Here is a 144,179-nt window from a genome sequence, read left to right as displayed (position 1 = left end):
GCGCCAGTTGCTGCTGCTGCTGCTGCTGGTGCTGGTGGTTGTTGTTGTGCTGCTAGTGGCAATGGCAGGCACCTCTTGCTGGCTTGGCAGAGCAGTTACAGTGGGGGTGGAAGGCTGGGGGAATGCTTCCAGTAGTCTGCGCACAAGGGCCTCCTTCAACTCCCTTGTGCGTTGCTCGGTGGTGGATGGCGTCATTAAGTCTCCCAGCTTCCCCTTCAGACAGGGATCAAGCATCAAGGTAATCCAGATGTCCTCCCTTGAACGCATCTGGATCACCCGGGGGTCCCTGCGAAGGCAGCGCAACATGTGCACAGCCATGGGAAACAAGTGGGCCCTGCCAGCAAGATCTTCCTCGTCCTCGCCATTGTCCCATAACGCATGCCTGTCCTCTTCCTGTGCCATGTCGTTGTCCTCCTCAAACCGCCATCCACGTACAACGCCTGCTGCACTCTGCTCCTCCTCCTCATTCAGGTTAGGGACCTCCAACTCTTCCACTACCTGCTGTGAGCCCTCCTCTGAGCTGGACTGTGCTGCCATCTGCTCCTGTTCTTCCAACTGCCTCAGGGCTTCATCCCCACGCTCAATTAAATTGTCCATTGCCTGCTCCAGTAGACAAACCAAGGGCACCCACTGGCACACAGAGGTCCGCTCCTCACTGACCATCTTGGTTGCCTCCAGGAAGGGACTCAGCACCAGGCATACTTGCTGCATCAGTGTCCACTGAGTGGCAGTAATCATGGGGACTTGCTGGTTGCTGGGGACACTTGGGTCTAGCATGTAGGCCCTAAGAGCCAGCCTGTTCTGACACAGCCGCTCCAACATGGCCAGAGTCGAATTCCAGCGAACTGGCATGTCGATGATCAGCCAGTGTTGTGGCCTTCCATACTGCTGCTGTAAGGTGGACAAGAGTGCAGAGGCAGTGGCTGACAGGCGGAAAAAGCGTACCACCGCCCGGGCATCCTGCAGCAGCTCGCTCATCCCCTGGTAGGTGCGCAAGAAGTGCTGCACCACAAGATTGAGCACGTGGGCCAAGCAGAGGATGTGCTGGAGGTTTCCCTGCTGCACTGCTGCCACCAGGTTGGCCCCGTTATCGGCTGCCACATACCCCACTTCCAGGCCTCTGGGGGTCAGCCACCTCCGCTCCTGCTTCCTGAGGGCGGCCAGGACGTTGGTGGCCGTAAGCCTCTCCTTCCCCAGGGTCACCAATTTTAAAAGGGCTTGGCAGTGCCGAGGCTTGGCGCTGCTGCTGCCGAGGCGGGCTTGCTTTCCGGGTGCAGAGGGAGTGTCGTGACAGGACCCTTCTGCATCCCCCCTGATCCCGCGTGGTGGCACCACTAGCTGGGCTGATGCGCTCTTGTCCTCCCTCCCTTCCATCAGTGTCACCCAGTGGGCCGTAAAGAACAGGTAGCGACCTGTCCCACATCTGCTACTCCACGAGTCCATGGTCACGTGGACCCGCTTGCCCACAGAGTAGTCCAGGGAACGGGCCACTTTTTCCACCGCAAACTTGTGGAGTGCTGGGATCGCGCTCCTGCTGAAATAGTGGCGACTGGGGACTTGCCACTCGGGGATGCCAAATTGGAGCAGCGTCCGCATGGCGCTCCCCTCCTGCACCAGGGAGTAGGGAAGCAGCTGTGATGCCATGGCCCGGGCCAGCAAGCCATTTAGTTTGCGGATCCGCCTGTGGCTTGGAGGCAGAGGCTTGGTCAGACCCTGAAAGGTGTCACTCAGCAGGGTCTGACGACGCTGGGATGCAGGGGAGACAGAGGAGAGAGACGAACACTGGCTGCCAGCCTCAATGTCTGTGTCCTGAGTAGCCGAGGTGGAAGAGCGCTTGCGTGCTACTACTGCTGCTGCTGTGGGGGATTCACGACCCTGAGGGAGGGATGATGCTGCTGCGCTGGTGGGCCTTCTGCTCTAAGGAACCCCTGCCAGCAGTGCCTGCTTCCTCTTAAACTCCGCATACTCGCGGCAGTGGCGGCTTCTCAGGTGGCCCTGGAGGGATGAGGTACCCATCTTGCTCAGACTTTTCCCACGGCTCAATCTTTTGCTGCATAACCTGCACACCACACACCTTTTGTCATCAGTACATTCATCAAAGCAATCCCACACTGGTGACTTTAATTTACTGCGGCCCCCACTAGCAGAGGGTGCAGCGCAACAATGTGTGGTAGTAGTTGCCGGGGGTTGCATGGTGGTGGTGCCGGCTGAAGCAGTGTCCTGTCTACTTCCTCCACGCCCACTGCTGCCGATGCCCCTGCCCCTGCCTGACATATGGCGATATCCTTGCCTAGGCCGAGGTGACTCGTCATCCTGCTCTGCCTCTGACCATTCTTCCACGGACTCAGCAGGCTGCACGTAGTTAGAGTCCACAACGTCGTCATCATCAGCAGCATCATCATAATCCAGCTCTTCCTCTGACTCCCCCGCCTCCTCTTCTGTCCCTACATCCCCAGACACAGACCCCTCTTCTTCATCACCAGAACTCAACAACGCTTGTGATTGTGGCCCGATCTCAATCTCTGCCACATCAGTCCCCAGTAAGTCCTGAGCTTCTTGCATCAGCAGGTTCCCAGATGCCAGACTGAGGGACAGAACGCTGTCATCCTGGGAGGGCTGCTGACCAGTGGGTGCTGGGGTGGATGTCACAACAAGCGTGGGACGTTGGCTGCTGCTGCTGCTGCTGCTTGGAGTGGTGCTCACAGTAGAGGTCTGGGAGGAAGTCATGATGTCCATGAGTACGTCAGGTTCCATTTGCTCAACCACCACACGGGGACCAGAAACGTTAAAATATTTGGACAATGGCGTCCGCTGACTCGGCCCAGGCTTTGCTGCCCCCCTTTCTGCTGCATCACGACCACGTACAGCTGGGCATCCTCTCCCTGGACGTGGAGCAGTCCCAGAAGTGGCTGAGGCAATTGAACTCCCTTTCCTCTCACCCCGCGAAACCCTGCCAGACATGTTGCTAGTAATGAATCACTGGATGCAGTGGGCACAGTACAAGGTCACTGAAGGATGCACCAGGCACAGTACAACGGCACTGAAGGATGCAGTGGGCACAGTACAAGGTCACTGAAGGATGCAGTGGGCACAGCAGTGGGCACTGGATATACAACTAGGTCACTGAAGGATGCAGTGGGCACAGTACAAGGTCACTGAAGGATGCAGTGGGCACAGCAGTGGGCACTGGATATACAACTAGGTAACTGAAGGATGCAGTGGGCACAGTACAAGGTCACTGAAGGATGCAGTGGGCACAGGAGTGGGCACTGGATATACAACTAGGTCACTGAAGGATGCAGTGGGCACAGTACAAGGTCACTGAAGGATGCAGTGGGCACAGGAGTGGGCACTGGATATACAACTAGGTCACTGAAGGATGCAGTGGGCACAGTACAAGGTCACTGAAGGATGCAGTGGGCACAGCAGTGGGCACTGGATATACAACTAGGTCACTGAAGGATGCAGTGGGCACACAAGGATGTCACACTGTGTAATGAGATGCTTATATGCCAGCGAGCGAGCAGTGGGCACTGGGCACGGCACAAGGTCACTGACAGAATGAATGAACAGCGCTGGCAGAGAGTGGCGGTGCTGGCGGTGTGACTGGCTGCCTGCAAATAGTACAAGTGTATAACTGTCACTGGAATATACAAGTGAACACTGCAGCTGCACTAACCTGCCTGCCTGCACTACACACAGATAATCCTCACTCCCACTACACTGACTACACTGCAGCACTGAACCTGCCTGCACTACACACAGTTAAATAATCACTAGACTCCCACACTCCCACTACACTACACTGACTACAACTAACTACAGCAATCACTCACTGACTAGCTAACTGTGTACAGTATAAGAGCAGTGTTAGCAAAAAAAACGCTTTGTTTTTAACACAATAAATGCACTTGCTCAAACAACAATGGACTGGAGATAATCCTCTCAGCACCACAGTCTAGCAAGGACAGAGCTTTTCCATCATGGCCGCCGCTTTATATTCAGGAGGGGAGGGCATAGCTCCCCTCCTGTGATTGGTTGCTAGGGCCTTGCTGGGGCCCTCTGATTGGCCTGCAATGTGTCACTTCCGCATAGTTTGACGCATTTCCGCTAACCACGACTTCAGCGCCGGGTTTCACGAGCGTGAATGCGGATTTCTGTCCGCATTCACGCAAAGCCGAAGCAGATTTTCGTGGTTGAAAATCTATTCACGGCTTAGCGTGTCCGAGGCGGAATGCGTCAAAATGGTCGTGAATCCACGCGTAAGCGTGATCACGACCTGGCGGTGAGCACCACTGGTTAGGGTTAGACATCAGGAAGCAGGTTTGTGCAGGGGAAGACGGTTAGGGTTAGGCATCAGGAAGGGGGTTTGTGCAGGGGAAGATGGTTAGGGTTAGGCATCAGGAAGCATGTTTGTGCAGGGGAATATGGTTAGGGTTAGGCATCAGGAAGGGAGTTTGTGCAGGGGAAGATAGTTAGGGTTAGGCATCAGGAAGCAGGTTTGTGCAGGGGAAGATGGTTAGGGTTAGACATCAGGAAGCAGGTTTGTGCAGGGGAAGATGGTTAGGGTTAGACATCAGGAAGCAGGTTTGTGCAGGGGAATATGGTTAGGGTTAGACATCAGGAAGCAGGTTTGTGCAGGGGAAGATGGTTAGGGTTAGGCATCAGGAAGGGGGTTTGTGCAGGGGAAGATGGTTAGGGTTAGGCATCAGGAAGCAGGTTTGTGCAGGAGAAGATGGTTAGGGTTAGGCATCAGGAAGGGGGTTTGTGCAGGGGAAGATGGTTAGGGTTAGGCATCAGGAAGGGGGTTTGTGCAGGAGAAGATGGTTAGGGTTAGGCATCAGGAAGGGGGTTTGTGCACAGAGACTATTAGGGTTAGACATCAGGAAGGGGGTTGTGCAGGGGAAGATGGTTAGGGTTAGGCATCAGGAAGGGGGTTTGTGCACAGAGACTATTAGGGTTAGACATCAGGAAGGGAGTTTGTGCAGGGGAAGATGGTTAGGGTTAGGCTTCAGGAAGGCGGTTTGTGCAGGGGAGGATGGTTAGGGTTAGGCATCAGGAAGGGAGTTTGTGCAGGGGAAGATGGTTAGGGTTAGGCTTCAGGAAGGCGGTTTGTGCAGGGGAAGATGGTTAGGGTTAAGCATCAGGAAGGGGGTTTGTGCACAGAGACCATTAGGGTTAGGCATCTGGAAGGGAGTTTGTGCAGGGGAAGATGGTTAGGGTTAGGCGTCAGGAAGGGAGTTTGTGCAGGGGAGACGGTTAGGGTTAGGCATCAGAAAGGGAGTTTGTGCAAGGGTTAGGGGAAGATAGTTAAGGTTAGGCATCAGGAAGGAGGTTTTGTGCAGGGGAGACGGTTAGGATTCAGCATCAGGAAGGGAGTTTGAGCAGGGGAAGATAGTTAAGGAAGGTTAGGCATCAGGAAGGAGGTTTTGTGCAGGGGAGACGGTTAGGATTCAGCATCAGGAAGGGAGTTTGAGCAGGGGAAGATAGTTAGGGTTAGGTGTCAGGAAGGAGGTTTTGTGCAGGGGAAGATGGTTAGGGTTAGGCGTCAAGAAGGGAGTTTGTGCAGGGGAGGATGGTTAGGGTTAGGCATCAGGAAGTGAGTTTGTGCAGGGGAGACGGTTAGGGTTAGGCATCAGGAAGCAGGTTTGTGCAGGGGAAGACGGTTAGGGTTAGGCATCAGGAAGCAGGTTTGTGCAGGGGAAGATGGTTAGGCGTCAGGAAGCAGGTTTGTGCAGGGGAAGATGGTTAGGCATCAGGAAGCAGGTTTGTGCAGGGGAAGATTGTTAGGGTTAGACATCAGGAAGCAAGTTTGTGCAGGGGAAGACGGTTAGGGTTAGGCATCAGGAAGCAGGTTTGTGCAGGGGAAGATGGTTAGGGTTAGGCATCAGGAAGGGGGTTTGTGCAGGGGAAGATGGTTAGGGTTAGGCATCAGGAAGCATGTTTGTGCAGGGGAATATGGTTAGGGTTAGGCATCAGGAAGGGAGTTTGTGCAGGGGAAGATAGTTAGGGTTAGGCATCAGGAAGCAGGTTTGTGCAGGGGAAGATGGTTAGGGTTAGACATCAGGAAGCAGGTTTGTGCAGGGGAAGATGGTTCGGGTTAGACATCAGGAAGCAGGTTTGTGCGGGGGAAGATAGTTAGGGTTAGGCATCAGGAAGCAGATTTGTGCAGGGGAAGACGGTTAGGGTTAGGCATCAGGAAGTGGTTTGTGCAGGGGAAGATGGTTAGGGTTAGGCATCAGGAAGGGGGTTTGTGCAGGGGAAGATGGTTAGGGTTAGGCATCAGGAAGCAGGTTTGTGCAGGGGAAGATGGTTAGGGTTAGGCATCAGGAAGGGAGTTTGTGCATGGGATGATAGTTAGGGTTAGGCATCAGGAAGGGAGTTTGTGCAGGGGAAGATGGTTAGGGTTAGGCATCAGGATGGGAGTTTGTACAGAGGAGACGGATAGGGTTAGGAATCAGGAAGGGAGTTTGTACATACTACAGAGGAGACGGTTAGGGTTAGGCATCAGGAAGGGGTTTGTGCAGGGGAAGATGGTTAGGGTTAGGCATCAGGAAGCAGGTTTGTGCAGGGGAAGATGGTAAGGGTTAGACATCAGGAAGCAGGTTTTTGCAGGGGAAGATGGTTAGGGTTAGACATCAGGAAGCAGGTTTGTGCAGGGGAAGATGGTTAGGGTTAGACATCAGGAATCAGGTTTGTGCAGGGGAAGATGGCTAGGGTAAGACATCAGGAAGCAGGTTTGTGCAGGGGAAGATGGTTAGGGTTAGACATCAGGAAGCAGGTTTGTGCAGGGGAAGATGGTTAGGGTTAGACATCAGGAAGCAGGTTTGTGCAGGGGAAGATGGTTAGGGTTAGGCATCAGGAAGCAGGTTTGTGCAGGGGAAGATGGTTAGGGTTAGGCGTCAGGAAGGAGGTTTGTGCAGGGGAAGATGGTTAGGGTTAGGCGTCAGGAAGGGAGTTTGTGCAGGGGAAGATGGTTAGGGTTAGGCGTCACGAAGGGGGTTTGTGCAGGGGAAGATGGTTAGGGTTAGACATCAGGAAGGGGTTTGTGCAGGGGAAGATGGTTAGGGTTAGACATCAGGAAGGGGGTTTGTGCAGGGGAAGATGGTTAGGGTTAGGCATCAGGAAGGGGTTTGTGCATGGGAAGATGGTTAGGGTTAGGCATCAGGAAGCAGGTTTGTGCAGGGGAAAGATGGTTAGGGTTAGGCATCAGGAAGGGGGTTTGTGCAGGGGAAGATGGTTAAGGTTAGGCATCAGAAAGGAGGTTTGTGCAGGGTGGACTATTAGGGTAAGGTATTAGGAAGAGGGATTTTAAGGCTAATTGTCAAGAAGGGGGGTGTTAAAGAGAACCCAAGGTGGTTCTTTGGGGAGCAGATGGGACACAGAGGCATGTTATCTGCCTCATGACATGCCCCTTTGTCCCCACACCGCCGTTCTGCCCCCCTACCACTGCACTATAGCCCCCCGAGATTGGTGATATTATCTCGGAGGTAAACACAGGGGAGAGAGATTCCCTGTTCAAAACGTTAATACATGGTCTCCAGAGCTGGCACTGGGCAGCTCTCTCTCCCTGGCTGCGCCTGCTGCAGCTCCCCTCCTCCCTACACGCTGGTGAGAGAATGAATCTCTCTTTCCAGCGTTGTGACCCAGAGGTTGTGAAAGTGGGCCATTGCAGCCCACAGGAGCGGCGGGGAACGGCAGTTTTTGAGACTACTTGATCTGCTCAGCTCCCAAGTACCTTACTTTTTTTTAAAATTTTATGAGCCCACCTCGGGCTCTCTGTAAGGTTAGGTGTCATGAAGCGGGGAGAGCTTTGTGTGAGAGTAGGGCTAGATGCAACTATAGTAAAATATCAGTAATTGCAATTACCGATATTTCAAGAAGATTGCAGCTTACAGAAATGTTGATCCTCTGCCTCCAATACGTTAAACCATAGACCCTGAACAATCATGCAGATCAGAGGTTTCTGACAAAATTCTAACAAGATTAGCTGCATGCTTGTTTCAGGTGTGTGATTCAGATACTACTGATCAGAAAGATCAGCACCACTGAAGGTAATCAATATGGCAGCCTCCATATTCCTCTCACTTCGGGGTCTCTTTAAAGAGGAACGGTCGCGAAAAAAAAAAAATTAAAACGCATACAAATAAGTAAGTAAATTTCTCGCAGAGTATTACTTTTCTCCTATGTTGCTGTCACTTACAGTAAGTAGTAGAAATCTGACATTACTGACAGATTTTGGACTAGCTCATCTTCTCATAGGGGGTTCTCAGGGTTTTCTTTATTTTTAAAAGCACTTAGTGAATGGCAGTTGCTCCATCCAACTGCCAAAATAGTGTGCAGCGACCAGGGAGGCTGGCCAGCATCTTTGTATTAATCATTTTCAGGGAATGTCTTTATAAAGAATAAAGGCCATGCTGAGAATCCCCTATAGAGAGATGGACTAGCCCAAAACCCGTCGGTAATGTGAGATTTCTACTACCTACTGTAAGTGACAGCAATATAGGAGAAAAATAATTTATGGCTCATTTTACTCTGGGAGAAATGTACTTCTTATTTGTATGCGTTACAAATTTTAAGATTTTCGCGATGGTTCCTCTTTAACCTCCCTGGCGGTAAGCCCGAGCTGAGCTCGGGCTATGCCGCGCAGGGGGAGATCTCAGCCCCTGGTGGGGCGATTTTCATTTTGTAAATTGCTGTGCGCGCAGCCAGCACTTTGCTAGCCGCGCGCACAGCTTGATCGCCGCCGCTCTGCGGCGATCGGCCGCACGCAGCGGCTGAAGAGGCCCCCCCCCCCGCCAGAGCCCTGCGCTGCCCGGATCAATGAGTTCCGGGCAGCGCTATGGGCTGGATCGTGTGTCCCTGACGTCAGGACGTCGGCTGACGTCCATGACGTCATCCCGATCGTCGCCATGGCGACAGGAGAAGCCAAACAGGGGAACGCGTTGTATACGCGTTCCCCTGTTTGCTATTGTTGCCGGCGGCGATCGGACTAGAGGGCCACATGCGCCCTCTAGTGGTGTTTCATATAGCTACCACTCTGGTAGCTTTACATGAAACTTTAAAAAAAAATAAAAAAAAATTGGAATTCTGCAATTTTTGCAGAAAAAATTAACCGCCAAGGAGGTTAAGCTCTGCAATTCAGGCAGACAGATCTAGGAAAATATGTTGTGCCTGTGGGAAAGTTTTATTAGCTGTGAATGTGACACAAACGTTAGGCAGAGTAAGCAACTCCCACTAAACGTCTGTTGAGATGACTGGACAATTACATGCTGTGTGTCACGGAGAACTATTATATAACGATTTCAAAATCACCCAAATATACGTAACTGGTAAAGGACATGAGGCATTTGTAAAATTTTAACACATGTATAAACTCAGAAGAACTGTGTGGATGGCACTTTATGGTATTATTAAAATGCCAAACAGTTCAAATGCTTCAGTCATCAGAGAAAATAGTCTCATTTATAGAATTTTCATATCACATTGGCAATTAAAACTTCAGCCACCAGAGGGCAGTAAGTAGTAAGAGATTAATAAGGCATAAATGATCTGGGTAATGTAAGGCTTTTAACTCAAGACAGTGTCTAACAGCTGGGAACAGAACAAAAAGTAACACTGTGGTGTCAGATATGCCACATGGCTGTTTATCACTTCTTTTCATTACTGCAGGGATACAGACATCGCTTACATTTGCTCCAGGAAAACTTGTAAAAACACTTCTTCATAGTGTCTGAAGTATTTTAGTGAATTTAGCAGGGAAACTCATTTCGAGAACGTCAGAAAGTATTTCTGGTCGCTCAGGACAATATAGGGTAACCCCACATCTGGCTCTGCAGGTAATGCGGGGTGCTTCCATAATTATAAACACCTTCTCCAGCTGAGCTTCTGTATGCTTCATTCATATGCTTGTCTGAAAATAACACTTAGCGAGAGTTAGCACTGGCATTGGAGTATTGTACCATGTTAGCCATCAAATCAGGATGGTACCATTTATTTGCTGACTTGGAAGCAAAAGAGTAAGCTTTTGGCTGAAAAGCCTTCTTCAGACTTGATTCCTGTATGATGACAAGATGTTAGAACAGGCAGCCCTTATACACTAGACTTTTAATTGAGAAACATTCTTTTGCAAACATAAATAAATATCATTAGATGCCTTAATTACAACTTTAGAAGGGTCTCACAGGGAAGCCAGCTAATTAATGACGAATAGATAAGACCACTTGTTTGCTTAAAGAAGAACTGTCGCGAAAATCTTCAAATTTAAAACACATACAAATAAAAAGTACATTTCTTCCCAAGTAAAATGAGCCATAAATTACTTTTCTCCTATGTTGCTGTCACTTACAGTATGTATGTAGTAGAAATGTGACATTACCGACAGGTTTTGGGCTAGTCCATCTCTCCATAGGGGATCCACAGCATGGCCCTTATTTTTTATAAAGACGTTCCCTGAAAAGTATTTAAACAAAGATGCTGACCAGCCTCTCTGCTCACTTTTGTGGCAGTTGGACAGAGCAACTGCCATTCACTAAGTGCTTTTGAAAATAAAGAAAACCCTGAGACCCCCCCCCCCCCCCCCCATGAGAAGATAGTCCAAAATCTGTCGGTAATGTCAGATTTTTACTACTTACTGTAAGTGACAGCAACATAGGAGAAAAGTAATATATGGCTCACCTTATTCTGTAAGAAAGGTAGTTCTGATTTGTGTATGTTTACACGTACTTTAAATTTTAAGATTTTCGCGACAGAGGTCCTTTAAACATTACATATCACAGACTCTGGGTGATGAGGAGACATTGTTCTTAAGATAGCAAATAAATGGTATAATCCTTATGGGAAACCAGTTGAGTGAGCAAATGATCTGTGTTATGTGACAATGGTAGGGTTCACTTGTTGACAACTTTGTTCCAGCATTCTGTACTAGCTGCAGGTTACAAACGCTGGTTCGCACGACAGTCAGGGGCCCCAGTCTCTCTCACTGGCGGGGGCCCCTAAACCACCATGTGATACCTAGAGGGAAATGCAGGCGAGCCCTGGAACTCTCACTTCTAGGGACTTCACCCCCATCACCTCTAAACTGAATGCTAACTGCAACACACACAATTGCTCACTACCAGTTCAAGCAAATTCCTACCTTTATCTGGTCAGCAGGCGTCAGTCAGCCAATCAGTTGTACGGTCATACACCCTTTGCCTGCCATAAGCAGCATCTGTAATCTCTGCAGGCTGCTCCCCCTGCCCCTCGCATCCTCCTCTTACATCTGAACACACACAGCAGGGAGAGAGAGAGAACAGGGACGGGCTGGCTGAATATCTGAGCGTAACATATATACATATCACAGAATGAATGTGAACAGTAAGTTCTAAACTTTCCTCCGAAGCTCTGTAGCCACTCCCACCTGCTCGTCATGGCCCAACTCTATCTCGCCTGCGGCTGCCTACATGGTGGCTCCAGAGGTGGGAGGGGGGGGCGGGCCACAGCAATCAAGTAGGGGTGGTTACAGAGCTCCGGAAGACTTCGGGAAGCATGGCCATGGCCGGTGAGTTATTAACCCTATCACCCTCCAACCCTTGCAGCAATAATACAGAGTCTTACATGGCAGGCTCTATATTTTACACTGGAAGCAGTCTTTAAAGGAACATAAGAGAAGATATAGATACATAATAATAATAATTAATAATCAATGTTCCACCTCTCTTCACAATTTGTGATGTGAGCTTGTCGATTGTATAGCATCTGTATTTCTATGTGCAACTGTAAGTAATATGTATGGTCTATTGTACAGCTTCGCTAAATGTGTTGATGTTATATAAATTAACCCATAAGCAGCTTCTATAGAGTTATCTTGTTTGAGATAAGTGCAATGCTTTTGACCTCAGTCGGCAGAACTCATCCTGTAAATTCTTGGAATGCTTTGCTCTCTCTCTACTAGCAGAAAATCTAGTCCTCTGTTATTGTCTCACGCTGCCCCCTAGTGAAAAGTGGCCAAAAAAGCACATTACAGCAATACTAATTAGAAGCAGGGAAATGTTACAAATAAAAAAAAATATGCTCAAATAAATTGGCCTGGAGCATTTTCAAGCCTCTAAATAAATTAACTGCTAAAGGGTTAATAACAAAAGTAATAATAATAATTGTAAAGTAGGTGTCTACTGCTCATCATTAGAAGGCTCCCTACCTCTTATGCCTTGTGTAGTAGAGGAAGCATGTACAGAGAACGTGCAGAAAGATGTCATAACATTTTAGGCCATCTGTTGTAACATTAGATTGTTGCTTGATAAATGTTTTCTTGCTCACAGGAGCGCTTCATGCAGCTACCAAACTGCTGTGTTGCTGACAGGTGAAAACACAATGTGACGAATGGCTCAAATTTGCCGGCCCAAAATTACATTTACTCTAATCCGGAATGTCAAGGTCACTGCTGCCCTGACGTACAAGTCTAGCATTGCTGCAAGGTCTTGATACTTGGAAACCATTGAACTAATCATTCAGATGAGGCTGACTGCGAGCCGCAATGGAAGACATGTTTGATCCTAATACCAGATAAACACGAATATGAGCCAACTTTTTGGGACCAGCAAAGTGGCCCAAAAGCAGGAGACTCTGCTTATATACGAGTCAGGTTTGCAGGACCCCATATACAATGCGGTCATTGGAAGCATGCTTGTATCTTAAAGGGATACTGTAGGGGGGTCAGGGGAAAATAAGTTGAACTTACCCAGGGCTTCTAACGGTCCCCCGCAGACATCCTGTGTTGGCGCAGCCACTCACCGATGCTCCGGCCCCGCCTCCGGTTCACTTCTGGAATTTCAGACTTTAAAGTCTGAAAACCAATGCGCCTGTGTTGCCGTGTCCTCGATCCCGCTGATGTCATCAAGAGCGCAGGCCCAGTATGGTCTGTGTCTGCGCAGTACACTCCTGGTGACATCAGCGGGAGCGAGGACACGGGCCTGCAGGCGCAGTGGTTTTCTGACTTTAAAGTCAGAAATTCCAGAAGTGAACTGGAGGCGGGGCCGGAGCATCGGTGAGTGGCTGCGCCAACCCAGGATGTCTGCGGGGGACCATTAGAAGCCCCGGGTAAGTTCAGCTAATTTTCCCCCGACCCCCCTACAGTATCCCTTTAAGTTGCCTCTCAGATCTCTCTACTGTAGTTCCTGGCAGATATCTTCCCATCCTTGTAGTTCTGTACTCGCGCTAGAGATCCAGGGCTTCACTGTGTTCCCGTTCCAGTCAGCCATCTTCCTGTCTCCCTTGCAGCTCTTTACTCAGCGCTAGAGGTCTGGGCTTCACTGTCATGTGACCGCTGTAAAGCCTGGACCACTAGCGGTGAGTGCAAAGCTGAAAGCAAGACGGCTAGATGGCTTCCTAGAATGAGAAGACAGTGAAGTGCTGCACCCCTAGTAGTGAGTACAGAACTGCATGGAAAATTTGAATATGTCTGCCCAGAATGAGAAGGCAGTAAAGCCCTGGAGCTCTAGAAGTGAGTACAGAGCTGCATGGAAGACGGCAAGATGGCTGCCCAGAACGAGAAGACAGTGAAGTGCTGCACCCCTAGTAGTGAGTACAGAACTGCATGGAACATGGGAATATGTCTGCCCGGAATGTGAAGACAGTAAAGCCTTGGAGCTCTAGAAGTGAGTACAGAGCTGCATGGAAGAAGGCAAGATGGCTGCCCAGAATGAGAAGACAGTGAAGTGGTGGACCCCTATTAGTGAGTAGAGAACTGCATGGAAGACAGGAACATGGCTGCTCAGAATGAGAAGGACATAAAGCCTAGATCTCTAGTGACGAATACAGAGCTTCAAGGACAGTAAGACGGTTTCCAGGAAAGAGGCGGTGGGAAGACTAGGGGAAGACACTGTCGGATTGGCTTATAATCGGGTCAAACATTATGAGTTTTTTTTAAGGACAAAAGTTGGGGGGGGGGTGGTTAGTGGTGTAACTACAAATCATGGTTTCCCCCCTAGCAAAACTTTAATGGGGCCCCCGCTGTTCACACTCATTCCCTTGCCTTCCCTTAGTGACCCCCTCAACCTGGGGGCCCATCTTGCAAGAATTATAAAGCATGTGTGTACTTTGTTATCTTCACATCCATAACAATTGTAACCACAAAAACACCTCATCTGAGGAAGGACTCATTTATTAGAAAAAGGAAAGGTTAGCAATAGCTGCCCCTTAACAGCTCTGGGTCCCCCAGTAGTTGTAGGGACTGCTCCCCTCTAGTTATGCCTGGGGTGGGGGGAGGGTTCAGCCTATACTATGGACGGCTTATATTTAAGTATATTGATTTTATTGGTTTGGATAAAAGAATTACCACTTTGTAGCACTGTGCAGATCTTATCAGCCAGGATGTAACGGGTGCCAGGAATGGGTTCTACCACCAAGCTCATGTTGGTGTGAAATAAAATCAGCCCAACACCATTCATCTTGGCAAACAGATCCAGTGCAGATGCTACTAATAATTCCTGGCATCGACTTGGAAGTAGGACTCCCTTAAAGCCCCATTCCAGGCACACATGCTTTTCCTAGATCTGTGTATGCCATCAATTGCAGAGCTTGTTTTTTTCTGTCTATAAGCTCCTAAGCTCCTTGATTAACTAATGTCGATCAAATCACTTACACTAATAAAATAGGGAAGACCGAGAGGCCGATATGGTGTAGTATGTTGAAGAGAATTGGTACAGTGATTAGTGAGAAAGAGATATACTCACAAACATGGGTTACCGCACAGGCAACCACTATATAAGCAGGTGAGGAGATTAGACCTGTCCTCACTCAGGGTTAAGAAGTCGCTCTCTGTAGGCAGGAAACAAAAGGATAGTACTCCCCTCCACCAGGGGTGGACACAGAATTTTTGTATGTAGAACAGAGGTGCCAGCCGGATAAAATTAGATAAACATTTTTAAAAATTGCTTGGAGGAAGTGGTGGGCTTGCCTCCAGAAAGCAGACATGAAATACTGTCTTAATAATCATAAACAGATTTATTTATACGATACGCCAAGAATGTAACCCATTTCGCAGGCCAAGCCCGCTTCATCAGGCAAAAAAATGGGGACAACAGAATTTCAGCAGTAGTGGGTTTAGCGCCTAACTGAGTAGTGGCTAAACCCACTACTGCTGAAATTCTGTTGTCCCCATTTTTTTGCCTAATGAAGTGGCCTTGGCCTGCGAAACACGTTGCATTCTTGAGGTATCGTGTAAATAAATCTGTTTATGATTATTAAGACAGTATTTAGTGTCTGCTTTCTGGAGGCAAGCCCACCACTTCCTCCAAGCAATTTTTTAAAAAAATCATCTAATTTTATCCTGCTGGCGCCTCTGTTCTACACACAAAAAATCACTTACACTGATTGGAACACAGGATGAGCTACACACTACCTCTGATGTTCTGCCTACAGCAGTGCCAGGAAACAGGGAGAGGGTGATTGTGGGGGAACGCTCTGCAGTATGGTGACACTAGTGGAAGCCTACCATTGAGGTTGGACTGGTAATAGGAACCACGCTGGTGGTGAGATTGACTGGAAAATGGGGAGCAATGGTAGGAAAGCAAAATCTGTCTTGGTTTATAGTCAAGTCAATCATTTTTACTTGTTTGCCCAAGCAACAATGGGGGGCTCAATTTAAACTCAATTTCTATTCAAATTTTTTTTCTTACATAGGGTATACAATGTGTTACAAACAATAAACTATAGAGCTTCTTTTAAAAAAAAAATCTACAGTATATAAAATGTATAGGTAGTATTCCCAGGACTTTTATGAAAAATGCCTGACCCAGCTAAAGAGAAATTTCTCAATCAGCAAAAAGCACCATAAACACCTTGATCACCCTCTCCAAGACTAGAGATGGCCCGAACGGTTCGCCGGCGAACTTACGGTGGTTCGCGATCGCGGAGAACCGAAAACTTTTCCGGTTCGCCCCCATAATGCACCATTAGGGTCAACTTTGACCTCTACATCACAGTCAGCAGGCACATTGTAGCCAATAAGGCTACACTCCCTCCTGGAGCCAATCCCCCCCCCCCCCCCCTTATAAAAGGCAGGCACCACCGGCCATTATACTCACTCGTGCCTGCAGTAAATAGAGAAGGGACAGCTGCTGCAGACTCCCATAGGGAAAGATTAGTTAGGCTTTTGTAGTCTTGTTAGCTTGCTCCTTGCTGATTCTTATTGCTAAAATAGCACCCCACAACAGCTCTTTTGAGAGCTAATCTTGTTCTTGTGATCTATTTTTTTTGTGTCCCACTGACACTTGTGTTGCATAGACACCCTTGATAATTCATACTGTGTGTGTGCCACTGCCAGGCCCAGCATATTCAGTGACTACCTGTGTGTGTGACAGGTGCACATTGTAATGCCCATTACTGGATATACCTACCTACCTGTTGTTCACAGTGCACCCACCTACCTACGTGAGTTGAGTACACGTAGTGTCACTGTGCCTGTCCGCTACCTGTCTGTGTGTGACAGGTGCACATTGTAATACCCAGTACTGCATAAACCTACCTACCTGTTGTTCACAGTGCACCCACATACCTACGTGAGTTGAGTGCACGCAGTGTCACTGTGCCTGTCCGCTACCTGTCTGTGTGTGACAGGTGCACATTGTAATACCCATCACTGCATATACCTACCTACCTGTTGTTCACAGTGCACCCACCTACCTACGTGAGTTGAGCGCACGCAGTGTCACTGTGCCTGTCCGCTACCTGTCTGTTTGTGACAGGTGCACATTGTAATATCCATCACTGCATATACCTACCTGTTGTGTTCAGTGCACCGACCTACCTACGTGAGTGCACGCAGTGTGATATACCACTCTGTGCATACCTGTTAACTGCACCTGTGTGACTGCACTTTGTATTAGTCAAGTCAGTGCATACCTTTCACTTGAATGGATGGCAGACCTGCCCACCATAACAGATTCTCGTTAAAGGATTTAAAGTTGATTCATCTCACATATACAGCAGGGCCTCGAAAGTCCTCCTGTATTGTTATTTTTGGTCACTACCTCAGGACGTGCATGCCATGCCTGCTGCCTTCTTTGGATGTGTGTGGTAGCCGTTCCTGCTCCTTTGCCCACAGCATGCCTGCTGCCTTCCTTGGATGTGTGGTATATAGGAGAGAACAGAGGCGCCAAAAGGATAAAAAGGTTTTAAAGGAGCTTGAAAGCCAAAAATATGGTAATTGGAGGAGGCAGTGGTGGACTTACCTCCTCCAAGCAGACTGTTCATTCAGTCTATTTATTAACGAACTCCAGATAAAACAAAGCAACGCGTTTCACGGGTCAGCGCCCACTTTCTCAGGCAATAGAAAAATGAGTTACAGCATCTAGCAAAACAAACAACACTCAGTGCCTCTGTCTCTGTCAGAGGCACTGAGTGTTGTTTGTTTTGCTAGATGCTGATTTGCCTATTTAGCAGTGATGCATTGTGGGAGACATGATATGCTCACTCCAACCTGAATTCCTTCTGTTTTAAGAAGGCAAACTTTTGTTTTGCACATCATTTTAAAGTGAGCATAAAGAAACCCGGAGACCTCGCTACTGAATGTTTTTTTACTTAACCGGGGCTTCCTCCAGCCCCATAAGCAGGGATGCATCCCTCGCAGCCCCGGTAACTCAGTCGGCTCCAGTCTGGGTCAGCCAGGGTGTTCTGCACATGCACAGACCTCCTGCGCATGCACAAAAGACCTCGGCTGACATCACTGAGCCAGATACCGCATCCATGCTTATGGGGCTGGAGGAAGCCCCAGGTAAGTAAAAAAAACGTTGTAGTGTGCCGTCTCTTGTACACTTTAAATACAGTATATATATATATATATATATATATATATATATATATATATAATGTTATATTTGGCGTTCTAAACAGCTGTAGGTTTTTAAACTTTAGACAAGAGCACTGCTGTGCTGTAATATCCAGCAGGCCACTGAAGAGTGTCTCGTGGGTTTGGTAACACTTGATGTTCATTTTAGTAAATACAGAGACAGGTTATTAAGTTCCTTCTGAAAGCCATTTCACAAACGACTGTTCCTGATGTATCTGCCTCTCATATGAATTTAATCACCAGTCATTTGGGTCACATTGTGCTCAAACTGTATGCGACACGCACCATTAGCTCAAATTTCGCAGAGGTGATTTATATTCGGGGGTATTCATTACTTAATCATCAGCATGTATGGAAATAGATAAATGTTTTCTTCTGGGACGCATTTAACCGGTGCAGAACGGTGTGTGTGAGATAGGAGTGCACTGAGCGTAAAGGAGGTCTCCTCTGTGCACTGCCTGCAGATAAAATGGCCACATAATGTAAACCATAATGTAATGTAGGGGGAACAAGAGTTGAACTTACCTGGGGCTTCCAATGGTCCCCCACAGACGTGCTATGCCCGCGCAGCCAGTCACCGATGCTCTAGTCCTCACAGGTTCACTTCCGGAATTTGTGACTTTAATGTCTGAAAACCACTGCGCCTGCATGGCCGTGTCCTCGCTCCCACTGATGTCACCGGGAGCGTACTATGCAGGCGCAGACCATACTGCGCCTGTGCAGTACACTCCCGGTGACGTCAGCGGGAGTGAGGACGTGGCCGTGCAGGCGCAGTGGGTTTGCGACTTTAAAGTGAACCAGCGGTGTGGACCAGAGCACCACTGGCAGCGTGGGCACAGGACGTCTATGGGGGACCATTACAAGCCCCAGGTAAGTTAGGCTTATACTCGAGTATATTCAACCACAATCAAAGTTGTAGCCATGTTCTGTCAATGAAATGGTGATAACTTTCAAACACCCTATTTTAATTCCAGGTTGTGAGGCAACAAAACATGAAAAATGCCAAGAGGATGAATACGTTTGCAAGGCACTGTAATTGGAGGGGGATTAAGCTACCTATACTGGAGGGAAGGGGGGGGGGGGAGCTGGCTGCCTGCATTAGGGGTTTAATCTGGCTACCTATACTATGGGGGAAGTTGGTTATCTATTATGGGGAGAGCATCTGGCTGCATATACTGGGGCATGTGGCTTCCTTTATTGGAGGTGGGACATGTAATGATCCGCTCAGCTGACTGCACAGGCAGACAGCTGTTTGACCATTTCTTATGTCAGAGAGATGCAGGTCTCTGGAAAAGAGACCTGGCTTCATCTTGCAACTTTCAGAGTTGCTTTGCTGAGGGATTTGCATGCATGCAAATTGCCCAGCTGTCTCCTTTAAGGGCTGGCAGTATAAAAGCCTTCTGCTGACCAGAAGGCTTTGCTGGTCATAACGGTTTGTTTAATACACTCCTGGAGTGTCAGCCTTCCCTGTTGGATTGTTATAGGTATCTTAGAGTAATTCTGGGGACTGCACTAGGCAGCTCCTCTAGTGCAGTTAGCCTGCTTATCAGTTTTGTCTATGTTACCTCTCTGCTGTGATTGTCCTGTCGCCAACGGTGGTCGATAGGAAATCGTCCTGTCTGTGGGTGCTAACCAGTGCAGCGGTTGCTACTGGTAGCCCCTTCTGTTTCATCTGTCTTCTTGGATCGCACCAGCCTCTAGCGGTAGCGGCTGTGGATCCTTCTGATCTGCTTTTTTGGAGTATAGCTGGGGCAGCGGTTGCTACCGGTTATCTCATCTGCCTGTCTTGCTTGGATCGCACTAGCCCCTAGCGGTAGCGGCTGTGGATCCTTCTGATCTGTTATTCTGTCCCTGAACTTGGATCGCACTCACTCTGGTGGAAAGAGCAGTGGATCCTGCTAAGCTCTGTTGCTTTACTTGGTTCGCACTCGCTCTGGCGGAAAGAGCAGTGGATCTTTCCTATCCTGTTTCCCGTCCGTCTGTCTCTCTTGTCTGATACGAACGCTTGCTGTAGGCTCGGTGAGGTAACCGTTAAGCAAACGCTCGCGTTCTCTGTTTCGTGTTTGTGTGGCGGGGGTTAGTTAGGCGTGCTTGTCTCTGTTGCGCTTAACGTGCGGAGATCGCGCTGTAAACGCGTTCGCTGTTGCGAATGAATGCGGTGTTCGCGTTTAGTTAGCGTTTGTTATTTTCCTTATCTTCTCATTGTATGATTTGCTGTGCCTTTGCTACTCTCGTGCCCTGTCTTGCTTAAGCCTTGTGTCACCTCTGGCAATCGCCTCTCTCGCGATTGCGTTCCTACTTTGTTTCTGCTGTCGTGTGTGCACCGTCGCGGGTTGGCGACTAGATTGGTGCACATACATACATTCTGTCCCTGTGCTCATTCTCATTTGCAATCGCTTCTCTTGTGATTGCGTTCTCACTTGGTTTCCTCTGTTGTGTGTCCACCATCGCAGGTTGGCGGCTAGATTGGTGGACATACATACATTCCTCATCTGTGCTTATTCGGTCTTGTGTCGCTGTTAGCAATCGCCATCTCTTGCGATTGCCTTCTCACCTGATCTTCATGGTTGTGTGTTCATCATCGCAGGGTGGCGACTAGATTGGTGGAAACACATACACTCTGTCGCTTTACTCTCTCTCTTTAAGGGCTATCTTGCCCTGCGTTTCTTCCCTTCGTATAATTCCTGTCTGGCGTCTGTGGCAGGGCAGAGGATCTGTTCCTCTGCACTCCACAGCTCCATCTGCCGACAGGAATTCCCCTCTACAGGTGCGTTGCACCTTTTGCTGGGTTCTCTCAAATTATACGCTTGTGGAGGATTTCCGCAGTGTCAGCGCGCGTCCACGGAGAGAATTCCACAATTGTGTACAGGACACTTTGGAAACCTCTGCCTCTAGTCTTGGAGAACCTTGTCCCAGCCCTGCTTATCATGTTACCTCCTTGTGTGAGTCCAAATTGTCCCAGTCTTGCTTCTCATGTCTCCTCCTTGTGAGTCCAAATTCTCCCAGTCCTGCTTCTCATGTTACCTCCTTGTGAGTCCAAATTGTGCTGGCCCTGCTTCTCCTGTTTCCTCCTTGTGAGTCCAAACTGTCCCTCCCTGGCCTGCTTCTCATGACTCCTCCTTGAGAGTTCAAATTGTCCTGGTTCTCCTTCTCCTGTGTCGTCCTTGTAAGTCCAAATTGTCCCAGCCCTGCGTCTCCTGTCTCGTCCTTGTAAGTCCAAATTGTCCCAGCCCTGCTTCTCCTGTCTCGTCCTTGTGAGTGCGAATTGTCCCTGCCCTGCTTCTCATGTCTCCTCCTTCTTAGTCAAAATTGTCACATTTACAGTATGTGGCTTCATATTCACTTATATTGACACACAATGCAGGTCACCGAACTCCACCTGGACCTTCTTTATCCATCAGATTAGACCAAAACTTGTCCTCTCTGTGGCCGATCATGCTGTTTGCAGAAGTAGACATCGCCTACAACATCAGCCTATGCAAGGACACTTTCTATATGTTTTTTGTAAGTAAAGGTTAAATAAATAATCCTGATAATCCTCACGCAGCGTGGTAATGGGTGCACTGCAATATCTTTATAGAGCATCAAATGGCAGCTGATGAGTTTGTGGCAAAGAGCTAATTTTCTTAGATGGATTAATTTAAGGCTTTAGTTTTGATCCATCATCTTTAAGGAAAGATTGGCAGGTGGTATTTAAAATGTAGCGACTTTCCATTAAGCCCGTTAAATAAAAAGAAAGCAGATTATTTGCTAAATTCGGAACTGTTAAGTAGCAAGTGTCGCTTGATGAAGCTCAAATGCTGAAACATTAAGTGCAGCAAAATGATTAACTGCCCCCTAGACTGACAAACAGCTTCAGAGATGTGACTGACGGTTTACAAATCGCACTAAATGAAGCCACTAAGGTGACCCTCTGTAACGGGAGGTGTAAGACTGGCAGGAGGTGGCAGAACCAAAGAAGAAAACAAATAGTCTTACAGGCAATGAGAAGCAGTAGAGCGTTGTACCATGCTAGCCATCAGTAAAAGCAAGTTTAGAATAAACTTATGCATGTTGGATTCAGAGGCGTGGCTAGGGTTTTCAGCGTCCGGGGACAAAGACAGTTTTTCGCACCCCTCTGGACAAAATGGGCGTGGCCACACATCAAAATGTCATGGTCATGGGTGGAGTCAAAAGTTATTTAGATAGCTATATGTGCCCCCTCACCCCATTCAGATAGCCAGATGTGCCTCCCTTTAAATAGTTAAATGTGTGCCCCTTTAGTTAGACAGATGTGCCCACTTCATCCTGTTTAGATAGCCAGATGCTCCCCCTTTAGATAGCCTTATTCTGATGCTGTTAACTCTTCTGCAGAAAGAGGAAAAGAAACAGGGGCACTTCGGGCAGCCAGTGAGCCACCTCTCATGCAGGTGGGGGTGCAATGGCCTTGCTGAGCGCCCTCACAGTGCTATGCCCTGGGACATATGTCCCGCCTCCCCCTTCCATGCTCACCCATAGCTACGCCTCTGGTTGGATAAGTGTGGCTCTGTAATATTTACAAGCTGACACATCCTTGCATTCCAGCGGATCTGGAGGTGTGTTTAGCTCACAGGGACAACAATGGATAATTTGCATATTTCAGAAGTGATGCACTGGGAGAAATCTCGGGGCTAACTCCAATCTGAATTATCGCAAATTCTTTCTGGTTTAAAGAGACTCTGAAGTCTCTCAAAAATGAGGTTTTTATTTTAAAAACCTCATTAACATTATTTCCCCTCTTGAAACGCAGCAGAACCGCGGCTAAAAAACCCCTCAATCACCCCAAACTCACCCCTTACTCGGCAGGCAAAATTCACGACTTTCTTGGTCGTGGATTTTGCTGCCGCCTCTATGAGCGTCAATCAGCGCGTATCTCTGCCTCTCCCCGCCCCTCTCAGTGAAGAAAGACTGAGAGGGGCGGGGCAGAGGCGGCGAGCCACGCTGATTGACACGCATAGAGGCAGAGCTGCGCTGCCTCTATGCGGAAGGAGCCGGCAATGTACCCCCGTGAGTTTGGGGTGATTGAGGCTGTTTTTAGCCGCGGTTCTGTGGCATTTTAAGAAGGGCAATAATGTTAATGAGGTTTTTAAAGTAAAAACCTCATTTTTGGGAGGCTTCAGAGTCTCTTTAAGAAAGCAACTTTTTGTTTTCCAAAGCATTTGAGTAAGATGGCTTTTTGGTCCATTGTAGCCCCTTACACATTCCAATGAGTTCTGGTTTACTATGAGCTTGCTGGATAGTCTGTAACTTTGGCTAACTTAGAGGTAAATAAAAAGTAAACATATTAGCTGAAAGCTTACTTTTCTTTACCTCTAAGGTAGCCAATAAATGGTATCATCCTGATTCAAAACTTCAGGCAAAAAGAAGATAATTACAGCATACCATTATCCAAACTATACACTATTATCCAAACTACAGTATACATTATAGGGGTTGGACTGTTGGCTTTAGGCAACAATAGTTTGCTTGGATCCGGACTTGTAGAGGAGAGAAAGAAAACCATGCATGGACACCGGTAGCCCAATCTCGTAAGGACTGAGGCTATAGATATTAACAGTATAAAGTTATACTCACAAGGTGTAGTTGCAAAGGACAGGCGCTCAGGACTAAATATTTAAGGATCATCTTTCTATGGCACTATTACTTGTCCTGATGATGCGGCTTTCACCGTGAAACGCGTTGTCCTATGTGCATAATACATTTTGGTGTTTAATATACTCACAAAGGGAGGTTGCATAGGGAGCAACCAACCACTGGAAGCAGGTGGAGATGCACAAACACGACTCCACTTGGGTGCCCAGAGAGGGTGGTGATGGTCGCACTCTTGGAAAACAGCAGTAAGGTTCTGACATCATGACATGTGGCATCAGCCAAGGGGTGACCAGAGTTAGCCCTCACAAGGAGGGAAACAAGCACAGAGGGGGTAAGAGGCACCCAGGAGTGTATGAAACGGAGTTAAAAAACAAATAAAAGAGAAAAGTGGGAGAAGGCTTACCTCAATTACGACAAATTCATATATATAAATATAATGTTAATAAGCAACATGTTTTGTGAGTCTCTGCCCACTTCCTCAGGCCAAATACATATTTGATGATTTGGCACCTCATTTGGCCTGAGGAATTGGGCAGAGACCCACGAGACCCATGAAGCTTATTAAAAATGCACTATATTTATATATATGAATTTGTCATTATTGAGGTAAGACACTTCCACCTTTTTCTCTTTTATTTGTTTTTAACTCCATTTATACACTCCTGGACACCTCTTAACCCCTCTGCGTATATACATACAGTGGGTTGCAAAAGTATTCGGCCCCCTTGAGGTTTTCCACATTTTGTCACATTACTGCCACAAACATGCATCAATTTTATTGGAATTCCACGTGAAAGACCAATACAAAGTGGTGTACATGTGAGAAGTGGATCGAAAATCATACATGATTCCAAACATTTTTTACAAATAAATAACTGCAAAGTGGGGTGTGTGTAATTATTCGGCCCCCTGAGTCAATACTTTGTAGAACCAACTTTTGCTGCAATTACAGCTGCCAGTCTTTTAGGGTGTGTCTCTACCAGCTTTGCACATCTAGAGACTGAAATCCTTGCCCATTCCTCTTTGCAAAACAGCTCCAGCTCAGTCAGATTAGATGGACAGCGTTTGTGAACAGCAGTTTTCAGATCTTGCCACAGATTCTCGATTGGATTTAGATCTGGACTTTGACTGGGCCATTCTAACACATAGATATGTTTTTTTTTTAAACCATTCCATTGTTGCCCTGGCTTTATGTTTAGGGTCATTGTCCTGCTGGAAGGTGAACCTCCGCCCCAGTCTCAAGTCTTTTGCAGTCTCCAAGTGGTTTTCTTCCAAGTTTGCCCTGTATTTGGCTCCATTCCTCTTCCTATCAACTCTGACCAGCTTCCCTGTCCCTGCTGAAGAGATGCACCCCCCGAGCATGATGCTGCCACCACCATATTTGACAGTGGGGATGTTCAGTGTGTTCAGAGTGATGTGCAGTGTTAGTTTTCCGCCACACATAGCGTTTTGCATTTTGGCCAAAAAGTTCCATTTTGGTCTCATCTGACCAGAGCACCTTCTTCCACATGTTTGCTATGTCCCCCACATGGCTTGTGGCAAACTGCAAACGGGACTTTTTATGCTTTCTGTTAACAATGCCTTTCTTCTTGCCACTCTTCCATAAAGGCCAACTTTGTACAGTGCATGACTAATAGTTGTCCTATGGACAGAGTCTCCCACCTGAGCTGTAGATCTCTGCAGCTCGTCCAGAGTCACCATGGGCCTCTTGACTGCATTTCTGATCAGCGCTCTCCTTGTTCGGCCTGTGACTTTAGGTGGACAGCCTTGTCTTGGTAGGTTTACAGTTGTGCCATACTCCTTCCATTTCTGAATGATCGCTTGAACAGTGCTCTGTGGGATGTTCAAGGCTTTGGAAATCTTTTTGTAGCCTAAGCCTGCTTTAAATTTCTCAATAACTTGATCCCTGACGTGTCTTGTGTGTTCTTTGGACTTCACAGTGTTTTTGCTCCCAATATTCTCTTAGACAACTTCTGAGGCCGTCACAGAGCAGCTGTATTTGTACTGACATTAGATTACACACAGGTGCACTCTATTTAGTCATTAGCACTCATCAGGCAATGTCTATAGGCAACTGACTGCACTCAGATCAAAAGGGGCTGAATAATTACGCACACACCACTTTGCAGTTATTTATTTGTAAAAAATGTTTGGAATCATGTATGATTTTCGTTCCACTTCTCATATGTACACCACTTTGTGTTGGTCTTTCATGTGGAATTCCAATAAAATTGATTCATGTTTGTGGCAGTAATGTGACAAAATGTGGAAAACTTCAAGGGGGCCGAATTCTTTTGCAACCCACTGTACTGTGCTATTGGCTCCTGGTGTCTCTTTTCCTTTGTGGTTTCACAGTCCACGGTTTGCCTTGGTCCACCCCTTGGCAGCAAAATCATTATGTTCCTTTGAATGAAGCTAGTGTGCTGCTGACACATTGCGCCCAGTCTTATTGTAGGAAAAGCAAAGCTAGCAGCTTCGGGCATAAATTGGCCTTGTTTTGGGGGGGGTCGTTAGAAGAAATGGCATTTGCATAAAATTCTGAAGGTTGTGACCCATCTATAGTTTTTTTTTATCTCCTGGAAAGAAAATGAGTTTCCTACCAGCACATAAATATGGAGGTGTTTTATTAGCACAAAGTCGAAGAAATAAAAAAACCTGTAGCTTTCACCGTTTTTTAATCTTTCAGAAAATAGATGAGTTTTGACTAAACTCTATAAATATGAAAGTTACTGAGATAGAGCCAAATGAAATATTTAGCAGGGTAATAGCCTGACTGAATGCAGCACAATGAGCTGTCACTCTGCTGTGAATAGGTGTCCCAGGAATGATCTATTATATAAAATTAACACAAGGCAACCGAGAATCTTCAATCCAAAAACGATTCTTTTATCATCCGCTTTATTCAGAACCATGGCGTATTGTTATGAGCTGGTATTTACAATGACAACTGACATTTAGTAAATCACTAGATGTACTTATATAACTTTTTGCTGTTCTTCCTCTTTCCTTCTCAAGCTGTCAACCAGATAAATAGGAAAGATGCTAAAACACTGGTGGAGGAGCCCTTGTTGATAGACAACAGCCAGGGGCGTTGCTAGGATCCTAAGAGTTCCGGGGCACTTTTGGGACCTCCAGCCAAAAAATGGGTGGTGCCATGCACCAGAATGTGGGTGTGGTCATGGGTGGAGCCAAATTTACATGAACATAACAGCGGCCTAAGTAGGCCTGCCCAGGGATGAAGCCCCCCTTTTCCATTACTACAAAAAAAAAAAAATGCAGCATATCACATAAACAGTGGTGCTATCACATGTGATCGTGATCACGGGTCCGCGTGATTCACGGCCATTTTTACATATCACGGGGCCGTGTTTCGGATCCGCGTGGATCACAGCTTTGCGTAAAATTCAGGTCACGGGTCACGTAAAAACATCCGGATCACGACCCGTAATCACGGCAGTGATGCGGCCGTGATCGGGTAAATTTGGAGATGATGTCACTGGGCCAATCAGAGGCCCCTAGCGCAGGCTAGAGCAACCAATCACAGGAGGGGAGGCTATGCCTTCCCCTCCTGTATAAAACCGGCAGCCATCATGAGAAACTCTGTCCTTGCTGAGACTGAGTGACTGTGAGAGCATCTCAGGCCATTTCTGTCACAAAGCAAGGGTAATAAGTGTTAAAAACACAGCGTTTTAGCTCATTTCTGTGCTGTTATACTGCTGTTATTACTTGTATTTAGCTAGCCAGTGATAATTGTCATTTAGTTAGTCAGTGTAGTTCCGAGTGTACTGTGCTGCTAGTGTCTGCTGCTGGGTGCTTAGTAGTGCAGACCAGGCAGGCACTGCACACTGATTTCTATACTGTACTGTATTTAGCTAGCCACTAGCCAGTGGTTTATGCATTTACGCATGAGTGAATACTGAACCGCCATTACGCATTCAATACTACGACACGCATGTACACATGTACATTTTTATATGGATTACGGGTACACGTGCGCAGGCGCAAAATGATCCATAATCCCGTACATTTTTACGCATACGGGCACAGTGTTACACATGAACAATACGGGTCATGGCCCGTCATTGCAGATTTTTTTATTAGTGAACACGGGAAAAATACGAGTCGAGCTGGTTTTGCGGCAAAACATACGGGACGCGATCACGGGTCGATCCGGATGCGGCTCCAATAAAAACAGCAGCATTTGGATCCGTGATTAAGGGGTATCAGAGCACCACTGCACATAAATAGGCAGTGCCTCTTAAACATAACTAGACAGAGTTACCTGGCTTCTGTGCTGACTGGTCTGGCTTTCTGCTGGGCAGGCTGGCCTGCTGCCAGGTTATCTGGCAGTCTCCCATAGCATTCCCTGAACTTCTAATGGACCCCCTCCCATTGAGGCCTGCATGCCCCCATAAAGGCACCACAGCACCCAGGATGGCACCACAGCACCCAACATGCCCCCATAGGGGCACCACAGAACCCATTATACCCCCCCCCCCCTTGATGCATCATAGCTCCCAGCATGCCTACCATTGAGGCACCACAGCTCCCAGCATGCCACCACAGAGGCTACACAGCTCTGACTCTGCCTGAAGGACATCCAGGGCACCCCAGAATAGATTCGTGGCACGTGCCACTGATCTTTGGGGCTAGCAACGCCCCTGACAACAGCTAAAGTTACTATATAGTGAGAAGTGTAATGTCTTACCTTCTCAAAAGGACAAACCAATAATTAATGGAAAAGCTATTTATTCATACACAATAGACAACGCGTTTCACAGGTCTCGGCCCGCTTCATCTGGTCAACAATAATGCCTGAAATGCTGTCGGTCACGAACTTGAGCGCCTTTTATCTTCCACTTTATACAGAACCATGGCGTATTGTTACCAGCTGAAAAAAAAGGGTATTTCGAATGACAACTGACATTTAGTAAATCAACAAATGTACTTATATAACTTTTTGCTGTTTTTTCTATTTCCTTCTGAAGTCAACCAGATAATAGTAAAGTTAAAGTACACTTGAAGGGCGCTTGTCAGAACAGGATCACCCACCAGGCAACCTAGGCAAGTGCTGGGGGCCTAGTGGATGTCAAGGGGCCCATCTGCCACCCTCTCTGACCTCTCTCCACTTCAGCTTACCAAAAGGACCACAGGGAGTCCCCAAATCTACTACCTTGCCAAGGGTCCCATTACATCTTAATCCATCTCTGGTGCTTGTAAAAATTAAATTGGTGGAAAGTCCACAACCACCGTGCAGAATGTTTTGGCAATATGAAGCTCTTATTACCATGCCAGCATTTAAAGGGGACCTGAACTCAGAACTTCCTCCCTGCTCTAAAAGATAAGCAACAACTTTAAAGAAAAACATTTCTTACAGATGATACAAATCCTACAATAAATCTGTAGCCTGTCTACTTCCTACTTTCATGGTAACCGACATAGGATTAACATCCTGTGTTTACATAATAGCTTTATCTGCCGAGGATTGCCAAATTTCTGTGCTGACACAACTGATAGATCAAATTACGCTTGTGATGACTTGCAGGTGAGGGGGAATTAGACAGGCTCTTCTCTCAAAGAACACACAGGATGCATTTTTCTCAGTTTTCCCTGTGTCCAGTGAAAGAGTTCAGGTCCACTTTAATAAAATGCAGTTTTTGCCTCGGGTTCTTTTAGCTGGGTACTCCACCCGGCTTTTGGTGAGCACCCGGCTGTCATCCCGGCTCGCCTCCTCATCCTCCTCCAACGCTGTAAGCAGAGTTGCTCCAGCCCTGTATTCCCCCGTTGCGCCCCACCCAGCTACTTTTTCCTGCCACCCGGCAACAATGAAATGAGCCTTGTTTAAAGGGGCACTACAGCGAAAAACTGTAACATTTAAAATATGTGCAAACATATACAACTAAAAGGTACATTTCTTCCAGAGTAAAATGAGCCATAAATTACTTTTCTCCTATGTTGCTGTCACTTACAGTAGGTACTAGAAATTTGACAGAAGTGACAGGTTTTGGACTAGTCCATCTCTTCATAGGGGATTCTCAGCAAGGCTTTTATTCTTTATAAAGATATTCCCTAAAAAGGATTTAAACAATGATGCTGGACAGCTTCCCTGCTCGCTACACAGTTTTTTGGCAGTTGGACAGAGCAACTGCAATTCACTAAATGCTTTTGAAAATAAATATATCCCTGAGAATCCCCTATAAAGAGATGGACTAGTCCAAAACCTGTCACTTCTGTAAGTGACAGCAACATAGGAGAAAAGTAATTTATGGCTCATTTTACTCTGGAAAAATGTACTTCTTATTTGTATATGTTTGCACCTATTTTAAATTTTACAGTTTTTCTCTGAAGTGCCCCTTTAATAATAACAATTGTAGTTACAGTCATTTACACCCCCTCCCCCATGTATTTACAGGTACTGTTCATCACCTCAGACACTACATAAGTAAAGGTACCCCGACATAAGTACAGATACCATTTATTCCCCCCCCCCCCCCCCAAATAATTACAGGGATTGTTTAACCTCCTGAGCGGTATACTGTGTCGGGCATGCCGCTTCAGGGGATTTGCTGGCCTCAGGTGTGATTACATTTAATCTAATTACATTTGATCTAGGGGTGCCAGCGACACAAAAAAGCTAGCCTAGTGCTAGCTAACTTACAATAAAGCCACTAAAACAATTAAATTTAGATTGGAGGACTCAGGCTAGCAAAACCTCCTGAGCGGCGTAACGCTCAGGAGGTTAACATCCCCCCCCCCCGACACACACACGCACGCACGCACACACACACACACGCACGCACGCACGTCACGCACGCACGCACGTCACGCACGCACGCACGCACGCACGCACACACACACACACACACAAAAGCAAGAACCCCTGCTCCCCTACCTAAATACAGGTAAAGATTACACCTGCCCCACATAGGTAAGGGTACTGTTTAACTCCTCCCCATAAATGCATCAAAAACTAAATTGGACTCCATAGCTTGCATCAGGGATGTAATTTGCATAATTCTGCATCAACTCAGAATTATTTACATCTCAATGACCATCCCTGGGATGTTTTTGGACCTCCAATGCATTTGTAAGCAGCAGAGATGTCGTTTCCTGTCTACACAAAGAATCTGGGAGGTATACAGTAAGCAAGAAACCTGTCAGATCTGTCCGATTTTCACTACCTACTGTAAGTGACAGTGACATAGGAAAAGTGTATAGTGCATTTCAACATAAACTTATTACATTTATACATTTAACAAACATAATCAAAACACTTACCTCCTGCAGATTCCAACAAGCATCTTCTTTCTACCCTCCAGTGTCCCATTCATCCACTTCCTGACCTCCAATTCCAGGTTCTTTATTTTTAAATTGGCATTGACCTGGGGAAAACTTTGAGGTCAGCTTTCAAGCTCATCCCCTGCACTCTATGGCCTAGTGCACACCAAAAACTGCTAGCAGATCCGCAAAATGCTAGCAGATTTTGAAACGCTTTTTCTTATTTTTCTGCAGCGTTTCAGCTAGCGTTTTGCGGTTTTGTGTAGCGGTTTTGGTATAGTAGATTTCATGTATTGTTACAGTAAAGCTGTTACTGAACAGCTACTGTAACAAAAAACGCCTGGCAAACCGCTCTGAAGTGCCGTTTTTCAGAGCGGTTTGCGGTTTTCCTATACTTAACATTGAGGCAGAAACGCATCCGCAATCCAAAATCTGCAGCAGCCTGGGAGTATGCGTTTCTGCAAAACGCCTCCCGCTCTGGTGTGCACCAGCCCATTGAAATACATTACCCTAGCGGATCCGCACCCGCAAGCAGATCGCAAACCGCAGCGGAAACGCTCCGGTGTGCACTAGGCCTATGAGAGGGACCGTTACGGGCATGGGGAGGCCTGCATGGACAGTGAGAAGATGGAGAGGGGGCAGTAATGGGAAAAGAGATGGAGAAACAGAGGCGGTCAGCCTTTTCTTGTATTCTCATTAGAGATGGCCCGAATAGTTCGCCGGCGAGCAGTATTCTGCAGAAATGCTCATCATGGAATAATCACGAGGAGCCACGGTGGTTACTCGTGATTCAAATGAACTTTAATTGCCGCACCTGAGCGGCTAGATGCGGCGGAGTTAATTACCCATAATGCCGCTCTCCGCCCAGTGTTTCAATGAAGTGCAAGCGTACTAATGGACGTGTTGAAGGCCTCGATATGGCGCACCTCCTCCTTCAAGCCGGAAGGAGGAAGTGCGCCATAGCGAGGCATGCAACGAATCCATTAGGACACTTGCACCTTGTTGAAACGCTGGGCGGAGAGCGGCATTATGGGTAATTAACCCCGCCGCATCTAGCCACTCAGGTGCGACAATTAAAGTTCATTTGAATCACGAGTAACCACCGTGGGTACTCCTGATTATTCCGTGATGAGCATCCCTGGTATTCTGCGAAGATCAGGTATTCGTGCTGACCCCTAACATCACAGTCAGCAGGCACATGGCAGCCAATCAGCTTGCACTCCCTCACGGACACCCCCACCCCCTATAAAAACGGTGCAGCTTCCGCCATGTTCCAGTCCGTCTTTGGCTGGAATAGCTAGAGGAAGGGAGAGACATTGCTGGAGATAGGGAAAGCGTTAGTTAGGCTTGTTTATTTTGATCCTCGCTGGCTGATAGCAGTTTAATCATCCTAAACAGCCCTTCTGAGGGCTACTTCCTCCTTTTGCTGTTTTTTTTTTTTTTTGTGTGCGATACTCCACAGCCCACAGGCACCCACCATTGTGTCCAGTGCCCACTACAAGCATAACAGTGCTCTAGGGCCTGTGTTATTATCACTGTATTGTGTTTGAAGTGATGGTGCTCATTCTCAGTGTCTCAGTGAAGCATGTAAAGCGGGCATAACCCTTACATTACCACTCTCTGGACATTTTAAAGCAGCCCTTTTCCTCAATGTAAGAATGTACTTTGATTTCTGCCCTTTAGGGATTAAAACCCGACTCTGCGTCAACTCCATAATTTTTGGTGGGACTAGGATCCCCCTCCGCCATGCTCCTGTCCAGGTTTTAGAGCCTTTGAAACTAGTTTTCCATCACTTTTGTGGCCAGAAACAGTCTTTGTAGTGTGTGAAATTCGCCTGCCCATTGAAGTCTATGGAGGTTTTCCCGGTTTGCGCGAATCCAAACTTTTACCGGAAGTTCGGATTCGACATTCGCGAACTCAAAATATGATGTTCCCGACATCTCTAATTCTCATATTCAACAATTTTGTTGAATAATTTACCTGTGGACTTTTGGAGTTGGGAATGGCAGCTAGGGCTGCTCAAATCCAGATGTGGGAGAAACCTGGATAGTTGCTATCCGGATATCTCCCAGTAAAGCAGTGCGGGCTGGGCGGGGAGGGGGGGGGGGGTGTGCGTCAAGCTTACCTGTCTGACGTCTTCTTCGTCCGTCCCTGGCGCCTCCCACGATGCGGTCCACGCGCATCACGTGACTACAAACACTTCCTCCTTCAACCCGGAAGGAGGAAGTGTTTATAGTCACGTGACCACCGCGTGGACCGAATCGTGGGAGGCGCCAGGGACAGACGAAGAAGACGTCAGACAGGTAAGGTTGACCCCACCCCCCGCCCAGCCCGCACAGGTTTACTGGGAGATATCCGGATAGCAACTATCCAGGTTTCTCCCGGATCCGGATTTGAGCAGCCCTAATGGCAGCAATCAAGAAAAGATCAGCCAGAGAGCCACTATATGCATGCACTGTTTTGAACCTGGGTTCACCTGTGCGGGGGTCCATTGTGAGCCCCCCACCCCCCTGGAACTTGTCTCACCACAAAACTATCAGTGTAAAAGGTCCCAATGAAATTTAGGTTGTACATCATTTAGAATAACTAGAGATGGCCCTGCCTAGGAGAATTCACGGAGAAGCATGTGATCAGTTTGATCAGCTGATAGATTTGTAAGGTTCTGATTCACTGTGTGCATTATTACCACAGTTCAGTGCATTTAGTGTAAAAGGAGACTAAAACTTAGCCAGATAAAAGCCTACAGCAAAGCTGTTACCATTGGGCCACTCAGTTGCCCCTTCACATTTAACTGGATGAACCTTAAGGGATACCCGAAGTGACATGTGACATGATGAGATAGACGTGTATGTACAGTGCCTAGCACACAAATAACTATGCTGTGTTCTTTTTTTTTTTCTTTCTCTGACTGAAAAAGTTAAATATCAGGTATGTAAGTGGCTGACTCAGTCCTGACTCAGTGTGACCCTCACTGATAAGAAATTCCAACTATAAAACACTCTCCTAGCAGAAAATGGCTTCTGAGAGCAAGAAAGCGGTAAAAAGGGGAATTTCTGTAATCACTTCCTGTCTGAGTCAGGACTTACATGTGTGGCTGGATAGTGTAATGGTTAAAGGGAAGGTTCAGGGACTGTTAAAAAAAAATAAAAATCTGCATCCACTTACCTGGGGCTTCCTCCAGCCCGTGGCAGGCAGGAGGTGCCCTCGGCGCCGCTCCGCAGGCTGCCGGTGGCCGACCCGACCTGGCCAGGCCGGCGGCCAGGTCGGGCTCCTTCCGCGTTCCAAAATGCGCCTCACGGCGGCGCGCTGACGTCATCGGACGTCCTCCGGGCTTTACTACGCAGGCTCAGTAGTTCTGAGCCTGCGCAGGAAAGCCCGGAGGACGTCCGATGACGTCAGCGCGCCGCCGTGAGGCGCATTTTGGAACGCGGAAGGAGCCCGACCTGGCCGCCGGCCTGGCCAGGTCGGGTCGACCAGCGGCACCGAGGGCCCCTCCTGCCTGCCACGGGCTGGAGGAAGCCCCAGGTAAGTGGATGCGGATTTTTATTTTTTTTTAACAGTCCCTGAACCTTCCCTTTAAGGGCTCTGCCTCTGACACAGGAGACCAGGGTTCGAATCTTGGCTCTGCCTGTTCAGCACCTATTCAGTCTCCCTAACTCTGCTACTGCCTATAGAGCGCGTCCTAGTGGCTACTAGAGTTGGGCCGAACCTCCTATTTTAGGTTCACGAACCGGGTTCGCGAACTTTCGCGGAAGGTTCGGTTTGCGTTAAAGTTCGCGAACCGCAATAGACTTCAATGGGGAGGCGAACTTTGGAAAAAAAATTATGCTGGCCACAAAAGTGATGGAAAAGATGTTTCAAGGGGTCTAACACCTGGAGGGGGGCATGGCGGAGTGGGATACACGCCAAAAGTCCCCGGGAAAAATCTGGATTTGACGCAAAGCAGCGTTTTAAGGGCAGAAATCACATTGAATGCTAAATGAAAGGCCTAAAGTGCTTTAAAACATCTTGCATGTGTATACATCAATCAGGTAGTGTAATTAAGGTACTGCTTCACACTGACACACTAAACTGTTCACTGAACAGAACAGGTATGCAGTGGCGGGTTCACTGAACAGAACAGGTATGCAGTGGCGGGTTCATTGAACAGAACAGGTATGCAGTGGCGGGTTCACTGAACAGAACAGGTATGCAGTGGTGGGTTCACAGTACAGGTATGCAGTGGCAGGTTCACAGAACAGGTATGCAGTGGTGGGTTCACAGAACAGGTATGCAGTGGTGGGTTCACTGAACAGGTATGCAGTGGTGGGTTCACTGAACAGGTATGCAGTGGTGGGTTCACTGAACAGGTATGCAGTGGTGGGTTCACAGAACAGGTATGCAGTGGTGGGTTCACTGAACAGGTATGCAGTGGTGGGTTCACTGAACAGGTATGCAGTGGCAGGTTCACAGTACAGGTATGCAGTGGCAGGTTCACAGAACAGCTATGCAGTGGTGGGTTCACAGAACAGGTATGCAGTGGTGGGTTCACTGAACAGGTATGCAGTGGCGGGTTCACATTACAGGTATGCAGTGGCAGGTTCACAGAACAGGTATGCAGTGGTGGGTTCACAGAACAGATATGCAGTGGTGGGTTCACTGAACAGGTATGCAGTGGTGGGTTCACAGAACAGGTATGCAGTGGTGGGTTCACTGAACAGGTATGCAGTGGTGGGTTCACAGTACAGGTATGCAGTGGCAGGTTCACAGAACAGGTATGCAGTGGTGGGTTCACAGAACAGGTATGCAGTGGTGGGTTCACTGAACAGGTATGCAGTGGTGGGTTCACTGAACAGGTATGCAGTGGTGGGTTCACAGAACAGGTATGCAGTGGTGGGTTCACAGAACAGGTATGCAGTGGTGGGTTCACAGTACAGGTATGCAGTGGCGGGTTCACAGAACAGGTATGCAGTGGTGGGTTCACTGAACAGGTATGCAGTGGTGGGTTCACTGAACAGGTATGCAATGGTGGGTTCACTGAACAGGTATACAGTGGTGGGTTCACAGAACAGGTATGCAGTGGTGGGTTCACTGAACAGGTATGCAGTGGTGGGTTCACAGACACAGTACAGGTATGCAGTGGTGGGTTCACAGAACAGGTATGCAGCCAGGAACAAGCTAAGCCTAACTAATCTTTCCCTATGAGAGACAGTGCAGCAGCTCGCCCTACTCTCACTAATGCAGGCAGGCACACGAGTGACCGTAATGGCCGCCGCTGCCTGCCTTATATAAGGGGGGTGGGGCTCCAGGGGCTAGTGTAGCCTAATTGGCTACACTGGGCCTGCTGACTGTGATGTAGAGGGTCAAAGTTGACCCTCCATGGTGCATTATGGGGCGAACCGAACTTCCGAAAACGTTCGCCTGCGGGACGCGAACGCGAACCACGGAAGTTCGCATGGAACTGTTCGCAGGCGAACCGTTCGGCCCAACTCTAGTGGCTACAGCTCTGGCGCCAGGAGAAAAGTGCGATATAAATGTTATTTGTCTTGTCTTGTCTTGTACATACCTCATATTAAACTCTTTCAGGCAGAGAAAGAAAAAAGGAACACAGCATAGTTATTTGTGTGCTAGGCACTGTACATACACATGTCTATCTCATCATGTCACTTCGAGGATCCTTTAAACTCCAAACGCCATTTGATGGGCAGTTTTCTATAATTTCCTGTCTGCACTAGGCGATTAATTAGATTCTATTAGCCTGCTGTCAGTTTGGATGCAGAGAATCATTTGTCCGCTGACCGTTTCTTGCTCTGTAACAGATCAGCACACGCACCCTCCAATCTACCGCTGTTAGCGCGAACTAATAAGGCACCAGTGAAGTGTACAGGACTTGGCGGGCGCACCGCAGCCTTGTTTGCAGGAGCTCCAGGGAATCATTTTCTGAGTTTAGCGCTCACGTCCCTCCCAATAAAACCTCTCATGCTTTCCTAATGCGAATAGAAACATGCTAAACACCGCCGATTGGCGAGCCCGGCATGACCTGGTCAGCTTGTTACAGGAACAATGGCCACTTCCAGGGTGGCTGACAATCTTCATTACGTTTTCCCATTTTCCATTTTAATCATTAGCCACGTGAGCGTCGATTCCTGGGGGGGGCTGCACGACCAAAGCCCTCATTATATCTCTCAATTATTTACATGGTAGTGTTTGAGAGGCAGAAGTTCATGGAGCAAAACATTGCAGTTTAGTTCGTGTTGCCATGGCGACTCCGAAAAGTAGCAGATTGTACAAAATGACATCACTTTCATGTGATGCTCAGGACTTGCTCCTCTGTGTGAGTGGTTGCAGCAGGCACAGTGCGGCACGGGTGATCTTATTTATTTATATTTGTTTTTTAAGGGGGACTAAGTTGTGTTTTATTACCTTATAACATTTTATTTATGAGTCACCAGGTGGTTTACAACAAACTTCCAGACATAAGTACAAAACGTGAGATGATGAGAGATGTCTGCTGTTTAGCGGTTAGGATTCACCACCCTCGCATGGGTCATATCAGATCACAGTTAGGACTGCTGAGAGGTTTCTGAACTAGTGCTTGTGTGGCATCATCCACCAGGCAACCTAGGCAGGTGCTTGGGGCTCAATGGGCATCAAGGGACTCACCTGCCACCTTCTTTAACCTCCTTAGCGGTATGCTCGACACTGTGTCGGGCGTACCGCTGGCTGTCCCCAGGAGTCCCTTAGTATAATTTCAACGGATCTCATGGCTGTAACAGCTTCAGCTAGCACTAGGCTAGCTAGTTCAGGTGGCCAGCATCCCCCCGATCGCCTGCTAATACATCACTCAGCGATCACGCAGCCTCCCTGCACATGTCCGGTCCTCTCTATGGTGAGGATCGGTCTGCAAGCCATGTGCGATCCTCCCCATAGAGCAGAATGGAGCTGTCCAGGGAGGCTGCGCTGATTGCTGGATCCAGGCTGGGTAATGTATTAGAGGGCGATCAGTGGGATAATCAGTAATCAGGGGGATGCCAGCCACCTGTACCTCACCCACCACTCCAAATCTGCTTCCCTCTATAAGTGGCCACTAACATCCAATTTATAGCAAAAAATCGTTGGTATTTGGTTGTAAATAATCCCTGTTGATTGGCACAATCGATTATATGGCACCAAGAGCCTGATATAGTGCAGTATGTACAGGTACGTCTAAATTGATGATAGAATAAGTATCTTTATACTCACAAGCCAGGGTTACCACTCAGGCAACCACTGTAGATGTAGGTGGGGAGGTTAAGCCTGTCTGCATCAGGGTCAAGAAGTCGCTCTTCGTAGATCAGAAGAAAGGGGTAACTCCCCTCCACCCGGGGTGGACTCGTATAGTACAAAGTAATCAGAGGTGCCAAAAGAATAAAAATAGATAAAACTTTTAAAACGGAGGAGAGGCAGTGGTGGACTTACCTTCTCCAAGTAGACACAAAAACGTACTAACATTTAAAACATAGAACATCTATTGAGACACTCCAAAGTTCCTTGCAACGCGTTTTGCAGTTATGACCCTGCTTCATCAGGAAATGGATTAGGAGCATATGGGAAATGCAGGTCTCAGTCTGGGCCAAGCACCTCTGTCAATTATAAAAACAGTCGTCCGATTGAATTTTCGTCCAACCAAAATTTGGATTTTCTTGTTGGTTGTGATAGATCCCTCCTCTTGTCTTCCCTCTCCCCCCCCCCCCCCCCCCCCCTCTTCCCTTTAGATTGTAAGCTCACAAGGGCAGGAATCTCTCCCGCTATTGTGTCTTGGAAGTCATTATACATTTTATTCATCATGCTACTTCTATCACTGTCATTACCAATTTTGTATTTTATATTCTGTATTTTGTATCGTTTTTGTATTTTTGTCTATAATTATGTATTTTGTATATTGGTATACATCATCTATATATATAAAATCGGATGTATGTATGTATGTATGTGTGTGTGTGTGTGTGTGTGTGTGTGTATGTGCCGCGATCACGCAAAAACGGCTTGACCGATTTGAACGAAACTTGGTACACAGATCCCTTACTACCAGGGATGATATGTTCTGGGGGTCTCGCGGCCCCCCTGCACATGTGGGCGGAGCTACAAACAGCTAATCAGATTCCACCCATTCAAGTCAATGGAAAAAATGTAAAAGGCTGCCATTCTCACAGTAATCAAGCCAGAGTCCCCACACTTGGCACAGTTGGTCACTTGGTGACCGAGGTTACAAAGCCAGGAAAAGTGGGCGGAGCATAAAACAGCAAATCAAATTTCAGCCGTTCATTTTACATGGGAAAATGTAAACTGCAGCCATTCTTAGACTGTTAATCACAGGGTTCCTCAAACTTGGCACACTTGGTCACTGGGTGAATACGATTAAGATTCAAGAAAATGGGTGGAGCCTACAACAGCCAATCAAAATTCACCTATTGATTTTCAAGGGGAATATTTAAACTGCTGTTATTCTTACACTTTTAATGGCAGAGACTTCAAACTTGCTACAGTCAGTCAGTGGGTGACTGGGGTCCAAATTCACCAAAGGGGCGGGGCCACATACAGCCAATCAGATTTCCTTGGTGAATAAACTGCTTAAAATCACACATTTTTGATGCCAGGAACCTGAAAACTCACACACTTGGTCACTGGGTGACTGTGTGTCAAGGTTACAAAAAGTGGGCGGAGCTAAAAACAAATTTCACTGGAAATTATAAACTGCAGTCATTCTTACACCGTTAATAGCAGGGTTCTCAAACTTTGCACAGTTGGCCATTGGGTGACAGATTAGGATTTTGGAAGGTGGGTGGAGCCTACAACAGCCAATAAAAATTTACCTTTTGATTTTCAAAGGGAATGTTTCATCTGCTACCATTCTCTTATACTGGTAATAGCAGATGCCTCAAACCTGGTACAGTTGGTCACTGGGTGACTAGGGTCCAAATTCAGGAAGGGGGCGGAGCCACAAACAGCCAGATTTGTTTATTTTTCAATGGGAATATACAAAGTATTGATACCAAGGACCCCAAAGCTGATAAACTTGATGATTGAGTGACTGTATGTCAAGGTTAGAAAAAGTGGGCGGTGCCAACAACTTCATTTTTTACATTGCAGGGTTCCCAAACTTTACACAATTGGCCACTGGGTGACTGGGATGAATATTCAGAAATGTGGGTGGAGCCTACAACAGCCAATCAAAATGTACCTATTGATTTTCAAGGGGAATATTCACATCGCTACCATTCTTACACTGTTAGTGGCAGAGGCCTCAAACCTGATACAGTCAGTCATTGGGTGACTGGGGTCCAAATTCACTAAAGGGGTGGAGCCACAAACAGCCAATCAGATTTGTTAGATTGATTTCAGCCATTCTGTTATTGGCAGGGTTCTCAAACGTGACACAGTTGGCCACTGGGTGACTGGGACTAATATTCAGAAAAGTGGGTGGAGCCTACAGCAGCTAATCAAAATTCACCTTTTGATTTTCAAGGGGAATATTTACATTGCTGCCATTCATGCACTCTTAATGGCAGAGGCCTAACATCTGCTACAGTCAGTCACTGGGAGACTGGGGTTTAAATTCTGAAGGTAGCGGGCCAAAAACAGCCAATCAAATTTGTTTAATTTCAATGGTAAAATGCAACTTATTGATGCCAAACACCCCAAAGCTCATAAACTTGGTCATTAAGTGACTGTATGTCAAGATTAGAAATAGTGGGCGGAGCCAAAAACAACTAACTTTTTACATGGGGAAATGTAAACTGCAGCTTTTCTTACACTGTTAATGGCAAGGTTCTCAAACTTCCCAGTTGGTCACTGGGTGACTAGGATTAATATTTGGAAAAGTAGGTGGAGCTTACAAGAGCCAATCAAAATTCACCTATTGATTTTCAAGGGGAATATTGAAACTGCAGCCATTCTCACACTGTTAATGGCAGAGGCCTCAAACCTGCTACAGTCGGGCGTTAGGTGTTTGGGGTTCAAATTCAGTAAAGGGGCAGAGCCAAAAACAGCCAGATTTCTTTGCTGGATAAACTGCTTCCATTAGCACAATTTTGATACCAGGAACCCAAAAGCTCACAAACTTGAGTCATTGAGTAGTGACTGTGTGTCAAGGTTACAAAAAGTGGGTGGAGTTAAAAACAGATTTTTCTGGGAAATTGTAAACTGCAGCCCTTCTTCACTGTTAATGGCAGGGTTCTCAAACTTAGCATAGCTGGTTACTGGGTGACTGGGATTAATATTCAGAAAAGTGGGTGGAGCCTAAAAATGCCAATCAAAAATCACATGTCACTTTTCAAGGAGAATATTAAAATTGCTGCCATTCTTGCACTGTTAATGGCACAAGCCTCAAACCTGGTACAGTTGGTCATTGGGTCACTGAGGTTCAAATTCAGAAAAGGGACAGAACCACAAACAGTTAATCAGATTTGTTTCATTTCATGGGAAAATACAAATTATTGATGCCAAGGACCCCAAAACTCACAAACTTGGGCATTGAGTAGTGACTTTGTGTCCAGGTTACAAAAAGTGGGCGGAGCCAAAAACAAATTTCACTGGGAAAGTGTAAACTGTAGCCGTTCTTACACTGTTTATTTCAGGGTTCCCAATCTTTGCCCTGATGGTCACTGAGTGACTGAGATTAATATTCAGGGAAGTGGGTGGAGCCTATAATAGCCAATCAAAATTCACCTGTTGATTTTCAAGTGAAATATTTAAATTGCTGCCATTTTTACACTGTTAATAGCAGATGCCTCAAACCTGCTACAGTTGGTCATTGGGTGACTGGGGTTCAAATGCTGGAGAGGGGTGGAGCCACAAACAGCCTATCTGATTTGTTTAATTTCTATGGGAATATACAAATTATTGATGCCAAGGACCCCAAAGGTCACAAACTTGGCCATTGAGTGTTTGTGTGTTAGGGTTAGAAAGTGGGCGGAGCCAACACCAGTCAAATACATACACAGGCAACGCCGGGTCATCAGTGGCTGGAGACAAATTCAAATTTCACTGGGAAAATGTAAACTGCAGCAATTCTGTTAATGGCAGGGTTTTTAAACGTTGCACAGTTGGTCACTGGGTGACTGGGATTAATATTCAGAAAAGTGGGTGGAGCCTACAAAAGTGAATCAAACTTCACCTATTTTTTTTCAAGGGGAATATTTAATTGCTACGATTCTTGCACTGTTAATGGCACAGGCCTCAAACCTGGTACAGTTGGTTATTGGGTGACTGGGGTTCAAATTCAGAAAAGGGGGTGGAGCCACACACAGCCAATTAGATTTGTTTCATTTCAATGCAAATTATTGGTGCCAAACAATGCAAAGCTCACAAAATTGGTCAGTGAGTAATTGTGTGTTAGGGTTAGAAAAAGTAGGTGGAGCCAACACCAGCCAAATACATTCCCGGGCAACGCCGGGCAATCAGCTAGTTGTCTATATTATTATGTACCCCGTGTTTGTTTCATACTTTGTACAGCGCCACGGAATATGTTGGTGCTTTATAAATCAATTATCGATAGTAAGCAAAGGTTGATCATTGATGGTGTAGTGAACGATTTCACTTCTGATCAGAATATCTGATCTCTTTAATTACTTTTTGCAGAAATTGGATCGTTAGTGGCCACCTTATAGCTATGCCATTCACTACATGTATCAGTTTTTCCATCCGATTTGCTCATTTTTGATTCAAATGTCTGGAAATCTTTTGCCTCTACATAGGCCATGGACTTACTTTTCATCAGTTTTGGCAGTTTATCTGAGGAAAGTGTAGTCAGGTATGTTTGCGGGAGAGCTGCAGTAAGGGCACAATAGCCGCATAACATAGCAGCACTCTGCTAGCGGTTCAATCATCCCTGCACAGATGGATTAAGATGAAATGGGGCATGGTAGAAGCTTTGGCTCCCCATTATGGCCTACTTGTTAATGTGAGATGGGAGACGGATTAGAGAAAGCAGCAGTTGGGCCCCCTGACACCGACTAGGCCGCAGGCATAGGCAAACGCAGGGGGGGGGGGGGGGGGATTACAGCTGCCCAGAATCCCCCCTCAGACCAGGGCCGGTGCAGTGTCTGGGGACAGGCACAAGTTGAGACACCAGAATATCTGCAGGTATCCTGCTGCTCACAGAACTGTCCCATTTCTTTCCCTGCTACAGTTGACTTTGGATGGAGCAGCAGTGTGTGTACAGAGCATGGAGCAGCAGCGTGTGTACAGAGCATGGAGCAGCTCTGGGGAACTTAACAGAGTCAGGTATGAGCACAGCCCTGTGCCCCTGCTGTGTAAATGCTTCACTTTCTTCTTCATTACCAGTGTCGGCTGTCCTCATTATTATATGTATCCAAACTACAGGCCCATACACACGTCGGATTTTTGCGAACGACGCAAAAATCCGACGTGTGTATGGGCCTTACTCCTGATCGATCCCATTGTCGGTCGGTCGGACGGGAGATTGCATTATGTGTACACAGCATGATGTCCTGCCATATTATTATACTGTATTGTGCATGGCTGAGGGAGACCTTTCAGGAATCCCCCCCTTGAAAATCCTGGGTTTGCCCCTGGCAGGCACCTGCCGAAAGGTTGCCTTGTGGATGATCCTGCTCTGAATCCCTGCTCAATAGATTTCTGCTGCAATTGAATCCAGTGTGCGGTGGGGTGTAAATCAATCACTATCCAATCAATCTATAGTCTGGGAGGGATCTCTGGGCTTCCCATATTGGGCCATCATGGACACCTATTGCCTAGCTTTACAAGCCTGACTTCCTGTCCAGCTGAAAATACAGATCAGATCATTATGCTTGGCTTTTAAATCAGTTCACGACTCACGTTCTACCCATATCTCAAAGATCTCATGTACAAATATACCTTTTACCACTCCCTGCACTCCTATAAGCGTCTTTAACGTCATCCTCACTCGCAGCCTCCTCCCCACGTGGCTGCTCAATTATTATTAATATTAGTCATTTACAATGCAGCACCAACATACTCCGTGGTGCTGTACAGAGTAAAAGACAAACATGGGGTGCATAAAAGTACAACAAGGGTATCCACAAAGTACAGACAGACATTGGTACATAATACAGAGTTAGTAAGCATTAGGCCTGGAACCCACTAGGAGCGATTTTCTGAGCACTTTGTGATTTGAAAAGCTCTTGCTAATGTAATGCTATGGGTGTGATCCCACTTGAGCGATGTGATTTTATAAAAATCCCCCATAGCATTGCATTAGCAAGAGCTTTTTTTAAATCACTAGCACCTAGAAAAGGCTGCTAGTAGGTTTGAGCCCTTATAGTAATTACAGTGACAAATGTAACATGATTAACAAAATGTACAGCACAGACAGGGGTCCACAGAGCCATGGACTAACAGAGGAGTACGCCCACCGGGACAGGTGAGACACTACTCTGCCGAAGATAATACAGGGGCTCTGGGGAGCTCCTGGGGAGGGAGGGGGGGGGGGCAAGGCTGCTGGCTCGTGGGTCCTAGAGGGCAATAATGCATCAACAAAGGGACCCCAATGCTACTTTAGGGAAGGGAAAGGTCAGGTCAGTGGGGGGGGGGGGTCCTGCCAGGGGTCCCAAGGTTAATTTTGCCCATTGTAGCTAAAGCGAGCCCTGGTGAGGACACAGGAAAGTTGACACACAGTATGTGGGGGCAAGGAAAGGTACAGGATGCACTGCTATAGCTGAGAAGTGGGTCTGTATAGCACTCAAGCTTCAAACTGTTGCCCTAACAATCAATACACAATCTTTAAGGGCAACAGTCACTGTGCTTCAGTGCGCACCTTTATTGAGGGTCTGGGGGGAAAAAGTGAGGGCTGATTTGAGGATGCTGTGGCATGAGTAAGAACAAATTGGTTGCTGATGGGCAGGGGTTGAGTCCGTGTGGCTATTGAGGATGAAAGGGGGTGTGTGCGCAAAGAGGGGCTTATTGAATGTGTGAAAGGGAGGAAGTGATGCTATTGAGGACAGTTATGTCCTTCCATAAGGCTTCCAAGGTTTCTGGGGGTAGCTTTGGGAAGAAAAAGAGGGTGGCCTGGAGGGGAGGGGGTTAGGCTTCAGAAGATGTTGGGGTAGATGGGCAGTTGAGGCTTTGGTCCCCCCCCCCCCCCATCAGTCACACAGCTGTACTGTGGCAGCCAGAGGTGCCCCCAGTAGTTGGTAGCCAGAGGTAGCCCCGCTGTACATGTAGCCAGATGTGTGCCCCCAGTATAGCCCTTATTATTCGGTAGCCGGAGAGCCCCCCCAGTATAGGTAACCAGAGAGGGCACCCCCAATATTAGGTAGTCAGAGAGAGCACCAACAGTATTAAATGGCAAGAGAGAATGCCCCAAGTATAGGTATCCAGAGAGTCCCCTAGCATAGTTGGTGAGAGTGGGCCCCAGTATTAGGTAGGCAGATAGGTTGCCCCCTATAGGTAGCCAGAGAGTTCCCCCAGTATATGTAGCTAGAGAGCCCACCCCCCAGTATAGGTCAGCCAGAGAGCCCCCCATATATGTAGCTAGAGAGTCCCCCAATATATAGGTAACCGGAGAGCCCGTTCCACCCCATTGCAGAGTGCACAGCGGAGGGGTGAAGTATGGTAACTCACCTCGACATACAGGCCCATGCCTGTGGGGGCAGGGCTTTTTAAAGGTTGGGGCGGGGCTTCACTGTAGTCATGGCGCCCTGAGCAGTCGCTCAGGCCGCCCAGGACAAAGGCCCTTTTCCCAAATATCAGGCACCACAAAGCTGTGACTTGCTATTGGGAATGCCAGAAAAAATGATGATTGGTTGTTCTAATACCAGTCCCCCAAAAATAATGTTTTATACACTAGTTTCCTGGTTTATAACATAATGTTCTGTGCTTTCTTCTTAAGCATATGGCTGAAAGATCCTCAGTTTTGTGTATAAGTGAGTAAAGTTTGGGTGTGTGGCTGTAATAGCACTTGATTATAGTGACGGATGAAATTTTATGCGCTATCCTTCCAGCAAAGAATACGGTATCACTGCCTTTCATTTCTAATAGCAGTTGTTCCGCCAGACAAATGTTGCCCAAACGTTTCTGAGGTATAAATTGTAGCTCTTTTCAGAAATTCCGTACAACAGAGCATTCAATCATAGAATTGTCAAAAGAACACTTCTACCAAATTCATGATTGTTATTATGTTTGAAGTTTGTATTGCTATACCGTAGAAATACATCATGGGGATTTTTTTTAAAGCTCCAGGCAAAAAAAGAATTACTTCCGGGCCCCCACGTCACCCCAAGCGTTGACAGCTATATAAAATATAATAAATTAAACTTCTCTGTACATCTTAAAGAGAACCCGAGGTGGGTTTGAAGAATATTATCTGCATACAGAGGCTGGATCTGTCTATACAGCCCAGCCTCTGTTGCTACCCCAAACTCCCCTAAGGTCCCCCTGCACTCTGCAATCCTTCATAAATCACAGCCACGCTGCTGACAAACAGCTTGTCAGAGCTGGCTGTGTTTATCTCTATAGTGTCAGTCTGCTGCTCTCCCCGCCTCCTGCAGAACTCCAGTCCCCGCCTGCATCCCTTCCCTCCCTGCTGATTGGAGGGAAGGGACGGGGGCAGGGACCGGAGCTATGCAGGAGGCGGGGGAGCAGCTGAGACTGACACTACAGATGTAAACACAGCCTCACAGCACGGCTGTGATTTATGAGGGATTGCAGAGTGCAGGGGGACCTTAGTGGGGTTTGGGATAGCAACAGAGGCTGGGCTGTATAGGCAGATCCAGCCTCTGTATGCAGATAACATTCTTTAAACACACCTCGGGTTCTCTGTAAAGAGACCCGACATATACAGTAACAGAATGTAATACATTATTCAGGATATTCACTTTTACGATAATTATCCTGGTTTCAGGAACACATCCTATATATATATATATATATATATATATATATATATATATATATATATATATATATATATATATATATATATATATATATATATATATTGCTGTATATTGGTATATAACCCAGTCCTCCCACTGATGTTAACCTAAACAGAGAAGGATATAGATTTTTCTTTTAAAATAATACCAGTTGCCTAACTCTCCAGCTGATCCTGTGTCTCTAATACTTTTATCCACAGCCCCTGAACAAGCATGCAGATCAGGTGCTCTGACTGAAGTCAGACTGGATTAGCTGCATGCTTGTTTCAGGTCTGTGATTCAACCACTACTGCAGTGAAAGAGACCAGCAGGACTGCCAGGCAACTGGTACAGTTTAAAAGGAAACATCCATATCCCTCTCAGTTTAGGTTCCCTTTAAGCCTAGGCTATGATCACAAAGCCTTCTGGGAGACAAAGTGTTGTTTCTACTGACTTCCAAACACACAACAAAGAAACATTAATACAAACAAACAGTGAGGGACCTGTTAGCAGTAAAGATGTCACCATCTGTGATAAATTCAATTAAGTAAATCAGGGTGACTAAACATTTTACAATGAGCTAACTGGACTAAATTATTTATAATTAGATATTGTTAAAGTGTACCAGAGACAGGGCCACATGGATAAAATATACATATCTGGGGCTTCCTCCAGCCCCCTCCAGCCTGATCGCTCCCATGCCGTTCTCCTCTGACTGCCCTTTCGCCCGCTACTGGCCCCGGAAAAACCATCAGTCGGGGGCCAGTCAGTCCATGCGCAGTCTGGCCAGGCGCGCTCTCCTGTCTTGCTCCCATTGGCGGGAGCGTTCTGTGCTTGCATAGTAGTACTGCGCAGTCGCAAAGTGCTCCCGGCATTGTGAACACAGCGGGAACGCACGAGTGGCCCTCCGCGCATGCGCAGTTGGCCCCGGACCAGAGGACTTACCGGCCAATTGCAGAAGAACGACAAGTCAGAAGAGGATGACATGGAAGCGATCAGACCGGAGGTGGCTTCCTCCAGCCCCAGGTATGTATACTTTATCCATGTGGCCCTGTCTCAGGGTCTCTTTAAATAAATGCAATTTTATTCATTAATTTACTTTTAGTTAAGATCTTCTTTAAATTTGTGAGTGAATATGTGGCCATGTTACCAATGATTTATTTAAAGAAGCAGGGTCAGCCATACTATGTCAGAAAAGAAAAACACATAAGATAACTACTATTAACATAGATAGATGTATTACACTGTCCATGTTTTGATTTCAGTGAATTTTATATAGTAAATATAGAGAATTCTGTTCCTGGCATTTGCCATTTTCATTCCCTCTGGCTGAAACCAATCCTGATGCCATTTCCCCCCTTACTTTTTCTCTTAGAATCTTAAGGTCCGTACACACGCCGGACTGGAGGCAACGACGGGTGGATCGCTCAGAAACAGCCGTATCAGTCCGCCGACAGTGCGTACACACGCCGGACTGTCGCTGGAACGCCCACCCAGCGGGAGGTGACGACGGACCCGTCATTGCCTCCAGTCCGGCGTGTGTACGGACCTTTAGAATCGCTAGATTACTTTGTAAACATGTGTGCACAGCAAGATCAGATTTCAGCAGCTTCAATCAGTGAGGAGCAGAAATCTGGGAGGGGAGATAACATGCTTCCCTCTTGTCGGCGATGGCAAAAATAGAGCCAGGCTGACTGAGATAAGATTTATTACAGCAGAAACATTTCTGAATAGATTGTGATTGCGATGCAGGGTGAGGTTCCAGGCTGAATACAGAGCAGTGGGTAAACGGAATTTGATTTTGTGGCTGACGATCCCTTTTTAAGGACCACTACAGCAAAAAAAAAAAAGTAAGCAGTAAAAATCTGACAGAACCAACAGGTTTTGGGCTAGTCCATCTCCTCATAGGGGAATTTCAGGATTTTTTTTTCCGAAAGCATTTTCTGAACACCGATTGCTAAGTCTAACTGCCAAAATAGTGTGTAAGTGAGTAGAGAGGCTGGCTGGTATCTTACGATTTTGATAATTAGCAACTGAACCAAAACCCTGAGAATTACCCAGGAGATGGACTAGCCCAAAACCTGATGCTTCTGTCAGATTTGAACTTACTTTTTTTGCTGTAGTGCTCATTTAAAGGGGAACTGAAGTAAGAGGTATACGGAGGCTGCCATATTTATTTCCTTTTAATCAATACCAGTTGCCTGGCAGCCCTGCAGGTCTATTTCTCTGCAGTAGTATCTGAATAACACCAGAAACAAGCATGCAGCTAGTCTTGCCAGATCTGACTTTAAAGTCTGAAACACCTGATCTGCTGCATGCTTGTTCAGGGGCTGTGGCTAATAGTATTAGAGGCAGAGGATCAGCAGGGCTGCCAGGCAACTGGTATTGCTTAAAAGGAAATAAACATGGCAGCCTCCATATACCTCTCTCTTCAGTTGTCCTTTAAAGAGTACCTCCAGTACAGTGATCCGGGATTACTTACTTACCTTATCCTCCATAGCTGAGACACAGGTGATGCTCCGCCCCCTCCTCTGGAATGCATTCACGCCCACATTTCTAAAGTCTGCCAAAGTCTTCCCTTTAAAGGAGTTATCAGCCTAAAATTAATAAAATAAGCGCTACTTACCCAGGGCTTCCTCCAGCCCCAAGTTCCCAGCATGTCCCTTGCCGCAGCTCCCTCCCGGTCACCAGCGATGATGTCAGGCCGACCAGCAGGTCGGCCTGTACTGCGCCTGCACGAGCGGCGCTTTCAATCACCGCCACGTGGACCGGAGCATACTGCGCAGGCACAGAACTACAGCGCCTGCGCAGTCCGCTCCGGTCCACATGGCGGTGATTGACAGCACCGCTCGCGCAGGCGCAGTACCATCGCTGGGGACCGGGAGGGAGCAGCGGCGAGGGAGACGCTGGGAGCTTGGGGCTGGGGGAAGCCCCAGGTAGGTAGCGCTTACCGGTATTTTATTAATTATAGGCTGATAACTCCTTTAAGGATATTGAATTTAAAACTCATTTTAAAAGCAAAGCATACAGCTGAAATATTGAGAAGAAGTTCACCAGCAGAATGATTTATAAATCATCTCAATTATTTTCCTGCCTCAATCCACCAGAGAAATACTCAAGGGACCTTTACACTGATTAAAACTATATATCTGCAAACTATATAGTGATCTACTTTACAAAATAGGTCAAACTCATACCAGAAATGAGAACAGAGGCAGTATGGTATAGAAAATAAATAAATAGAAAAAAAGTAAAAGGGCCCGTTTCCATTTGTGCGGTGGAAATCGCTGCAGTAAAAATTTGCATGCGGATGCGAATTTCACATGCGGATATATGCGAATTTTAATGCGAATTCGCATACGATTTTGCATGGATGACGATGTATGCGAATTTAACCGTGGCAGTGCCTGTGTGCCTTTCCATTGATTCCATGCGAAATCGTATGCAAATTCACATGAAAATTTGCATACCAATACCGCATGCAAATTCCCTATTAAAGAGAACCAGAGGCGAAGCACCCTCATGTATTTTATTACATTTATCAGTGGGAACATGACAGTAAACACCTACCCTGCTTTTAGTTTTATTCTTCTCAGTATCTATCTGTTATCAACTGTGATAAGAATCCACGGACTGATTCAGTCTAGGTTTGACCTGGAACTTGCCTTTACTAATGGCAAGTGGTCATAAATACACTTTACTAACAAGTGGTCATAAATACACTGTACTAATTAGTAGCAAGGAAATGTAACAAATAAGAAATAAACAAATGTGTAAAAATAAGTTGGCTTGGAGCACTTGCAAGCCTGCTAAAGGGTTAATCACTTTATACAGTTTCCAGGCATTTCCCGCAGTAACCACCAAGGTAAGCTATGCCTAAATGCACATGTAAAGCTGTGCCTAAATTAAAGGACACCTGAAGTGAAAATAAACGAATGAAATAAACAATTGTATCTATCCTCCTTCTCCTAAAATGACTTTTTAAGATCTTCCACAGTAATTTATTTTATATTTAAATCTACTTTTTAAGTTTTGACTGTTGTATTGTTGTTGTTCAATGACACATTCATTGAAGTATGCCAGAGCTAAAATCTATAAACTATTGACCCTTTTTTCTGCTCTCAGAACCCATTTTCTGCTAGGAAAGTGTTTTATAGTTGTAATTTCTTATTAGTGAGGGTCGCACTGTAGTCTGACTCAGGGCCTGTTTCCACCACACGCAGATTGGATGCAGAATGGATGCAGAAAAACTGACTCTAATGAATGCCTATGTAAAAATCTGCATCAGAAAAATTACGTTTAGTGGAAACAGGCCCATAGGCATTCATTGGAGTCAGTTTTTCTGCATCCATTCTGCATCAAATCTGCGTGTAGTGGAAACAGGCCCTCAGTCCTGACTCAGACAGGAACTGCCACTTGCATAACTGATGTTTAACTCTTCCAGGCAAAGAAAGAAAAAAAAGCACAGCACAGTTATTTGAGTGCTAGGCAATGTACATACACATGTCTATCTCATCATGTTACAGGTCACCTTGGGTATCCTTTAAGTAAGGACTTTGGGGGGAAAAAGATTCACCTCACACTGTCACACCTGCCACAACCCTTCCACTTTGGTAATCTGCATGCTTTCTGTACAGACTACCGAACCATTCCCTTTGTACAGTATACTGTTACTTTCCTCGCCATCAACACTAAAACTATCCAGTTCGGCCTTTCTGGACGAGCTTTCTCGTCCAGAAAGGCACTGCTGTGTTCCCTGCGTGGTGCGCGCGATCGGGCGCGCGCCCGCGCGCGCACCCGCCGCCCGCCGCTAGCCCCCCGATCAGTGAATGGGAATATAATTCCCATTCACCGATCTGACTTCCCCGCAGAAATACCGACGCTTTCTCTCCAGAGAGCGTGGTATTTCTGCCCCCCAGGAAACAACTCCTCTGAATTTTAGTTCCTGGATGCGACATAGTTCGCATCCAGGACTTTGCTCACTGTGGCCATCTTGTGGCCAAATAGTAAACTGCACCCACATACATTTTTAATAAAACAATTACATTATTTTACATTAGAAAATAGCAGTTTCCCTCCCACCCCAAAAATTACCCACATACATTTTTTTATTTAAAAAAAACAAAAAAAAAATACAATAAAAAAAAACAAAAACAACATAAATAGTTACCCAAGGGTCTGAACTTTTTAAATATGCATGTCAAGAGAGTATGTTATTATATTATTTAAAATTATAAGCCTATAAATAGCGATGGACGCAAATTGAAAAAATGCACCTTTATTTCTAAATGAAATATCGGCACTATAAATTGTGATAGGGACATCGTTTAAACGGTGAAATAACCGCGACAGATAGGCAAACAAAATAAATGAGTTTTAATTACGGTAGCGTATATTAATTTCAAACTATAATGGCCAAAAACTGAGAAATAATGATTTTTTTTCATTTCTTTCTTAATCTTCCTGTTAAAATGGATTTAGAAAAAAATAATTCTTAGCAAAATGTACTACCCAAAGAAAGCCTAATTAGTGGCGGAAAAAACAAGATATAGATCAATTCATTGTGATAAGTAGCAATAAAGTTATAGGCGAATGAATGGGAGGTGAACGTTGCTCGGATGCATGAGATTTTCGGCACTGCGGCGCTGAACCGGATCTATTGTATTTGCAATTAAATGTTTTGCCCTCCAGGCCTCGGATCCTAGTTTTTAAACTCCATCCCAACTGCCTTTTAATTTTATGCAGCTTAATGTTTGCCATTTGACCGTAATAAATCACATCTAATGTTCCGGATTCCCACAGCTTGCTGTATGAAACCTGCTGCTAAATCGCTGCACAGTTTACCACGGGAGTTTACTGAAAATTACAGTATGAAGTCAAAAACTTTGGAAGTGACCTTAGGAGAGGAATGTGCGAGAAAAGAGTTCTGTGGATTATTTTATCAACTCTCTCAATGTCATAAAAGAAGGACAAAGCGTCCCAGTTGCTTTCTGAAACTGTCTATTTATGTGGGATTATAAGCGGATCCATACTGAAGCTTGCAGAGGAACTTTATTGAAAGATATCAGTGTGTGTCGGGTGAGGATGGCTCAATCAAGACAATGCAAAAGGGGAAGTTATAAAATAAAAGCCAGATCAAGACATTTATACTCTATGGCGTAACTACAATTTATGGGATCCCCCCCAGGAAAACTTCGATGGACCCCTTAAAGTGGAGCTGAAGACTCACCAAAAATAAAGCGTTTCACTTACCTGGGGCTTCTGCCCCTTACAGCCGGTGCTCAACGATCCTCCGTTTTCCCGCTGCTGTGCAGTTTCGTCTGTCGGCGGTAAGAAAACTGCACCGCGCGGGACAGGAGAGCTGTACGGTGGTCCGACATGCCCATTTCCGATTCTACAAAAAATCTAATTTACGCCAATGCCAATTTCCGTTTTTCCATTTTTCTTATTTCCGATGTTCGAGAAATATTTTATTAGTCATTGTTTGCATCAGCAAGTAGTCTAAAGTGGTCTAGTCTATCTAAATACACTAGTCGATTTCAGCAAACCGATGCGCGATTGAACAGCCAATCGATCAATTTGCAGCCGATATCTGAAAATGATATGAGCATGTTAAAGTCAATCGGGGGGGGGGGGGGGGAGTTGTTCGGGGGTAAGTGAATTGGATCGGAATCATTATTTTCAGATCTTAGATTTTAAGATCATGCTAGTGACCGTGGGGTAGCTAAGGAGCTGTTGGCCCCGATGCAAGTTTTACATGGGGCCCCCCCAAGCACTCTATACATAACAATTGATATGGCGCATGAAAACCTGCCAATGGCAACTACACTGTCAAAGGTGCAAGAAGGGGATGGGGAACAGCTTGTTAATGATTACCGCTATTCAAAGTATCTATAGAAGTGATTATTATAAGCACAGGACCAATAGACAGGGCCGGCCCGCTCATGAGGCGGGGTGAAACATTTGCCTCAGGCGGCAAATCTGGGGGGGGCGGCACCCGCCTCTCCATGGACGCTGGGGCCGCCCGCTGAGCTGGAGGGGTAGCGGGCAGAAAGTGGGTATTGGGCCTAGCGGCGGGGAGGGGGGTCGGACCCCCCCCCTCCCTCGCCTGGGTCCCCTGATCTGTGCTCCTCCTCCAGCGTAAAGTACCAGCCAGCGTGCATATGACGAAGAGGCAACGGGCGGGGGAATCACTCACCTCTTCCGCGTTCCATCGCGTGCTCCACTGACGTCACTTCCGGCAACGCCGCCCACTGTATTGTAAGTGGACGGCCTTGCAGGAAGTGACGTCAGTGGAGCGCACGATGGAACGCGGAAAAGGTGAGTGATTCCTCTGCCCGTTGCCTCTTCAACATATGCGCGCTGGCTGGTACTTTACGCTGGAGGAGGAGCGCAGATCGGGGGACCCAGGCGAGGGAGGGGGGGGTCCGACCCCCCTCCCCACTGCTAGGCCCAATACCCCCTTCCTGCCAGCTATTCCTATGGCTCGGCACCCCTATGGCTCGGGCGATTTTTTTCTAATTTTGCCTCAGGCGGCAAAAAGTCTAGGGCCGGCCCTGCCAATAGAGAGCTAATACTGTAGTTGAGGGAGGCCCTTCGAGGCCCCTCTGGCTCAAGAGCCTCGATGCGGTCGCAACCTCTGCAACCCCTATTGCTACGCCCCTGGCTAGTGATGATGATAAGGTAACAGAAAACTGCAATTAACTTTTTTCCTCCTGTGTTTTCTCCTAGGATATAATTTTTCATTTTCTCTTTAAAGAGACACTGAAGCGAAAAAAAAATATGATATAATGAATTGGTTGTGTACTATGAATAATTACTAGAAGATTAGCAGCAAAGAAAATATTCTCATACTTTTATTTTCAGGTATATAGTGTTTTTTCTAACATTGCATTATTCTATAATATGTGCAGATTACACAACACTCAGCATTCAAAATAATTCTTTCACAGCAGTCTGTGAAGTAATGACCTCTCCTCTAGCAGAGAAAAAGTAAACAGTTCACTTACAGTTAAGATAATAAAAGTCAGATAACAGCCCTCTCCAGGACTAACTTAGTCGGAGAGCTTAATGGCTTGTTTGCATAGAGATAACAACTGGAGTTTCTCAACTCTTCCTGTACTGGAAACAATTAGACTGATGTATCTGATCTTAATGTTTTATTTCTTAGCTGTACTACACATACAAATCATAATATCATATTTTTTTTTTCGCTTCAGTGTCTCTTTAAAGGGACTCCGAGCAGTACAGAAACTATAGAAAGATGCATATCATTGTAAAGCTCTCTTTCTCCTCTTTCCAATGATATACAAACCACCGCCCTACGCCTTTTAGTTTTCGCTATTTTCGCAATCGAAATTGCCGCGGCCGCGACTTTGATCGCGAAAATAGAGAAAACTAAACGGCGTAGGGCGACGATTTAGGGGTCGTCAGAAAGAGGAGAAAGAGAGCTTTAAAATGATATCCATCTTCCCATAGTTACCTTGTATTACACAGGGCGACTTTTTCCTAAAGTCAGCAGCTCCATTCTGCTGAATGGAGCTGCTGACACTGGGGAAAGTGTCGTCCTGTGTAATACAATATAACTATGGAAAGATGGATATCGTTTTAAAGCTCTCTTTCTCCTCTTTCTGGCGACACCTAAATCGTCGCCCTACGCCTTTTAGTTTTCTCTATTTTCGCGATCGAAGTCGCGGCCGTGGCAAATTTGATCGCGAAAATAGCGAAAACTAAAAGGCGTAGGGCAGTGCTTTATATATCATTGGAAAGAGGAGAAAGAGAGCTTTAAAGAGAATCTGTATTGTTAAAATCGCACAAAAGTAAACATACCAGTGTGTTAGGGGACATCTCCTATTACCCTCTGTCACAATTTCACCGCTCCCCGCCGCATTAAAAGTAGTCAAAAACAGTTTTAAAAAGTTTGTTTATAAACAAACAAAATGGCCACCAAAACAGGAAGTAGGTTGATGTACAGCATGTCCACACATAGAAAATACATCCATACACAAGCAGGCTGTATACAGCCTTACTTCTGAATCTCAAGAGATCACTTGTGTGTGTTTACCTTCTGTCCCCAGCTTCTCTCATGCACTGAACATTACAGGCTTCCTGCAGACAGCTCTGCCTGTCGGTTAATTCCTCAGTATGTGACAGACCATGAGCTCCTTTCACAGCCTCCAGAGGAGGATTTTTATCCAGCTCTCTTCTATCACTGATAAGATAGCAGAGAAGCTGCTGGCTTATGTAAATAAAACACACACTGGAGTGTGCATAGAGGAACAGTTCAACACTGAAGAACTTGGCAGCCTTCCAGACACAGGCCGACAAGTCTGACAGGGGAAAGATACATTGATTTATTACAGAGATGGTTATAGTAGAAAGAGCTGCAGTAAGCCACAACACATTAGAATAGGTTTAGGAACGTGTAGGATGGTAGAAAAAACATTGTAATTTTTGTTACAGAGTCACTTTAAAATGATATGCATCTTTCCATAGTTTCTGTACTGCTCGGAGTCCCTTTAAAGGGGTTCTGTTTTGGGTTTCTGAGAAGAAAAACAGACCCTTACCTTGGGCTTCTATCAGCCCCGTGCAGCGGTAATGTCCAACGCCGTCCTCCTCCCATCTGCTGTTCTCCGCCGCCGGCCCCGGTCTAAGCGGCATGGGATCCAACTGCGCCTGCGCTACAGTGGCCGCGCACCCGCTCGCTTGCGCCTGCGTCATCGGAAGCTTACTGCGCAAGCGCAGTACAAGGCTCCGTTGTACTGCACCTGCGCAGTAAGCCTCAGATGACGCGAGCGGAGGCACGGCAACGCGCATTATTCGTCTGTGTGACAGCCGAATAATAGCCCGGTGCCGGCTGCGGGGAACGGCAGATGGGAGCAGGACGGCGTGGGACATTACCACTGCAGGTGGCTAATAGAAGCCCAAGGTAAGTGGCAGTTTTTCTCCTCAGGTACCCCCACAGAACCCCTTTAAAATAACTTTTCAGCACTTTACAATTAAAAAAGTATCAAAAAGTAGGTGAGTATGCAATCTCAAAAATATTCAGATTATTTTCTTGCCTGGTGGTGGTTTAAAGGGCATTTCATTGACAAGTTATGAAAATATCACCTAGGAGGAAACACCGGAAAAAAAATGTTAATTGCATATGGGCAATAGCCTGATCCAATTCACTTTTCTCCTAGTTTTCTCCTAGGATAATTCTGCTCTTTAAAATAATTTTTCAGTGCTCTGTCTGCTTTTTAAAAAGTACCAAAAAGTACTGTCAAATTATGCTGAGTATTTTCTTGCTTGCTTGTGACATAAGAGGCATTCTATTGGGTTCTCTTTAACCACATCTCCTCCCCTGGGGCGAGTAACTACATCCCTGCAAATTGCCATAACTCCGTGCAGGGACGTAGATACTACGTCCCTCCCTGCTGTGCATTCCCACTCGCCCATCTGGCAGTTGAACTACCGCTCAGGAAATGCTTTTGAAAACAAAGAAAGCCCTTAGAATCCCCATGAAGAGATGGCGTAGTCCAAACCTGACGGCTCTGCCAGATTTCAACTACATCGCTGGATGGGCCTTTAATTTAAGGATTCAATTAACTTTAGGAATCACTCCTCCAGTTAAGGACATATCCTTAATTTAAGATTGCATGAGGTAAATTGCATAGTGAATAATAAAGGATTTATCACCTTGGTGATATTAAAGACAGCAGATAAGCTTAGTGAATTGTGTCCAATGTTATGATAATGGCCAGCCTGTCAAGGCTGCTTCTACATGTAAAGAGATGACAGGAAACTAAGTATTGTAGTCAGAAGCGCATCAGGTACAAACATTAGGCAGCCACTTGCCTCCAGATACAAAAATGAAAAAGCCATGTTTACCCCAGATACAAAATTTAAAGTACCCATGAACTATTTTATCATAAACATACGTTTAATGCTGATTTAAGTGTGGTGCTGTGACATATGTCACATCACCATCCTCCCTCTCCAGTGCCCTCTGTGCCCCCCCCCCCCCCCCCCCCCCCGCTCAGCTGAAATATTCGACTGAGCAGAATGCTGATGATGGGCGAGGAGGAAGTGTCAGCACTTCCTTCTCTCTGCCCGTTCTCAGGAACACCCCCCCCACTCATCGCCACTGGTTCCAATGTGCAGTTACAGTACAGAGCTGTGCTTTGTGTGGGCTTGTGGTAATTGACTGCAGAATGATAGTGCACTAATAGCTGTATTAGTTCATGATCATTTTGAGCTCAATTACCACAAGCCCACACACAGCACAGCTATTGCGTGTGACGTGTGAAGCACAAATATAGGATCGGAAAGTGAAATATGGATGGGCACAACATGGTGAGTGACAAAGGACAGGTAATGTATAAATCAGTGGTCCTCAAACTAAGGCCCACAGGCCAAATTTTGCCCCCTGAGCACATTGCTAGCTGCTTGTAACATTCGATCGCCGCCTCTCGTCGCCGATCCGCCGCTACCCGCCGCGCCAGGCAGCGCTGAGGGGCGGATCGGGATTCCCTGTGACGTCCCGACGTCCATGACGTCGGTGATGTCATCCCGCCCGTTTGCCATAGCGACCGGGGAAGCCCAGCAGGAAATCCCGTTCTCAACGGGATTTCCTGGTTACTCTGATCGCCGAAGGCGATCGGAGTGGGTGGGGTGGATGCCGCCGCTCAGCGGCTATCGGCTCGCTACATGATTTGGAAAAAAAATAAATTTTAAAAAAGTGCTGCGCTGCCTCCTTGCCGGGGAGAATTAGACCGGCAAGGAGGTTAAAAGAAAATAAATATGGAAGCCTTGCTTTAGGTTCCGATAGACTGAAACAATCTGGTCTAAAAAGCCACCATCACCAATGTATGTTTCCATTATATTCCTAAAAATAGCAGACATACTACAGGTGGTCCTACTTACAAACAAGTTCCAATTTGGGGGGTTGTTTGTAAGTCGAGTCATGGATAAATGATTTACTTTCAGACAACTTTGAATGGATTTGGACATATAATATGAACACATTTTTCCTATTGTTTTCAATCTGCTTTTAATTTTTTTCAACAGTTTATCCAATCTCGTAACATGTAACAACAAAAGTATATCCTAACAAAAACAGTGCTGTATACTGTAGTTTGTACAGAAGGACAACTTTATTTGTATGTATGAAATGTAACTCAAGTTGTGTATAAGTAGTGGTTTGTCTGTATACTAAATACTTAAAGGACTACTATCGCAAAAAAAGTAGGCAGTTAAAATCTGACAGAACTGACAGATCCATCTCCTTATGGGGGATTCTCAGGGTTTTCTTTGTTTTCAACAGCACTTCCTGAACAGCAGTTGCAAAGTCTGACAAAATAGTGTGCAAGTGATTAGGGAGGCTGGCTGGTATCTTACTATTTAGGCAGTTAAACTGCTGTTCAGGAAAACCCTGATAATCCCCTATGAGGAGATGGGCTGGCCCAAAACCTGTCGGTTCTGTCAGATTTTAACTGCCTAGTTTTTCAGGATAGTGGTCCTTTAAAGCCAACCCGAGCCGAAGCTTGGGTGCAAAATCAGCTACTTACTATTTAAAGGGAACCTTCAGCCTAAACAAACATACTGTCATTAAGTTACATTAATTATGTTAATTAGAATAGATAGGTAATATAATTTTTTACCCACCCTGTTTTAAAAGAACAGACAAATGTTTGTGATTCATGGGGGCTGCCATCTTTGTCATGGGGGCAGCCATCTTTTTGGTTGAAAGGAGGTGACAAGGAGCAGGAGACACAGTTCCAACTGTCCTGTGTCCTGATAACCCCTCCCAGCTGCATGCGCTAGGCTTCAAATGTCAAATTCAAAATGTAAAAAAAAAAACAAATTGCACCAAAACAGCAGAACAAGAACAACAACATCAGAAATCCCATCATGCTTTGCACAGCATCAGGGGAAAAATGCCCGGGCAGTTTTCTTCTGTGCAGCTAAAAATGAGGCTTGTATAAGAGAAACAAAGTTCTAATGCTGTGAAACTGTTAAAGAAACACAAAGCCTTTTCAGTGCTGCTGAGTCGATTTTTAGTCCGGAGGTTCACTTTAAAGAGGGAAGCCTCAGGATCCTAATGGGGCTTTCCTCGGTTGTAACAACAGTGGCTGGAAAGTGTAATGGTTAAGGGCTCTGCCTCTGACACAAGAGACCTGGGTTCAAATCTCGGCTCTGCCTGTCCAGTAAGCCAGCACCTATTTCAGTAAGGAGTTTCTTGGGCAAGTCTCCTTAACACTGCTACTGCCTACTGAGTGCGCTCTAGTGGCTGCCTCGCAAGCGCTTTGAGTCCGACAGGAGAAAGGCGCTATACAAATACTGCCATTATTATTAACAAGCTCCCTTGTTGCTGAGCGTGGACCCCCATCACATCGGGGCCGCACAGCTCCTCTTCCTGGTTTAAAGTGTACCAGAGCATAATATATTAAAAAGTTTTATACATACCTGGGGTTTCCTCCAGCCCCATCCGCTCCAATCGCTCCCACGCCGCCGTCCTCCGCTGCTTCGGGAACCAGGTCCCGTCACTTACGTCAGTCTGAGCCAGTCTGCTGGAGCGGCTGCTGGAGAGATACGCAAACGCTGCACTTCACTTACTTCAGACTGGCTCCGACTGACAGAAGAGACAGGACCCGGTACAGAAGCTGCGGGCAGCAGAGGACGGTGGCGTGGGAGCGAATAGAGCGGATGGGGCTGGAGGAAGCCCCAGGTATGCGTCCATGGAACGCATTCCCCGCCGTAAAGCGCGTCCGAATGACGCGCTTTACGGCACTTTACGTCGGAGAATGCGGAAGAATAGGACGTGTTGCCGGAGGACGACTGGTAGTCGGACGAAAACGAAACTAAGCCGCGGTGGGGGACCGGAGGACACTGAAGGAGCTGCGCAGGCACAGGACGGCTGCAGGAGGCTTGGAAAAGCCCCAGGTATGGGAAACTTTTTTTTTTTTTTATCCACGGTTAAGGTTCCCTTTAAGAGCACGCAATAGCCATGCAAGCACATGGCTGGACTGCGCCGACAGGAAGACATTCCTGGGGTGAATTGTGGACTATCAAGGAGGCATAGGAGAATGGCGAGGGAGCCAATAGCCTGGAGGAAGCCCCAGGTATTTATAATTTTTTTCTCTACTCCGTCTCAGGTATACTTTAACAATGGACAACTTAAGGATGCGTTAAGTGAAAGTTTACCCACCGTTATATCCGTAGTAAAGGAGGCTGCCTCTACAACTGATATAACTGTGAGTAAACTGACAGTTATAGGGGGGAAAAAGATTTGAACTTACCTGGGACCTCTAATGGTCCCCCGCAGACGTCCTGTGTCCGCGCAGCCACTAACCAATGCTCCTGTCCCCGCCTCCAGTTCACTTTTGGAATTTCCAACTTTAAAGTCGGAAAACCACTGCGCCTGTGTAGCCGTGTCCCCACTCCCGCTGACGTCACCACGAGCGTAGTGCGCAGACGCAGACCGTACTGGGCCTGCGCAATACACTACTGGTGGTGTCAGCGGTATCGAGGATATGGCCGCGCAGACGCAGTGGTTTTCTGACTTTAAAGTCGGAAATTCCAGAAGTGAACCAGAGGCGGGATCGGAGCATCGGTGTGCGGGCACAGGATGTCTGCGGGGGACCATTAGAAGCCCCAGGTAAGTTCAAATCTTTTTCCCCCGACCCCCCCTACAGTATCCCTTTAAATGCATCCAGAAGTTCTTTGTTTAAAGTACACCTGAAACCACAACAACAAAAAAAGTAGACATTCCTAACTTAAAAGGAACATGAGGTGAGAGACATATGGAGGCTGCTATATTTATTTCCTTTTAAACAATGCTAGCTGCCCAGTGCTGATGATCTTTCTGGTCGGTAGTGATTGAATCACACACCTAATACAATCATGCAGCTAATCTTGTCAGATTCTTGTCAAAAACATCTGATTTGAATGCTTGTTTAGTCTATGGCTGAAGGCTCGTTTCCAGTAGGGCCAAATGCGTCCTGAATCAGTAGCGTTTCTCTGCAGGTGAGTTGGGCAGAGGGAAACTCTGCCTAGAGCCAGATTTATGATAAGGCACTGTAGGCATGTGCTTACAGGCGTCTAATGATGGAAATGCGGCTCACTTCCCTTCCCGAGTGGCTCCCTCCTTCCCTATGCAGAGTCCTGATGAGAGTGCACATGAGAGGTTATTCACCCTGCTTTCGGCATTCCACTGATGAGAGCTCCCTCCAGTCAGGGGCACTGCTAGCTACTTAATGCTGAGGGTACTTCTGGCTACCTAATACTAAGGGGCACCTGTAGCTACCTTCATCGGGCAGGGGAAGTAGGGGAGAGGTGACAGCTGGGACAGCCAGAACACTTGCGGTGCAGTTTGGAATTGAACTGTAGGCCTATGGAGGGCAAAGTCTAAAGGCCCATACTCACGAGTGACATTTGTCGCCGCAACACGCGACGCGCGCGTGTTGCGGCGACAGGTCGCCCGTGAGTATGGGCCGCCGCACGCGCGCGCACCCCGAACTGTCGCCCGTCGCTCATGTCGCCAGGCGATTGAAACTTTCAATCGCATGGCGACAGTCGCCGCTGCCCCCCCGCCGCAACTGTCGCTAGTCCGCGTGAGTACGCGGACTAGCGACAGCAACCTCCATGTAGGTACATGGAGCTTCCGGCGGGGGGAGGAGGAACGTCAGCGACAGCTTCCGCCTTGCCGCTGGTCCCTCTTCCGCGTGTGTACGCGGAGGGACCTGGCGAGAAGCTGTCGCCGGCCTGTCGCCCACACGCTCACGTGTGCTGGCGACAGGCCACATTTCTCGCCTGTGAGTATGGGCCTTTAGGTGCCAGGACATGTGTGCCTATAGGCTCCTGAGGTAAATCTGAGCCTGTTGCAGCCTATACAGTGCTGCCCATAATTATTTATACTCCTGGCAGATTTTGACTTAGCTACTTTTATTCAACCAGCAAGTATTTTTTTGATGGGGAATGGCATAGGTGTTTCCCAAAAGATAATAAGATGATGTACAAGTCAAGAGGCATTGTTGTGGAAAAACATATCTCAGCTTTTATTTACATTTGAGCAAAAAGTGTCCAGTCCACAATTATTCATACCCTTCTCAATTATCAATAGAAAAACCTTTATTGGCCATTACAGCAATTAAACGCTTCCTATAATTGCAGATCAGCTTTTTGCATCTTTCCACAGGTTTTTTTGCGCATTCATCTTTAGCAATGAGCTCCAAATCTTTCAGGTTGGAGGGTCTTCTTGCCATCACCCTGATCTTTAGCTCCCTCCAAAGATTCTTAATTGGATTGAAGTCAGGATATTGGTTGGGCAACTCCAAAACGGTAATGTTGTCTGCTAACCATTTCTTCACCACTTTTGCTGTGTCTTTTGGGTAATTGTCATGCTGAAATGCCCACTGGTCCCCAAAGCCAAGTTTCTCTGCAGACTGCCTGATGTTGACATTGACAATCCTCATATATTGCTCTTTTTTTCATGGTACCGTTTACTGTGATTAGGTTCCCTGGTCCATTGGCCGAACCCCCCCCCCCCAAAGCATTAGGTTGCCACCACCATGTTTGACAGCGGGGATGGTGTTCTTTGGGTTGAAGGCTTTTCCTTTTTTACGTCAAATGAAGGAAACATCATTGTGATCAGGGTTTTCTTTGTTTTCAAAAGCATTCCCCCGAATGGCAGTTGCTGAGTCTAACAAGCCAAAATAGTATGATGCCAGCTAGTCTCCCTTCCTCATTATTTTTGGCAATTAGACTTAGCAATTACTGTTAAAAAAATGCTTTTGAAAACAACAACAACAAAAAATCTTGAGAATCCTGCATGAGGAGATGAACTAGTACAAAACTTGTCAGTTCTGTCAGATTTTGACTGCTTACTTTTTAATTTTTTTTGCTGTAGTGGTTTTTTTTAAAAAAGAAAACCTGTAATGAGAAAAACCTCCCCTGGGGGGTACTCACCACGGGTGGGGGAAGCCTCCAGATCCTTTTGAGGCTTCCCCCGTCCTCCTCTGTCCCATGGTGGCGGAGATAAAGCTGCCCGAACAGTGGGGATGTAAATATTTACCTTCCCGGCTGCAGTGCAGGCACAGTATCGGCTCTCCGCTCGGAGATAGGCGGAAATAGCCGATCGCTGTCGGCCCGCTCTACTGCACAGGCGCAAGTCTCCTGCGCAGTAGAGCGGACCTGACAGAGATTGGCTATTTTTGATTATCTCCGTGCTGAGAGCCGCAACAGCGCCCCCGCTGTAAGGAAGCTTTGTAAGTAGTAAACGTTGAGTTTCTGAGAGTAACTGATGGTGAGGTATGTAATATTCAATTGCAGCTACATCGTGTGTTTATTTAGGGCTTACTTCCACTACACGAAGATTGGATGCAGAAAAACTGACTCCTCGATAGGATCCAGAGGCTTGCCCCACCGGATGTGAATACCCCCGGGGGACGTTTTTTTAGTTACAGGTTTTCCTAGTTCCTAGTAACCTAGTTATATCTGTAGTAGGGCTGGTGTACACTAGAGCGGTTCTGGAGCGTTTTTAAAAATGCTTACAGGGGGAAAACCGCTTGGCTAATGAAAGTGAATGGGACGGTGCACACCAGAGCGGCTCTTTTTTTCCCCCAAATGCAAACTCCCGGGCTGCAGCATTTTTGGGATTTCTGAGGCGTTTCTGCCTTCAATGTTAAGTATAGGAAAAACGCAAAACGCTCTGAAAACCGCCAGATCAGAGCGGTTTACCAGGAGGCGTTTTTGTTACAGTAGCTGTTTAGTAACAGCTTTACTGTAACAATATATAAAATCTGCTACACAAAAACGCTCCAAAAACCGCTAGGCATGTTTAGAAAACCTCTCTGAACATGCCTAGGAATCACTCTGAAAATCTGCTTCAGGGCTGGAACCCACTAGAGCGATTTTTTGAGCGTTTGGGGAGCACTTTGAATCGCTAGCGCTTTACCTAAACGCTCTGCCAATGTAAATAAATCTAACAGATTCCACAGTAGCGATTGGGATTAGCAAAATCGCAATCGCAGGACATGCAGCATTTTGGGAGCGTTTGCGCTTCAATGTAATGTATTGAAGCGCTGGCAAATCACTCATGAATCGCTACACATAGCGATTTGAGTGCAATTGCAAGCTGTAATAAAATTCTGATACATTGAAAGGACCAATCCGAATTAAAATCGCTAATCGCTACACAATCGCTGGCAAAAAGCTTACACTTTTTAAAATCTCTCCCAAAAGCGCCGTAAAACGCTCATGAAATTGCTTACAAAACTCTGAATAAAAACGCTAGCGATTGCGATAGCGTTTTGCGATTTGTAGTGGGTTTCAGGCCTGAACATGCCTAGGAATCACTCTGAAAATCTGCTTCAAAAACGTTTTGCAGAGAGATTTTTGGTGTGCACTGGGCCATAGAGGAGGGAGCTTCTACTATTATCAGTGTGGGTTACATCCTAAAGTTCTCCCCTGTATAGTATGTGAGCTACTTCTAGCAAAGATGTACACCAGGCTAAGCTACAGGCTGGAAAACCCCTCAGCAATTCAGCTAATAAATCGCCAGCAATTCAATACAATCCATGAGGTATAAAAAGCCGGGGGCGGGGCCCACACCAGCTGTACATGTATACTCAGGAAAAAGGCGGGCTTCTGACCGCATCCTGGGGAGCCAATCCGCGCCGTGGGCGGGGCCGCGTGAGTTCCCTGTATTGTCCCTTTCTGTTCTGCCTCAGAACGTCTCTCTGTATGACGTAAAGAACAGCGTGTTCTTTCCAGGGGAATATACACAGGCGGACTGTACCACAATACAGCAGGGACTGGCAGAGCCGACAGAGGTACAGCTCTTCTTTGTTGAGTATTTTCTGACATTAGCGCTTGTTTTATAAACTTTAAGTGTAATTTTTCCGCGGCTGTCTCTAGACCCGACACTCATCTGTAATTCCCCCACCCCCTTTTGTGTGATGGTTTAGCCCTCTACTGTATCAGTGCTGTATTGGTTCGGCCACTTCCATTATTACAGGTAGTTCGAAGTTGTAATATTGTAACTTTATTTGTTCTCACTGCTGGGGTTCCCCTCATTCTATTGCTTCTATGAAACAACCGATGGCTGCTCTGCTGTTACTTTGTTACAGTTAGTTCAGCTGTTTCCTCTCCCCCAGGCTGTAGTGTGATGGTATGATCCAGAAGAGTGGGTGATATTATAGGGGATGTCCATTTGTAGTGAGGAAGAGAGGCAAGTGACGTGCAACAAGGAGGGGAGCAACTGTACCTGATGTGAGTACCTGACCTGCTTTGTGATGGCACTGTATACATTTATACTGTATCTGGCATGCCTGGTAGGACTGTACTGTATTCTGCATATCAGATCTCACCTAAGATCAGTTACACTGGGGAGATCACTTCAATTATTTATTCTATTCTTAGGAAGCTTCATTAGTTGTTTTTTTATTGTATTTTAATTAATGTCCACCTTGTATCATATAAGATCTCACAACCCTTTGCTCTAATCTGAGCTATTCTTGATGGTACATTCGTCATTGTAATGGTCATTTCTGTAGTTTATACCAGTGTCCATATTTGATGTGTGTCATTGTATCGTGTACCCAAACTTTTTCTTACTTTGTACAGTGCACTTTATAAATCAATAATAATAATGGTATATCCCTATCAGATCAATTGCTGTACTTGGTAAAACATTCAGTAGTAGTTATATTCTGAATGAGGTATATGAATAAGGCACAAATGTGCTCTCTTTCACCCTATACTGTGTATTTTGTATTTGAACAGCAAGGTGGTCTGTTAAAGTTTCAGGGTCCAGCTGCAATTCAAGTTAATTTACTGAAGTAGTGGTTCAGCAGACCTGGACTGGACTTTTTAGAAGTTTAGAATTCCCTCCCCTATCCCTCTCGTTAAGGTGTCCATACTGACATAGATGGCCACCCGATGTGGCAAAACGATTGATCCCTGTCTGATGAGGGTAGGATCGACTCCCACCACAGCACTAGAATTTTGAGTAGGTTTCAGCAGGAAATCTTTTGAACTGCAGCATTGCTCTGCTTGAACCTATGGGCTGTCGATCTACCACTGCTCTTGCCCTGCCCCCCAATCAGAGATTTTCCATCCCGTACGATCGATTGTTTTGATCTATTTTAGCCTCTATTGAAATGGCTGTTGATCAAAGATGTTGTGCATTAGATTCCTGGCAGATTAAGTCACTGGTCAAATCTGCTGGGAATTGAACAGCGAAATCCGTGTGAATATGGTCTTATTTAGTGCCAAGGAAATGGCCAGACCAAAGTGCCATGCTGGTCCTTCCCCCTCCTTCTACCATCCGTCTGCACACCTGGTTCACACTTTCCCCCTTGTGATACTTATCTCTGCTGATGAACAAAGTTTCCACTCCAGAGATGGGATGTGGACAGCAGCGAGAGACTACAAGAAGATTACAAATGATAGGATCGTTAAGGATGCAGGGGAAAGTTCTGTATATTTTTTAACAGAAAAGTTCTTTAAAGATCTGTACAAACTAGAATGTTGAATGAACTGATCTGATTTGATCCATTGTGACGGTCTTTGAAAATGTATAGGCATCGTTGTAGTTTTTTCGTTAAACTTGCGTTACCCTATTTTACCAGAAAGGGCGACAAAATCCATGAAAGTCAATGGAGACTTTTCACATGTATTTTCCAGGGCTGTGGAGTCGGTACAAAAATCATCCGACTCCAACTCCGACTCCTCACTTTATGAAACCACGACTCCAGGTACCCAAAATGACTCCGACTCCTTAGTATAATACTTACCGGGGATTCTGTACAAAAATCATCAGACTCCTCAGTTTATGAAACCTCCGACTCCAACTCTAGGTACCCAAAATTGATTCGACTCCGACTCCACAGCCCTGGTATTTTCATATGTATTACGGTGTGCCGGAAGTATCCGAGCTGACACAAGGGCAGCAGCGCATTACCACAAGCACCACACTTAATGCACGGTGCTTGTGGTCTATGGACAATGCAGTAAGTGTAAAAGACAGTGCATTGCGTTGTGGTGCACATCTGAGGACTGGCGGGAATCCCAGTGATGTACTTCCTGTATAGCAGGGAATACGTCACTGAGTGGTGGGCGACGCTATGCAGATGACCCTGTTGGCACAATGATTGTTGTTTTATTGAATTGCGGTGGTATGCGGCAGGAGTATCACAACATAAAAAAGTGTAAAACTGGCCTAAAAGATAGTACTACCATGTCGGCTGGAATGTTTATCTGTCTGAAACAGAGGAAATCTCGCCATGGGTAGGGACGTTACCAGTCTAAGGGCACTTTCACACTGAGGTGGAGCAGTAAATTTACCGCACCCCTCCGCTGCTTAATGAAAGTGTACGGGGGATTTCACACTGCCCACATAGCGGTACGCTGTGCTGGAAGTGCCCTATCTAACGCATTTCCAAACTTGCGTTACCGTGCAGCGATCTGCATCGGACCAGAAGTCATGTAAGTCTATGGTAACGCCTCTGCATTTAAAAAAAAAAAACCTGGCACAGTTTTCAGCGGCGTGCATGCGCAAAAGCATATTTTAGCAATACACTTCCGCGCATCGCCCAGCAGGAAGTGAGCATCGCTTCTTGTTTGGCCGGGTGCCAGACGGGGATTACCGCATACTAACCTGTTTCGTGCCGCCACCCCACCCCCAATATGCAGTGTGAAGCTGGCCTAAAGCTGTGAACACACTTTGGATTTTCCGTGGCTGAAACAGTCCTTCTTGATTGTTTTGTCCAGAAATCTAAAGAATGTACAGGTGTCCCCTAATGCTGGGCATACACGGCTCGTTTGTGCGCCAGTATCGAGCCGCTGGCTCGATACCGGCGCATCCCAGCAGGCGCCCAGATCGATTCGCGCTCGTCCCCGTGGGCGCTTTCTTATCTGACGCTCGTTTCTACCATTGTCCGCCGCGGTGATCGGACACGCCGGAAATTATCAATCGAGCCACCAGCGGCTCGATTGATAAGGAACAACTCACCGTGTATGCCCAGCATTATGTCACTTACCTCCCATCTCATGATCTGCCAGGATGGATTGTCCCTCACCTTTCCATAGAGCAGTACAATTTAAAAAATCAGTTTTGTATTTATGTAGCATTTACATTATTATTATTATTATTATTTAGTATTTATATAGCGCCGACATCTTCCACAGCACTGTGCAGAGTAGATATAGTCTTGTCACTTAACTGTCCCTCAAAGGAGCTCACAATCTAGTCCCTACCATAGTCATATGTCTATGTATGTATTGTGTAGTGCATGTATATTTTAGTCTAGGGCCAATTTGGGGGGGAAGCCAATTAACTTATCTGTATGTTTTTTGGGATGTGGGAGGAAACTGGAGTGCCCGGAGGAAACCCACATGTCCGATGTTCCGCACGTTTCTTATCCGCTCAATTTCTCATAGAAGTCAATGGAAAAAAGATAAGAAAAACGAGTGAAAGATTAGACAATCAAGCAGGAAATCAAATGGCTAATAGATTGCGCGCAGAATCGAACGCATAACGTGTATTCCCAGCATAAGGCCAATTTTTGGGGGCCATTAGTTAGTTATCTGTATGTGTTGGGATTTAATGCCTAGTACACATGATGCAATTTTCTGTGAGACTGATGGTCTAATCGATTATTTCCGACAGGTCCGATCTGATTGCTAATGGTTTTTCATTTTTTTCCATTACTTCTATACAAAATCGAACAGAAAAATCGGAAATCAGATCATGTTGGAAATAATCGATTCGAGCACACCGGGGCCCGATGCAGTATACTTTACCTGTCAATGTCCTCCACTGCCTCAGGGCTCCATTCGCATACATCCGTCCCACGTGGTGGGCGCATGTTTGATGTCCCCGCCACACACCCGATCAAGCATGTCGGCCCTACATCTTGCAGCATGTCTGATCTATCCATGCAATTTTATCACTAAATTGGTCGCATCGTCGATCGGGCATGCTCTTGACGGCACCGATTTTAGAATCGGATGGTCAATCGGCCGCCAAGTGGCCTGATGTATGGACATGATGTATGAACCTAAACTGAGAAGGGTATGGATTTTTACTTTTAAAATAATACCAGTTGCCTGACTCTCCTGCTGATCCTGTACTTTTAGCCACCACCCCTCAACAAGCATGCAGATAAGGTGCTCTGACTGAAGTCAGACTGGATTAGCTGCATGCTTGTTTCAGGTGTGTAATTCAGCTACTACTGCAGCCAAAAAGATCAACATGACTGCCAAGCAACTGGTATTGTTTAAAAGGAAACATCCATATCCCTCTCAGTTAAGGTTCCCTTTAACTTCTCAAAAATCTGGCCAAAAGTATGGTAGAACATTACACTATGGAGCCGTCTGAGTGGCGATCAGTGCTGTGGATTGCTCAGTGTTCTCTGTAGCACATGCTACACACATAATAATAATGTTCATGACAAGGCAGAACATGTTGTATTATGAGATCAATTACAGTAATGAGATCATCTGTTATAGCATTAGCATTGTGTAGTGATTGTATAATATTAAGGCACAACAGAGCTGATTCATCAACACATGTGCACTGAAAACTATAGATGGAACAGCTTTTTTTCCATACTCCTTCTAACTGAACAGGGAAGTGTTACTTTTATTATGATTCTATCAGTGTCCTCATACAATGAGCATGTTAGGATGTGTCCCTGTGCTTGGTTGCTGTTTAGAACAAGTCTTCACATGCGTTCCTTTGTTCCACCCATTTGATACGCCAGCTCTCTGAAGTTGTAGAGATGCTAATGAGGTATGTGTTGTCTCCTTGGGGGGCCCAGGCAAGAAGCCTGCCTTGGGGGCAATTGTAACTGCTCTGTAGAGAATCACAACAGATGCTACTTGAAAATAATTCCATTTCTCTGGGCCTTCTGCATTCCGGTCCTCCTGGTGTTTAATTCAATTGACACTATACACAAAGTAGATCCTTTGTCAAGTATAAGTGAGGGAGGTGTTAAGGCCTTAAGCTAATACACACAAGGGGGGAGGGGAATTGGTAACAGTGCAATGCCGATGCTGTACAGACATGTCATCAGCCTCCTGGCTACAGACGTGTGTCACTATCAGGGCCGGATTTATACTTTTTGTGCCCCTAGGCCAAGTATGAAGGGCTCTCCTTCCATGTGCCCCAGCACCCCTCCCATCCCAAGTCTAGCCCCCCTCTTCCATGTGCATCATCCATTCACTGCAGCCTCCTTCTTTCATGTACAGCTCCCTTGAGCATCATTTTCAGTTTTTCACGCATAACTTCCCATTTTCAGCCTCCTCTTTCATATGTAGCAACTCCTCCTTCATGTCCAGGTGTCCTCTTTGGATGAAGCCGCCCAAAGCTTGGGACTTTATGGCCTTTCCAGAAATCCACCTCTGGTTGCTATGCAGAGGGGGGTGGTGGAAAGAGAAAGAGAAGCGCGTGATGAAGCAGATTCCCGCAGGCAAGGGAGAACTAGGAGATCGTGCGTTGCTCCGGTGTCGGAGATCGCTAAAGATGTGACATGCCGGATCTTTAACGGACATCATGCAGCTGGTGTACCCCTGCTGGACTGACTCACGATTCTCGGCCGTGGCGGTCTTTATCGTCCGCCACAGCTGAGTTCAGACCAGGGTGTGGGCGTAGCTTTACACACCTGCTAACTTAAAGAGGAACTCCAGCCTAAACAAACATACTGTCATTGAGTTACATTAGTTATGTTAATTAAAATAGGTAATATAATCTCTTACCCACACTGTTTTAAAATAACAGGCAAATGTTTGATTTCATGATGGCAGCCATCTTTTTGTTTGAAAGGAGGTGACAGGGAGCAAGATACACAGTTCCAACTGTCCTGTGTCCTGATCACCTCTCCCAGTTGCTAGGCAACGTGAATAACAACATAGGAAATCCCATCATGCTCTGCACAGCATCAGGGAAAAAAAGCCTGGGCTTTTTTTCTTTGATGGGTGGAGCTTAGCTAAAAATGATGCTTTGGTAAGAAAAACAAAGTTCTGATGCTGTGAAACTGTTAAAGAAACACCAGGCCTTTTCAGTTCTGCTGAGTAGATTTTTAGTCCGGAGGTTCACTTTAAGCTGCATACACATGTACAATGGTTCTCGGCAGAGACAGGGATTGGGGCCTAGAATCTAGCGTGCGTACGGGGTGGACAATGCATGCACCCCACTCTGACTGGACCCAGCCTGAACCCCCGTTCACATCACCAGCTGGGTCCCAAGTGAGAGTGGGGCGCAGTACAGCAGCAGTATGGAAAGGAGGCCGGCCACAAGAAGAGGCCACCGATAAGTCTGGTAACTTAAACAATAAGCAGGTAGCTATAGCTTTTACATTTTGTTTTCGCCTTCGGAATACTTGAGGCTGGGGGCACACTTGGCAGTGCGAGAAACATAGCATTTTGATGCATATGCGTTTGTGCGTTTTCTGCACGTTAGCGTTTTGCGTTTTTCCCGCACATGCATTTTTCTTGCGTTTTTAATACGTTTGCAGTTCGCTTGTACAAAATGTGCGTTTTGTATGCTTGTTTTATGCAAATCCCTAGGAAGTCAACAGGAAGCGGAAATACATCTTCAAACTTGTTTTTTTATGAAAAATGCGTGCGAAATGCATTGAAACGCAATACCTCTATGCCACCATTTGGCTTTCATTTTGATGCTTTTTTGAAAAATATGCAACAAAACTAGTGTTTTGTTTTTTTTAAAACTACACATTGCAGAACACAAGTATACGTGTTTTTTCATGCGGCCCATTGACTTGCATTATGTGTGCTGTGTTTTCTGCAACACAAGCGTTACTACCTACTGTGTTCCCTGCCTGAAAGTACGCAGAATCCATCATCAACCCGACTTTTATACAGCTGTGTCAGGGTATTTGATCCATCGATGCATTGCAAGGTGTTAATTCCCAGGTTTCTGTATGCAGAAGTGCTTGTATGAGAAGTGATACGGGGTACCCTGTAACCAGGGGTGTAACTAGAGGGGAGTGGCACCTGCAATCACAGAGGGGCCACAGCTGTGGAGGTAACCTTACCTTCCTCTGATACAGGGGCTCATCCCTCAGACCAGGTGGTTTCGTGGCTGCACTTGTTATGGCTGTGAGGATCATGATGGCCACGCTTGTTTTATGGATGGGCCCCAAAGTCATAATGGGAGACGAGGGAACATTTGTGTGTGTGTTGGTGGGGGGAGGAGGGGGGCGCTGAATTGTAGTTACGCCACCTTCTGTAACTTTCTTTTTTATTACATTGGGGGGGGGGGGATGGAGGGGGAAGCTTCTGGATGATCTAGCAGTAAAAAAAAACTGATCAGACATGATTTTTCAGGGCGATAGCTTGAGTTCCTAGCAGATATCGGCAGACCCCATTGCAAACTGTTCTTGAATGGTAGTAGGGGCCTTATGCTGCTCTTTGCTCCCCCATGTTTCCTCCTGTAGACAATGTCATTCCTGTTGTAGAGCTTTTACTCATCTGTGATCTCTAGTTAGGTCTGACCATTGTTCTCTGCCTATCCCTCATCTGTGATCTCTAGTTAGGTCTGACCATTGTTCTCTGCCTATCGCTCTGTTCTGCTCTACAAAAGACAGAAAACATTTGCACTTGTGGCCTGGGAAGGTTTTATTTCAATGCAGTGCTGTTGTCTAGAGATATTTATGAGTCCCACTACTCTGCCATGATAAATCTGTCTCAACACACAGCTTTTTTTACTCCTTGTAGTACAACTCGATTAATAAATGTCCTGCAATTCGTTTTGTATAAACAGCACTTTTTATCCCTGTATAGAAGTGACACAAATACTGATACAGAAGTAGCTATGCTGGACGCAGTCCTGTCTGGCCTCCACAATATAACTGTCCAAATAACTGGTAAACAGGGAATGTTTTTACAAATATGATTGGTTAGTTTTCGGGATGTTTTGACTGCAAGATTCCAGGGCTCCATTCTTCTTGTCCCCCAGGGCAGCCTGGTGCTAAAGTGACATTTACCAACAAAGGATTTCACAACTGTTGCACTATGCATGGCTTCCCTGCTGTGTTTCATAACACAATAGGCTGGAGTCACGGCACTGCACATTTTCCACTCACGTAGGAGCCTGTGAATGGCAGATCATGACTGACTACTTATGCCTGGTACTGTATAAATATACAATAACAATATTCATTTAATAGCTTGCACTCTGTTATACATTTCATTCATCATGTTACATCTGCTGTTGTAATTACCAGTTCTGTATTTTGTACCAATGTCCATATTTGATGTATATCATTGTCTGTATCGTTACATATCCCTTGTTTGTTGTCCTACTTTGCACAGCGCCATGGAATATGTTGGCGCTTTATAAATAAATAATAATAATAATAGTAGTAGTAGTGACAGCTGAAATGCCAAAACTGTAAGGAATCTTAAAGGGGAAAAACATCGGAATGCGAAGTATAGTTATTGTGTTGTCTCTGTTCAATGACACAGTCTTTCCTTGTCTCAGAGAGCTAAACTTTATGAATTATTTAGCTACCCCCCTGCAGTCCGAAGCTGTTTTCTGTAATGAAAGAGTTTTATGTTTGTAATCCCTTATTGGTGAGGGGTCTGTTATAGTCCAACTGGGTCCCGACTGGAGGTGTTTAACTCTTTCAGGCAGAGAAAGACGGCAAGAAACACACCCTATGTATTTGTATGCTTGGCACTGTACACACGTCCCTTTTAAAGTTTCATACATGGCAGTAGTGGTTATGGTTCTCGGTCAAGGCGGCTTGTCTGAGCCGCCCTACACACACTAGATTCTCTTAAATATTTTACTCCTCCTAACGCCACCCTCACCATTGTGCACCGCACATGGTCCCTTCTTCCTGCTCCATAACAAAAGGATGTGTAGCTAGCATACATGCTAGTGACATGTCTGTACAGCACTCAGCCCTCTGTGTGTGACACTCCTTGTATGTGTGTATGAGGCTTAAAGAGTAACCGTGACCAAGAATTGAACTTCATCCCAATCAGTAGCAGATACCCCCTTTTACATGAGAAAGCTTGTCCTTTTCACAAACAGATCATCAGGGGGCTCTGTATGGCTGATATGGTGAAACCCCTCCCTCAGGAAACTGTGAAGACCATTTTCCTGACAGCTTCCTGTCTGTGAGCCTCGTTGCACTGTGGGAAATAGCTGTTTACAGCTGTTTCCAACTGCCAAAAAAGCAAGCAGCAGCTACATCACCCGCCAGCAGTAAAAATGTCACCATGTGATAAATGTCAGAATGTAAATCAGGGAGAAGAAAGATTTTACAATGGGCAAACACTGACTAAATCATTTATACATAATTATGGTAAAAATGGAGCATTTTTTTTTATTACATTATTTTCACTGGAGTTCCTCTTTAAAGCCAATTTTGTGGGGGAAAGGGGGATCAATTAACAGTACATTTTAGAGATGTGGTAGAAGCTGGAGTGCCCACAGAAAACCCATGCAGACATGGGGAGAACATACAATCTCCATGCAAATAGTGTATTCCTGGAACAGATTTGAAGCTGGCACTTAGCACTGCAATTTAAATAAAAAAAGGTTATGCAAGCTCCTCCCACTATGGAATGACCTTTATTGCAGTGGGGGGGGGGGCATTATCCCGCTCCCTGAGTCATATGATATTCATACATCATGTGATTTTCACAACAGCCAATTGAAGGAGAGACTGCAAGAAGAATGCCGCCACATAGACGATACCAGTATACCAGCTGTGTTCTTAATGCAAATAAACTCTGGCCCGTTAGAAATGATCTTCACTTTATATTGTGAGTTTTCTGCCACTTCAGAAATAATGCACCCTTTATTTGTACTGTGCATAACGATACATTGAATGTGTAACTCCAAGCAGATATTAAAGTGGATCCGAGATGAACTTTTACTCATTGCATAATTGTGTTCCTTTCCTATTGTTTATAGGGCATTCCTCAAGCCAAATACGTTTTTGTTTTAATGCTCTAATTCCCTATAAACTAAACAAGCCACTCCCACCGGTTTTCAGAGAGCCAAGGCACTTTCAGACAGTAGCAAGGGCTCATGGGAGCTCAGTCTGGGCAGGAGGGGGAGGTATTACTAGCCAGAGATTTCAGAGGCAGAAGAGAGGAGGAGGGGATTAGTTTTTTTTGCTCAAGATACAGATAAGCCTGCCTCTATGTAATGTTTACAAACAACATGGCTGCTGTCATTGTATCACAGGAAGAAATAATCATTTTCTATTGAAACTGTTTGCAGCTAGATTTGTTGTGTAAACTATCTAAACTTTTGATAAGATATATAGACAAGTTACTTGTTATAGATAGTTTTCCATTTTGGATCCGCTTTAAAGTGAACAAGCACCATTTTAGCACTCAGGGCATCCCCATAGCACATTAAACATGCATGCCAACAATGTGGCTCATTATTTTAAAAAAAAATCACTTTTTTTAAATTTAAAAGTTTAGCAAAGGCCTTTATCAACCTATTTCCTCTTACTTCCGAGGCCTGCTGGGCCTCAAACCTTTCACGCAGATAAAGACTGCTGTAATTTTATTGCAGACTGAAGAGAGAAGTCCCAGCACTCTCATCAAAGTTGGTAGTTATAGCTTTAATTCACACTTTGAAGATGGTGCTGGGACTTTTCTCTTCAGTCTACATTGTTATCCCAGGATCAAGGGATAACGCCCTGAGCACGTCGGAACTTGATTTTTTTGGTTGCTGCCTACTACTTCCTTTGCATTACTTTATTGCACACATCAGCAGAAAGCAAAAAAAAAAGCTTTCATCAGTGTGTGTGTGTGTGTGTGTGTGTGTGTGTGTGTGTGTGGGGGGGGGGGGGGGGGGGGTGGAGAACTTGTGCACTATGAGTCAAAGGGTTTAGAGAAGTCACAGATGCTATCTTCACACTGTCCCCGGATAAATACTGGGCAGTTAAAAGGGGAGGAGGAACATGGCAGGTCCTATAGCTATTAGAAACCAGGACAAATTGCAGAAAAAAGTGGTGCTTGGTTCCCTTTAAAGAAAACCTGTACTGAAAATTAAAAGTCAAAATAAACATACACAAGTCATACTTACCTCCTGTGTAGTCTACTGTTCAATCTAATTTTCCTCTCCTGCGTTCTGTTTGTCCACTGTGATCAATGGAATTCTCCATCCTCCATTTTGAAAATATCCATTACCCCATAACAGCTTCCTGGTCAGCACACAGTTAAACTGTAACATCGCCCACTTGAGCCATAGGGAAACATGGACACATCATTTCTCCTCTCAGCTGTAACTGACAGCAACTAATATATAACTGACAGCAACTGGTATATTTCAGTTCTGACAAAATGTTGTCAGAACTGGAAGGGATCATTGTCAGAAGAAAATGGTGAGCTTCTGAGAGGAACTGATAGCAAGGTAACTATGTAATATTTATTTGAAGTTACCTCATGTATTTATTTTAAATAATTTTACTCAGTACAGGTTCTCTTTAAGAACACCACTTAGTCTAGTTACGAATCTATTCTAAAAAAAAATTTTGTTTTTTTTTTAAAGAAAACCTGTAGCTTTATTCCCTTTAAAATATGCAAATTACCTAATTGTCAGGCTAATCTTTTGGCTTCAATAGTTTCGGAATCACACACACCAGCCTATAGCCAGGGGAGTCGGAATACCTGATCTGCATGCTTGTTCTGGAGCTGTGACTCAGAAAGCACTGAAGCACAATTCTTCAAAGTGAGATCGGACTGGGAATTAAAGAGAATTTAATATTTGCAATTCAATCCTATTTAATATTTTTTTGTCCTTCAAAAGTTATTTGCAGTAAAACTCCAGAATGGGGATCAAGCTCTGTCTTTAGGAGAACTTTAACTAGTGCCACAGAATGATTCAGAGAGATAGTCATAGAAACGGCTTGATTGACAGCTATGGAGGTAATGGTCACCTAGAGGAACACTAGACTCTGGCTGGGGGATTTGTTCTTCTTGGGTAGGTTTGTTTGCACAGCAGGAGGTGTAAAAATACTTTCAGAAAGGGCACTTGAACTGAGAGTAACAGTAACTTTTTAGGGGCCTGCTTTCACACTGGGATGGTGCGGCGCACCACATAGCAAAGCAATGAAAGTCTATGGGGACTTTCATACTGTAGCGGTGCAGCCGCGATGCAATGGAAGTGACTTTTTCGCCGCATCCCTGACGCAGGGGCAAACCTGCGTTACCATGTGGTTCTGCATCGACCTGTGGCAGACCGAAAGTCATGTACATCTATGGCAAAGCGTATATATATTTTAAAATGCCCGCTGCACATATTTGTGTCGCATATGCGCAGAAGCGTATTTTAGCAATATACTTCCGCGCACATGATCGCTTCGGCTGCAGGAAGTCAGCGTCATATCCTGCTCGGCCGGCTGCCAAATAGGGATTAGCGCATACTAACGCGTTAATCCCCGAAGGCATGTTCTTTGAGCCGCACTGCATTGCTACCGCCAATCCTAAGTATGAAACGGCCTTAGGGATAGAAAAAGCAGATTTCTAAACTGTTCTTTAACCATTTCACCCCGCCTGTTGTTTTCACCTTATGGACGAGAGGATTTTTTTTACATTTCATTGCTTCTCCCATTCATTCCCCAATTGCTTTATCACTACTTATCACAACAAAGTGATCTATACCTTGTTTATTTTCGCCACCAATTAGGCTTTCTTTGGGTGGTACATTTTGCTAAGAATTATTTTATTCTAAATGTGTTTTAACAGGATCAATAAAAATCAATATTTGTCAGCTTTCTGCCATTATAGTTTTAAAATAAAATGTTCTAGTGTAGATACAACCCACACATTTTATTTGCCTATTTGTCCCGGTTATTGCAATGTTTAAATAAGGGCTGGTTCACATAGATGCTTGGCGGCGTTTACCGCCAAGCTTTAGGGACTCGTCGGCTAAACTCTCCCATTCAAGTCAATGGGAGTGTTTAGCATCGCACGATTACCGTCAATTGCGCAAACGCAGCGTTACGATCCCGATTTAACGCATCGTTGTAGCCGGCCCTAGAAGCCGCATGTGGTGTCCAGGGTCGCCTAGCCGCTGCGGCTTCATGTCCCCTTGCGGGGACAAGAAACGCTGATCGCAGCGGGAAGCCGGCAATCGCAGTACAGCCGCCTCCAAATGAGATGTCACTGGACGATGTGGCTTCCGGCCGCCCCGACGCAGCCTGCCATCCATGTAAACCAGCACATTTTTTCAGTTTTATGTCCATCGCTAACTACAAGCCCATAATTTAATTGTGTGGGTCTTTTTTATTATGTATGTGTAATTACTATTTAGTTATGTAGGTGTAATTTACCATTTGACCACAAGATGCCCTTGCGCATTATTTCATCTTAGCGTACGTTAAGTACGCAAAGCGGAAGTAATGCGTGGACATGACACGTCGGTAGTTAAAAATGATCGCTGCATCTCATTGATGCCGGTGATCATTCACACGGGGACTTAGATTAATGAATGGTAACTGTGTTCCCATTCATTCATCTTCCCTCTAACGGGCGTCAGGAGTGCGCAGCGGCACGATCGGGTGCACGTTGCCTACATCTAATGAGAATGATCATTGTTTTTGAACAAAAACAGTGATCATTCTTACTGCACAAGCACGGATTGGCTCGGGGGACATTGTTCCCTGCCACCAATCCCCCCCCCCCCCCATATCTCCATGACCATTGCAATCGCGCGCACACCTCCGCAAAGTGCACAGACATGCGTCTCACCTCCCTGCGGCTGTAGCAGCAGCAGCCGCAGACATGAGACTCACATCTGTGTGATTAAAATCGTTAAAGTGAAAAGTTATTAATTTCCTTGTAATAATTCCGATCCATTGGCTATAATGGTCAAGGTGAGTAAAGCTGGATGAAAAACTGATCCCTTTTGGCCTTGGCCAGTTGCACAAACATGGCTGCAGTAAGCTTTAATAGAGACCCCTCCGCTTCAACATTATTATTATTATTTATTGCATTTATAAAGCGCCAACATATTATGCAGCATGTTAAGCTATGGGGTGCTGGTGTTCATTTATGAACCATAAAGGACAACTGTAATGAGTGATATGGAGGCTGCCATATTTATTTCCTTTAAAGAGACTCTGTAACAAAAAAAAGTTCCCCTGGGGAGTACTCGCCTCGGGAGGGGGAAGCCTCAGGGTCCCAATGAGGCTTTCCCCCTCCCCTGTAGCTGTATTCAATCCAGCGCTGGCTCCCCCGAAGTGTCCCGCAATCCTCGCTCGACAAGCTTGACAAGACTTGATATATTTACCTTCCCTGGCTCCAGCGGGGGCGCTGTGGCGGCTCTCAGCACGGAGATAGGTGGAAATAGCCGATCTCTGTCGGGTCAGCTCTACTGCACAGGAGACTTGCACTCGCGTAATAAAACAGCCCGACAGCGATCGGCTATTTCCGCCTATCACCGAGCGGAGAGCCGATACTGTGCTTGCACTGAAGCCTGGAAGGTAAATAATTACATCCCAGCCGTTCCGGGAACTTTTTGGCCGCTGCCGTGGGATACAGGGGACAGGGGAAGCCTCGATTAGAATCTGGAGGCTTCCCCCCCACCCAAGGTGAGTACCCCCCCAGGGGAACTTGTCCTCGTTACAGGTTTTATTTAAGCAATATTAATTGCTTGGCAGCCTTGCTGGTCTATTTAGCTGCAGTAGTGTCTAAATTTGGACCAGAAACAAGCATTCTGCTAACAATAATGAAAGAAATATCTGATCTGCGGGGTCTATGGCTAAAATAATTAGAGGTAGAGCATCAACAGGACAGCCAGGTAACTGGTATAGCTTAAAAGGAAATTAATATGGCAGCCTCCATATACCTCTCACTTCAGTTGTCCTTCAACTTTTTCAGATGGAAGTTAACCAGGTCAGACTCTGTCATGCTGATATTGCTATATTTTTGATAAATGATACACTTGTGCTGCTGCAGCTTACTGCCTGTCTTGGCATCTTCTTGTGCCTTTTCATGCATCCGGCTATAACAGGCATGGGCAAACTTGGCCCTCCAGCTGTTACGGAACTACAAGTCCCACAATGCATTGCAGGAGTCTGACAGCCACAGTCATGACTCATAAAGGCAAATGCATTGTGGGACTTGTAGTTCTGTCACAGCTGGAGGGCTAAGTTTGCCCATGCCTGGGCTATAAGCAGCTAGCATGGATGATTGGCCGTTCTGCAGATTGCATGCTTTGCCGAAGCAATGCGCTGAAACATGTGACAGCACATTCTTCAGCGTGTTACTAATTGCTCTCATAATGCTGGCATTGTAATTGGACCTGTCACAACTCTCCAACAGACTTTTATCTCATCTGCTTTGTGCTCTGTCACATCATTGAGTGTCTGAGTCAATAGTAAACATGGACTGAATGTTCAGTAGCCAACTACAGTGTGTGAGAGAGGGAGTCATGCTTCTCCTGCACCCAACCTTACCCTCCCCAGCCAAATACAGTGTGTGAGAGGGTGTCCCGCTTCTCCTACACCCAACCTTGCCCTCCTCAGAGAGTTATGTGTTGGGTTTGTGTGCCACACGGGCCTGTAAAATGCTGAACCTCTCTGCGTGCCTCTACCATAAGAGCCAGTGACCCCCAGCCTCGGGGACACGCTTCAGTGCAGTGGGTATGTTAGAGGCTGTACAGCACTGCTAGCATTTTCCGCTTGATTATGTCTACAACGAGCTGTTTGAACTTAGCCTGGCTTGCAAATTACACTCTGCTGCTTTGATCGCGGGCCTCTTTGTGACTTGAACATTGGTATATGTGAGCCTCTTGCCATCGCTTCTCTCTTTCACTCAAAAGAAAAAACATAAATACATTTCACAGGTTATAGTAAAAATGAACTAGACAAAATAATGGAGAAACTCATGGCTACTTTAAAGCTAATGGAGAATAAAGATTCTGGTTTATTTTTAATTCTTTAAAGCTTCCCATTAGCTTTAAAGTAGTCCAACAACAAAAGATCCCCAGGCAACCCCACTCCCAGGACTAGCAGCCTGGTCCACCGGTGCACAATCCCTCTGTGGGTCACCACTTCCACAAACTGGAATCCAGAATAAAGATTTGAAGGAGGCACTCCACTGGTGAGTTTAAACTTGCGTTTAATAGATTCAGTAGCTTAACACGACCTGAGGAAAGGGGAAACCCTGAAACATGTCGTGTTAAGCTACTGAATCTATTAAACGCAAGTTTAAACTCACCAGTGGAGTGCCTCCTTCAAATCTTTATTCTGGATGGAGTGATGAAAGGTAAGTATAGGATACTCACAAACCAGGGTTACCTCTCAGGCAACCACTTGTTGACTTCAGTGGAGACAGCATCAATACATTATTCCTGTGTTTTATGATTCCTATTGCTTTCTGCTATACAGCATAGGAATGCTGAGCACCCTTATTATAATTGGCTGAAACTATTCCCAGTGGCTCAGTCCAGCCATGTTTGGCCCTCTTTACCTCAGAAGCCCAAAGCAGATTGTCGCAGACAAAAGGTAGCCTAGGAATTCTGTCTCCCTGTTTGCTGAGGTAAATCTGCCACAAGGGCTTCACAAGTTTGTCTAGAAAACAAGACAAACACAAGCTTTCATGTGGAGCGGGCGTAGTTGTGCGCACGGTCGCCTCCTGCACAGCTGTGTTTGCAGAAACTTATCGTGTTCCCTCAGAGCCCCCTGATAACGTGACTGTGTGTTCTCTCCCTCTCTCAGGGGCAACATGGCTGAAGAGGAGCAGTTCGTGAACATTGACTTGAATGACGACCACGTATGCAGTATCTGCAAGCTGGGCACGGACATTGAGACTCTGTCATTCTGCCACGTCTGCTTTGAGCTGACTATGGAGGGTAAGATTGACTTGTCTGGTCACATTTACATGATAGGATATGGATGAGTGACTCGTCGGCCCAGAGCTGCTATTTCTGTCCCGTTTCTACAATTTGATTGGACGTGTTTCATTCTTTGGGGCAAATGCGTGTTGAATGATTGTGAAGATCCCTCTTCCTTTCCTCTAGTTGACATTGGCTTGGTATCAATTGCTGTTATTTCCAAATCCTGGGAGTTAATTATCTCATGGTTATCAGAATCCATTTTATTTGGGCAAATACATTTGCACGTGCAAGGGATTTGACTTCGCAGATGTGTGTAGGAAGGAGAGAAAATAGCAGGGCTGTGGAGTCTGTACAAAAAATCATCCGACTCCTCAGTTTATGAAACCACCGACTCTAGGTACCTAAAATTGCTTTGACTCTGACTCCACAGCCCTTGCAGGGCTAAGGAGCGGGTACAAAAATCATCTAACTCTAAGGCCTCGTTCAGACTATACACGCTGCCGTGCGCATTTTGGCAGCGCGTATAGTGTGCGACGCGCAAGAACGGTAGAAGGGCATAGACAGCCCTTCTACCGTTCCCATCATATGCGCTGCGTGGCAGCGCGATTGCGCTATCGCGTGCTGCACGCATTTTTGGTAATCGCAGCGCAGATCCCATTCATTGTAATGAATGGGATCTGCAGCGCAGCGCATAGGAGCGCAGATGGCGTGCGATCGCACGCGTTGCGTTCCGATCGCATATCCATCTGCGCTAAATGATGTGAACGAGGCCTGACTCCTCAGTTTATGAAAACTCTGACTCCCACTCCAGGTACCCAAAAGGAGCTCTGACTCAACAGCCCTGACAAATAGTTGTCCATAGTTACTAGGTTTTATTTTTGTTATTGTTTTTTTTTTAACCAACTCCAGATTGGAGTCATGATAAAGGAGTTAGGCCACATACACACATCAGACCATAGTCTTTTGAAAATGAAAGATCACAGACCAATTTTACCCCCTTCCATGTAGTATGAGATCCATACCTACACAGTCTAGTCTATGGAGCTGAACTCCCCATCAGAAAAAAAATCTTTGCAAGATGCTGCACACACAGATGCTGTACAGACACAAAAGATCAGTATCTGCAAAAGATCTGTTCCTGCCAAAGATCCGTTCCTGCAAATTGCATTCATAGTCTGATATCTGCAGATCATCATACACACCTTGTTTAACAGACATTCATCTGCAGATCAGACAATCATCTGCAGATCTGAAAATCCATCCTGGTGGATCTGATCTGCAGATGAATGTCTGTTAAACAAGGTGTGTATGATGATCTGCAGGTATCATAGACTATGAATGCAATTTGCAGGAATGGATCTTTGGCAGGAACAGATCTTTTGCAGATACTGATCTGTTGAATTTGTGCAGCATCTTGCAAAGATTTCTATCTGATGGGGAGTTCAGCTCCATAGAATAGACTGTGTAGGTATGGCTCTCATACTACATGGAAGGGGGTAAAATTGGTCTGTGATCTTCCATTTTCCAAAGACTATAGTCTGATGTGTGTATGAGCCTTAAGTCATACAGGTAACACATTTACCATCCTCACTCCACCCTCACAGCCACTGACCTGGCCAACCACTTCACTAACAAAATTGTGAACGCTTTAGGCAGTGAGAGTCTACTGTGACTGTGTAGCTTTAAAGGGAACCTGAAGCAAGAGGGATGTGGAGGCGGCCATATTTATTTCCATTTACACAATACCAGGTGACTGGCAGTCCTGCTGAGCTCTTTGGCTTCAAAAGTGTTCGAATCGCACACCTGAAACAAGCATGAAGCTAATCCAGTCAGAGCACCTGATATGCATGCTTGTTCAGGGTGTATGGCTAAAGTGGGTCACACACGATACAATAACATTATCCAATTTTATGGCAATTCAATAAAAACGATCGGTTGTACAGAGAAATTGAAAACTTTTTCTTTTTGTTTTTTGTTTTTTTTCATTTGTTTTTCTGATTAATTTTTATGAAAATTGAATGATGTAGGTAAGATTGTCAGTTTCGTAATATACTGACACAAGAAATGTTTTAATATTTTTGTCAATAATTCTTGAAAATTATTCTTCATAATTGGGGAGAAATTAAACATGTGCGTGGTACATTGGTAATATTTGATTGCAATTCTTGAATTGGAAAGAAATTATTAAAATTGTATGGCGTGTGGCCACCTTAAGAGTATTAGAGGCAACTATCTGCAAAGAGTTTGTATGTTCTCTCCGTGTCTGCGTGGGTTTTCTCCGGGCACTCCGGTTTCCTCCCACATTCCAAAAACATACGGATAAGTTAATTGGCCCTAGACTACAGTACTTACACTGCATAATATAGACATATGGCAATGGTAGGGATTAGATTGTGAGCTCCTTTGAGGGACAGCTAGTGACAAGACCATATATATGTACACTGTACAGCGCTGCGTAATATGTCAGCGCTATATAAATACTAAATAATAAAATAATAATAAAAAAAGGACCAGCAGGACAGCCAGGCAACTGGTATTTTTTTTAAAAAAACTAAATACCGGTATGTCAGCCTCCAAATCCTTATCTCTTCAGGTTTCCTTTCGTTTAAATTGTTCTGAAGCTGACAATGAGTAAAGTTTGTCCTGTTGGGGTTAGTAGACATCCCACGTTCCTTTGCTTGCGTTTGTAGAGTTCGGAATGTTTACAACCGGCGACGGAAACTTTTCTGTCTCTGTTTTTTCTTCGTTATGATCTCTGAGGAATTTTCTGCTTTATTCCGGCATCCTGTTTTGCGAGGCACAACAAGTGGCTGCATACGTCTTGCCATCCTCGGCCTCTCTGCTGACAGTGATTATACCTTATCCCCACAGCTCGTCTGGGTTTATTTTCACTCCAGCGGTAGATAACATTGTTTGAATTGATTTTTATATACTGCTGGCTCAAGTATTTACTGCCACTACTGATCTCGGTAAGCTGTTTCACAAGAGGCCTCAGGTTCTCTCATGAATGCGGCCTTCTGTGAGGATTCAGAACCGGTTGGAAGGCCCCTCAGTCTTCTCGGTGAAATCTGACTCCGCTGGGAGCGGCTCTTAGTGGAGGCTGATGTAGGTGAATGTTTCTTCTTGCATGATGCTGGAGTGAGCCCATCACATAGCAAAACACGACCAAATTATGCACAGTGCCCAGGGCTGGGGCGTCGTTACAAAAATCATCCAACTCCGACTCCTCGGTTTATGAAACCTCCAACTCCAGGTACCCAAAAGGACTCCTCGACTCAGATTCCCTAGTCTAAGGCCTGGTTCACATTAGCGTTCGCTGTCCGGATTCGCCTGATCGGATCCGGACCGTATACTGTACAAACGGAACGTACGTTCCGCATAGCAATGCAAAGTCTATGCGGACGTTCACATGCGTCCGTTCTGTACAGAACGGAGCCAGATCGGATCCGGACACTTTTCCAGCATGCGCTATTTTTCGGGTCCGGATCATCCGCCCCACACACCCAGACCGGAGCCTGACTGCACCATCCAGAAATAGAAACCAATGTGAAACAGAAAGCACAGAACACACTGGCTACAAACACCTGACGTTCTACCCCACTTACTATGCGTATTCTAGCGGCCATTTTGGATGGGGACACATGGGCCAAGCATTTCTGGAGTGGAACAGCAGTGACTAACGTGCTGGAGCTGTTTGGCAGTATGTCAGAGGTGGAGGTGAGGCCTAAACAGCGGAGGACCTGATTCTACAGGTGCACCTTCTGCTGACCTCCCAGACCCCAACAATATATAGTTTTATTTATAACTTTTACCAAACGGATCCGGATCGCAGCCGTATACATACCTGATGCAACCGGTCCGGATCGGAACCGTACGGTTCCGATCCGGGTCCGGTCATCCGGTCCGTTTGGCACAGAAACGCAAGTGTGAATGGGGCCTTATACTTACCAAGGCTGTGAATTTGGTACAAAAGTCATCTGAATCCTCAGTTTATGAAACCACCGTCTTTGACTCCAGGTAACCAAAATTGCTTAGACTCCAACTCCGACTCCACAGCCCTGGCAGTGGATAACAAGAGACTCTGGAGCACAGTTATCTATCTGGCTTTGGTGGTCCGTAGCTGTTAGGGTCGGTTCAAATAAGATTCCGAGGTTGTCTCATTTAGCCGATGGCAAACGCTATTATGTATTTATGTACCAAAATGTCCAGAGAAAAAGCCATGTAAACATGGGGAGAACATACAATCTCCGAGTAGATAATGTCCTGACCCTTCTTGCAGAAGAACAACTTTAAAATGTAACAAATAACAAGGTTAGGGTTCAGAAAGTAGATCACACTAAGGGCCTGTTTCCACTACAAGCAGATTGGATGCAGAATGGATGTAGGAAAATTGACCACAGTGAATGCCTGTGGGAAAATCTGCATCAGAAAAATCACGTTTAGTGGAAACCGGCCCATAGACATATATTGGAGCCAGTTTTTCTGCATCCATTCTACAACCAATCTGCATGTAGTGGAAACAGGCCCATAGGGAAGATGTTAGTTAGGCTGTAGGGGGAAGAGGGGATTGAGGTGTTGAGAAGGAGAAATGGCATTATGGGTACTGTTAGGCTGCTTACACACAAGGACGTTACAGGCGCTCGTTAGTGCAGCCTGTAACGCTCCCCCAACGCACAGCAATGTAACACAAGTGGGCTGTTCGCACTGCCCACGTTGCGTTACATGTAACGCTGCACGTTCTTCCGAAAGTGCAGCATGCTACGGCGTTACAGCGGCTTAAGCCGCGTTAGACTGTTTGCACATGCGCAGTCATGTTGGGGAGGAGCGGACAGCGGCCAGGCACATGGCTAATTAATATTCACTGCACGTTGTGACGTGCAGTGTTTACTTCCTGGTGCGGCCGCTCTGTGCGGCGATTGGCCGGCGGGACCACGTGATGCCGCATGCGTCCAAGAGTACGCATCACGGACGCCAGAGTGAGCTGCACAACGCGGCTCACTCTGACGTCCACATCGAAGAGCACCAGGCCTTGCGTTAGGTGCACGTTATGCGACCTTAACGTAGCACCTAACGCAATGTCTTGGTGTGCAAGTAGCCTTAGGGAAAGCCAAGAAGTGGAGTACTGGTGATGAAACACAACTGAAGACAGTGTTTCATAGCTGAAAAATAAGAAGCACAATTTATTGTTCCAATGCTGCATCAAATACTTACTGATCACAGAGCCAATCCTGTTGTTGAGCTCCACATCCTCATGGAACTCGGCATAAAAGCATCAGAGGTTGGGTAAGAAATCTGAGGGTGCGGTTTGGATGTGGAAGCGGCAGGAGAACTTCAGGTTCTGCACGTTTGACATCACATGAGAGTCTGGTGGATTGAAAAGATTTGATCACACAATAATTGCATATGCTGGTGTATATCCTGTCCTTCTGCCAGTTCCTATGCTCCCTGAGCTTGTGCTAAAATAGCCTTCACCCTTCCCCTACTAAATCAGCTCTGGCTTGTGTTTCTCCCAGCAGCATAAAGCTTATGTAGCAATGGTTTAAATTCCAGCAGATATTGGCATTAAGATCACAAACATTTTTGTTCTCTCTTTGCTTAGACCTTGATAACCTAGTAACCATAGTTCTGAAGGCTACGCAAATACTGTGAACTCTGCCAACAGAGGAGTTTGCAGGTCCTTGATGAATAAGACTTTGTTCTGTCTTTTCTCAGTGATGTTTTGTACACTATTACTTAGCTAAATAAAAAAAATTGCCTCAAGCAAAAACTTACAGGCTTGTTAGGACCATTTGTTCTGCAGAATTTTATTAATTACAGAAGCTTCACTTCCTGTGGACGACATGTTCTACCTCCTCCTGTAGATGCTTGGTGTCCACCTGTAATGTAGGGATGCTAGCAAATGTAGTCTTGCACCTGTTCTTTTGAGGCCTCTTGCACACTACATGCAATTCCTATTTATTTATTATTATTATTTTATACTATCTAGTTTTTTTTTTATTACAATTAAAAAACGTAGCAGCATGCAGCAGTAGCGAACTAGACTTAATAGGGCCCCCCTGCATAAATGATATCATGGGGCCCACATGGTCCCCAAACATCATTAGGGACATGTGACTGAGAGCAAGCAAATAACAGCAGAGAGTGTTCAGCTGTTAAGCAGCGTCTGGAAATAGGAAAAAATTACAGTGCTTCTGCTACCTGCTACTCTGCATGGCAAAAAGGAGGTGGCAGGGACACTTTTGTGAGCAAATGGGAGATTTTTTTTTTTTTTTTGAATAATTGGCTCCACTTGTGTTTGGCGAGAGGAAGGAGGAGGGGCCCCAAAGCCACTGTGCCCCCCCCCCCCCCCCGCAATGGCAGGGGTGATCGCTACGCCCATGGCATGCATTACTTTTTTTTTTTTTTTAAACCGGAATCAAAAATCTGATCGTATAAAAAAAAAAATCGCTGTTACTGTAATGCTGTTTGATATCTGGATGGCAGACGGACCCCTGGCACTCCCCCTTTAAGTGTATATACCAGCCCCCCCCGACCACCCCTCGTGTCCATGCTCTTTATTAAAGGCTCACTGCACTGTGAACGTCTGCTCTATGTGACACTGCAGCATGTATTGATGTCACTATATGCATCGAGTCATATGGCACAGGTGCTCGCGTTAACGCTGAACACCGGTGGAGGTCAGGAGTCATGCCTGTGGAAAGGTGGACCTATGACACTAAGCACTGGGGGGGGGGCACTTTGGGTTGGGCGCAGGAGCAAGGCTAAGACGATTCCAATAGCATTCCAATAGAATCTCTGTGCCGTGTGTGGGCAGGCAATAGATTTCTTATTTGATCACATTCTGTCAGTGAGGGATGGATCTAATTGTCGATCTGGCCATACATGAAGTATGATAGAAGGTCCCAAAGGACTCCGTGTATGGGTGTTGTACTTTACACATGCTCATTTAGACTTGCCTTCTGCTGGAACCTTTCATCTGCATCGACATGTATAAAGCCGGAAGTGAATTTTCACTTCAGAGTTGCTTCAACTACTTAAAGTTAATGTGTACCCAAGGCGGTGCAGGGGGGAGGGGGGGGTAGATGCGACAGAGGCATGTTCCCTGCCGCAGCACATGCCTCTGTGTCCCCCTGCACCGCTCTCTGCCTCCCAACACCACAGTAGATGACAATGATTGTTGCTAATCTCGAGGGGAAAGGAGGAGAGGTATTCCCTGCTCAAGACACTCACTGGGGGTGTTCTTGCAGGCTTTCCCCAGCTGCCATTGGGCAGCTGTCTCTCCCTGGCCGCTCCCCCGCCTTTCTGCACTCTGACAGAGCATCTCTCTCTCCTTCCAGCGTCGTGACCCCAGAGGTCACAAAAATGAAAGTAACGAGATGCAGGCCACAGGAGTGGTGGAGATGGCGGTTACCTGATCTGCCCAGCCCCCCAAATCAGGTAGCATTGTGTTTTTTTTTTTATCCTTAAAATCCCCACCTCGGGTTCCCTTTAAATGGATGGATAGAGAGCCGCATAGCGGCAATCTGGATGTATCCAGTGTTATTGCGGTGGGTACGTGCGCACTCCCGCCGCTTGTGCACGGCAGCACTTACAAGGGATCTATAGGTAAAGGGGAGCATGTGTTCCCTGAGCCAACCGAAACCCCCTGTGAATGAATCAACTTTACACATGTTCATTTAGACTTTACTTTTGCTGGATGCCAGTCTACAGAACACCTTTCAGTGTTTACTTGTCATTACTTTTCAGCATGGAGTTGAGGTATCCTATTCTGTGAATTGTAATGTGCAGGAAGGGAAGTTCTAACGCAGAGTTTTTACTGTCCTCTGCAGCGTGATCTCCAGAATCCGCAGAATCAAGTTGTATAATGGAAAATTAACAGCGCCGGGTACATTACGCCGAGCAGAGCTAATGAGCGGGGAGAAGTTCACTCTGTGGAAACAGAGGCGCCGTTATCTGTGGAATATGCCGCGCTCTTGTTTTTCTATTTCGGAGATAACATTTAGCATAGCACATTAACTGCTCTAATGTTTCCACAGTCACGGCTTCTGTTTCACTTGGCAAATGTTTGTTTTGTTGTTTTCTTATTTTTCTTTTTTTTTTTGGGTGGGGGGAGGGGGATACTTCACTAACGCTACACAGGAGATCCATTTGTTCTTTCTCTCTGATGCAAGAAGGTGAGCTAATGTGCGCCAGCTGGAGGTGGAGATCGTATTGGCTCCCGCTTTTTATGAAGCCAAGCAGTGGCGTAAGTCACTTGATAAGCTTTTTAGGCTAAACCCACTTTTCTGAATATTATTCAGTCATCCAGTAACCAACTGTGCACATTTTGAGAACCCTCCCATTAACAGTGTAAGAATGACTGAAGTTTACATTTTCCCAGGGAAATCTGTTTTTGACTCCCCAATCTTTGTAATCTTGACACACAATGACCAAGTTTTGAGTTTTCGGGTTCCTGGCATCAAAATGGTGTGAATGGAAGCATTTTATCCAGCAAAGAAATCTGATTGGCTATTTATGGCTCTGCCCCTTTAGTGAATTTGAACCCCAGTTTGAACCCCATGACTGACTATAGCAGGTTTGAGGCCTCTGCCATTAACAGTGTAAGAATGGCTGCAGTTTATATCTTCCCATGTAAAAAGTTAGTTGTTTTTGGCTCCGCCCACTATTTCTAACCTTGACATATAGTCACTCAATGACCAAGTTTATGAGCTTTGGGGACCTTGGCATCAATAAGTTGCAATTTCCCATTGAAATTAAACAAATCCTGATTTGCTGTTTGTGGCCTGCCCCTTTTTCAGCATTTAAACCCCAGCCATCCAGTGACTGACTGTACCAGATTTGAGGCCTCTGCCATTAAGAGTGTATGAAGGGCAGCAATGTAAATAATCCCCTTGAAAATCAATCAATCAATCCCAGTCATCCAGTGACCAACTGTGCCAAGTTTGAGAACACTGCCATTATCAGTGTAAGAATAGTTGCAGTTTATATATTCCCATGAAAAAATGTAGTTGTTGGGGCCGCCCCAATATTCGAATCTTGACATACAATCACTCAATTACCAAGTTTATGAGCTTGGGGTCCTTGGTATAAATAATTTGTATATTCCCATTGAAATTAAACAAATCGGATTGGCTGTTTGTGACTCTGCCCCTTTTCTGAATTTAAACCCCAGTTACCCAGTGACCAACTGTACCAGGTTTGAGGCACCTGCTATTAACAGTGTAAGAATGGTAGCAATTTAAATATTCCCTTTGTTAATCAACAGGTGAATTTTGATTAGTTGTTGTAGGCTCCACCCATTTTCCTGAATATTAATTCCAGTCACCCAGTGATCAACTGTGCAAAGTTTGAGAACCCTGCCATTAACAGTGTAAGAATGGCTGGAGGTTATATTTTCCTATTGAAATTTGTTTTTGGCTCAGCCCACTTTTTGTAACCTTGACACAGTCACTAAATGACCAAGTTTGTGAGCTTTCAGGTCCGGCATCAAAAATGTGTGAATGGAAGCAGTTTATCCACCAAGGAAATCTGATTGGCTTTTTGTGGCCCCACCCCTTTAGTGAATTTGGACCCCAGTCACCTAATTACCAACTGTAGCAAGTTTGAAGCCTCTGCCATGAACAGTGTAAGAATGGCAGCAGTTTAAATATTCCACTTAAAAATCAATAGGTGAATTTTAATTGGCTGTTGTAGGCTCCACCCACTTTCCTGAATCTTAATGTCATTCACCCAGTGACCAAATGTGCCAAGTTTGAGAACCCTGCGATTACCAGTGTAAGGATGGCTGCAGTTTACATTTTTCCATTAAAAATGAATAGCTTGTAATCACTGATATTTTACTACAGCTAAACCTAAACTCACTCTCACACAGAACCCTCCACTAACCCTAAAACCTCTTCCTCTTCCCCAAGCCCCGTCTCCCACCCACCCCACCCCTGTGGTGCCTAACCTTAACCACTTGTGGACTGCAGTGTTAAACCCCCCTAAAGACCAGGCCATTTTATAACAAATAGGCCACTGCAGCCTTAAGGCATTGCTGCAGGGCCATCCAACTCAGCACACAAGTGATTTCGCCCCGACCCCCTTTTTCTCCCCACAGAGCTCTCTCTCAGAGTTGGTGGCAGGGCTGTGGAAATACTCCAACTCCGACTCCTCATTTTATGAAACCACGACTCCGGGTACCCAAAATAGCTCCGACTCCTCAGTCTAATTCTTAACAGGGCTGTGGATTTTGTACAAAAATCATCCGACTCCTCAGTTCATGAAATCGACTCCAACTCCGACTCCGGGTGCCCAAAATTGCTCCGACTCCAACAAATTACTCTGACTCCACAGCCCTGGTTGGTGGAGTCTGATCGCCCCCCAGATGTTTGTTTCTTTTTTTACAAATATTTATTATTATTTTCTATAAATGTTACTATTTTTTTTTATATACTCTTAAGACCCCCCCCCCCCCGACACAAATATCCCCCCTCCCAATGGTGCCTAACCCTAAGACCCCCTGCAAAACTCCCTTCCTGATGTCTAACCACCATCTCCCCTGCACCAAGAAGTATATTTCCCCTTTGTCGTTAGCTTCAACGCTGAAAAAAAAACCTGAAAAAAAGCGATAATTATCGGGCGTCCCCTGGCACTCGAATTTCTCTTTTTGTCGCCGGATTGGCGATATTTTCAATTGCAGTCTAACAAAGCTATAGACAAAAACTCTCTGTAGTGCATGTTTTTAATACTGGACTACCACACAGCAGTTTAAGGGAGAGGAGTCGGGTGCAACATGAGCCAGTTTGTGACAGGTCCTGTTTAACTACCAGAGCTGTGTTTTATCTCTATGAGAACATTGCCTGCTTCTCAACTAAAGATTTTATGGCTGCATTAAGACCAAACCCACTTTAGAAAGTTCCATTTTACTGCGTTGTAAGTCTTTCCCCGGCAGTTTTTAATGCTTTAGTCGCTGGCGTTGGCAGATTAGAGCCGGCCTCACAGTGTGCACAGATGCTCCCTCCACACCTGAGTACTCATCCATTTCCCTCATACCGGCTGAGCTCAGCAACACATTTACTGCAAGTAGCCCGGGACCTCTAAAGAGCTCTATGCTGGCTTGTGGCACTCACTAAATTCATTGCTGCGGCTTGCAGAAAGGCTCCCGAAATACCACGACGATAACATGCCAGTGATTTCCATGGATACGGCTGACACAAGCCTCAAGAACAGGGGTGTCTGTGTGTGTGTGTGTATATCAATGCTTTTATTTCATTATTATTATGTATTTATATATAATGCTGATATAGTCATACCACTAACTGTTCCCCAGAGGACCCAATGTTCTAAGCCTTACAATAGTCTTCTGCCCCTATCAAAGGCTATGGACCGTTTGGGGAAGGAGGGGGGGGGGGGGGGCATGTTTCTAGGGTGTGAGAGGAGAAAACATGAAAAAGAGGCAAGAGACCCCCCCCCCCCCCCTTGACCTATGTCTAACCTCAACCACCTCCCTGCCGATACCGAACACTAAATCTCCCTCCGTGCCTAACTTTGAGGAATCCTGCAGCCCCATGCTTAACCTTAACCAACTCCTCCCTTGACACCTAACCAGTGTACCTGAGACGAGTAAAAGAAAACAAGTGCAGGAAGCTCCGAGTATGTATACCTATACTTACCTGGAGCGTCCTCCAGCCCCCTTCAGGCTGATTGGTCCCTCGCTGTCTTCCTAGGCCGCCTGAATCCTCCACTCGGTGGGGTGGGGCATGTGCGCATTACGCACTGACTGCTGGAATTACTGGGCGGCCTAGAGGAGGATCCAGGCGACCTGGGAGGACAGCGAGAGACCGATCAGCCTGAAGGGGGCTGGAGGAAGCGCCAGGTATGTATAATATTTTTTCTTTCCCGTAGTCTCAGGTTTTCCTTAAGGGCCTCCCATGCCCCTTAAAACCCTCCCCACAGATGCCTAACCGCCATGCCCCCCCCCCCTCCCCCCTCCCCCTGCCAGAATTCTACTGTGCAAAAAAAATATTAGGCACATCTCAGGAGCCCATATTGGTGTGAAATGACCATAAACCTTGTTGCATTGTGGTAAATAACGGCTTTTTCCAACTGGAAATGAACATTCCACAGAGATCTCCTGCCAGAACTAAAGATGTTACCGCCTGTGATAGATTTCAGAATGTAAATCAGGGAGAGGAAAGATTTTATAATGGGCAAACACTGACTAAATATTTAATCCATAAATGAATACTGTAATAAAAAAAAATAAGCAATTGTATTCATTACATTATTTTCACTACTGTTCCACTTTCAGCTTTCAGGCTAGGTCCACACTAGACCCGGTTGCAGGACGGACACTGCAGTCCGGATCAGGGGAAGTACCCACCGTACTGCAAACTGATGAAAGTGCATCAGTTTCCGTTCAGGTTTTTCCCTGACAGAAAACGTCTCCATCATTAGGAAGGAGTGGGAGGATTTTTTTGGGCCAATCATAAAGCTCAGGCTATCCGTTTTAACATCCGTTTTTTGCCTGTGAAGCTGGAGATGCGTTTTCTCATTGCTTTCACTACCCCTGCGTGTTTCCGTGGTCCTGATCCGTTGCGTGAAAATGCAGCAGATCCGGACCTTCCGTTCAGGTTTTGAAAACGGATCCCCGCAAACGCAGACGGATCCGTTTTTTACTTGGGTGAGGCTGGCTGCTGTTTTCATCATTAGTATCCGAGACTCCGTTTTTCATCAGGTTTGAAAAACGCAGACACGGATACGTTTCCGGACCTAGTGTGGACTGGCTCTCAGCCCAAGTACTGTTCCCTCCTCCCACCACCGCCATCACCCCGCAGGTGCCTGGACCATGTGCTGAGAGCATACGTTGTTTTTTTTTTTTTTACATCCCAGCATAATGTCTCTCTGCTTGTACTGAGTTCTGCAACTTTATTTTACCTTTCAGTGAGTTCTAAATGTCCCATTGTGCCTGCAGTTGAAAGCTATTGCACAACAGAGCTGAGTAGTTGTGGGAACAGCCATTCTAGGGTAGCAAACTGCCCGGCCTCTGCTGGATTAATGGCACTTGATGGAGCGGAAAGACTACAATGATGCTTAGCGGCTTACAACACAGAGTGCACAAACATAATGGAGGTTAAGCAAGCAGGCGACTGCTGGCTGATACCGTCTCAATAAAGTGACATTTACTGGCGTAAGTGGCCAGAGGTCTTCATGCTATGAAGCTCCATTCCCACATATCTTTTTGTGTGTTTTCTATTTTTCATCTTTGCTTTGAATTGTTTGTTGGAGGCCTATTGTATAACCTTCCAATTGTCCCGAGCTTAGTGGGACTCTTGGTTCCCAGAATGCCTGAGTTGTTAAAGGTAAAGGTACGAGTTATCTGATCAGCGGAAAGAATCATTGGTAGACTCCTCCCCTCACTTGCCCTCCTGTACAACACCAGAATGTGTTCTAGAGCGCTGAGGATTGCCAATGACCCCTCTCACCCAGGTCACTGCTTCTTCAGCCCACTTCCATCGGGCCGGAGGCTTTGGGCCATCTTCACCAGGACCGCTAGACACAGACACTCTTTCTTCCCCTCAGCTGCCAGCCACTTGAACTCCCTCCACATTATTCCTCCCCCCAACAGGCTGGGTCAACCTTTCAACCAACCCAACTGATTAGACTTTTTTTGGCAATGTTTGCGTGATGTTTACTGTTGATGGTTGTTAGGTTGTTTTTCTTTGCTCTGTTATGCTGGGAATACATGATGCGTTTTTTGCGGTCGATTTGCTGTTCGATCGAGTTACAATTAGTTTTTCTGCTCGATTTCCCATTCTTATCTTTTCTTATCAATTTCCATTCACTTCTATCAGAAATCAAGCGGCAAAACGATCGAAAGTGAGATTGGACATGTCGGAAATTATCTTTCGAATCATCTATCTGCCTTAAAAAGCGCATGGTGTATTCCCAGCATTAAAAGTGTGTGTCTCTATCTATCTATCTATTCTCCACATTCAGCTATGTATTGTGCCAAACCCAATTCCAGGCATGACACTGTCATGCTTGGTGAAATAAACCATTCTGAACATATATGGCCCGTAGGGGGCAGAATCCGTGAGTGGGACAGTGGCATAGCGGATGGCACTCTTGGTTTGTAGTTCAAATATGGGCCAGAACAATATCTGCATGGAGTAGGTATGTCCAACTTGTTGGTGTGGGTTTCCTCCAGGCAATCTGGTTTCCCTCCACATCCCAAAACATACAGGAAACTGAACTGGTTAACCCAAAAGTGGCCTTCAAGTACGATAAGGACATCAGACTAGCAGTACGGATTAAATTGTGAGGGATAGTTACTGACATGACTATGGTACCTGTAAAGTGCTCTGGAAAATGTCTATACTATAGAAGTAAAAAATAATAAACAACCACCTCTGTTGAGAATCCAACAGGTGTACAGCAGCCTGTGACCCTTCTCAGTCCAGTCAGCGATCCACCTCAACATTGTTCTTTCCGTTTGCCCCGCCCACAGGCTGACATCACTCCCGTGCCTCTCTGCCCAGCATGAGAACACATGCCACTAACCTGCAGGCTAACGGCGCATCTGTCAGTTTCGGCCCAGCCATGTGGTTTGAAGGATCAGTTGCCGATCCCTGACTGGTGACATGCCTTGTACATGCGTCCAAGGCTTAAAGAACAACTGTAACAAGAGGGGTATAGAGGCTATGTTTAGTTCCTTTTTAAACTGCTGTATTTCCTTTTAAACAATACCAGTTGCCTGGCAGTCCTGCTGGTCTATTTTGGCTGCAGTAGTGTCTGAATAATGCCAAAAAAACAAGCATTCAGCTAATCTTGTCAGATCTGACAATAATGGCAGAAACGCCTGATCTGCTGCATGCTTGTTTAGGGGCTATGGCTACAAGTATTAGAGGCAGAGGATCCGCTAGATAGCCAGGCAACTGGTATTGCTTGAAAGGAAATAAATCTGGCAGCCCTCTTGCTTCAGTTGTCCTTTAAAGTGGATCCGAGGTGAACTTTTACACATTGCATAATTGTGTTCCTTTCCTATTGTTTATAGGGCATCCTCAAGCCAAATACTTTTTTGTTTTAATACTCTAATTCCCTATAAACTAAACCACGCCCACAGGTTTTCAGAGAGCCTTGGCAGTAGCAAGGGCTCATGGGAGCTCCGTCTGGGCAGGAGGAGGAGGAGGAGGTGTTACTAGCCAGAGATTTCAGAGGCAGAGGGGAGGAGGAGTTTTTCACAGGCTGAGTGCTCAAGATACAGATCAGCCTGCCTCTGTGTAATGTTTACAAACAGAACATGGCCGCTCTCATTGTATCACAGGAATAAATAATAATTTTCTATTAAAGCTGTTTGTAGCTAGATTTGCTGTGTAAACTATCTAAACTGTAGATAAGATATAGACAAGATACTTGTTATAGTTCGTTTTTCATCTCGGATCCGCTTTAAGAATGGTTGATGAGATTCAGATCCTGTGTTGATGAAAATGTATGCAGCTTGAACATGGTCTTTTCAAATGCTACAATGGCTGTATCCTGCTTAGCTGAATTCTCACAGATTTTCAGTAGATTTCACCATGAATTCAATTGAAAAATCTGTGGAACTGCAGCATTGCACTGTTCGAGTGCAACGCTATGGCCCACTACCGCCACTCCCCTGCCGCATGTATTTGTCTGAATGTGTCTGTCCAATCATAATATTGATTGTTTTTTTCCCGCAAATAAATCGAAAAGGCAGCTCGTTGCGTCACAGGCAGCACGGTGGCATCCTGGGCAGCATGATGGTGTAGTGGTTAGCACTCTCACCTTGCACCGCTGGGTCCTCGGTTCAAATCCCAGCCAGGGCGCCATCTGCACAGAGTTTGTATTTTCTCCCCATGTCTGTGTGGGTTTCCTCCAGACATTTCAGTTTCCTCCCACATCCCATATGCAGATAACAGATAAGTTAACTGGCTTCCCCCTAAATTGGCCCTAGACTACGATACATACAGTACATAGACCTATGACTATGGCAGGGATTAGATTGCGAGCTCCTCTGAGGGACAGTTAATTGACAAGACAATATACTCTGTACAGCGTTGCGGAAGATGTCGGTGCTATATAAATACATAATAATAATCATAATATTGATTGATTTTTTCCCCACAAATGGATCGCAATTCTGATCAACACAGCTCGTTGCATCACAAATAATCAGCAGATTTGGTTATTGAACCTGCTGGTAAAAATGGTTGCGTGTATGGCCAGGTTTACAATGAGCAGAGTAAGCTGTACAGAGGTGCTGAGCACTATTGGCTGTGTCCTGTATTGGTTGTGTCGTGTTCAGTGTCAGTTAGGAATCTGTAGAGAAGGGGAGGACGTTGCCCAGCTGCCAACTGCTCACTTCCATTTGTCTGCTGTGCACATTGCAATAGCCGGAGCCCCTCCAGCCCCGTATTTCAGCAATATGCTGTGAACTGGAGATGCACATTGTGTGCCTGGGGCTGGAATGTGAGCGCACAGGAGAAGCAGCCTTTATTAGCCTCTCTCGCTCCAATTTAGCACATAAGTCTGATTCCCAGCTGACCGATTTTCAGCAGGAATATGCTAACTGCTTGTCTATTTAAAGCCGCGCTGCAGAACTCCGGTCCTTGCAGACCGCATATAGGCCAGTGCTGGGACAGGCACAATCATTTTGCTTAATGAACTACTATTGATTTGATTCATGGACTATTGACTGAGGAAGTGCTAAGATTGGAAAATCCAGCCTCTCAATGGCTAAGAACAAAGAACAAACAAAGTTCAGGCGCATTTAAAGGGAACCTGAAGTGAGCGGGATATGGAGGCTGGCATATTTATTTCATATTAAACAATACCAGTTGCCTGGCATCCTGCTGATCCTCTGCCTCTAATGATTTGCCCCATGATTTGTAGTTATGCCTCTATATAACTCATTTCTCCATTTCTCAGTCCATCCGGTAGCAGGTGAAAAGGGCGCTGGCTGAGGGTGGATGAAAAGACTGCCGCCATAGACTCTAATGCAATTATCGTTAATACTGCAAAAAAAAGGGTGCCGCCATAAATATCGTTAACAACATTAGAACATTACAGTTTTTGAAACATGTTATCATTTTAGAAGCTTGCAACATTACAATTTTTGTCCTATTTCGTTTGTATGTACAGATTTTACGTTATCAAAGATATTATTGTTTCTATGTGTAAACGGGTGTTTCTGCAGAGGGAGGGGTTAGGATTAGGCACCACCAGGGGAGTGGTTAGTTTTAGGCACCACCAGGGGAGTGGTTAGGGTTAGGAACCACCAGGGGGAGTGGTTAGGCACCACCAGGGGAGTGGTTAGTTTTAGGCACCACCAGGGGAGGGTTCTGTGTGAGGGTAGGGTTGGGTTAAGCTGCATTGTTGAATTGCGTAATGATTTTTAACGTTAATATATTTTCGTTATTTTTTCCCATCTGTTTTTACAATGGTATTTACCATTAACCAAGTTTGACAACGATTTTTATCAGATTTCATTATCCACCAGCACCCTTTCATTATCCAGCCAGGCCCTTTTTTCATGCATGCCTCCATCCTAAACCCTGGCATGGATATGGCTCTGAAAGACTGGAATTTAACACTTCTGCTTGAAAGAGACTCTGTAACTAAATTTTCATCCTTTTTTCTACTATCCTACAAGTTCCTAAACCTATTCTAATGTGCTCTGGCTTACTGTAGCACTTTCTACTATCACCGTCTCTGCAATAAATCAATGGGTTTCTGGTGACCAAATCAAAATCGTGATCTTTTTAATCAGGACTCCACTTGCATAAATATGAAGATCAGAAAAAACACTGTTATTTCTGTAGCTATCATGAAACTTTTATGGCAATTGTTTTCCTCAACTTTTATAAACCGGCCCTTTTCTCAGGAGTTCGAGGCAAGACTCCCTAACACTGCAGGGTGGCCTCTTGAGTGCTTCCCAGTGGCTGCAGCTCTTGAGCTCTTTGAGGCCGACAGGAGAAAAGCGCTATACAAATGTTTGGATTATTATTGGAAGATTATTAAGTTACAACATGGCTGTCCGATTGATCTTTCAATTGGTTTCTGGTCAAAATCGATCGGGCATGCTGGAAAATCTCTAGTACAACGGCTCGATCGGATGTGCAGCGTTAACAGTGATCAACGTCCGAACGACTGATACCAAGTCTATGTGCTCTCCCTCAAAGCTCGCCTGACACGTCTGATCTGATTTCTGCTCATTTTTGTGATCGATTTTGTGTAGAAGTAATCAGAAAATCAGAAAAATGATCGAAAATGATCTATTTGACAGTCAATCTGACGGAAAATTGCATCGTGTGCACCAGGCATGCTGATCGCTCTGTTGGCAGATCAAGTAATATATGTCCATAATAATACGGAAATGAACAGGCACGATATTCACTTTTTTCAGAGCAAGGATTGGAAAGGAAATCGGGAGCCTCCATCTGAGATCCACGCAAACTCGGGGGGGGGGGGGGGGGTACACTCTGTGTCCTGGCTGAGGAGGGGGGGGGGTACACACTGTGTCCTGGCTGAGGAGGGGGGGGGGGTACACACTGTGTCCTGGCTGAGGAGGGGGGGGGGGGGTACACACTGTGTCCTGGCTGAGGAGGGGGGGGTACACACTGTGTCCTAGCTGAGATATGATCCCGGGACTGTAGCATTGGTGGGAATTACCCAAGTCTGGATTTATACTTTTTCTGCCCCCTAGGCCAAGTATGTTGTGTCTCTCCTTTCTTGTGTGTGGCTCTGTACATATTAACAAGCTGACACATCATTGCATTCCAGCGGTTCTGGAGGTGTGTTTAGCTTCTAAGGGTACAATGGTTAATTTGCATATATTCAGCAGTGGTGCCTGGGAGACATCTCGAGCTCACTCCAACCTGAATTATCGCAAATTCTTTCTGTTTTAGGAAAGCAAACTTTTGTTTTTCTTAACATCTTAGTAAGGGGGCTTTTAGGACCATTGTAGTCCCTTACACACCCCAATGAGTTCTGGGTCACCATGAGCTTGCTGGTTAGTCTGTGCTTCTTGTGCAGCAGCGCTCCTAAAAGAAACAAAAGGTAAAAAATAAACCGATGAGATAAACATTTTATCTATCCTCCTAAAATGACTTTTTTTTTTAGATCTCTCTGTTTATTTTATTTTATATATTTAAATCTACTTTTTAAGTCTTAACTTTTTATTGTCTCTGCTCAATGACGCATTCATTGGAGTATGCCAGAGCTAAAATCTATGAACTATTGACCATTTTTTATCTCATTTCTGTTCTCAGAAGCCATTTTCTGCTTGGAAAGTATTATATGATTGTAATTCCTTAGGGCTGAGGGTTACACTATAGTCTGACCCAGTCCCTACCCAGACAAACTATCACTTGCATACCTAATGTTTAACTCCTTCAAGTAGAGAAAGAAAAAAGGAACACAGCCTAGTTATGTGCTTGGCACAGTGTACATATGTCTATCTCATCATGTCACATGTCACCTCATGTATCCGTAAGGGCTGGTTCAGACGGACGCTTGCGGAGCGTTTACCGCAAGCGTTCGGACCGTCGCGGTAAACACTCCCATTCAAGTGAATGGGAGCGTTTACACCGAGCTTTTGCGCGCTTTTACCCGAACGCGGCGTTCGGGTCCCGATTTTCGCGAGCGCGGGGAAAAAAACGCGACCGCATCACGACGCGACCGAAGGCTACTGAAAGCCTGACCGCGCAGCCGCCGCAACGCCCCCAGACGCGACGCTACGCAGACGTCCGTCTGAACCAGCCCTTAAGCACCAGTTTCTCAATTTTCATCCTCCTCTTTCATATGAAGCAACCTCTCTCATGTCCAAGTGCCCCCATAGGCTGCAGCCGCCCAAGGCCCGGGCCTTTGTTGCCCTTCCAGAAATCCGGCCCTGGAATTACCGCCAACACTCCAGCAATTGAAGACAGCAAAGCTGACCACTTTCCTTCCTGAATATCACAGTTTGGGTTTGAAAATGAACGCTTTGCCTTTTTAAAGTAAAAAAAAGTGTAATATTGTATTAAGATTGCGAGTGACCCAATTTTTACTTTGCCTTCCTGTGCGACAAACGTTTCATGTCCTCCGCCCCTCTCAGGAGTTCCCGATCCCTTTGTGAATTCGGCTAATAAGCGTGAAATTAAAACACTCTCAATGCTATCTCGGCTCCGCAGTCCTACCTGATTGAGGGACGAGGCTGTTCGCAGGCAAATTCTCCCAGCATTTTTTTCAATCTCGTCTTATTAAGCCCCGAGTTTTCGAGCCTTTCATTTGTCGACAGACGACTTTCAGCAAAAACTTCCGCTACTGTTTGTAGAAGAATTTCTAACTGTAATCCTCGGGAGGAATAAGAATGTTTCAGCATTTATCTCACAGTACTTTTCTTTAAAAAAAAAAAAAAAAAATTGCGTTGCATAAATGAATCAAATATTTGGATAGTAACCTTTACTTGAACCTATAGCATAACAAAGTATTGTCAAAGTGGAGATCTTCTGGTTAATGTTTGCACCATCCACATATCTGTTACTATGTATCTGGAGACTCTGGTGCATGCTGCATTAGTGGTCAGAATATACACTCAGTTTGGTCTAAAGCTGTGTACAGCTGCTCAATCTAATATAAGGCACTGTAGGCACGGGCCTACAGGCGTCTGATGATGGAAAGGCGGCTCACTCGCCTCCCATGGTGCCTCCCTCCCTCCTTACCCTATGCAGAGTCCTGATAGTGTAAATGAGCGGTTACTCGCCCAGCTTTCGGCATTTCACTGACAAGATATCCCTTCAGTCAGGGACATCTCTAGCTACTTAATACTGAGGTAGCTCTTGCTACCTAATATGGGGGCACCTCTAGCTACTTAAAGTGGATCTGAGATAAACTTTTACTCATTGCATAATTGTGTTCCTTTCCTATAGTTTATAGGGCATTCCTCAAGCCAAATACTTTTTTGTTTTTGTTTTAATACTCTATTTCCCTATAAACTAAACAAGCCACGCCCACAGGTTTTCAGAGAGCCAAGGCACTTTCAGACAGTAGCAAGGGCTCATGGGAGCTCAGTCTGGGCAGGAGGAGGGGGAGGAATTACTAGCCAGAGATTTCAGAGGCAGAGGGGAGGAGGAGGGGGGGATTAGGTTTTTTTGCTCAAGATACAGATAAGCCTGCCTCTGTGTAATGTTTACAAACAACATGCCTGCTGTCATTGTGTCACAGGAATAATCAATCATATCCTATTAAAGCTGTTTGCAGCTAGATTTGCTGTGTAAACTATCTAAACTTGAGATAAGATATATAGACAAGTTACTTGTTCTAGTTAGTTTTTCATCTCGGATCCGCTTTAAAGGCTACCAGAGCCGAATGGCTCTGCCAAAAGCTGAAGCAGTATGTCCGTTCTGCTCCCCTGTGGTCTCGTAGTGATGTCACAGGACAGGAGCGTGTCCCGGCGTGAACACTGACTGGAGACACGGGGCGTGAGGTCGAAGGTGCTCCTGTGAGGTAAATCCGGGCCTGCCTGGAACCATATGGCTTCTGGTCGGCAAGGTAGGAAAGAGAGCTTCGGCTGCTGGCATTCCAGAGCTGTGTCTGTGCTGCCCTTCGTCTTATGCTGCCACGCATGTGCAAGTACGATCGATGTGGTCTCGGAGAAATGCGCAGTAGGGGCTTTTTCTATCAGTTTGTTTTGTGGAGTTCTGGGCCCCTATTTCATTAAATTTGAGTCCCAAGATTTTACGACTCGCACTTGCGCAGTAGAGCAGATCTGATTTGCCTCGGCTATTTGTGCTGGAGCCTGAGGGGAAGCTTGTATTGCGCCTGCGCTGGAGCACAGATTGTAAGTATTGTCGTGCGCTGCAACCTTGTAGGGCGGGCTTTCAGGGGCTGCCAGAGAAGGCTGAAGAGGACAGGGGAAGCCTCCAGAGGCTTACCCCTCCCGAGGTAATGAACAACCTAGGCCAAGTCCCAGTGGGGGCGGGACTACATAACAATATACAGCAATATATAGCTACTAGTGACCTTAGCCCATTTAAAAACGGGCTAGGTCTGTTGCCGTGCGCATCCGCCTGTTACACACCTGCCGCATACCCGGCCGCCCGCTCACATGCCCGCCTGGCTTCCTGGCCCCGTCCCTGTCCTCCTGCCTATGTGAGGCTGGGTCCGTGCTGCGCACATGCGCAGTAGTAAAAAGCACGGACCCAGCTACACAGAGACAACTGTCCCTGCTGTACGCAGGGACATTTGCCTATTATTATTGTTATTATTATTATATAGGATACGAAGAGTTCCTGATGCTAAAACCAGGATATTTTATCCTCAATTTACTGCATTCTACTATATGTCACTACAGGGCCTCTTTACTGTAAGTAAAACATCCATAAATAATAATTTCACTGCTGCTCTTGCCTGCCTCTGATGTTTGCAATATAAGGTTATCAGAAGACTCTCACCACGTTTTTGGCTGCTAATGCTGTTGCATGTGATATCTGTGCTATTAGTGTTTTTTCTGTGCGTATTTGAACAGATGCTTGTGTAACGCTGTTACCCAGCAGTGATAATATGCCACATCCTGCTGTTTACTGCGACAATCATTTTCCTTTTCTTATCGGACCTCTGTATTGATGGTGATGATATTTCTGGCCAGCACACAGATAAATACTTACCTTTGTTCTTTTGTTTTGCAGGCATCCCCCGGTCAGACCTCCTACACACCAGGTCTATACGAGGCCACAAGGACTGTTTTGAAAAATATCACAAGATTGCAAACCAGGACTGTTCACGCTCCAAGCTGACCAAAAGCCCCTATGAAGAAGTCAAGACCATCCTCGGCAAAAAGATGAGCTGGATTGTGCAGTACGCCCAGAATAAAGATCTGTACGCCGACTCTGAGTGCGCCAAGCAGGCACAACACAAGCTTTATAAGTTCAGGCAGCTGACGGACAGGACCCTCCTCCCCCAGCATGACGCGCAGGTGCCGCGGTATTCTGAGAAGTGGCTGGACGCCGGGACACACAGCGTGTCCAGCTGTAGACAGGGTGCCCTCGAACAAAGCAATAGCCTACAGTCTCCCAGGAACTCTTTCTGCCATGGCCAACTGTGGGCTGGTACCAGCCAATCACAGGAGAGCCAGAACTCCAGCCTAGAATCCAGAGCCGCCGCACAGAGGAGATACCAGCATTACAGCAAAGAACAACGTAAGTCATTCCACGCACTGGTGAGCAGGGGCTGTTCTTCCATGAAGCAACGTGAGTCACGTTCTTCATGGCTGGGACAAGAAGTGGCTCCACTCCCCAATGTCCCCCTCCTCGCACTCCCTGTCTCCCCCTCCCTAGATCATGGCACCGCTTCACTCACCTGCTCACAGCATTCCAGTGATGGGATCTCCGTCTACTCATCCAGCGTCCTGTATCCATGGCTACAGTGTTGCCTCATGTGACGCGTTACGTGCTGCCAGGTCATGTCACGCTGTGGTCAGAGAGGAAGCAGGACTTCATGCGTGGCTAATCTGCTGAGAGCGGGTGAGTGATGCGGCTCCGGGGCAGCACATACCCGGCATCCTGGGGATTAGATGCTGCGGGCCGGCAGGTAGGAGATGCTGTCTTGGAGGGAGCAGAGGGAGGTAAGCGTAGTGTCAGTGCCTGCAATGCACAGCCCGATGTGTCTCTCCTCTCCAGTCCGGCTTTGCACACACACATTATCCTGACAATGTATTGCTTCAGGCAGCACAAAGACCAGAACCAGCCCTGCTGCTGAGAATAGTCATGGAAAATCTGCCTTTCACGTGGCAGGACTATCCAAATGATAAAGACAAATACGATGCAGTCTATGATTAGTTAAAGTGACACTGAATTCTCTTTTTATTAAAAAAAAAAATGTTTAAAATGCTAGCCCTACCTAAACCGCCAGTGAAGGAAGACTGAGAGGGACGGGGGAGAGGCGGCGATCCGGACTGACAGACGCACTGAGAGGCAGAGCTGCGGCTCATAGCTCTGCCTCTCACGGAAGCGCTGCCCGGATTGCCCCCCGGGGAGTTTGGGGGGGGGATTTGGTTAGATTACAGCGGCGAGGATGCAGCGGTTTAGGTAGTGCAAAAATATTAAACACGTTTTTAAATAAATAAAAAGATGTTTGTCTTGAGACTTCAGAGTCTCTTTAAAAAAGGTTATTTCATGGCAACTGAACCAGGAAATCCACTCAAAAACAGGCTCGGTAGAGCCACAATTGTGACGGTAGACTGTGCTGCTGAAGTGGCAAGGCAGTCTTGAATAAGGCCTCGCTAGACGTTTTCTGACAAGGCAGCCCCTACGGTACGAGAATATTGGCCGCGATTAGAAATGGACGCGTGTGTTGCCGCAAAGCTCATGTCTATCGGCAAACTTCAATGTTTCATAGCCGGTTGATAGCCGTATATTTTACTTTTTAATATACGGCTATCAACCGGCTATGAAACTTTGAAGGTTGCCGTTAGACATGAGATTTGCGGGCGGCAACACACGCGTCCTCTATCATCTGTTACAATGTTTCCTCTCTGGCTCCGGTCTCTCCCCCTCCTCTGATGTGAGATGTTTCCCCTGAGCCGATACATAACAGCTTGTGCTGTGTAAGCTGCAGCACTGGCGTCACTAGCGGGGGTGCGATCCGCACCCCACTTGACTCTATGAAAGGGCCGGAGGGGTGACACTTGCCAATGCCAACCTGTACATGCCTTGTAGCTCTATGTCTCTATGCCGCAGTTGCAACTTTCAACAGCGCACAGCTTGTTACAGGCAGAGGATCTCCGACGCTGGCTCCTGCAGAAGTTAACATTTCCCCTTCTCTCCCGCCCTCCAATCAGTAAAGTCCTTTACTATGCTGGTGCCTCTCTCCAACCAATGAAACAGAGGCAGCCAGCTGAGAGCCCGCCCACACAATCCCTGGCCAGACCAGCAGCAGCGTGAGTGTGAGAGAAGCGATCCTCCTCAGATTCTTGTGTTCCTTTTCCTGCAGCCAGGTTCATATAAGCTGTCCTGTCCAGGCATAATCTGCGTCCTGTTGTGATCTTATCTTCATTATTCACTCTCTGCACTTTCTGGACGCTGTTTGCCTCCTCCCCTTTTTGTTTAGCTCAGGCATGCTGTCTTTCTCAATGGGACAGCTTATTTTAATTTAAACAGCAATTGATTATATTTGGAAATACTGTATTATTAATAGTGCATGAATTATTTTTTATTTCATGTATTGTTTGTCAAATAACTGCAATAGATTAACTCTTAAATAGAACCAGAGATGATCTAAAAAAGATTTTATACATACCTGGGGCTTCCTCCAGCCCCATCCGCACGGATCGCTCCCACGCCGCCGTCCTCCGTTGCCCGCAACTACGATAACCGGCTCCCCACTCTGTCGTCAGTCGGAGCCGGGCTACGCAGGAGAAGTGCGCTCTTTGCGTATCTCTGCAGCAGCCGCTGGAGAGATACGTAGAGGGCGCACTTCTCCTGCATAGCCCGGCTCCGATGACGTCAATGACGGGAGCCTGTTCTCGTAGTTGCGGGCAGCGGAGGAGGACGGCGGCGTGGGAGCGATCCGTGCGGATGGGGCTGGAGGAAGCCCCAGGTATGTATAAAATCTTTTCTTTAGATGATCTCTGGTTCCCTTTAAGGTGGCCATACATCAGGCGACTTGGCAACTGATTGACCATCTAATTATTATAATCGAAAGTGGATGAAAATTGGTGCCGCCAAGTGCATGCGCGACTGACAATGCAACCAATTTCAGGACGAAATTGGTTGCATTAGGCAATCGGACATGCTGCAAGATGTAAGGCCAACCTGCTTGATAGGGTAACAGCAAACGATATGGGGAGGTGCAACGAAACCCCCGGTACTGTTCCCGCAATATGTGTGTGTAATGTGTAAATGTGCTGTAATGTGCGTTTATACATTACCTGTCCTGTGTCGCGGTGGCTGCCTGTCTTCCACCTCTCTTCAATTACCCGCATACATGCTGCTGGCGCATAGCATGCCGGTGCGTGATGTCACACATGCGCCACACCGGCAGCGTGTATGCAGATAATTGAAGAGAGGCGGAAGACGGACGGCCAACGCAACACAGGACAGGTAATGTGTAAATGCACATTACAGCACATATACATTACACACATATATACATACATACACAGCGGCCAGGCAGAGGATGTGCTGTCCGATTCCCAAGAGATTTCAGCATGAAATTGATTGGGAATTGGACTGTGGTGTATGGGCAGCTGAAAGATCACTCTCCTATCAGATTCGATCACAGAGAGATTTGTCTCATGGTCGAATCTGCCCATCAGAAGTGTATGGCTATCTCAAGGTGCCCATATATCTAGTGATGTACGGGCAGATCCACCAAGAAACAAATCTCTCTCTGGCCGAATCTGATTAGATAGAGATCTGTTGGTTGCCCATACACAGCAGGCCTATTCCCAATCAATTTCAGCTTGAAAGCGCTCGGGAATCGGCCGCCTCCGTCGCTGCCCCCTAATGTATATGTGCCCCCCGGCCTGTGCATTTATACTGTCCACTGTTGCCTGCCACAGTGCCAGTCCCTCTTCTGCATTTCCACCCTATGTGGCTACTGTCATATAGTGCTAGGGGCCGTGTGTGTGATGTCATGTGCTATACGCCGGCAACGAGTGAGATACGGAAATGGATGGGCACCACAACAGGCAACAGCAGACAGGTGAAGCATAACTGCACGGGGGCACATTTGCATTAGGGGGGACAGAATGAGGGGTTCCGTCTTGCTTGTCACGATATCCCATGCCATTACTGCCATGGACCCAATTTACTACGACAGTCCGGGATTTCCCAGCATGTCCGATTGATACATTCAACCAATTTGTTGAATCGTTAAACGGGCATGCTTAGTGTGGCACCAATTTGCATCAGATTTGATCATTATTGAATCGGATGGTTGCTGGGCCGCTGAGTCGTCTCATGTATGGACACCTTTAATTTTCCCTAGTATTGACTTTATTTAGTATTAATATAGCGCCAACATCTTACGCAGCACTGTACAGAGTATTATCTTGTCACTGTCCCTCAGAGGAGCTCACAATCTAATCCCTCTCATAGTCATGTGTCTATGTATGTATCGTGTAGTGTATGTATCGCTGTCTTGGGCCATTTTAGGGAGACGCCAATTCACTTATCTGTATGTTTTTGGGATGTAAGAGGAAACTGGAGTGTCTGGAGGAAACCCACACAGACACTGGGAAAACATACAAACTCTGCGTAAAAAGTGCCCTGACTGTGATGTGAAACGAGGACTCAGTGCTGCAAGTCGAGCGTGCTAACCACTATGCCACCATTAGGAGAATTGATATTTTGCACTGGCCACTTTGAGTTACACTGCTACATTACAGTTGGCTCAGCACACACTCTGCCACAGCTATTTTCGTTGTGGTGTGCCCCGCGCGTTGTACTCATCCCTCTTTTTCCAAACTTCAGCCGCAACACAGCATGCCACCCCCCCATGGCACACACACACCACATAAAAAAATTGACAGAGGGTGGGGGGGGGGGGGGGGGGGGCGGGGTTGTCTATGAATAGTCCGCACCAGGTGTCAAACACCCTAGCTACGCCACTGCAGCCACCCCACATCCTCTATACAGAGCTGTAGTGTCGCACCCATCTACTCGCTGCAGGGAGACCAGAGGAACTGTAGCTGGAGTTGTCCCATGCCTAGTATAAGCATATAGAACGTGTGCAGGGCTGGTTCTCTCATGAAGCAAGGTGAAACATTTGCTTCAGTTGCAGCATTTTTGTACTGTGTACCTTCCTGGGATGGAGTGGCTGACGGAGAGCAGTTTGTTTGTGACAGACTTATGCTATTGAGCTGCAGCACGCCATGTGAGAACATTGCATGAAGCAAATTGGATGTGTGCGATCTTTCCAAAGTGTGTGTGTGGGGTCTCTGTATTCAGCAGTTGAGAGTGGCGGGATGGCGGCACAGCTGTGCAAAGAGCTGCATGCTACATCCTAGTTGCACTCTGTTCCCCCAGCTCTGGCCTACTCAGCAGCGCTTCCCTGACACCGTCACTAATTATCTCGGGGCTCCGGTGTATATGTTCTTCTCTCAACTAATACATTTTAATGATCTTTCTGAATGTAGCTGCTGCCTGTTATAAGGATGATAGAGAAACGTGCATTTCCGGGGACATGGAGAGCTGAGTGCAATTAATAACCCCCGAGATGCTAGAAATGAGCAGTTGCCAGGTCCCCCGACTCCACATCTACATGGGTGGGCATCTGCATACAGAAAGGGAACCAGATCACCTGCTGGGGTCTGTACTCTGACATTCTCTATCCAGGGACAAACTAGCAGCCCTTCAGAGAAAGGTGGGTAGCTCCGAATAGTCACTGTGTTGGGGATGGGTCGACAGCTCCAGCTATACTCGGGTACCTCGGGTATACTCGGGTACCTCTAATTGCCGGAAGCTATTTATAGGACTATTATACTCTGAAGATCAGAACCAGCACGAGTCCACTGTACGGTTCCTGTATGGGTACTAAGCATCACCTAAATGTATGTAGAGGCCAGTGCTCTGTCATGCGTTTCTATATGCCGTGCACCCTCATCTATTCTACATTAGAGCTTATTCCTCTTTCATGATGTGTATATTTTGTATTGTACAGATGTAGTCTTGTCACTTAACTCCCTCAGAGTGGCCACAATCTAATCCTTACCATAGCCATGTCTATGTATGTATGTGAAGTGTATGTATCCTGGTCTAGAGCCAATTAAGGGGGATGCCAACTAACTTATATGTATGCTTTCCGGATGTGGGAGGACAACAGAATGCCCGGAGGAAACCCACAGAAACGGGAAAAACATACATACATACATACACCGAGCCGGGGGTCCCAGCGCTGCTAACCTACCCACGCCATCCTGATCGTGCTGCCCCCAACGTAGGTTAAATATCTTCGTTATTCATAGGTGGGCGGATACGGCTATTTAGCCGCACAATGAAATGATTTATTATTCTTTCTCACTAGTGTTTCAGGAAGCCCACTTATGAATAACGAAGATATTTAACCTACGTTGGGGGCAGCACGATCAGGATGGCGTGGGTAGGTTAGCAGCGCTGGGACCCCCGGCTCGGTGTATGTATGTATGTATGTTTTTCCCGTTTCTGTGGGTTTCCTCCGGGCATTCTGTTGTCCTCCCACATCCGGAAAGCATACATATAAGTTAGTTGGCATCCCCCTTAATTGGCTCTAGACCAGGATACATACACTTCACATACATACATAGACATGGCTATGGTAAGGATTAGATTGTGGCCACTCTGAGGGAGTTAAGTGACAAGACTACATCTGTACAATACAAAATATACACATCATGAAAGAGGAATAAGCTCTAATGTAGAATAGATGAGGGTGCACGGCATATAGAAACGCATGACAGAGCACTGGCCTCTACATACATTTAGGTGATGCTTAGTACCCATACAGGAACCGTACAGTGGACTCGTGCTGGTTCTGATCTTCAGGGTGCGACACTACAGCTCTGTATAGAGGATGTGGGGTGGCTGCAGTGGCGTAGCTAGGGTGTTTGACACCTGGTGCGGACTATTCATAGACAACCCCGCCCCCCCCCCCCCCCCCCCCCCCCCCCCCGCCCTCTGTCAATTTTTTTACGTGGTGTGTGTGTGCCATGGGGGGGGTGGCATGCTGTGTTGCGGCTGAAGTTTGGAAAACAAGGGATGAGTACAACGCGCGGGGCACACCACAACGAAAATAGCTGTGGCAGAGTGTGTGCTGAGCCAACTGTAATGTAGCAGTGTAACTCAAAGTGGCCAGTGCAAAATATCAATTCTCCTAATGGTGGCATAGTGGTTAGCACGCTCGACTTGCAGCACTGAGTCCTCGTTTCACATCACAGTCAGGGCACTTTTTACGCAGAGTTTGTATGTTTTCCCAGTGTCTGTGTGGGTTTCCTCCAGACACTCCAGTTTCCTCTTACATCCCAAAAACATACAGATAAGTGAATTGGCGTCTCCCTAAAATGGCCCAAGACAGCGATACATACACTACACGATACATACATAGACACATGACTATGAGAGGGATTAGATTGTGAGCTCCTCTGAGGGACAGTGACAAGATAATACTCTGTACAGTGCTGCGTAAGATGTTGGCGCTATATTAATACTAAATAAAGTCAATACTAGGGAAAATTAAAGGTGGCCATACATGAGACGACTCAGCGGCCCAGCAACCATCCGATTCAATAATGATCAAATCTGATGCAAATTGGTGCCACACTAAGCATGCCCGTTTAACGATTCAACAAATTGGTTGAATGTATCAATCGGACATGCTGGGAAATCCCGGACTGTCGTAGTAAATTGGGTCCATGGCAGTAATGGCATGGGATATCGTGACAAGCAAGACGGAACCCCTCATTCTGTCCCCCCTAATGCAAATGTGCCCCCGTGCAGTTATGCTTCACCTGTCTGCTGTTGCCTGTTGTGGTGCCCATCCATTTCCGTATCTCACTCGTTGCCGGCGTATAGCACATGACATCACACACACGGCCCCTAGCACTATATGACAGTAGCCACATAGGGTGGAAATGCAGAAGAGGGACTGGCACTGTGGCAGGCAACAGTGGACAGTATAAATGCACAGGCCGGGGGGCACATATACATTAGGGGGCAGCGACGGAGGCGGCCGATTCCCGAGCGCTTTCAAGCTGAAATTGATTGGGAATAGGCCTGCTGTGTATGGGCAACCAACAGATCTCTATCTAATCAGATTCGGCCAGAGAGAGATTTGTTTCTTGGTGGATCTGCCCGTACATCACTAGATATATGGGCACCTTGAGATAGCCATACACTTCTGATGGGCAGATTCGACCATGAGACAAATCTCTCTGTGATCGAATCTGATAGGAGAGTGATCTTTCAGCTGCCCATACACCACAGTCTAATTCCCGATCAATTTCATGCTGAAATCTCTTGGGAATCGGACAGCACATCCTCTGCCTGGCCGCTGTGTATGTATGTATATATGTGTGTAATGTATATGTGCTGTAATGTGCATTTACACATTACCTGTCCTGTGTTGCGTTGGCCGTCCGTCTTCCGCCTCTCTTCAATTATCTGCATACACGCTGCCGGTGTGGCGCATGTGTGACATCACGCACCGGCATGCTATGCGCCAGCAGCATGTATGCGGGTAATTGAAGAGAGGTGGAAGACAGGCAGCCACCGCGACACAGGACAGGTAATGTATAAACGCACATTACAGCACATTTACACATTACACACACATATTGCGGGAACAGTACCGGGGGTTTCGTTGCACCTCCCCATATCGTTTGCTGTTACCCTATCAAGCAGGTTGGCCTTACATCTTGCAGCATGTCCGATTGCCTAATGCAACCAATTTCGTCCTGAAATTGGTTGCATTGTCAGTCGCGCATGCACTTGGCGGCACCAATTTTCATCCACTTTCGATTATAATAATTAGATGGTCAATCAGTTGCCAAGTCGCCTGATGTATGGCCACCTTAAAGGGAACCAGAGATCATCTAAAGAAAAGATTTTATACATACCTGGGGCTTCCTCCAGCCCCATCCGCACGGATCGCTCCCACGCCGCCGTCCTCCTCCGCTGCCCGCAACTACGAGAACAGGCTCCCGTCATTGACGTCATCGGAGCCGGGCTATGCAGGAGAAGTGCGCCCTCTACGTATCTCTCCAGCGGCTGCTGCAGAGATACGCAAAGAGCGCACTTCTCCTGCGTAGCCCGGCTCCGACTGACGACAGAGTGGGGAGCCGGTTATCGTAGTTGCGGGCAACGGAGGACGGCGGCGTGGGAGCGATCCGTGCGGATGGGGCTGGAGGAAGCCCCAGGTATGTATAAAATCTTTTTTAGATCATCTCTGGTTCTATTTAAGAGTTAATCTATTGCAGTTATTTGACAAACAATACATGAAATAAAAAATAATTCATGCACTATTAATAATACAGTATTTCCAAATATAATCAATTGCTGTTTAAATTAAAATAAGCTGTCCCATTGAGAAAGACAGCATGCCTGAGCTAAACAAAAAGGGGAGGAGGCAAACAGCGTCCAGAAAGTGCAGAGAGTGAATAATGAAGATAAGATCACAACAGGACGCAGATTATGCCTGGACAGGACAGCTTATATGAACCTGGCTGCAGGAAAAGGAACACAAGAATCTGAGGAGGATCGCTTCTCTCACACTCACGCTGCTGCTGGTCTGGCCAGGGATTGTGTGGGCGGGCTCTCAGCTGGCTGCCTCTGTTTCATTGGTTGGAGAGAGGCACCAGCATAGTAAAGGACTTTACTGATTGGAGGGCGGGAGAGAAGGGGAAATGTTAACTTCTGCAGGAGCCAGCGTCGGAGATCCTCTGCCTGTAACAAGCTGTGCGCTGTTGAAAGTTGCAACTGCGGCATAGAGACATAGAGCTACAAGGCATGTACAGGTTGGCATTGGCAAGTGTCACCCCTCCGGCCCTTTCATAGAGTCAAGTGGGGTGCGGATCGCACCCCCGCTAGTGACGCCAGTGCTGCAGCTTACACAGCACAAGCTGTTATGTATCGGCTCAGGGGAAACATCTCACATCAGAGGAGGGGGAGAGACCGGAGCCAGAGAGGAAACATTGTAACAGATGATAGAGGACGCGTGTGTTGCCGCCCGCAAATCTCATGTCTAACGGCAACCTTCAAAGTTTCATAGCCGGTTGATAGCCGTATATTAAAAAGTAAAATATACGGCTATCAACCGGCTATGAAACATTGAAGTTTGCCGTTAGACAACACACGCGTCCATTTTATTGTGCGGCTAAATAGCCGTATCCGCAGCCCCTACAGGTTTGATTTAAAACATTGTTTTCTATTAGGTGCTAAAGTTATGTATAGGTTCTATCAAATCATAGTGGGGATTGCTAAAAATGTAATAGACTAGCAACTGTGCAGCTCTAATGCTGTGCCTATGCCATGAATTAGAATTGGCTTTTATTTTGGCAAATTATGGCTAGTTGAGGATGTATGAGACTTAATGGAAACATCCTGTTTTTTTTTTTTTTTTTTTGAAAAAAGCAGATCTACTTACCTTACTACTTCCTCCAGTCCCTGGAAGCTTATGTGTCCCTCATCACAGCTCTGCTCCCAGTCGGTGGCTTGGGGTCCCCCCTGCTGCAGCAGCCAACCTGGCGAGGTCGGCAGCCTCTGTGTGCGCAGCCACGCCGCTCGCGGTAATACTTCCGCAGTCAGGAGCATTCTGCGCAGGTGCAGTACCCTGTGCAGGACACTCCTGACTACGCGAGTGCAAGGCCACACGCTCGCGCAGGGGCTGCCGATCTCACCAGGTCGGCTGCTGCAACAGAGAGGACCCCGGGCCCCCGACTGGGAGCGGAGCTGTGCCGAAGGAAACATAAGCTGCCAGAGGCTCGAGGCAGCCCCAGGTAAGTACTGCAGATGCTTTTTTTTTTTTAAAAAAAAAGTATGTTTTCTTTAAAGGACAACTGAAGTGAATGGGAAATATGGAGGCTGCCATATTTATTTCCCTTTAAAGTGAACCTGAGATAAAGAACACCTCAGGATTTATACTTACCTAGGACTTCCTCCTGCCTCTTGTAGTCTGTCTGGTCCCTCAGATTCCATCCGGTCATCTCCATTCTCCCACAGTCTGGCCCGATTAATTCCCTTACTGGCTCAGTGATGGGCTTCTGTGTGTAGAGCTCTCAGTAAGAAACATTCCGCACAGATCACCTGGCAGGAATAAAGAGGTCACCACCAGTGATACATTTCAGAATGTTAATCAGGGAGAGGAAAGATTTCACAATGGGCAAACGCTGACTAAATAATCTATAAATATAGTAAAAAAATAAGCAGTTTTATTAATTACGGTATGTTATTTTCACTACAGTTCCTCTTTAAACTAGCATAAATGTTGTTGTTTTTAATGAACTATCAAAGCATATAAGGGTAAAATCGTAAGATGAATGGCAGAAAGTGGCATAATTGGAGGGATACTTTCAGCATGCTGGAGTTGTGTAATGAGGTAGCACAGGAAGCTGGAAGACATGAGGGATGGGCAGCAGTGAGGCCTTGGCTGTCAGTTACTGGTCTCTAGCTGATGACAGATGGGTGATAGCTGCTCTACCTCCCTGCATCACCACTGCACTCTATCCTGTTCTGTTGTGTAAGCTGAGCTTTGTGTACAGGTCCAGCCAACCGCGTGGGCTTCTGTCCTGTGTCTCAGGCCCAGCCATTGGCTGTAGAGGACACCTCAATGTCACGTCTGTCACACTGCCTTACTCCCTTGTTTAACCGCCTTAGGGTATTGCCACTTCTGATTGACAGTAAGACAAATGGACAGTGACTGGCTCTGTATATGTAGCATGTGTTCTGGAACGTCACCAGGCATTGTGTACATCTGAGCTGGCATATACTGTAATATGAATACAATTCCAGCATTTCCAGCACCCACTGGATAGAGGATTCTTGTACCTCTTAAGGTGGCCATACACCTGTCAATCTGCCACCAGATAGACCATGAGATAGATCACTCTCTGATTAGGGATCTATTGTCTGCCCACACACTGGAGAATGTTTGCATGCTGAAATTTATTGGAAATCATTCTAGTGCTGCCGCCTGCCGGGCTGACACCCCCCCCCCCCCCCCCCAGTGTATGTCCCAAGTAACAAGGAGTGCAGCTAGGCCCAGGCGGACCAAGCAGTTGCTTAGGGTCTCACATATGTATGACCGTCCCTGCCTCCCCGACACACACACACACACACACACACACACACACACCTCAGATCGTTGGCAATGTGAACAGAGAGCGGTGCAGTGACCATGGAGTACACTTCAGATGAGGAAGTGAGGTTATTGCTCATTTCCTGCATTTAAAGTGTGCCGCACTGTTACTATGCTCTCCACTTTTCAGTTTACTGCCGATCTGCAGGTCTGTAAGTGTTGGGGATGGGAAGCCAGAAGCCAAGGTACCTCCCCCAATATAGGGCATTGGTGTCAGTGGGGGGCACTGACACCAATGCCCTATATTGGAGGAGGTACCTTGGCTACCTATACTGGAGGGAAACCTGGGCTACCTATACTGGGGGAGGTGAACCTTTGGCTACCTACTTTTACTGGAGGACTACCTATTGGGGGGGGGGCACCTTTTGGCTTCCTATTATAATGGGTAGGGGGGAGGCACAAATTATGTGCCACTTGGGGCCACAAAAACCTTAGCTACACCCTTGTATGTGACATTAGCGCATGATGTGATGTCACTACATAGGCTGATGTCACATGGTTCCGGTGCTTGCTGGAACGCCGGATGCAGGAGGAGGAGGACAGGAATAGCACCAGCAGACTGACGAGCCTTCAACACTCACCAACACTCACCACAATTGGTGGAACCGGCTGGGGGTCCTTCAGTCATCGGTAAATCGACTGCCATTACAGCTGCACACCTGATCAAGGCCTTGCGATTGAGATTTTTCCAGCATGCCTGATCAATCCTTTTGACCAATTTTTTATGGAAATTGATCGAAAGGTTGATCGGGTGGCCGTGTTGCAGCATCAACTTTTCACCAATTCAATAACATCTTCAGAACAAAATGTTGATCAGCCCACAAAATCGAGTAATGTATGGGCTGCCTTTGTTGCTTTTTAAGATCTGGCATGTCATATCTTTATACAAGGAGCAGCTGTACACCTACTAGATCCTCAGTCAAGACTGCCCCAAACGGGGAATAGCCTATAGCATGTGTATGTGGCTTTAAACTCAAAATAAGAAACAGGGACTCTAGGAACATCCTATTTAGGATTACTTCTTCTTATAAAATTACTTATTTCATAAGTTGTTTTTTTTTTTCGTTTCAGGCGTGCTTTAAGATTCAATGTGCTTGATTCACTAAGACAAATAGCACGCCTTATCAGAGTTAACACGCCTTAATAGCGAGCGCTGCGAACGTATGCCTGCTAATTGGCAATGACGAGAGCTCCACTCGTCCTGCCCTGATCCCCTGCGGGTCCAATCACTTTAAAGGACATTATCCACGCACTTTGATTGGCCCAGTAGGCTGGCTGTCAAGTTTCCTGTCAAGTGACAGGCAGCCTATTGGTCCTTTAAAGTGATTGGACCAGCAGGGGCTCAGGGCAGGAGGAGTAGAGCTCTCGTCATTGCCATTTAGCAGGCATAAGTTTGTAGCGCTTGCTATGCTACTCTGATAAGCTGTGTTAACTCTGATAAGGCATGTTATTTGTCTTAGTGAATCAAGCCCAATGTGTGCACACAAATACTTTTTTTACATCTGTAGATTGGGCAATTTACATTCCTGTGCAATGTACACTGTGTATAGTCCTTGGGTAAAAGACAAAGGGCCTGATTCACAAAGCGGTGCAAACTGTTAGCACGCTGGTGAAATGCCCCTTATCACGTCTAAACTCAGTTTAGGCATGATAAGTTTAGACGTGATAACTATAGCACCAACTGGGTTAGCACCGCAGTGCACAGCTGATCAAAAGTTTTGCGCTAGCAAAGTCTGGTGCGCGAAACGTCGCATAGAGGTTAATGGCGCTGCTTTGTACGCGGGACTTTGCGATCTAAACTTATCTAAAAACTTATCACGCCTAAACTTATCATGCCTAAACTGAGTTTAGGCATGATAAAATGGTTATCACGCCTAAAGTCTTTAACTGGGTTATCACCACTTTGTGAATCGAGCCCAAAGTCAGAAGGTGGAGAAACAAAATAAAATAAGTTAATAGTGAACATATCAGGTACAACCTGGGCCCCCTCTGCTCCAGGGCCCCATATCAGCTGCTATGGCTATTGCTAAAACCCTGAATTCTGTAGTCACATTTAGGCCAAGAACTCCACCAAGCTCGGAAATGGTAAAGGAATGTACAGAGTCCTTTATATTCTAAAGGAAACAATGGCTGCCGGTATAAAGTCAGGGGCGACAGCGCTAAGCTTTTAATCAGCCCATTCCTTAAAGTTTACATTCATTAATAAGAAGTTATCTTGTTCTGGCCAGTCTGCAGTTTTTCCCCCACATCTCCCTGAGTCAGGCTGTTTCCATTATGTGTCACCTGTCTGATATGAGAGATAATGCTGCCCTCTACCAGTCATGCTGCCAAGCATTGTCACGATGATCTATGGCGCAGCCCTTGCCGCTTGATTGCTTAGGCCTGAGTTATTAGCGGAGGCTTCATGGGTCAGTGGCGCGGCGGCTCTCCCGCTGTGATGAGCGGCTCAGCTCTGCACAGGGCTGTTACCGTCTCTTCATAGGGAGCACATGCACACTAATTGCAGGTTCTGACTTGACCAGCCGCGTCACCAGACTACTAAGCAGCTCCAAGAAATGATTATGTGGGGTGGATTTGTGATCTTCAGTATTGAGAAGATTGTTTGTTTGTTTTGTTCTAAACCTAGGTAACTTTATATACTTGGACCACACATAAGGCTGAAGCAGTTGACTTTGGCACAGCGTCGCTGTGTGTGGAGTGCTAAGACAGTGCTTAAAGGGGCACTACAGCGAAAAACTGTAAAATTTAAAATCTGTGCAAACATGTACAAATAAGAAGTGCAGTTTTTCTAGAGTAAAATGAGCCATACATTACTTTTCTCCTATGCTGCTGTCACTTACAGTAGGTAGTAGAAATCTGACAGAAGTGACAGGTTTTGGACTAGTCCATCTCTTTATAGGGGATTCTCAGGGATATATTTATTTTCAAAAGCACATAGGCCTGGTGCACACCAAAAATCGCTAGCAGATCCGCAAAATGCTAGCAGATTTTGAAACGCTTTTTCTTTTTTTTCTGCAGCGTTTCAGCTAGCGTTTTGCGGTTTTGGTGTAGTAGATTTCATGTATTGTTACAGTAAAGCTGTTACTGAACAGCTACTGTAACAAAAACCGCCTGGCAAACCGCTCTGAAGTGTCGTTTTTCAGAGCGGTTTGCGGTTTTCCTATACTTAACATTGAGGCAGAAACGCCTCCGCAATCCAAAATCTGCAGCAGCCCGGGAGTATGCGTTTCTGCAAAACGCCTCCCGCTCTGGTGTGCACCAGCCCATTGAAATACATTACCCTAGCGGATCCGCACCCGCAAGTGGATCGCAAACCGCAGCCGAAACGCTCCGGTGTGCACTAGGCCTTAGTGAATGGCAGTTGCTCTGTCCAACTGCCAAAAAACTGTGTAGGGAAGCTGGCCAGCATCATTGTTTAAATCCTTTTTAGGGAATATCTTTATAAAGAATAAAAGCCTTGCTGAGCCCATGAAGATATGGACTAGTCCAAAACCTGTCACTTCTGTCAGATTTCTACTGCCTACTGTAAGTGACAGCAGCATAGGAGAAAAGTAATTTATGGTTCATTTTACTCTGGAAAAAAAATGTACCGGTGCTTCTTATTTGTATATGTTTGCACATATTTTCAGTTCTACAGTTTGTCGCTGTAGTGCCCCCTTAATGGCCTGTCAGCCTTTCTGGAGTCTCCATGCTGACAAGCTGGTTTTAGTTACAATGCACCCACTCCTTCCCTGGGCAAAATTAACCTGGGGCCCCCTGACAGTTTTGTTTTATGTTTAATTCTACTGTTTGTAATTTTCCATTGTCTCTGCTAAGTGACACAGTCTTTAAAGTATGCCAGAGCTAAAATATATAACCTGTTGACCTTCTTTATCTCTTCCCTGATTTTAAAAGCTGTTCTCTGCCTGGAAAGAGTTTTATGGCTGTCATTCCTTATCAGTAAGGGTTACACTATAGTCCCACTAGTTCCTGACTGGAGAGAAACTGTCACTTGCGTACCTGAATTTTAACTCTTTCAGGCAGAGAAAGGAAAAAAGGAGCTCCGCCTAGTTATTCGTATGCTTGTCACTGTACATACACAGTAACCTCCTCAGTTTATTTTCACCTTGTTATTCCTTTAAGCCATACAGAAGAGCCATCAAATATGACCCGCAAGTGGTTTCCCCACTTTGCATTATGTGTGGCCCACTGTATACAACCAGGGAAGCTATATTAGTGATTAAGCCCTAGATCACCAGGGAAGCCATATGGGGAGGGAAGGGGAAAGCAGTCAGAATTTTGTTCGAATTGATGTCCTTCAAGTCCCATCGTTTTTCTGGCCAATTTCTGTACAAAATCTCAGTTCTGTACAAAATCAATCAGAAAAATTATCGGAAATCAGAATGGACCTGTTGGAAATCAATTCGACCCAAAAACTGGCAGGAAATTACATGGTATGTACCATACATAACACTCCTGCTTTAAGACATAGATCCAGAACAAACATGCAGATCAGATGTTGATGACTGAAGTCTGACTGCATTAGCTGCATGCAGGGCTGTGGAGTTGGTACAAAAATCATCAGACTCGACTCCTCAGTTTATGAAACCACCGACTCCAGATACCCAAAATTACTCTGACTTCTACTCCACTGCCCATGCGTGGCTATGGAGTGGGTACAAAAATCATCAAACTCCTCAGTTTATGAAACCACTAACTTCAACTCCGACTCCACAGCCCTGGCTGCATGCTTGTCTCAGGTGTGTATTTCAGACACTACTACAGACATAAAGATCAGCAGGGCTGCCAGACAACTGGTAATGTTAAAAATGAAATAAATATGGCAACTACCATATTCCTCTCACTTGAGGTGCCCCTTGATATGATATTACATAGTTATTTGGGTTGTAAAAAGACATATGTCCATTAAGTTCAACCAGAGAACAAAGTACAACACCAGCCTGCTCCCTCACATATCCCTGTTGATCCAGAGGAAGGCAAAAAAAATTACAAGGCATGGTCCAATTAGCCCCAAAAGGGAAAAAAATTACTTCCCGACTCCAGATAGCAATCAGATAAAATCTCTGGATCAACACCACTGGACATTGCCTAGTAATTGTAGCCACGGATGTCTTTCAACGCAAGGAACGCATCCTTTAAATGCAGGTATAGAATTTGCCATAACTACTTCCTGTGGCAATGCATTCCACATCTTAAACACTGTAAAGAACCCTTTCCTAAATAAATGGCTAAAACATCTTTTCACAAACACTGGTCCACATGACAGCCCAGGGGCCCCAGGTCTCTCTCACTCACTGGGGCCCCCAAACCCCCATGCGACACCTAGAGGGAAGTGCGGGCAAGCCCTGGACCTCTCACCTCCAGGGAACTCACCCCACCACCTCTAAACTGAATGCCAACTGCAACAAACACAATTGCTAACTTCCAGTCAGAGCAATATCCTGCCTCTATCTGGCCAGCAGACGCTAGTCAGCCAATCAGGTGCAAACATCTAAAACATCTTTTCCTCCATGCACAGATCTTTTCCTCTAGTCCTTTGTGAAGGACTATTTACAAACAGTGAGGACAGGTGTGTGTGTATTTGGGGGGGGGGGGGGAAATGTTTCTCAAGGCTCGTACACACGTTGGATTTTCGCAAACGACCGGTCGTTTGGACATTTGAACGTCCGGTCGTTAGGACGTCAAATCGAGCGTGTGTGTACGGTCTGTCGTTTAGCCCATAACAGCTGAACGACAGACCATACACACGCCCGATTTGACGTCCAAACGACCGGACGTTCAAACAACCGGTCGTTTGCGAAAATCCAACGTGTGTATGTACCTTTTGCTGCATTTCAGTGTTTATCTTTCAATCTCAAAACTACGGATAAATGCTCCTGACTGGGTAAAAATAAAAATATGTTCGAGGTGGGAACCTGTCTTTAACGACTTTGTGGAAAATCTCTTTCACGCTGCATGCACAGAACAATAGGTAATAGGTGCGCCTGCAAAGCTTTGGGATTCTCCCACCCTCTATAATTCTAGGTTGGGTTATTTTTTCCAATTATCAGACAACATCGCCCAGGGCAGCCAGAACTTGGATGAAAACCTACAGCTAATGAAAGTACCACTGGAACCAGATAATTGGGATGAACCAATTACTGTAACAACGCAATGCCAACTGCTTTGTCAGGCAGCGGGGAGGATTGCAGAGGATTATGGGAGATGATAGGAGACACCCCAGTTATCCTGTTGTATGAAGTGAAAGAGTTTGACAGTAGATTGTAATTTGCTAGCGAGTTTGGCTTTATTCTGCTGCCACTTGGGATGCGAGCAACAATAGACTGGAGATGTGTTATTTGCTTTTATAACAATCCAGATATACTCTCCATTTTCAGTCAGGTTCACAGGTTACTTATTGATGGAAGGCACTGTTATAATTTCCCAGAGGAGTCTATGCAATCTTCCATTTCATCCTCCTGGCTGGGTAAGAAGCATGACAGGGAGAGAGTGGTTGCCGTGGACGACAAGATGAGGTGTTCTTTCAGTCATGACGGTTGATGAGCAGACCGTTTTCTTGACCTGCATTTCTCCCCTGATTCAGGGAAGGTATAAAGTTTAGCCTATCAAAGCTTCTAGCCATTAACCAGCTGCCAGTTAATTGATCGGCAACCACTGCCTTGTTTTCATTTTCTCGATCGGTGAACGTTTGTATCATAGGAACATTCCCCACACTGCACTCACTTCACCTCACGAATCTGGTTCTGTCAACAGTGCAGCATAACCTTTGTTGCTCTGTAAAATATATCTCATTCAAGGGCTGACACACCCCATCGCCAGTTTGTGCATTGCACATAAACCTTTTGTGCATTATACATTTTCTATAACCTGACTGGTTGGGTTTGCAGTGCTGATTTTCTGTGTGACTGTCAGATACTGCTTGGGTGGACTAAACAGCACTCTGTGAGCTGATCAGGCTCCTCCCCATTCCATCATCATTTACAAAAGATGGTTGGGGGAGGAGCTATACTCCAAAGGAGGGAGCAGAAGTAAAGAGGTGGGCGAGGCCAGTTGATTGTGCAGATGAAGAAACGCTCATCTCTAGCTCACATGACGGTCTTTCCCAAAGTCCTGTTCTCTGAAATAGGTTATCAAATATTACATTTGTGTAAGTTACATAATTGTCTTCCATTCACCCTTGCTAACAATTTAAGATCTGGCAGGGTGAACTTTAGATCCCTTTTATACTTGCCTTGCAAGTGTGCGTTGCTCTACCCTGTTTTGCCGCAGGGTAACGCAACGACAATGCAAGGCAATGAGGCCTTTTACACTTACCCCGTTGCGTTTCCCTGGAAGTTCCCAGTAGGCCGACGACGACCCGTCAGGACTTCCGCGGTGACGCGGTGGAATGCATGTAAGTCAATAAGCAATGCAGAAAATGTAAATACTGTATGTTGGTGGCAGCGAGCATGCATGGAACAGCGTAATTACGGCAAGGAAACCCGGGAATCCCAGTGATGTAGTTCCTGTCCAGCAGAGTACATCACTAGGCGAGGTGTGGCAGAGGGCTATGCATGTGACCCTGTTGGCGCACTCTGGAGTTTTGTGCGGTAAATGTAGTTTTGTGCGATGCAATGAGGGCGGAGCAGAGCAATGCTATGGCCAGGTGTAAAAGTGGTCCTAAGTGAATAAGCCTTCCACAGCAGCTGATCAGCAATCATGTTTTCCTGATGCAAGCGACCTATTACGGCACTATTGCTTATTGTACTTACTTTATCAATGGATTCTGCACCACCTGAGCAATGCCGTTTTGTCATGGTAACATTCAGTTGACTGCAGGCCTCTAAGCCAAAAGCAGCAGCAGTCCTAGTAAACGGAACTCCTCCATTCTAGAGAAAAGCTTGTATGTTTCCTGCCTTTATTCTGTAGCTTCCTTTGGGGTACATCTATTCACGGAGTAATCCTCAAAGGATTCAGTAACCGCTTCTTCTGCCCATCCTTCTAATGAGAATGTTGCTAAAGAATTCAGGGGAAAAGAACTATGAGGACACGTTCAGGCAGATGTCAAGCTGAATGCATCCAGAGTATGGCTTTCACAAGCGGTGATTCTTCCTGTAATGGAGAATATAGAGTGTATATACAGTGCACGGTCATTAAATCCTGATGCATTGTAATCGACAGCACTGTGCGTAAAATGTCGCTGTTTGGAAGTACTGTATACAACATGGAGCATTTGTGTTCTGAAAAACGGCCACTGCTTGCCAAAGTCTTGTATGTAGTCCTCAACATGTTTCCAGTAATCATATACAGTAGAGTCTCATTTATCCGGCACAGGCAGGGATAAACTGATGCCGGCAGGGCTGGTCCTAGACTTTTTGCTGCCTGAGGTAAACTTGTGAGGAAGCGCCCCCCCCCCCCCCTTTCCCGATTTGGAATGATCGCACAGCATCCGACAATTTACTCTGATTCATTTAATTCAAATGAAACACTGCTGCTCTTCTGCCTCCTCACTCACTGTCAGAATCCTCACACAGCACAACTGACTTTTCCCAATGATGACCTCTTCACTTCGCTCACAGTACAAAAAAGCTGCCCCTGTAGTCTCTGCGCCTGATGCTATGTTTCACCTTGCTTCATGACAGAACCGGCCCTGGGTGCTGGATATGTGTTAGTGCCAGTTGCTTGAGAAGTGAAGCAACCGGCATTAAAATGATGACAGGCAGAGTGGACTGGAATTCTCATTTAGGTACTGCAGGCACATGCCTGGGGGTGTGCCATTATTGTGGGGGCACCTGCTAGGACAAGGCATTTTGTAATTTTATAATAGCTTTTATATTTGTATACAGTTAATTGTTGCTAGTTTCAACCACCACTTACTTTTTTTTTGCATGTGTATATGTAAAACACTGGTATTTTACCAGTCCTAATGCATTGTAATTCAGCAAAATATGAACACAATTATCATTAGCAAGTGTTGTGTTACAGTCAACAGTTGTCTGACTTCAGAGAAAGTGTCATTTACAGCCTTGAACCCTTAGGGTAGTTCACATTGGGCAATTTTTCAGCGCTTTGCTGATCACCAACGATCAGCAAAGCGCTGCTACTAATGTACCCCTATGGATACATTCACACAACAGCGTTTGAGATTTGAACAATCGCAAACGCGCTAAATCGCTAGATTTTGCCTGCTAATCGCGATCGCAGAGCCGAACGCAATCGTGGGCAATCTGTGCTCCAAACACCGTGTGAACCAGCCCTTACAGCGAGAAAACAAGAACACAGCCTAGTTTTAAGTAGAATTGATAAGTAGGATACATACGGGTTTATGCCATCATGTTATTCATCATTTCAGGTACCATCAAATCCATTAGGTTATTTTGTACTAAGTAGCTGAATGGTGTAATGGTTAAGGGCTCTGCCTCTGACACAGGAGACCTGGGTTCAAATCTCGGCTCTACCTGTTTAGTAAGCCAGTACCTGTCAGTAAGAAGACCTTGGGCAAAACTGCCTACTGAGCGCACCCTAATGGCCACAGCTCAAATCACTTTGAGTCCACCAGGAGAAAAGCGCTATATATATGTTATTTGTCTTGTCTAACTGTAACAGATTCCTCTTTGTGACCTTTTAGTGCCATTATTACATTTATAACATGTTTATAACTGGCCATTGTGTGATATTGCTAATAGGTTGAACTTGTTTCTCTCTCTTTTAGTGAACTCAATGAGCACAGAAGAACTGGGACGACTAAATGAACGTCTCCTCCAGCAAATCCAGGGTAAGCTTCAAAAATGGAATGGAATGACTGTTTTCTGCAGGTCAGGGAGGTTTTAGTCTTGTCAGGCCTTACAGTAGCACAGACATCAACTGTTATTGGGCAGCTGATCTTCAGAAAAACCGGAACAGACAGTTTATGGTGAAAATGATTAGTCTGTTAAATGGATCATCTATAATAATCTGAGATTTGCTGATCCCAAATTCTTCCTCCTGGGTGGGGCTGGTTAGTATTCTGGTCACATCCTGGGTGGGGCTAGTTAGTATATTGGCCACATCCTTGGTGGGGCTAGTTACTATATTGGTCACATCCTGGGTGGGGCTAGTTAGTATATGTTATGGATAGCGGAGATACTGCCGCAACAGCAAGCGGCATGGCGGCTATCTCCGCGTCGCAGCCGGCGGTTACCGCCGCACAGTTACATGCTGGTGCTTTGCCTGGTCCTTCTATCGCTCATAGACTAAGGGCTACGCACGCACGCCGAGCAAAAGGACCTTTAGGCATCTAGAAGGGGAGTCAGCTGATCACCCGGTCAGCTGACTCCAGCTATGCTCAGGATTGGCTGAGTGACTGGCGCGGCGCTATGGAGTATATATAGGACCTGCCTGTCAGTTGCTCCGTGTCTGCTGTTTCAAATGCTACGTGTTAGCACTCAGACCTAGTCAGATCCCAAAGTGTGCTAGAATCAGCTGGAGCTGGGGATCCACACTTAGCCAGATTCTGTTGATAGCTTAAAGTACTAATTGAATTGTATTATTTGTTATGACCTTCTGCTAGCTTGACTATTCTTCTGCTCACTGATTCTGTACCTTTTGCCTATCGGATATAGTTGCCGACTCTGCCTGAAATACTACTCTGATTTAGCTTCCTGTCTCTGTACCGTCTGTCCGCCTGTTGCCAAACCTGCTTGTCTGACCTTCCTGTCCTCGCCAGTGAGTTAGTCACTGGTGAGGGATCCTCTGCTAGTATCACCTACTCCTCAGGTGAATACTAACTACAGTACAGCCTGAATCACCTGCTCCTCAGGTGGTCAGTAGCTTCAGTACAGTCTGAATCACCTGCTCCTCAGGTGGTCAGTAGCTTCAGTACAGTCTGAATCACCTGCTCCTCAGGTGGTCAGTAGCTTCAGTACAGTCTGAATCACCTGCTCCTCAGGTGGTCAGTAGCTGCAGTACAGTCTTAATCACCTGCTCCTCAGGTGAATAGTTACTACAATATTATCTCCTCTGCCTGCTCCTCAGGTAATAGTGGCTTCAGTATAGTCTGAATCACCCACTCCTCGGGTGATCAGTACACTTGTTCCATATATTTCTACCCGCTCCTCGGGAGATCTATTTCACTACTGTCTACATCTCCAGCTTGCTGGAGTTGGTTCTCATCATTACTGATGATGTTTACTGATTACTGATGATGTTTCACCAAGCACCTATCATTACATTGGTTGTCCTGATTCTGGCTATACCAGTATTATTGGTGATTCTGCAGATCACACATAATCAGGTATAGCATCTGTATTATTGGTGATACTGCAGATCACCAATAATCAGAGAAATCTGTTCTCGTTGACACTAATCGTTACAGAATATTGGTCACATCCTGGGTGGGGCTAGTTAGTATATTGGTCACATCCTGGGTGGGGCTAGTTAGTATATTGGTCACATCCTGGGTGGAGCTAGTTAGTATATTGGTAAATTTTTTTGTTGATCATCCCTTTTAATTTATGTGGCACACACATGCTAAAATCTCAACTGAAACAGCCCAAAATGGCCGTCTCAGTTGGAGACCACTCAGCCCATGTACAGGATAAAGTTCCTAAAATCCGTTAGACAGCCCTTTTTTCTAATCTTCCCTGATAGTAATTTTGATTGATTTCTGGCCACAATTGATCAAAATTATTGCTTGCTGGTGTTGGAAGATCTTGACAGAAAGCAGGTGCGGTGGTAGACCGACGGCTCGCTGATTGAACATAACCCTCCCCCGGCCTCTTTTAATAGTTGTCCCCCCAGGCTCCATTTCAATGCAGAGAACTCGCAGTGCACTCCCCTGTCCAGCCGTCATTCCTCCTCCTGCGTCTGTCCTTCACCATTCCTGCAGCATCTCTAGCTCTGTGACCCAGCATCATGTTACCTTAGTATGTACATGTCACCAGGTCACAGAGATCTGGTGGGGATGGGGACGAAAGCACACAGGAGGGAGAGTGCCGGCCGGACAGGTGAGAGAGCTCTGCTGTGAGCCCTCTACAGGGGCCGGGGTGAGCACAACCCTTTAGCAGCCAATTTATTTAGTGGCTTGCAGGTGCTCTAGGCCAGTTTATTTTAGCACCTTTTTGTATTTTGTTACATTTCCTTGCTACTAATTAGTACTGATGTGCTGTGTATTTAAGACTACTTGTCACTAGGGGGCAGTGTGAGACAATAACAGAGGACTTCTGCTTTCAGTTTCTATATTTTCTGCTAGCAGAGAGACATCAAAGCATTCCAAGAATTTACAGCACAATGGGCTTGATTCACAATGCTTTTTCAACTGGTTTCATCTCTTTTTGACCTCATCTATGTTAAATTTTTAAGCTCCCTAAGAGAGAAAAAATTTAAGTCAAACGTAATATTGAAATGATGTTAACAAGGAACAACTTACTTTTAGTGATTATTTTTCTTGTAAATTTTGTTAAAAGGTTTTCTTTTATTAATTAGGTGAAAAATAAGTCATTTATTAGAAGTTTTGTGAATGGACTCCAATGAGTTCAGCCGGCTGAGGTCAAAAGCAGTGCACTTATATCAAACGAGATCATTTGTTTGATGCCTCCAAGGTGTTGATTGGGGGGAGACCTCGGAGGGGGCCATCAGCCATCCCTGCTTTGCAGCAGCTCCCTAGATTTTTAATATATTTCAAGCTGAAATCTATTTAAAGGAAACCAGAGATAACGGAAACTTACTATTTTATACATACCTGGGGCTTCCTCCAGCCCCATGCGCACAGATCGCTCCCACGCCGCCGTCCTCCGCTGCGCGCAGCTCCGCCATCGGGTCCCATTACTTTGCCCATTCTGCGCAATTGAAGTGCGCTTTCTATATAACTCTCCAGCGGCCGACGTAGAGATATGCAGAGCAGGCATTTCCTCTTAGACTGGCCGGGACTCGGTAAAGTACCGGGACCCGATACCAGTGCTGCATGCAGTGAAGGACGGCAGCATGGGAGCGATCCATGCGCATGGGGCTGGAGGAAGCCCCGGTTATGTATAAAACAGTAAGTATTCGTCATTTCTAGTACACTTTAAAGGGAACCTTAACTGAACGGGGGTAAAGAGTTTCACCCACCTGGGGCTATTACCAGCCCCCTGCAGCAGTCCTGTGCCCTCGGAGCCGCTCTGGAATCCTCCAGACCCCCGCTGTCACTTAGTTTCGTTTTTGACGACTCACCAGTCGGCCGGCCTCCATGCGTATTATTGGACGCATTCCCTACTGCAATTAGCGCTGTTGCGGACCGCAACGTGTACAATAATACGCGTAGATATGCAGCAACGTGTATTTTTGTACATGTTGCGGACCGCAACAGCGCTGGTGAGTCGTCAAAAACGAAACTAAGTGACAGCAGGGGAACCGGAGGATTCCAGAGCGGCTCCGAGGGCACAGGACTGCTGCACGGGGCTAGTAATAGCCCCAGGTAATTGAAACTCTTTACCCCCGTTCAGTTAAGGTTCCCTTTAAGATCTATTTGCTGCGTGTGGCGGTATTTCAATCAGGGAAAGGTATATCTATTGGGCACATCGGGCAGCCATCTGCCAGCATATGGTTACCTTTATGTAGAAGAGATAACCACTAATAATCCCTGACCTCCCTAATTCTTCAGCTGCCCATAAACCGATACCGTTTCTCCCCTAAGAACTCTGTGTTTTGGTGCCTTTGGGCGTTTGGCATGCGTGAAGATACTTTGTTGCTATTTTCTGAGACGCTGGTTTAGTTTTCTCTCTCTTTTGTGCCCCGTTCATTGTCAGTAATAGGCGAGCTGTGGCAGAGCAGCTGCAGATGTGCGGTAATCTGAGCTGCAGCTAAGTATAGGTTACAGTAAAGCTTATCAGTGCTTGATAGCATTACAGCCTTTATTTTTAGCCTCCACTTTGCAAGGCAGAATAGCTTTAGGGCCCTTTTCCACCAGCGCGTTTGCGCTGGCTGAATCGCAAAACCGCAAACCGCTAGCGATTTTACAATCGCTACGGTTTGCTTTTTAACATAGGAATCGCGGTAGGTCATTTCCACTACCGCGATTCGCTTTTGTCGGGAACGCGAACGCGCGGCGGAGCGATAATTGCCGCGATTTTGCTATGCAGTGCATAGCATAGCAAAATCGCGGCCGCAAACGTCGGGGGAATCGCCGGTTTTGCGATTCAGCAATCGCTAGCGTTCAGCATGAACGCTAGCGATTGCAGGTGGAAAAGGGCCCTTAAAGGCATTAAGTGACGCGTTTTACTGAAGGGAGGCATATTTGTGATCCAGCCAGTCACTGGCGTACAGCAGCTGCTTGTATTGCAGCCACATCACCGGATCTATCAGTGTTCATCACAGGTTGTATAATGCATAGCAGCGTGGAATTCCTTTTTTTAAAGTTATTATACCAGTTAAAGTGTAACCGAGCCAAAGCTCATGTGCAAAATGAGACACGTACCTTAAAATCATATTGAGGCGACCCTCGGTGCTCTGATGACCCCCATTGCTGAGTGTGCCCCCCCCCAAGAATATCAGCGACAAGCCATTGATGCTAATCGCATCAGGGCCGTGCAGCTCTTTTCCCTGTATCGTGGCTGTGCGGTAGCCACGTGAGCGCACATGCGCAGTAAGCCGGATCCATGGGCCCCGATGAAGAGGGGGGCCGCGCTCACCAACAGGGGGCTTGGGACCACCAAGGGAAGCCTCAATAGGATCCTAAGGTTTTCTCCCTTCAGGGTAAAGTATAATTTTTAACTACCGGTAGAGCTTTGGCTCAAGATTACCAGTACTTTAAGGCTGTTTTTACAATTGCCTTGCAAGTGTGTGTTGTGTTGCCCTGCTTTACCACATGGTACCGCAACCACAGTGCCAGGCAATGGGACCTAGCTTACTTGTCACGTTGCGCCGGAAGTGTGCAACTGGCCGCCGACCTGCTACAAAATCAAGTTTGTTACCGTCGGACTTCTGCGGCGAAGGAAGTAATATAAGTCAATGGGCGAAATTTTAAATATGTTGGCAGTGTCGGAGCAGCGCTCATGTGCGGAACAATGGAAATATGATCGGGAAACTCCAGAATCCCAGTGACGTACTTCCTGTCCAGTATTTGTTTGTCTGGTCATCATAGCGTGTATGTGTGTGTATGTGTAGTCATACATACATGTTTGGTCATCAGTGTCTCTGTGGGTGTTCTATCATCATCATTATGCATCTATGTTTTTGTGTGAGAGTGTGTGACCACTCAGCATTTATAGAAAGTTGTATAGCTAACCTTTTTCAAGTTATTTATTTTTTTACTTTTTGCCTAGATGTGTTTGAAGACCTCAGTTGCGTTGTCCAGGAGAAGGACGCTCTGTCCTCGGAGCTCCACGTGCGCCACGTTGCCATAGAACAACTCCTAAAGAACTGCTCCAAGCTCCCCTGTCTCCAGATGGGTCGGGCGGGGCTGAAGGCTAACATGACAATCAACAATCAATGATAAGCGGGATTTGCCTTTGTCAGTCCACACTGCAACCACCACGCAACCTCCAGCAAATAGACAAACCACGTGGTTGGCCTTGTGGAACCCATCGACTTTGGGAAAGACCTATAGAACGATAAGCTGAAGATGGTTGGCATTTCACTCCTGCTTTCGTAATGGAATTTCTGAAGCCATTCCGTTTTTGTGGAATGAAACTTCTTTTCTTACTTGACTTCGTACAGAAAATATTTTTCTACACGGACTGAACTTGAAATATTTTTTAAGAAATGATTGGTGACTCAGAGGCCCCCAACACACTCCTGAGCAGAGATAGACCACCAGGGCTGTGGATCTCTCATTACCAGCAAGCTGTTCTCCACAAAAAAATCCTATGATGGGTCCATCTGATGAGCAGCAATAAGCAGCCTTTCCAAGTATGGCAGTGTTTTTAAGTCTATTGGATTACAATAGACCACACGGCATTGGTGCCTATTTGCAACAATTATGAAGAGTGATGGTCTTTAGTCTGGGCTGTGTTTTTATAGTTGCATCTTGTTCTTCCAGAATGCAGCCCTGATCTATATAATGTAAAGAAGACCTATATTGTGAACTAGGACTCACTGATGCCTTTCCTGTGACTGTATTACGGCTAAGCAGAGTTGTGTTGACTGTTCTAACAGCTCGAGCCTTGGGACTCTACAGATAAGGTCCCCTGGGGCATATGTACATTGTATGCATCAATTAACATGCGCAGTATCTGCGGAACGTGGGCGTATCGTAATGAATGCTGTAACATGGGCCTGGGACTGATTTTCCAGACCGCTTCTGGTGTCCCCACAGGGGGATCCTCGAGATTGTTGGCGGACACTTAGGATGGGTACACACCGTGCAAATTTTTCTTCAGGTTCTATAATAATAATAATCTGAACATTTATATAGAGCTTTTCTCCTGTTGGACTCAAAGCGCTCAAGAGCTGCAGCCACTGGGACGTGCTCAGGAGGCCACCCTGCAGTGTTAGGGAGTCTTGCCTTGAACTCCTTACTGAATAGGTACTGACCCTAGCCAGGATCGAACCCTGGTCTCCCATGTCAAAGGCAGTGCCCTTAACAAGTACTCTATTCAGCCACTTTTTTCAGAGGAGTACCCACTGGCAGATCACGGCCAGATGAATCGGGGGCCTCTGCCAACAAACGATTGTTCCCTGAATGTGCAAGCATTGTTTGTGGCGGCGGAAACAAATGATCGTGTAAATGGCAAAACCCGCGAAAGTCAATGGGGATCAGAAAAATCCTCCCTGACTTAACCGGGCATGTTGGTCAATCAAAAATGAACGATCACCGCAGGTGGCGGTTATGAAACATCGTTTAACAAATTTTCATTAAACGATGTTGCGTGATATCGTGAAAAAAATAATTTGAACAAAAGCGTTTGGAAAAGTTTTAGGGTATGGGGCTTAATTGAGCTATCAGATCGATATTTGGATCTGACAACGGTCGGCTATAGAAGAAAGCATACGCCTATGTGATTTTTCAAAACTCCGATTTCTGATCATTTTTCCGATTTGGAATATTGATTGAAAAAGGGTCAAAGGACATACACATGAAACGATACCCAGTATTTCGATCAATATTTTCCAGCTTGTCCGATCTGCTTTCAATCAATAAAGAGATCGATTTTGAGCGGGAAATTGGGGTCTGGTAGTCAGTAGCGTGTACGAATTTTGCCCAATCCGATCTTTTTCTTGAGCTGAACTAGAATCTAAAGTAAAAATTGCATGGCATGTACCGACCATTAAGGTGCTCATCAATTATACAATCTTGATTGTACAATCTTACCAAATTTACATGGTAGAAGGGTAAACTGAGTGAATATACTTTGAATAGATAATTTATGTAGTTCCTTATGTTACACAGAAATGGGAAAAATGGCCATACATTACTCGATTCTCCTGTACAATCGACCAATCAATTTGATCATTTTGTCAGATTGAGGGAGAATCAGTTATGTTCCATTCTGCTCAATTGGTGGACATAGGCCTATATCTGGTCCAATTTAATCGATGGGACTTAATGGAAGATATTGGTCGATCGTAACGAAATCTGCTACTGTTCAAATGATTTTGGTCGACACAGAATATGTTTTTGGTTTCCGAGGCTGGAGGCACAACATCGTTCAGATCAATAGTAAAAGAGAACCACATAGGATCTGTCTTGTAGTGTGTGGGCCACTAGTCAATAGACTTTCCATCCACCACACTGTAGTTAATCGCCCAATAAAGTCGATTGCTTAAGGGCTCGATAGAGAATTGAGTCATGTAAGGCTACCTTAAGATTGTACACTCAAGATTGTATCTTGATGGTCACTTCTATAAAATCAGGCCCATTGTGTCTGATCAGTTATATATCCGTCTGCCAAACTTGTTCGCCTACATCAAGATGAGCATCTCACTCTGTTGGACCCCCCAAAATGACTAGTGATTGGGGGGTAGCCACAAGCCCATTAAAGTGGACCTGAACTCTTGCACAGGACAGAAGGAAAACAAAGAAATGCAGCCTTTATGTATATAGAGACTTTAGCCTGTCTAATTCCCCCTCATCTGTGTCTAATCACAACTGTAATTTGATTTCTCAGCTGTGTCAGCTGGCTGCCTCGGCAGAGCAGCTAATTTGTAAACACAGGATTTTAGCCCTATGTCTGCTTCTATGAAAGCAGGAAGTAGACACACTGCAGATTTACTGCAGTATTTTTATCAACTGTAACAAAGAAAGGTTTTTATGCTGTTGCTTTTCTTTTAGAGCAGAGAGGAAGTTCTGAGTTCAGGTCCACTTTAATAATAATAATAATTGCAACAAAAACTTGGTTCTAAAATAAAAAAAAAAAAAACCTTTTTAAGAGACCTTAACTGAAGCCTTAAAAAATATGCAGACAGTTTTAACAGAAGTAATATGCGCTGCTATATTGTTTCCCTTTCATTCTCTTATAGTCGTCTCTTATATATTGCTGCATACAATCTACATAGGAGCCTCATAGCAGTGACCAGAGCTCAGCCCAAACACAGCACAAGACTATATGGGAAGTATAAGCTATAAGAGAGAGAGAGGACGCAGGGGTCGTTGTGTGAAATGCTACCATTCGTATTGCTAGATCCTTTCCCATGTTTACACAGAGACTTTTACTATCTTCTGTTTTTTTTAACAAAGAAAAATATTTTGGTACTTTTTATAATAGTTCTATATACATACAACCTTTGCTTTTTATATGTTTTCTGCATAGCGCACATCAAGACGGTTGGCGGGAGGGTTTATTTATTCCTATGTTTATATTTTTTTCCATTTAGATGAATGCACTAGTGAAGCAACAGTTGACACAGGGTTATGTAGCATTGAAGTGTTCATTCGTCTCATCCTATACAATAAAACCTAACTGTCCCTGCGTCATCCACTTTCCCTGTCTGTCCGCCCGTGGCTTTTTTGTACTGCTCATGTGCGCAGTACAGACAGCCGTTGGGACGGGAGGTCGGGCCATGGAGCAGGGCAGCGGTAATTTCACTACCTAGAGCCCTAAACGGGCTTAGGTAGCATAGTATTTTATAAGATTCTTTGTTTCCTGTATAGGGACGTTCACTTTAAAGAGAACCCGAGGTGGGTTTGAAGAATATTATCTGCATACAGAGGCTGGATCTGCCTATACAGCCCAGCCTCTGTTGCTATCCCAAACCCCCCTAAGGTCCCCCTGCACTCTGCAATCCCTCATAAATCACAGCCACGCTGCTGACAAACAGCTTGTCAGAGCTGGCTGTGTTTATCTCTATAGTGTCAGTCTGCTGCTCTCCCCGCCTCCTGCAGAACTCCGGTCCCCGCCTGCATCCCTTCCCTCCCTGCTGATTGGAGGGAAGGGACGGGGGCAGGGACCGGAGCTATGCAGGAGGCGGGGGAGCAGCTGAGACTGACACTACAGATGTAAACAGAGCCTCACAGCATGGCTGTGATTTATGAGGGATTGCAGAGTGCAGGGGGACCTTAGGGGGGTTTGGGATAGCAACAGAGGCTGGGCTGTATAGGCAGATCCAGCCTCTGTATGCAGATAACATTCTTTAAACACACCTCGGGTTCTCTTTAAAGCGGACCCAAACCAAACATTTTTTGAATTCAAAATATTTAGTTGCACCACTCTGACACATACAAAGATAAATAAACACTCCTTCAAGCCTATGAGCATTTCAGTGCATGCTTTTCACCCTTCTCTTTTCATAACTAGGGTTATACAGGTGGCAGCCATTAGCAATTCCTCCTTTGCCGGACACCTCCTACTCCACCATTCTGCCGGATTCTGTCCCGGTGATATGAAAGGAAGGGAGGCGTTTCTCCAATAAATGTAAAATATTTTATAGTTGTCATCATGCAGCTGAAAAAAGGATGCTATTATTATTATTATTTAGAAAACAGATGTTATTTCTGAAATCTTGTATTTTTAATTTGGGTCCACTTTAAGTGTGATTGTACTTACACTGAGGTGTGCTTAAAGCACACCTGACATGAGGCTAAGCTACCTAAGATAAGCACAGAGGTATGTTCTTGCTCCATCCATATATGTCTGGTTGCTATCAGTTTCTCTCCTCGTTCCTCCTGTTCCCTGTAGTCATTCAGGTTTGGCAGGCTTGTTGTGCTGTCCCTTCGTATCCTGCCCATTCCTTCCTATCCCCCTCCCATTCCATCCCCCCCCCCCCAATGCACTCCTCTTTAACCCTTTAGCAGCCAACTTATTTAGATGCTTGCAAGTGCTCCAGGCTAATTTATTTTAACACTTTTTTTTTTATTTCTTATTTGTTACATTTCCTTGCTTCTATTTAGTACTGCTGTAATGTGTATTTATGGCCACTTCTCACTAGGGGGCAGTGTGGGGCAATAACAGAGGACTTCTGCTTTCAGTTTCTATATTTTCTGCTAGTACAGAGAGATATCAAAGCATTCCAAGAATTTACAACCCCACGAGTTCTGCTGACTGAGCCAAGAGCAGTGCACTTATCTCAAACAAGATAACTCTATTGAAGATGCTAATGGGTTTGAAGCAGGAAATGGGAGGAGGTAACATTGCGGAAAGCCTTGCTCTTCCTATATGAATATTTGACTTGAGACAAAAGTCACATTTTTCAAGGAGTGAATACAGTGACCGGGGGGGGGGGGGGAGGAGAGGAATGGACAACACACAGCGGTATGTGGATCCAGCAAGAACATGCGTCTGTGTTTACCTTAGGTAGCTTTGTCTCAGGTCAGGTGTGCTTTCAAAGATAACTCCAGGGAATGGCATTGGATTAACCACTGAATAGGAATGACATTTGTAATTCATATCTACTTAAAAAAAGTTTTTTTTTTCTTTAAAAGTAATGAGCTGCAGAAGTTATACACACATCTTCTGTCCCCTGTGTGAATCAGGATATAACAGGAGAAACCGATCAGTTGTATTACAAATCCACAAACTAAGGGGATAACTGTAAAGGACAACTGTAGTGAGAGAGATCTGGTCATGAGACACTTTTCAATGTAAACAGTGTGAGTGATAGGCTTGTGTCTTAAAACCGGGTTAAAATCAATTATGCAAGTATATGGCACTATTCAATAGAGCTTTATGTACCTGAGGTGACATGTGACATGATGAGACAGACATACGGTATGTATGTACAGTTCCAAGCAAATAGATAACAGGACTACTTTGTTCTCTGGTTGAACTCGATGGACGTATGTCTTTTTTCAACCCAAGTAATTATGACTGTTTTTTTTTCCTGAAAGAGTTAAACATTCAGGTATGCAAGTGACCCTTTCTCTCCAGTCGGGACCTATCGGACTAACCCTCACTGATAAAGATTTACAGCCATAAAACTCTTGCCTGCCTGAGAATATCTTCTAAGAGAGGGAATAGATAAAAAAAAGGTCAATAGCTCTTAAATTTTAGCTCTGAGACACTTGAAAGGCTGTGTCATTGAGCAGAGACAAGAAAACATTAAATGTTATTTTTATTTTTTTTAACATAATAGTAACAGTAGTTTTTTCAGGCCTTGGAGGAAGCTTTTCAGATCCTTGCTGTTATACCTAGGTTTATGCCTGTTGCTGGACTTAATAGTGAGAACCAGCATGAAAAAGCTCAGTTTAAAAGAAACATTCAGTATCGCTCATTAACTTATGCTCGCACCATGGATTCCAGAGAATATGCCCTGTCAGTGGTGCTAGGGGATTATTTGGGAAATGCAGTATTTGGCCCCTGCAGCTGGGCAGGTGCAGAAGAAGGTGCACAGAGAGGCCTTATGTTTCGGTGCTTAATAAGTAAATTATAATAAGGGTGTCAGGGTGTTTTATAACTATGTGCTATTTCCATGCAATGGCTGAAAGAAAAAGTTAGGCAAGGGTCACGCTAACTGTGGGAGTTTTTTTGCTGCAGCACATGACAAATTGTACCTCACATCTTGTCAGGCAGGGCATGCGGATATTTGTAGTTCTCTGAGGGCAGACTCACTGTACGACACACACACACACACACACACACACACACACACACACTTGACAGGCAGTGCTGGCTGACCTGGTTGAACTGTTTAAAGCAAACCTGAACTCTTGCACAGCACTCAGTGAAAAGTCTTTATTCCACATATGTTTGCTTAAAAAATCCACTTCTCTGTGTTTCTTTGTATAGCCCAATTGACCTGTCTTATCAGTAGCTGCCTGCAAATAGACTGCAGGGAAGCTCTGCCTGGAGCACTGGGTCTCTCCTCATGCACAAATACTGAGGCTTCACCCTTTCTGTGCTTACTGGAAAGTTAATCCAAATCAAAACTTCCGAGTTTTTTTTCTAATAAATGGAAATGAAGATATTTTTCCCCATATAAAGGTTATCAAGCTCTGGCTGCATCCACTTTGGCTGCATTTGCGTTTTGAAAAACGCATTTTCCTTCACTGGATATTTCTGTGATTCTCATTCAAGTGAATGAGAACATAGGATTGGATTGTTAACAAATCGAATATAAATTGGATCAGGATCAGTCAATATAGCATCTAGGGCAACCTTTCTCAACCTTTTTACCCTGGAGGAACCTTGCAATTACTGTAACTTTTGGATCTCAAGGAACCCCTGCAAATAATGTTTTAATCTCGAGGAACCCCTGCATTTATTTAGCAGGAGGCTTGGCCTTTAAAAGTAGGTGAGGCTGTTTATTTCACTACCCCCTATTATGCTGCCACTAATTATACGGTCTCCTTATCCTAGTGCTTTATATTAATGTACTCATTATTATTCTGACCCCTAATTTAGTGCTTTTTTTTTTTACAGTACCCCCATTAAAGTGCTCTACTATATGTCGCCCACAATGGGGAAAAATGCCAAGGAACCCTGTTTGAGAAAGCCTGATCTAGGGCTATAATTGGCTTGTGCATGGCTAGCGGTACTGTGTTGTTAAGGGGTACTTTCACACTATACCCTTTGCATTGCAACGTAATGGTTGGATGAAATGCATACAGACCACAGACTTGTTCAGGGACATTTTACGGCTTACCAAAAATTTTAAAGCTTAATTCATTTTAAACCGTGTTATTTTAAAAATAAGGACTTAATTTGCCCATTTGGATGGTCTTTTTTTTATTTGACTTTATTTCAGCTATAATCAAATTATCCTCCAAAGAAAACCCTGCTTAGTCATGTGCCGCTGAGATTCTAGTGCTGGCCACGTGAATAACGCCTAGGCACCCAGACAGGAAGTGTGGGGATTTATTTACACTGGAACACATGCAGCAATAAAACAAAACATACTTACCCTTCACCATTGTATTGTGGAACAAATTATACAGCAATAAACAGCAATAAGTACCTGAGAAAAGATGCATACCCTCTTCATTCTTGAAGTGGACCTGAACTCTTGCACAGGACAGAAGGAAAACCGAGAGAAATGTGCCCTGTATGTATTTAGAGAGTTTAGCCAGTCTAATTCCCCCTTATCTGTGACTAATCACAAGTTGTAATTTGATCTCACAGCTGTGTCAGCTGACTGCCTCTGCAGAGCAGCTAATTTTGGAAACACAGGATGTTAACCCTATGTCTGCTTCCATGAAAGCAGGAAGTAGACACACTGCAGATTTACATCAGCTGTAACAAAGAAATGTTTTTTCTTTAACAGTTATTATGCTGTTGCTTATCTTTTAGAGCAGATAGGAAGTTCTGAGTTCAGGTCCGCTTCAAGGTGACCATACATTACTGGATTTGTGGCATCAATATTCGGTCGATTTAATCAGAATGATCCAATCTGGCAGAGATTGATGTTTTCAATTTCCATATGGGTCAAAATAATGATTCCAGAAAGCTGGATATGTTTAGCTTGAAAACCATAAATCCCCATGGCCAGTCTCCTCCCATGTAATGTTTGCCCGCCCTTCAGGCCACTGGTGAGTGTGGAATCCTTTCACCTATCACCTGCGTGTCTCTCCAATCATCTTCTCTCCATCGCCAGGGTTGCTTGTACTCCGGGACACACTTCATGGGGGTGGGGGGCAGCGCTACGAAAATGTCATACTGAAATCTATTGGAAATCAGTGTGCAATGTGTGGGCAGATCATAGATCCCTCTCCGATCAGAGAGACATCTATCAGATAGTCGATCTGGTGGCCATTTACTAGTGTATGGCCCCCTTTAGAAACCTGGCCTTTATTTAATTTACATCTTCAACCCAATTATTTCCTTTGAAAAATGCCTTTCATACTTGTAGTATTATACAGGGCTGTGGAGTCGGTGCAAACATCTTCCGACTTCGACTCCTCGGTTCATGAAACCACGACTCCAACTCCGGGTGCCCAAAATTGGTCCAACTCCGACTCCACAGCCCTGGTATTATTGTCTTAGATTTTTTTGTGTTTGTTTGTTTTTCATTTTTGTGTAGTGTATTTACTTTTGTAGTGAGTTTATTTATCTATTTTTTTTTTCAAAAATTTTCTCTGTTGGATTTCCTCCACTGCCAAAGCAAGATGCAGATAATGTAAACCTAGGATTTAGTTACTTTTTTTCCCTTAATTTGCAAGGACAGTATTTGTAGTATTTTTTTATAGTCTTAATCAATTTGTTTGACTTTTTAGGATTTAGTATTGCTATTTATTTTCTAGCTATAGAGGTTTGGAGATCGGATTACATATGCAAGATTTGTGACTGACGTTATGATGGTGCTAGAGGATTATAATGTCTTAAAATGTGTATTTTGTCTTTGTAAGATCTTTACACTGGTTAAAAGCTGTGCTTTTTTCGAAAGCAATTTAAGAAATTTTAAGGAAAAAAAAAAAGGTTTTCACTTTGAGAGGTTTTTTTTTTTTTTTTTTTAACAAACTTTGTAATTTTTGTTTGAAAACTATTTTGCTTTGCGTTATATTTGAGTTGCACTGTATACTTTTCTTTTTCAATTTTGTTTTGGAATAAAATTATCTTGATAATTTGTCTCTCATTTTTCATCCCTTATTTATTGTTCAGCGCTGCGCAATACGTTGTCGCTTTTTATAAATAAAAATTAAAAATAATCATTATGGTTCCGTCATTATTCTACGAATGGGGAAATTTCATTTGTACACACTTACAGTGACGTGAAAAACTATTTGCCCCCTTCCTGATTTCTTATTCTTTTGCATGTTTGTTACACTTAAAGGTTTCTGCTCATCAAAAACCGTTAACTATTAGTCAAAGATAACATAATTGAACACAAAATGCAGTTTTAAATGATGGTTTTTATTATTTAGTGAGAAAAAAACCTCCAAATCTACATGGACCTGTGTGAAAAAGTGATTGCCCTCCCGTTGTTAAAAAATAGCTTAACTGTGGTTTATCACACCTGAGTTCAATTTCTGTAGTCACCCCCAGGCCTGATTACTGCCACACCTGTTTCAATCAAGAAATCACTTAAATAGGAGCTATCTGACACAGAGAAGTAGACCAAAAGCACCTCAAAAGCTAGACATCATGCCAAGATCCAAAGAAATTCAGGAACAAATGAGAACAAAAGTAATTGAGATCTATCTGTCTGGTAAAGGTTATAAAGCCATTTCTAAAGCTTTGGGACTCCAGCGAACCACAGTGAGAGTCATTATCCACAAATGGCAAAAACATGGAACAGTGATGAACCTTCCCAGGAGTGGCCGGCCGACCAAAATTACCCCAAGAGCGCAGAGAAAACTCATCCGAGAGGCCACAAAAGACCCCAGGACAACATCTAAAGAACTGCAGGCCTCCCTTGCCTCAATTAAGGTCAGTGTTCACGACTCCACCATAAGAAAGAGACTGGGCAAAAACGGCCTGCATGGCAGATATCCAAGGCGCAAACCACTTTTAAGCAAAAAGAACATTAAGGCTCATCTCAATTTTGCTACAAAACATCTCAATGATTGCCAAGACTTTTGGGAAAATACCTTGTGAACCGACGAGACAAAAGTTGAACTTTTTGGAAGGTGCGTGTCCCGTTACATCTAGCGTAGAAGTAACACAGCATTTCAGCAAAAGAACATCATACCAACAGTAAAATATGGTGGTGGTAGTGTGATGGTCTGGGGTTGTTTTGCTGCTTCAGGACCTGGAAGGCTTGCTGTGATAGATGGAACCATGAATTCTACTGTCTGCCAAAAAATCCTGAAGGAGAATGTCCGGCCATCTGTTCGTCAACTCAAGCTGAAGCGATCTTGGGTGCTGCAGCAGGACAATGACCCAAAACACACCAGCAAATCCACATCTGAATGGCTGAGGAAAAAAAAATGAAGACTTTGGAGAGGCCTAGTCAAAGTCCTGACCAGAATCCTATTGAGATGTTGTGGCATGACCTTAAAAAGGCGGTTCATGCTAGAAAACCCTCAAATAAAGCTGAATTACAACAATTCTGCAAAGATGAGTGGGCCAAAATTCCTCCAGAGCACTGTAAAAGACTCGTTGCAAGTTATCGCAAACGCTTGCAGTTATTGCTGCTAAGGGTGGCCCAACCAGTTATTAGGTTCAGGGGCAATTTCTTTTTCACACAGGGCCATGTAGGTTTTGAGGGTTTTTTCTCACTAAATAATAAAAACCATCATTTAAAACTGCATTTTGTGTTCAATTATGTTATCTTTGACTAATAGTTAACGGTTTGTGATGAGCAGAAACATTTAAGTGTGACAAACATGCAAAAAAATAAGAAATCAGGAAGGGGGCAAATAGTTTTTCCCATCACTGTATTTCCAATCTGTTTTAAGGATTATTGCATGTGTTAGTGGTGAAATTTGTGGCTACCACAAAAATATTTTGTGGTAGCCACAAAAAAATATTTGCCAAAGATTCCAAAGCTCACAAACGTGGTCACTGAGTGTTTGTGTGGTAGGGTTAGGAAAAGTGGATGGAGCCAATCCCAGCCAAATACATACCCGGGCAACGCCGGGTCATCACCTAGTTGTTGATATAGAATAAAGAAACACAAAACTGAAAAAATACACCTATATTCCCAAATAAAATATTATCACCATACTTTGTACTAGGAATGTAATTTAAGGGCTTATTTACAGTGGGAT

General features: G+C 45.7%; 1 protein-coding gene and 1 long non-coding RNA gene across 3 annotated transcripts; one reads left to right on the top strand and one right to left on the bottom strand.

Moving 5' to 3' along the window:
• Positions 1-9,626: 9,626 nt before the first annotated feature.
• Positions 9,627-11,329, bottom strand: LOC137545017 (uncharacterized). Its single transcript, XR_011025968.1, has 2 exons — positions 11,138-11,329; positions 9,627-10,058 (listed from the first exon to the last, which is right to left on the bottom strand). It is a non-coding gene; the product is annotated as an uncharacterized lncRNA (long non-coding RNA).
• A 53,997-nt stretch (positions 11,330-65,326) lies between these two features.
• On the top strand, positions 65,327-136,268 carry C2H21orf91 (chromosome 2 C21orf91 homolog). 2 transcript variants are annotated; one of them, XM_068270573.1, is made up of 5 exons: positions 65,327-65,408; positions 82,299-82,432; positions 105,088-105,597; positions 126,918-126,980; positions 132,484-136,268. In XM_068270573.1, the coding sequence occupies exons 2-5, from the start codon at positions 82,306-82,308 to the stop codon at positions 132,651-132,653; spliced, it is 870 nt and encodes a 289-aa protein (XP_068126674.1). In that variant the 5' UTR covers positions 65,327-65,408; positions 82,299-82,305; the 3' UTR covers positions 132,654-136,268. The 2 variants fall into 2 exon arrangements, with proteins under 2 accessions (XP_068126674.1, XP_068126673.1); XM_068270572.1 differs by lacking the exon at positions 65,327-65,408 and adding an exon at positions 65,653-65,847.
• Positions 136,269-144,179: the final 7,911 nt, after the last annotated feature.

The sequence above is a fragment of the Hyperolius riggenbachi genome, chromosome 2 (genome assembly GCF_040937935.1).
Source record: "Hyperolius riggenbachi isolate aHypRig1 chromosome 2, aHypRig1.pri, whole genome shotgun sequence".
In the NCBI taxonomy this organism is placed as follows: Eukaryota; Metazoa; Chordata; class Amphibia; order Anura; family Hyperoliidae; genus Hyperolius; species Hyperolius riggenbachi.
Note: the sequence above shows the minus strand (reverse complement) of the source record. Positions and strands in the feature narration are given on the sequence as shown.

Excerpts from the sequence above, each read along its gene's own strand:
- C2H21orf91 (XM_068270572.1), top strand. Across the intron at positions 82,433-105,087 it reads CTTTGAGCTGACTATGGAGG|GCATCCCCCGGTCAGACCTC; the intron begins GTAAGATTGACT and ends TTTGTTTTGCAG. Across the intron at positions 105,598-126,917 it reads GCATTACAGCAAAGAACAAC|TGAACTCAATGAGCACAGAA; the intron begins GTAAGTCATTCC and ends TCTCTCTTTTAG.